Genomic DNA, 116,530 nt, shown 5'->3' with positions numbered 1-116,530 from the left:
TTCATTGAAATCTTCACCCGCTTACTTCACAAGGCCTGCCTTTGCCGATAGAAAAGCCACCATTGCTGATGTATGATTACACGTGTACACCGGTAGACGTGCACACGTGTGCAAATGTGCAATGAAATATGCTCTACGCCACCTGGCTTCCGCACACCCCCTCTCAGGGTTTCAGTCTGTCATCAGTTTTTCATGGAGGGCACCTGACAGCTTTTTCCTATATCTCTGAGAACCCAGGATGCGCTTTCCCGTTATCCTTGTAATGCCCCCTATTTTTCCTTAAAACATCACGCCAGAGGCTGGGGGTGTGGCTCAGCTGATTGAGCATGCACGAAGCCCTGGCTTCCATCACCAGTACAGCATGAACAGGCACGGTGGTACGCACCTGTATTCCTAGCGCTCAAGAAGATTAGGAGTTCAAGGTCATGTTCAGCTACGTTAGTGAGGTCAAGGCCAGCCTGGGCTACATGATATCCTGTTTCAAAGTGAAACAAAACAAAATGCTACTCTGCCCAACTGTCTGTGTGTGTACTGTCCCTGTTCCCAGCACTGTGTGAGTTCATGCTCTGGGAAGGTAGGTCCACATCTATTTTCCTGACATTCCATGGCTGGGACCTGGCTCAGAGCTGAGCAAAGTCACTCAGTAAGCACCCGGCTTGGGTTTATCTGTGTCCCACCCGTTGTCCTTGGCTCCCAGCTCAGTCTCTCAGCTCATCCACAGGCTCCAGCACTCTAGGATGTGATGCTTTCTTCCTCGTGCCTTGGATGGGCACCACTCTCTCACCCTGGGAGCTCATTAGCAGCCATCCACTGCTTCAGCCTTGGGGCCATTCCATCAAGCCCAGGGCCCACTTCATCTGGTTAAAGTTGAAGGGTGATGGGGGCTTCCCTCAGTGCCCTGCTCTTGAGAAAGCGAGTGGGGGTGGGGTGGGGTCCCGTTCCTTTAGGCGGATGGCAACACTGGCGGCTTGTGGCTGCGTCAGCAGGTGTGTTGAGCTGCTGGCTCACTTTTGGATGGGCCAGGAAGCGGCAGGGAGAGATTGAGGGCAGGCTCTCTGGGGTGGTGCCACACACATTCGACGTGGGCCTTCTCTCAGTTAAGCCTTCTTGGGAATACCCTCCTAGGTACATTCAGAGGTGTATCTTCCTAGGTGATTCTGAATCCAGTCAAGTTGACAGTGAAGATTCCTCCTCACAGGAGGAAATAAGACAACAGGTGGTCAGGTGACTGAGACCAGGGAAGGTCATTGCAATAAAACTGGCCGCAGAGACACCATGTGCGCAGAGTTCTGCAGCCCCATTGCCCAGCATGGTCTGTGGCCTGCCTCTCTCTTTTCCTTCCCGCGGTGCATTCTGGAATGCCATGCTATCACAGCGGCACCCTCTGTACCCACGGGAAAAGGATTTTCAGGCTCTGGTGGGTGGCCCACGTTTGCGGGCGCAAACCAAAGGCCAACCTCCCAGAATAGTGAAAGGATGTTCTCCCGCCTGAGTTCGCAGTGGCAGCCCTCACAGGGGTCTGTCAGTGCCCAGGCCAACCAGGAGGTGCGTCCTGCCTCCCAACCCCCAGACCACTCCATCTGATTGAATCTTCTTCTCCAAATTAGGTTTCTGTGCCCTGGCTCCACCTCATTTGGCTTGTTGGTGTGAGGCAGTCTCATGTAGCCCGGGGTAGCCCTTGACCTTGATATGTAGCTAAGGATGAACGTCGGGTTCTCCTGACTCTTCTGAGAGCTGGAATTGCTGGTGTGCTGCTTTAAATGCCAGGAAGAATTCACTCAGCGGCTACATTAATTCACAATGTCCCAGGTGATGCTAGATATCCCAATGGGGCGAGATCCATCCCGTAGAGAATCGCGCCTTTGAGAGGAGAGTCCCTTAGGGCAGCGTGGGTGGTCTCTGGGACTCCCTCTGTCCTCTTACAGTGAGGACAGCTTCCTCCAGCACCCTTTGCCTCTTGCCTCGGTGCAGCAGCAGGCAGGGAGCAGGGCCCCAGCTGAGCCTGCTTGGGACTAGAGGAACTCCGAGTGCAGAGCGCGTGATGTGTGTACCTCAGGATCCTGAGCCACCCTGGGCTGAACTCTCACCTTTGTCATCTACTCTCCAGAGACCAGGCACTTCCCCCTGTCACATTGGTGATGATGTGCAGATGGGAGAAGGTGAGTCCCCTTCCTGGATCCCCATTAAGATTTAACCCTCAATAAACATGATTCATGACAGCTAACATCAAAGTGTCTAGCCAAATGCAGCAACTCATGACCGCTCAGTGCTCTGGGCGAAAGGAATGGCTGGTGCTTTCCTTCCACAAAATGTCCGAACGCTAGTGTGTGGAGCTCAGAGGTCAGCTTTATTGTCATTCCTTGGGGTGACATCCATCTTATGCTGAAACAGGGTCTCTCACTGAACCTGGGGCTCACTGACCCATCTAGGCTGGCTAGGCAGTGAGTCCCGGGGATCTGCCTGTCTCCATCTTCCTAGTGCTGGGATTACAAGTACTTGACGTCGTGTCTGGCTTTTTGTGCATGGGCTCTGGGGGAATCAACCTTAGGTCCTCATGCTTGCACAGCAAGAACTGTACGGACTGAGCTAGCTAGCTCTCTGCCCCCTTGTTATGGTTATTCTCCTCCTCCTCCCCCTCTTCTTCCTCCTCTTCTTCCTCCTCCTCCTCCTCCCCCTCTTCCTCCTCTTCCTCCTCTACTTCTTCTTCCTCCCTTTGAGACAGGGTCCCTCTGTACACAGTGCCTGGCTGTCCTAGAACTTACTTTGTAGACAAGGCTGGCCTTGAACTCACAGAGATCCACTTGCCTCTGTATCCTCCATGGTGAGATTGAAATGCCACCATTCCTGGCCAATAATATTCTTGAAGCGGTCACTTTAAATCTTGACTGTCAGCCACAGACTCCATGACACTCCGGAACTTGTAGTTGTACAAAGTTGTCTCTGAGGTGCCCTCTACCCTAACTACTACTGCATGGAGCCATGTATGGGGCCCAGCCCAAGTGCCTACCCAAAAAGGACTCTTGATAGTCCGTGGCCCACAGTCAACTGCCTGAAGCACCTGTCCCTGCCCCGTGCCTCCCCAGCTGTGATCAGGTAACTCTCCTAGAGCCTTCATGCCCTGGTCAGTAAAAGAAGGACTGCTCACGTGCAAACATTCCAGGAACTTTGGGAAAACCGTAGGAGATCAATGGGAGGCAAGTACCCACTGCTGTTATCACTGATTTAATGTTATGAGAAACATAGCCAGAAAAACCACGTGTGTACAGGGAGGATCAGGTTCACCCTACTCTCCACACCTGGGAACGCCCCTACCGTGCGACCACGTGTCAAGATGCCTCCTGGGAGGTTGCTTGGGAAGGCATTATAGATGGAGATGAAAGTTAGTTCTCTTTTGATTTGCAAGTAGGTGAGAGGGGAAGAGAGAGAGAGAGAGAGAGAGAGAGAGAGAGAGAGAGAGAGAGAGAGAGAGAGAGAAACTTGCCCCTGTGCAGGTGCTCCGGAGGCCCCTGGGCACCAAGGCAAGCTCACAGATGAGCTCTGGAAGCTTCTGGAGAAAGCCATTGGTAACTACTAATTGGATAACCCGTGATAAGCAGAATCTAGGGACCCATCTAATGTCTGACTTGAGGCTGTGTGTGTGCCCCGAGTCTGAGTTAGCCTCAGAGTTGCAGAGGCCAGGGGAGTTAGCACAGAGACAAGTCCTACCCTTTCCCACACTAGAGAAGCATGCACATGGGGCTTGGCCCAGTAACTTGTCCCTGATCTGTCCCCCACCAATGATAACTGAAGAAGGAAACTCAACTTTGCGCTTTTCAGATGAGACGGCATCAAATGGAAGGCCAGCCGTGAGCGCGAAGGGGCAGTGTTGTGGGCAGAGGCTGCCCTAGGGGGCCCCGCCCTCATTCTTTTCATCCATGTCATCTTCACCTGTATCTTCACCCATTATGATGCCGGATTCTTCCTCCTCTCCAGCAATATCTTCCAGCTCATCTTCGCCTTCCACCTCTATACTTGCTTTTTTCTTTTGAGACAGAAACAGAAATGTTGATGAGGGGAGGCCCTCCCTATTTCCCAGAGGTATTCTTCCCCACCCCCCCGACCCTACCCCCTCGCCAAAGCCAATGGCGGGGAGCTGCTTCGAGCCTATAGTGTTCATTCCAAGCTGCCTGACCTGTTGGGTTTCCAGAGTCATGGGATGGGGAAGGCAACAAGAATTTGGGGGATCTAATAGCCAGGCTTCTGCCATTTTTGAAGTGGGTGGCCTTGAGCCTGCTCTGTCTGGGGCACTTGAATGACAGCTTGAGGGGTGGGGCTTAGAGAGAAGGGCGAAAGGATGGGGGGGAGACCCCTTCATCATTGGGTCGGCCTTTCCACCTTCCTTCCTTCCTTCCTTCCTTCCTTCCTTCCTTCCTTCCTTCCTTCTTTCCTTGCTCTGTCCTCATCTCCCCTCCTTTTCTTTCCTTCTTATGAGACTGACTCTTGGAACATAGCAAGAGGCTGGCCTCAAATTCTAGACTTTCCTGCCTGGGCACTACATGGTGCTCAGGTTACTATAGCATGGATTACTCTTTCTGGCTTTGGAGTGATGCTCTCTGACCCTCCCCCCCTTCTCCTCCCCCCAGAATTTCAGGCTAACTGCAAAGACTAAGAGAGGAGGAGGTGTGAGGTGGGCAGGAGAAGGGCTGAGTCTGTGAACTTGAACAGTCTCTGCAGTTCTGCTTCATGTGGACCGGTAAGACTTTGAAAGGGAAGGACTTCCGGGCGGAGGACGCCAAGCGTGCCTATCAACTGCAAGGCGCTTTAATCCTTGCCTTCTGAAAGATAGGTGAGCTGGGAGTGAAGGACAGACAGACAGGAAGGGACTGGGGATCCAGGCTGGACGTCAGAACTCTAGGTCCAGCCTGTGCTATGAATGGGGGTTACCCTTCCTCCTTCGCAAAAAAAAATAGCTCTGTCAAGTGCTCCCCAAATACAAATTACATCACAAGATCACTCCCTGTCCTCAAGCAACAGAAGGGACACAGAGTAAGGATCTCTAGGCAGAAGGGGGTGGGGAGGGACTGGAGAGATGGCGGTTAAATCGGCTCACTCTTCTTGTGTAGAAAGTGTATTCAGTTCCTACCACCCGTGTTAGAGGCCTCATAAACACCACTAACTCCACCTCTAGGGGATCTGACAGCTCCTCATGTATACGTCACCCCTTCTGCCTGGATCTAGGTATGTTGCCGTGACAAGTGTGCATGAGCCCGCCTGGTTTATGGTTTGATATTGAACATGAAACCCAGGCTTTATGAATGGTAGGTAAGCAGCCCACCGACTGAATTATATTATCCCAGACCCCTCTAAATAGTTCTAATGTTTTATTCAGTGTGTGTGTGTGTGTGTGTGTGTGTGTGTGTGTGTGTGTGTGTCACAGCATTGAGTGGTGGTCAGAACATGACTTGTGGGAGTTGATTCTCTCCTTCCTGCACCACATGGGTCCCTGTATTAAGCCATTTTGCTGGCACTGTTATTTGTTTGATTTAAATATGTATGTGCATTTTGCCTGCACGCATGTCAGAATACCACACGCATGTCTGGTGCTCACAGAGGCCTGAAGATAGTGTTGGATCCCCTGGACCTTGAGTGGAGTTATAGAAGTTGTCTGGGGTCCTCTAGAAGAGCAATCAGTGTTCTTAACCACTGAACTATCTCTCCAGCCCCTCCCCTAAATGCTTTTTAAAAAAAAATTTTTTTTTTTTGTTTAACTCTGCATGTATGGCAACAGGCCAGAAGAGGGCACCAGGTCTCACTACAGATGGTTGTGAGCCACCATGTGGTTGCTAGGAATTGAACTTGGAACCACTGGAAGAAGAGCCAGTGCTCTTAACCTCTGAGCCGTCTCTCCAGCATCTCTAAATGCTTTTAAAACAAGGGCCCCTACACGTTCATTTTGGCCTTGGACCTCTGACACAATCAGTCTTGCTCTATAGCCTGGCTTCATCGGTTTCCTGACATCTGGCCTTTGTGGGCCTAGCTAGGCACTTAAGAACAATGTTGCAGATGGAGAAGATACTCTTTCTCTCTGTCCACACACAGAAGGTAACCAGGCACCTTCTTCTTTTTTTTTTTTTTTTTCCTTTTTTTTTTTTTTCGGAGCTGGGGACCGAACCCAGGGCCTTGCGCTTCCTAGGCAAGCGCTCTACCACTGAGCTAAATCCCCAACCCACCAGGCACCTTCTTTACAGTGCGTGCTTCACTTTCCAGATGGCAGCTGAGGGACTGAGAAGGAGAGCGAGAGGCCAGGTAACACAGGTAGAAAATGCTTGTGTGTGAGCTGGGGCCAGGGGCAGAGGCCACATTCCTGATACCTGGTTGGGCTCCATCCTTTCCTCCCATGGGCCTCAAGGCTCTCACTCACACTGTAACCTCAGAGCCCTGACTCCAGGGACTCCATGCATATTCAAGATGAGCCTAGCATGGTGGGGAGGAGCATACCAGGAGGGGCGGAGCTTCGGCCCTGATGCCTCATGGGAGACAAATTACCTCAGGAGATAGGCGTGAGTCTTTCCTCTTACCAGTGGACAGTCAAGTTCCATCCCAGAAAACTACTGGCTCAGGGTTACCCAGGAGGTCAGTAGTTGGGCAGAACTCAGACCTCATGGCTCCCTCCCAGTCCCCAATCTGACCATGCCCCTGCCGAGGTCCTTACAGGTTTCGGTTTCTTCTTCAAGGCCTCTGCCTCCTTCCTCTTCAGCTCTGCGAAGATGACTTCGAAGAACTCCTCCTCGGCTTTGTTGACTAGCTCATCGAGGTCCAGGGCTGTCTCCTCCTCCTTCTGGTCGTCGTCTCTGCCCTCTGCCTTGCCTTTCTCCTTCAGCCGCATCTCGCGGTGTCTGGCCTCTAGGATCTTTTCCCGCCGGGTCTCACGTTCAAATATCTGGGGCGGACAGGGACAAGGTGGGAAGGGAAGTGAGGTGTAGCTAGAAACCCCAGCATAGTCTGGGCTTCTATGGAAATTTGTCCCTGGCGAGGTCTGCTGGGGGTCATATCAAGAGAGGAAGGCTTAACCAGAAATGGTGGTGCACACTTATGATCCCAGTGCTTAGGAGGCTGAGTAGGAGAACTGTTGTGAGTTTGAGGCCAGCCTGGGCTACTTAGCAATACCTGTCTAGGAAAATCTACGCCGGAGATGAGAGATTTATTGGGTATTGAACAATTGTCTATGAAATGAAACGGAAGTCAACACACACGTGTTTACATTCATCAAGTAAATTTTTTTCTTTTCTTTTTTTTTCTTTTTTTCGGAGCTGGGGACCAAACCCAGGGCCTTGCGCTTGCTAGGCAAGCGCTCTACCACTGAGCTAAATCCCCAACCCCTTATCAAGTAAATTTATCTCTGAAAGTTCATCTCCAATGATGTAAATTTTAAAATTTGGGGCTGGAGAGATGGCTCAGCAGTTAAGAGCGCTGACTGCTCTTCCAGAGGTCCTGAGTTCAATTCCCAGCAACCACATGGTGGCTCACAACCATCCAGGATCTGATGTCCTCTTCTGGTGTGTCTGACAGCTACAGTGTACTTATACATAATAAATAAATAAATCTTTAAAAAAAAAACCATTTGATTTCATGTATTTGTATGCAACTGAGCCTAATTGAAATAAACTGTTATGCATGGGGGCAGGGGTGGGGGGAGGACAAAAACTAAGCCAGATATGGTGGCATAGGCCTTTAGGTCCAGTACTCAAGGGGCAGAGACTTGTGGCTCCCCGAGTTCAAGGCCAGTCTGTTCTATATCGGACAAACCAAGACTGAAAAGTAAGATCCTGCCTCAGAACGAACAAATGCACACTTGCACACAGGGTTAGGGATCTCGGTCAGTTGTTGGGGTGCCTGCCTAGCAGAGGTCCCCAAGTATAAACTGGGTGTGGTGACACATTGGCGACAATCCCAGGACACTGGAGGCGAAGTCTGCGAATCTGAAATCCAAGTCAACACTGACTTTGCATTAATCATGGCCAGCCTGGAGCAGGACCACTGAGTTACTCGGTTCCCAGGAGCCCCAGACACAGGCTACAGTGAGGAATGCCCTTAGGATTTAAGACAAGGTGATAGGGGGCCGGAGAGATGGCTCAGCGATTAGGAGCACTGATTGCTCTTCCAGAGGCCCGGAGTTCAATTCCCAGCAACCACATGGTGGCTCACAACCATCTGTAATGGGATCTGATGCCCTCTTCTGGTGTGTGTGAAGATAGTGACAGTGTGCTCATGTTTGTAAATAAATAAATCATTAAATAAAAAGACAATGTGGTGATCCTGGACTTCAGCTTGGTCGTGAGGCCCCAGCCTCAGACACAGCTGAGAGGTTATCCCACCCTGAGGACTAGCAACTTTGATGCCAGTGCCTCCCCCCCACCCCCCGCCATACTGCTGGGGAGTGTACTCCAGGTTGGGGAGAGGGGTAGTGGCTTTCTCTGTAGACATCTGCTAAGTCTTCAACTGAGAGGCTGCCAAGAAGTCCCACTAATTTTTTTTTTTTCCGGAGCTGGGGACCAAACCCAGGGCCTTGCGCTTCCTAGGCAAGCGCTCTACCACTGAGCTAAATCCCCAACCCCAACTAATTTTTATTCCATTAAACCAGCGTGATTTACAGTCTGGGCGTGCCGAGTGACCATGCCAGCACTACTGGATGCAAGCAAGTGAGCAAGGGAAGATCTGACATCTTGGGGACACCAGGCTGCCCTCCCTGGTAATGGCAGCCCATTTTCCCTAACTCGGTCTCTGTGTGACAGGCCGGGTCAGGTCGTGTACATAGTAGGCGTTGCCCAGACACTCACGGAAGAAGCTATGTTCCTCTCATTCCTCTGCAGAGTAGAGAGACTGCTGGAGACCTCCAGCAGAGTGGTTGTTCCGAGCTCAGAGCCGCAGGCGATGAGACACCCGGTGTCCTGAACTCGGAGGCAGAAGAGTGGGTCGTCACATACCTGTTGGAGTCAGCAGAACCAGGTAGATTGGGGAAGAAGATTGAAGTCACAAAAATCTTGGCCCTGTTGGAACACCCCGGTGACACACCCTTCCACAGTGGATGAAGTTCACTCGCTGTGTTAGTCTAGCCGAGTCACCTTAGGGGTCTCTGACTCCCTGCACACCCGTGTCCCCAGTCAGCGGTTCTCAGCTACAGTTTGCTCATAGCGGCTGATGAGGTAGCCGCAGAGAACCGGAATATAGGGATCTGAGAGATTTACAGTTGGAGGGGGGAGAGAATGTTTACTTCTCTTAAATTCTGTCCCGTTTCATGGCTGTTGTTTGGGTCTGGGTCTCATGTAGCCTAGGTTCAAGCCCAGGTCTTGAACTTACTGCTTACGCAGGGGTGACCTTGAACTTCTGATCCTGCTGTTGCAGTGCCACGCCTGCTGTATACCATTGTGGTGATAGGACCCAGGGCCTCATGCGTGCTAGGCAAGTGTCCTACCAACTGATAAACCTGTTTCTTGTGGTGCCGGGTATGGAGCTCAGACTTGAAAGCTAAGCCAGGATTCTAACCACTGCCTGGCACCTCCAGCTCTTTCCTTCTGTTGACATTCCCTAAGGTGATTGATTCTTGCACACCGTCACAGCTGCCAGTCCCCGGATCCCTCGCTTTTGCAGAAACCCATGCTCCCAAGAACACAGCTGGCCAGAAACCCAGACTATTCAGGTGCATATATTATCTCTCTCTCTCTCTCTCTCTCTCTCTCTCTCTCTCTCTCTCTCTCTCTCTCTCACACACACACACACACACACACACACACACACACACACACACACACACACCTGGGTCCATCCAGGAAGGACCCTAGATCACAAGGGCCAGGGTGTACAGGGCGGTCGGGGGCGGGGGGGGCACCATGTGACCTTCAGGCTGAGGGCAGGGTCACACTGCTTGAACACCAAGTCCCAGATGTCCAGGGTCCCATCCATCTTGGTGGTGAAGAAAACCGCTGGTCTCACGGGACTCCAGGCTCCATCAGAGAGGTAAGCCATGTGGTACCTATAGGAGCCAGTGTGGTGAATCAGGGATCCTGTGGTGGAGGGGTGGAGCTTGAGGGCCCACAGCTCCTCTCACTGAGGCTTTCCTAGGGGTTTGGGGTCTCAGTCTTTCTGGGTAGGAAGCTTTCTGGGGTCTGATTTCTAGCCTCACTTGCCTATGGTTTCCAGGCTGAGCTTAACAGGGATCTGGGGGTGCGGCTCTTCCCATGGGCTGGTATTTCCCACAGTGTCAGATCTGATGGAACTGGGATACACTGTGGGTCCCAGGAAGGTCTTGCCCAGAAATTCATTTTTTTTTCTGGGATGGAGGTTTGCTATATTTTTTTTCTGGCCTTCATTTGGATTTCCAAAGATTTGTTTGGTGGACAACTTTGTTTAATAATTTTTAAAACACGTGTGTGTGTGTGTGTGTGTGTGTGTGTGTGTGTGTGTGTGCATGCTTGCCACAACATACATGTGTAGGTCAGAGGACAACTTGGAGGAGTCAGTTCTCTCCTTCTCCCAAGAGAGTTCTGGGGATCAAACACAGATTGTCAGATTGTCTCACCTGGCAGCAAGTGCCTTCACCTCTGAGGCACCTTACAGCCCAAACAAAAAGTCATAGCTCACCGGACAGGGCATGCCTGCTTCTAATCGCCGCACATGGGAGGCAGCGGCAATCGGATTGCTGAGAGTTTGAGGCCAGCCTGGTCTACAGATTGAGTTTGAGGAGAGCCAGGGCTACAAAGAGAAACCTTGTCTGGGGGAGGGGAAGATTCATCCATCAAGGTTGGTCAAAAGTATGTGAAATATCTTTAAACCTCTCTCCCCTCTCCCTCTCTCCCTCTCTCCCCTCTCCCCTCTCCCCTCTCCTCCCCTCTCCCCTCTCCTCCCCTCTCCCCTTTCCTCCCCTCTCCCTCTCCCCATCTCCCCATCTCCCCCTCTCACTTCCCCTCCCCCTCTCTCCCAAACCTATTCCTTTTCTTTCATAGAAGTCCAGCTGAAGCTGGACTAACATTTCAGGACTCCTTTGCTACTAAGTTTGTGAACAGCTGGGCCATAATAGAAAGAAAAAAAACCTGGGGATTTTATGTTTATACTTTTTTTTTCTTTTTTCTTTTTTTCAGAGCTGGGGACCGAACCCAGGGCCTTGCGCTTGCTAGGCAAACGCTCTACCACTGAGCTAAATCCCCAACCCCCCATGCTTATACTTTTTAAAGAGAGGGCCCCACTGTGTAGCTCTGGCTGCCCTAGAATGTGTGTGTGTGTGTGTGTGTGTGTGTGTGTGTGTGTGTGTGTGTGTGTGTCCTGAGACAAGGTCTTTCCTTGTTCTTCCTTTCTGAGATAAGGTTTCTCTGTATGGCCCTGGTCATCGTGGAACTCCATCTGTAGAGCTGGCTGGCCTTGAACTCTGAGATCTGCCTGCCTCTGCCCCTTAAAAATCTGCTAGGATTAAAAGCATGTACCACTTCTGCCCAGCGGCAAGGCAAGGTCTTTCCATGTAGCTCAGGATGCTTCAAACTTGCAATCCTCCTGCCTCAGCCTCCAGAATGCTGGGATTACAGGTATGAGCTACCACGCCTTGTTAGGCTCCTGCTACACCAAATCTCTGGGGTGGGCCCCTGTGTACCCTCTGGTCTTCTGCCACCTTCCCCTTACCGGGTCCACATGATAGATGACTCCCGACTCTCCTCAGACCAGATGCGGGCAGCCCAGTCGCCAACAGTCAGAAAGTTCTTTGGGTAGAAGGGGTTTCTCTGGAGGGCATAGATAGGGCCGTGGTGGCCAGAAAAGGTGCAAACGATCTTCTCCGCTGGCGTCTTGGCCTTGCGGTTGCAGGAGATGACAATGCCTTGTTCAGTGCCCACCATGAACTTGGTTGGCTGTGGAGAGGAAGGCAGAAGAAGACGGTCCGTGAGCTATCACCACTAGGCTGGACCCACGTGACCAGCAGGCTGCCTGGGAACCTCTGCTTCAGCTGTGTTCAGGCTGAGTCCTGTCCCACTCCACGGTCTCATTGGGAAACTTCTTGAGGCCAGCACACTTAATAAGGGTCTCCTTGGCTCTCCTGGGCCTGGAGGGTCATCAGGAGACCCTGCTACAGACATTTCTGTATGTATATTACAATGCAGTGTGTGTGTGTGTGTGCAGTTTATGTGTACAGGATGTGTATATGTGTGTGTGAAGTTTATGCGTATAGTATGTGTTTGTGTCCATGTGTGTGTATGCTGTGTATGTGTATGTGTGTGTGTGCTGTGTGTAGCTTACATGTACAATGTATGTTTGTGTCTATGTGTATATGTAGTGTGTGTGTACATGTGTATACATGCAGTTTATGTGTACAGTTTGTATTTGTGTGGGTATAACTATGTGTATGTAGTATGTGTATGCAATTTGTGTGTATAGTGTGTGTTTGTATGTGTCCATGTGTGTGTATATATGCAGTTTATGTGTACAGTATGTGTTTGTGTCCATGTGTGTGTACAATGTGTGTGTACATGCCTGTGCATGCAATTTATGTGTACAGTGTATGTCTGTGTCAATATGTATCTATACAATGTATGTGTGTGTATACATGCCTGTGCATGCAGTTTATGTGTATGGTTATTTTGTGTGCATGTGTGTCTATGCAGTTTATATGTACAGTGTATGTTTGTATCCATGTATGTGTGTGTGCTTTGTGTGTCCATGTGTACAGTGTGTTATGTGTATGCAGTGTATGTGTATGTAGTGTGTGTGTGCAGTTTGTATGTACAGTGTGTGTGTGTGTGTGTGTGTGTGTGTGTGTGTGTGCAGAAGCCAGAAAAAACTTTGGGTGTCTCCTGCTATCACTCTACCTCACTCCTTTGAAGCAGGGTCTCTCACTGAACTTGGATTCCTGTTTTTCTGATAGGCAGGCAACAGCAAACCCTAATCCTCCTCCTGTCTCCATTTCCCTCACAACCCTGGAGTTAAAGGATAGCAGGCACTTTTAACACAGAGCTAGCCCCGGTAAGCGTCCTGGTAAGGATTTTGGATATTTGTTTATACATGAAATAAAAGCGGCCCAGAGTGGACACAGTACGTTCCTGAGTATGGAGAGACTGCATGTGAGTGAAAGCCGCCCAGGCTGTCACTGTGAATTTAGGACAGGTGGGCCAGCCAGCACTCAGGAAGCCATCTGGTGGTCAGTGATGTAAGTTGTCTCCCCCAGGTCTGGGGACTACAATTGTGCCTCCTACCGCCTAGCCTGGAAATTACCTGGCTCAACAGCATTTGCTACCAAAACTGACAACCTGAGCTTGGTACCCTGAGCCCATGAGGAAGGAGAGAGCCAGCTCCTGCAAGCTTGAGTTCTGAGACCTCCACACATACATACACAAACACACATACACACACACACACACACCATACACGTGTGTACACACATGCATACTTACACACGTACATATGTACGCATGCACTCACACATGTGCACTCACACACACAAAGATAAATTAAAAAAAGAGTAAAAGCAAAATAAGGGCTAGGACTACAGCTCAGATGTAGAATGATAGAGTGCTTGTCTAACAGACATGAAAATCGGGGTTCAAACCCTACATAAACAGGCATGGTGGTGCATTACCGAAATTCTGTCTTCAGGAGGGGAGGAAGGATCAGAAGTTCAAGGTTACCTTTAAATACTTAACAAGTTTGAGGACAAAAGAAATGAAGAAAAAAAAGAGGGGAAGGGAGGAAGGAAGGAAGACAATTGCTCTATGACCCTTCTCCTCAGAAGTCCCTAGAGGAGGCCATAAAGGAAGAGAGAACGATGAGAACTGCTGAGATCTCCACAAAGAAACAGGGACTTGTCTTTCTCATGGGTACAATGTTTCAATTTTGTTTTATATTTGTTGTAGCAGGAGAACTAGTTTAAGAGGAGGAAAGCATATGCTTCATTTTGAACATTTGAAAACTGAAGTTACAATGAGGGCTAGGCAAAGGGCCTTGGTGGGTTTTTTTTTGTTTATTTGTTTGTTTTTTGTTTTTTGTTTGTTTGCTTTTTGACAGGGGTCTTACTCTGTAGCCTTGGCTGTCCTGGAACTTGCTCTGTAGATCAGGCTAGCCTTGAACGCACAGGCCTGCCTCTGCCTGAAGTGCTGGGGTTAAGGCATAAACCACCAAGACCAAGCTTTCCTGAAAATTATAAGAATGACCAAATTCCTTTGAGGAAGAACCACGTCAAAGTATGAGTCAGCAGAACCCACACAGCTATGAGGAAGTAAAATTATATCCATCAGTAACATGGGAGGCAGGCTCCTCCCCACCCAGGCTCTTTCTGTTCTGTCTGGAAGGTAAATAAAATGTCAAGTCTTAATAAAGAGCTTTGAAAGATGGGGAATTCCAGAACCGGATGGTGGGGATGGTTATGCTACAGTGTGAGTGGGCGAGGCACTGCAGAACTGGCCCTTCGCAGTGGTCAAGACAGACTTGGTGGCACACACCTGTGACCCGGCAGGAAAAAGAGTGGTGGGGGCAGGAGGATCAGAAGTTCAAGGTTATGGGTCTGTGAGATGACTCAGTGGGTAAAGACCCTAACTGTCAAGCTTGACGACCTGAGTTCAATCCCTGAGACTCGCACAGTGGAAGGAGAGAACTGACTCCCACAGGTTGTCCTTTGACAAGCATGGCCCCGATCACATATAGCAAGAATTAAATATTTAAAATGCAATATCTTTTTTTTTAAAGTTCAAGGTTGTTTTTGGTAAAATAGTAAATTCAAGGGACTCATCCAAAATAAAATGTTAAGACAGAAGCTGGGTGGTGGTGGCGCACACCTTTAGTCCCAGCACTTGGGAGGCAGAGGCAGGAGGATCTCTGGGAGTTTGAGGCCAGCCTGGTCTATAGAGTGAGCTCTGGGATAGCCAGGGTCACACAGAGAAATCCTGTCTCTCTCTCTCAGACAGACAGACAGACAGACAGACAATCAGTTAAGCAGGGCTACAGAGATGACTCAGCAGTTAAGAACATTTGCTGCTCTGGCCAAGGAGCCAGGTTTGACCCCTGACACTCACGTGGTGGCTCACACACATCTGTAACTCTAGTTCCTGGGTTCTCTCTCCTGACCTCTTCAGGCACCAGAATTGCATGTGGCACACACAGATGCAGGCAGATACTCTCTCACACACAGATAAACAAATCCTTAAAATCAATGAATAGTAATGGTTAATGGAATAGGTGATAATTTTATGAGCTTTCAAACGTGCATAGATTAGAGGTATGTCTTGGTGTTGAAAGGTTGGCCCCAGGTTCAGTACTCAGTAACAAGAGAGAAACAGAGAGAGAGAGAGAGAGAGAGAGAGAGAGAGAGAGAGAGAGAGAGAGAGAGAGAGAGAGAGAGAAAGAAGATAAGAACTGAGCTACTAAAGATGGGTACAATTAGGGAGCGGGGCTGAGAAGCAAGTCATTAAGCCGGTCATGGTGTACCTATAAGTGGTCAGGACGAGTCACCCAGCCTGCTTGCCTCAGACCTCACATGGGGTAGAGGCAGAATCAGAGCTTGGGGCTCAAGTCCCAGCTTTACTGTGGGCCAGGGCACCTAGTTTACTGTCACCAAGACCCCTCTTGTTTGTGGGGAAGCAGGGATAAAATCCCAGCCTCACAGGAACACGGTGGCTGCCGATGTCTGGCAAAGGCTGTATACTCGAGGACTATCATGGAGAAGAGGGGACATTACATTTAGCACCTGGCCTAGAAATTGCAGCATCGGAGCACTATATCTTCTTGAACCCTCCCAGTTAGGCCCTGAGTTCAGGGACTCCTCCTACGCTGGGATGGCAGGGTGAGTGGCTTGCCTTCCAGCTTTTCATTCTGTTGTTTGAGCTCTGGCCTTCGGCTGAGGATGCTGCCTGGGGCAGGTGTGAGGGCAGAGCCTCCTCAGGTCCTACCAATGATGTGACAGTTAAGCAAGTGACAGACATCTCCAAGAATGTAGGAGTGAGGCCAACAAGCTTGAGCCTCAGCTACTTAGAGGAGGAACCAGCCTAAACCACGACCCATTTGGAAAGGGGCTTCCTTGCCTTGATTTGGGTACAGTGTCCATTTTCTGCCTCTGACCCACTCCCAAGGCTGCTCTGCTAAACTCCAAGATTTTTTTTTATTTTTATTTTTTATTTTTATAGGATTTTGGTTTTGTATGTTTGAGACATGGTCTTGCTATGCACTCCTGGCTGGCCTGGAATTCTCTGTGATCTTAGCTGGTTTTGAATTTTCAATGATTCTTCTTCTGGCTTCAATTTGGGGTTTTAAATTTTTTCAACGATGTTGTTGTGGTGTGTGTGTGTGCGCATGTGTGAATACCATAGCATGCTACATATAAGGAGAGGTCAGAGGACAATTTCCGGGAGTCAGTTTCCTTCCATAGCAGAATCCAAGAATTAAGCTTAGGTCGATTTTGTGTAGTAAATGCAAATGCTCTCTCTGGCTTCTTGTTTTCTCTTTTGTTGTTTATTTTGACTTAAAAACAAACAATCAAAACCCTGACCTCAGGCTTGTTGTGTGTGACTTTGAACTCCAGATCTTCCTGCCTCCAGCTCAAAGGTGCTGTGATCACAGGCATGCACTGGCATTCCTTATCATTCGTCTGTTGAGACTTGTCCTAATCGTTTCTGTACTCTGGTTTTCCACCAGGCTCCTCTGTTCTTCCTTCCTTCCTCAACACCCCTTTCTCCCCCAGAGGAAGGAATTCGACTAGCCTAGGGCCTCAAATGAAGCCAAAGCAGTGAGGATATTGGTTCTGGACAGAGATCTTCCCCTAAAACTGGGCGTCTCTGGTTTTAAAGCTCGCCCCCTGCTCAGAAGGGCCGGCCTCAAGCGGGTGTCAAAGGCATCCTTTCCTGGAGGTGTTCTGCTGTCCCCTGTTGGGAGGTCTCGGTAAAGCCTTCACAAGGAGTAAAGGCTTCCTGGGGAAGGAAGGGACCGCCTCCCTGCTTCTGCACCAGCCCAGGCCTTTGGGTAGCCCCAGCAAGCGAAGTTGAGGAATGGAGGACAAAAAACACCCACCAAGGTAGACTCGAACTCCAAGGAGATGGCGCCCAGGGCGTTCTCCAGCTGCTCCTTTCTGGTGATGTCCATAATGACAACTTCGGTGGGTTCGCTGATCTTGCGGATGTCCCACCACATGACCTGGCAGGGAAGGGCGATCAAGACCTTGAAGACCCTGACTATTGCTCCCAACCCCACCCCAAAACCAGCCAGGGGTTCAAAGGGTATGGGACCGATGAGAACAAACATATTTTGAGGCTTACAAAGGCAAAGTGTATACAATTCAGGGGCAGGCACACTCCCCCTACGTAGCAATAACCAGCGAGACGGAAACTACACCCCAGGACCCAGACATGCTAACTAACGTGTGTTTGAAACCCGAGCACTCGGGAGGTGGGGGCAGAAAGTTTAGGAGTTTGAGATCAACCTGGACTACATGAGATCCTATCTTTAAAAATAAATAAATAGGGGTTGGGGATTTAGCTCAGTGGTAGACCGCTTGTCTAACAAGCACAAGGCCCTGGGTTCGGTCCCCAGCTCCGAAAAAAAGAAAAAAAATAATAAACAGATAGATAAATAAATAAACGCATATTCGTTGAGCTAGTGTTCCCACCATCAGATGCACGTCTTGCTCTTCTTCCTTTTCTGATGCAAACGAAATCTAAGCCCTTCTGAAGTAAAGCATGACAGACCTACACCAAGCAGTCAACAGGCAGAGTCACCAGGCTGCTGGGTAACCCAGCGGGTGCAAGACAAGTGGGTTGGGGGAGGGAGGGAGAGAGGGAGGGATGGAGGGAGGGAGAGAGAGGGAGAGAGAGAGAGAGAGAGAGAGAGAGAGAGAGAGGCCATTTGCTCAAACATGCAGAGCGCATCTCTCAGGGCAGACACAGAAAACCGGTGCCCCGGAGGGGGGCTAGGAGGTTGTGGACAGAGAAGGCCTTTCAGAGACTGCCTTTGAATCTTTGGAGTGACTTACTACTCAGGGTTAAAATGGGGGAAGAGTCTAGGGCAGTAGGATGTGTCAGAAGGTAAAGGCGCTCGCTACCAAGCCTGAAGACCTCAGTCTGATCCCCGGTACCCACATTGGTACCATGGCACACGCCACTGCCCCAGAATAAGTTGCCTTTTATTATCTTTTCTTTCTTTTTCCTTCCTTCCTTCTTCTACTTTTCTTTTTTAAAAGAGAGAGAGGGCTGAGGTGCAGCTCAGTGGTAGGATGAAGCCCTGGGCTCCAACACTGGGCAGTAAAGTAAGTACTGGAAAGCAGATGTAAGGCAAAGGTCTCTGGATGGGCCCTCCTCTCCTCTCCAGGGTCCGGCCGGGTGGTACCTGCCCATCCGTGGACGCTGAGAAGCACTCGGTGCCTGTCTTTGACTGCAACCAGATGGTGCCGTACACTGGGTCTCGGTGGCTGAACTCAATGGTGGACAGCTCTGCCACCAGGCTGCCCTTCCGGGTATCCCAGCAGGCTGACGGAGGAGAAAAGGAGGCTGTGAACTCAAGTTCCCAGAAACGCAAACCACCAAACCTGCAGTGCAGCTTTGCTGTGACTGGGGAGGGTTGAGACTCTTAGTTGGAGGCTAGCCTGGGCTACATAGCGAGTTCCAGGCCAGCCTGGGCTACATAGCGAGACCCACTCCCCCACCCCCCCCCCCCGTCTCAAAATATATAAAAATAAGACAAAATAAGAGGGAGGGTCATCAGATAATGTGTGAGACCTGAGATCTGTTCCTGAGTGTTCTAACCCATCTGACTGCTGTTTTTACTGATATTTGGCCATGGGAGGTGGGTGGACATTCATTTGTTTTGTTTTAGTCTTGAGACATGTAACCCAGGCTAAGCTCAAACTTCCTATATAACCAAGGACGGCCTTGAACTACTGACTCTCCGGCCTCCACCTCCAAAGTGCTGGGCTTATAGACTTGTGGTGTCATTTATGGCTCCACCGTGCTACCTGAAAGGCCCTTGGTTAGTGGTTTTCTGTTACATTGCTCTAAAGTTCATGAAACTGTTTTCAGGTTGGGACTTAGTGTCTGGGTTAAATCGCCCATGCTTCCAGATCACGGACATCCATATTTGACCCTAGAATTAACTATCTCTCATTACCCTTTGAAGTAAGAGCTGTGTCTCGGGGATGGTTGTTTGTGTGTCTGTGAAGGAGAAATTGTCTGGAGTTTTAGAATTGGGGCTACAATCAAACCACCCTATATAAAATCTATACCAGCCCCACACAATCTACACCAGAGACTCCTAGACTGCAGGCTCTGTTTATTCCACGGTGCCCAGCCATGTTCACCCTGGTGAAGCTAATGGAACCAGGCTTGGTACAAGGAGAGGTAGGAGTGTGGGCAGGAAGTGGAGAGGCTGCTCTGGTCAGGGAAGGTCTGAGGGAAGAGAGGCTTGGAGCTAAGGTTGAAGCAGAGATAGCCAGGCAAAGGGGTGAGGCAAGATCCAAGGCAGGGGGAACACAGGCACAGACCCCCAAGGTAAGGCCATGGGCAGGCAGATCTCCCTGCTGTATGAACAATGCTGTTGCAAACAACTCATGGAGGGGCAGCTGGAGAAGCGACTCAGAGGGTTAAGCTTCTTGTCATCCAGCCGGATGACCTGGGTTCGATTCCTGAAACCCTCCTGGTAGCTCACAACCGTCTGTAAATTCAGTTCCAACGGACCCCATGCCTTTTCCGACAGCCACACATACACAGTATGCTACACATATGCATGCAGGCGAAACACTCACGCACAAAATAAGGTAAGTAAACCTAAAAGTTGAATAGCAATAATAATAATAATAATAATAATAAAGAGGGCGGGGGAGACGGCTTGTCAGGTAAAGGTGCCTCTCACAGTCCAGCAATCTGAGTTTAACCCCCAAGATCCACGTGGTAATAAAGAGCCAACTCCTCCTTCAAGTTGTCCTCTGACCTCTACCTGCTCCGTGAGGTACATGCACCCTCCTCCCACACGGTACATTCTTAAAATGTGAATTAAAAATAAAAAGAGATGTCGGGAGAGATGGTGCAGGTTCAGGACCCTTGCTGCCCTTACAGAGGGCTAGAGTTCTGTACCCAGCACCCACCCTGGGTGGCTCGGGGCTCCCTGTAACTCCAGCCGCAGAGGACACCCACACACAGACAAACACATGTGTGACATTTTAAATGATAAAATAGAGAGGGGGCTGGAGGGGTTCAGTGGTTAAGAGTGTTTGCCGCGCCAGCAGAGTGCTGGAGTTTGGTTCCTAGTATCCAGAGTGGACAGCTCACAAGGCCTGTATCCAGCTACAAGGGATCTGATGCCATTTTCTGGTTTCCTTACACACGCACTCACACATACACACACACTCTCACACACACACACACACTCTCACACACTAACATGCTCACACACATTCTCACACACACACACTCACACACACACTCTCACATGGCACATGCTGTTACACATGCACACATAGCTAAAATAAATTTTTGAAAAGAAAAACGGGCTGGAGAGATGGCTCAGCGGTTAAGAGCACCCGACTGCTCTTCCAGAGGTCATGAGTTCAATTCCCAGCAACCACATGGTGGCTCACAGCCATCTGTAGAGAGATTTGATGCCCCCTTCTGGTGTATCTGAAGACAGCTACAGTGTACTTATATATATAATAAATAAAATAAATCTTAAAAAAAAAAAAAAAAAAAAGAGCACTGACTGCTCTTCCAGAGGTCCTGAGTTCAATTCCCAGCAACCACATGGTGGCTCACAACCATCTGTAAGGGGGCTCTGATGCCTTCTTCCGATGTGCTACAGTGTAATCATATACAATAAATAAATCTTTTTTAGAAAAAGAAAACTCACAAGCACATTCAAGTCTCTCCTGTGACCCCATTTTTGTGCTTTGCCAACAAAGGGGTGAAGCCTGCCTGTTTCCTCCCCTGAGGTATCTGGCTTTTAACCTCATCTTGAGGGCCATCAAGGGCCCACATGCTTCCTCGGAGCCATTCCAGGAAAGACGATTTACAAACCGACCAGCATACTTACTTGCTCCTAAGTTTTGACCTAAGTCTGAGACTTTAACCCCTGGCCAGGCCAGGTCCACAAATGTGTTTCTCTGAGTAATTTCTCTGCAGAGCAGCGCTCCAGGGTGGGTCCCGTGACCACAAATGTCCCGGGGTAGCAGGGCCTCAGAGCTGAGCTGTTCTGAGCCAGTTTGAAAAGCCACCAACAGGGATCATGAATAATGAATGAGGAGGGCTGCTGAATAAGTCATGGCGTAAGTTCCGCTGTGGTCTTTATGGCTCAGACAAGCGATAATATGGCAGGGAAATGTATGGGGCTCATAGCTGTGACACATCTTGGCTGTTCCCCTGGGGAGGTATCGGGTCTGAGAGAGAGAGAGAGAGAGAGAGAGAGAGAGAGAGAGAGAGAGAGAGAGAGAGAGAGAGAGTCTGGGACCTTTTCCTTAGGGAATCAAGAGTTTAAGGCCAGCCTGGGCTATAAAGTAAAATCACATCTTTAAAACAAAAATATATTAGAAGGCTGGAGAGATAGCATCGTGATTATTAGTGTATACTGCTCTTGCGGAAGACCTGAGTTTGGTTCCCCAGCACTTAAGATTGGGAGGCTCACAAACTGTTTGTGACTCTGATGCCCTCTTCTGGCCATCAAGGGCACTGCATCCAGGTGCACATATCCACACACGTAATCAAATGAACAAAAGTTAAGCTAAAAGTAAATCGGGTTGGGGATTTAGCTCAGTGGTAGAGCGCTTGCCTAGTAAGCGCAAGGCCCTGGGTTCGGTCCCCAGCTCCGGAGAAGAAAAAAAAAAGATAAAAGTAAATCAGATTTACGGACAGGAAAACAAAAGGGATAACATTGAAATGTAAATAAAAAACCAGGGCTGGAGAGATGGCTCAGTAGTAGGGAGTGTTAACTGCTCTTCCAGAGGTCCTGAGTTCAGATCCCAGCAACCACATGGTGGCTCACAACCAACTGTAATGAGATCTGATGCCCTCTTCTGGTGTGTCTGAGGACAGCTACAGAGTACTCACATACATGAAATAAATAAATCTTTTTAAAAAATCCAATAAAAAAAGTAAATCCGAAAAACAAGAGCAATTAAACCCAAAGCAAAGCTAAGCACAGTGGCTCAGAAGCTGAGGCAGGAGGATTAGTGCAAGTTTGAGATCAGCCTAGGCTACACGGTGAGTTCAAGTCCTGTATGTACTGCATATGGAGACCTTGGTTCACAAAATAAAATGCTAAAATAAAACCACCACTACCACCACCACCACCATCATCATCATCATCAAAACAGGCAGGAATGGTGGCACATGCCTTTAATCACAGCACCCAGGAGTCAGGAGCAGCCAGATCTTTGTGAGTTTAAGGCCAGCCTGGCTTACACAGCTCAGCAGCTCCGCAAGAGATACACAGTGAGACCAAACAAACAAAAAATAACACTGGATGTAGAAAGCAAACCCATCATGTGGGAGGTGGAAGCAGCAGAATCAGCAGCCTGGGCAACACACACACACACACACACACACACACACACACACACACACACACACCTGAGACAGAAGAAAATGGAATAAAAATTGAAGTAAGAAAAAAAATAAGTGAACGATTAAAAGAAGACACCGAGGAATGTAATAAAGCCAGAGGTTGATTTTTAGGATAGAAATTGACCTCCTCTTGCTTGACTAGGAGACGACAAGCAAGAGCTCTCTGGGGAAAAGCATCGGAGAATCACGAGTGCCGAGTGACGTGTCAGGGAGCCGGGTGACCTAATGGAAAAGTCACTAGAACCTCAGAATCAGCCAAAGCAGATTCAGAAGTAGAAGCCTGGCGTGGTGGCGGCACACGCCTTTAATCCCGGCACCTGGGAAGCGGAGGCAGGAGGGCTGTAAGTTCAAGTCCAGCTTGGGCTACGTGAGACTGTGTCAAAAAGAACATGAAGGGAGAGGAGAAAGAGAAGACGTGGGCGAGGGTGAGGGGGAATATGCCAAGAGAGCCTTACCAAGTGAGGGGACTGGATTCATTCATTAGTTTCCCCTGCCACCAAGCCTGACGACCCGAGTTCGATCCCCAGAACACGCGGTTAAACTTGAGAGCTGATCCCCGTGTTGTCCTCTGACCCGGGGAATTCATCATCACACACCAGTGATCCCCACCCTCACATCCTGCCCACTGTGTGTAACCCAGCAGCCCATTGTGTCCTCTTAGCCACTGTTGGGAAATTCGACCCTTACAAAAGGATTATCCCAGCCGGACCTGTTAACTTAATTGGTAGAGGGAGATCCAGGAGACCCTCCCCTGAGTTCTCTAGCTGCCCCTCCCTGGGATAGTCTGCTTCGGGAAGGAACACCCAAACCCTGAAGCCCTTCTTTGTAAGGAAGCCCAATAAATGTCCCAGATTTTACCTTAGGTTATTATTGGGACCTTGGAAATAGCATTTCACTGTGTCTCTGTCTCTCTCCCAATAAATGTAGTATAAACAAACAAACAAACAAACAAACATCCCCACCTACGTGGGACCTAGTTGGAGGAAGTGTGTTTCTGGTGTCAGCCTTACTTCCTGCCTGTACACTGCTTCCTGGTGGGCCTGACTTGAGAAGCCCCTTTTGCTAGCTTCCCCAGCTCCCCCAGGGGCTAACCCGCTCCAGCTGCCATGCTTTCTCCACCATGATGGCCTGTCCCCTCAGGAACAACGGGGAAGCAAACCCTTCCTTAAGACTCTCCTCTCGGACATAGTGTCACAACAACAATGGGCACACAGGAGGTGACACTTCCCAACAGTGTGCACAAACCCAGCATCACCCACAATCCTCTCATACACTTTTTTCAGACACCTCTTCCAAGGCGGGACTCCCCAACAGCCCCCATTCATCTACTGACGACCCTGGTGCCTGACTTTATTTGAACTATCGCTATTTAAAAAAAGAAAAAAGTCCAAGGTGATTCCCTCTCCAAAGGGCTGACTGTGTGCCCTTTTCAGGAATGTAGAAACTTGGAAGAAAGCCAGGCATGCCCAAGGTCTGGGAACAAGGAATACTTCTTTCCTTTGCCTTCCTTTGGCTGCCCACATACATGAAAAAGAAAGAAAGAAAATAAAAACCCTACATTTTATTTCATTACCGCGCGTGTATACGTGTGCGGCTGCACGCACGCCATGGCACACGTGTGAAGGTCAGAGGACGACTGTTTTCTCTGTCCACTATGTGAGTCCCACGGGTCAACTCAGGTCATCGGGCTTGGTGGCAGGCACCCTTTCCCACCGAACCGTCTCCCCGGCCTGCCTTGTTTGTAAAACCTTATTTCCTGCTATTGTTAGACTTACCTCAATGGTTATGACAGGAGGCCAGCCCAAACCCTCAGCATAATCCTGACTCCTAGGTGACTTCAGTGGTCAGCTTCCTAAACGGTCTGTCTGCCTGCTAAGTCCAGGCCCAGCCCTGACGGACCTGTGTGGGTTCGCAGTGCCCTGGCTGCCGGCAGGGGGCGCGGTTCTCCTTACCTATCTGCCCATTGTAGCAGCCCCCTAGGAGAACGTGGGAATCCTTAGGGTTGTACTCCAGGGTGATGAGAGGAGACGATGGCTTCAGGGCAATCTCAGGTCGGTTGGGGTTTTCTAGAATGAAGAGGGCCAATCAGTTCAAGCCCTTCAAGCAAAGGATGAGAAAAACAGCAGAGGCGTCCTTCCCCTCCCTCCCTCGGGTCTCTTTTGCCTGAATCTTGGCTAGCGGATTAATTGGGGGGGGGGGGGTGCTGAGGGAGATCGGGATTGGGTAAACGTGTTCGCATATTGAATTCCAGCTCTAGTCCGTTCCCCAGGTTTGGTGTGAAATGAAATTTTGATCCTAAGGTGTAGAGAGTGGTGGAGTCCTGCGTGGATGTGTACTTGTGTGCTGTTGACATAGGCGCAGCCTTGCCAAGGGCCCTGGAGTCTCAGAGCCCCGGAGGACCGGCAAAGCCTCACCGCCACCCCACCCCCCACATCCCCTGCTGAAGTTTTGGGGTGAGGCTCAGAGAGACATGGCAAAGCCTTCCTCAGTGGACTGAGAGGGAGTGTTGACAGCGTGCGCAGAGACAGCGTTCGTCCCACCAGACACTTGTGGTCTGAAGACCGTTCCCCTGCAGAGATCACAAGATTAGCTAAACCGGCGCCCATGATTCAGGCGTATATAATAACCTTGCCTGCTTGTTTATGTGTATGTGATAACCCTGTATTCTTGTTTAGCTGTATCCAGTGACCCGCCACGTCTCTGTTCAATTTAGTCAACAACATGCTGAGCTTCCAGGATACTGAGATTTCTCCAGCAGAGAGCCCAGACGGCCCAAGCTTGGTGTGACCTGAGTTCAGTCCTCAGAGACCAGATAAAGGTGGAAGAAGAGAAATGACCCCACAAAGTCGTCACCTGACCGCCACATGTGCACCATGACACGCATGCCCTCCCCACAAGCAGTAATATCTTTTTTTTTTAAAAATCTCTCTCTTGATTTCTCTACCCAGGTAGAAGTGCCAGGTCTGTGGACCATGGCTGAAAGTGGAGCCACCCTGTGTGGAGGTGGCCTTCTGTCAGAATTTGATGAGCTGTAGGAAGGAGTTGTGAGTGGTGTTTCTACATTGAGAATCGCTACCATTACTCCCTGTAGGAAAATGGTCTCTCACTATCTGCATGGGTGAAAGGCAAGTGTCAGGAAAGGTGGGATGGTTTCTCCCCTGCTTGTGTCCCATCTTGGTCAAGTAGGAATCCTGTTCTTCATGCCTCGGAAGTTGGGAGTTGGGCTGGGGGGTGTCGTACTCGCCTCACACTCACAAGGCTGTGGGGTCTATCCCCAACGTAGGAGGCAGATGCAGAGTGGACAGGAACTTCCTGGATCTGGCTTGGTTCTGTGGAGGTGTGCCTGCTTGTTCCCACACAGGGAGGAGACAAGAGCATTTCCTCTTGTCTCACTCTGCAGGGTGTCTTTGACCCCTTTTTCTACCCTTGGCTCCCCAAGTTTTGCTGGCCTCTGACCTGGCCCCCCGCAGTCCTCTCTGGCCAGTAGGAACCACCCGTTTCTCACCCAGGTCCCAGATGTAGGAGTCGTGGCTCATGCCCATGGGCGAGCGCTGGAACTGCAAGCAGGAATAGGCCACGGCCAGCTTCTTGTTACCATCAGGGTGCCAGGAGAGGTGTGTGGCTGTCCGCTTGATCTCCTGAGGGTCCCTGGAGGGGAAGGCAGGGAAAGCAGGGGATGGAGGGAAGGGCCCCCCAATTCTGTGTTTATCAGATTCCCTTTCAAAAAAAAATATCCAAGTAGGTCCACGCGATTGTGTTCACTTAGAAATCGATTTTACAGGGTTGAAGCTGGATAGCCGGTGTCTCCTGCCTGTGACCCACCATTCCAGAGGCCAGCTTAGGCTACACAGTACAAAGACCTGTCTCAAACAAACAAACAAACAAAACAAACTCCAAGCCCCACAGAAACCCTAAAGTTGACAAGGCTCCCTTAAATAGGAAATCAATCTCAACTCCACTGAATGTACAAGGCCTTAACCAGGAAGCAAATGAGTGAAATCTATAAGCTAACTTTTTTTTTTTTCCTGAGGCAAGATCTCCTGGACCCTAGGCTAGCCTTGAACTAAGGATAACCTTGGATTTCTGATCTGTCTGCTTCCAGTACTGAGATCATAGGTATGTACCATCACACCCAGTATACAAGGCACTGGGACGGAACCCAAGGCTATGTACACGTTAGGCACACACGAACAGTGCCAACTCATGCTGTGTCCCCCGCAAGACAGTACGTGTGTATTTCTGACTGATCTGACACTACTATGTGTCACCCTGAAGTGCTTTTTTAGTTTAACAACCACCCCCTCCCCCTTTTAAAGCAGGGTCTTATTGTGTAGTTCTGGTCCATCTGAAACTCACTCTGTACACCAGGCTGACCTCGGACTCACAGAAATCTGCCTGCCTCTGCTTCTCTAGAGCTGGGATCAAAAGGCCTGTGATACCATGCTGGCTTGGTTTAAACACTTTTCCCTGATGAAAGTCCATGGTTATCAGAACAGAAGAGGTGAGAATCCCAGCCCCTTCCTCACTTGGTACTTACCAATTGAGTTTAAGACTCCTGTCCAGCTGGGCATAGCAGCATGCCCCTATAACCCCGCCCCCATAACCCCGCCCTATCATCCCACCCCTATAATCCCACCCCGACACCCCTATAACCACACCCCTATAACCCCGCCCCTAAAGCCCCGCCCTATAACCCTGCCCCTATAGCATCACCCCTATAACCCCGCCCCGTATTACCCCCGGCCGATCCTAACAAAGGAGAGGGGGGTGGGAATGCAGTTCTCTTGCTAGAGTCTGCCTACACGCCCGAAGCCCCGAGTTTGAGCCCCAGTCCTACATAAAACAAGGGCTGTAATCCCAGTACTTGGGAGGTAGAGACAGAGGATCAGGAACTCAGGACTAGTGTTAGCTCCATAGTGAGCCTAGGTCAGCCTGAATACAGGACAGCCTGTATCAGAAAGAAAGAAAATTAGGGAAGAAAGGGAGGGAGGTGGGGAGGGAGGGAAGGGGGAAAAGGGAGGGAGGGAAAGAAAAGACTCAGATACACAAACCCAATAGTGAGTGAAGGAGGCCATACAGGGTATAGGCATTGTGCGGCTCGTAGGGGTTGGTGATGATAAAAAGACCAGTGAGTACCAGGAGTTGGAAGGCAGGAGAAAAAAAGGGAAGGCAATAAGGATGTTTTAAGGCAGTGAAAACCTGCTCTGCATTGTCGGTCCAAATCCACAGAGTATGAGGCCCAAGAGTGCCCCCTAGTGGAAGCCATGGCCTCTGCATACTGGGATTTGGTTTATTGGTTAGTACTCTCTCCTCTCTCCTCCCTCCTCCCTCCTCCCTCCTGCCCCCGTCTGTCTCTCTGTTTCTCTCTCTCTGTTTCTCTCTCTCTGTTTCTCTCTCTCTCTCTCTCTCTCTCTCTCTCTCTCTCTCTCTCTCTCTCTGTTTCTCTCTCTCTCTCTCTGTTTCTCTCTCTCTCTCTGTTTCTCTCTCTGTGTTTCTCTCTCTCTCTCTCTCTCTCTTTCTCTCCTTTTTTAAACAACAGGGTGTTAGGAGCCCAGACTCACCTTAGAGTCCCCGTGTATCTGAGCCTAAGGATGACCTTGAACTCCTGATCTGGCCAGCCTTGGCTTCTCAAGTGCTGGGATAACAGGTGTGTACCACCGTGTTTGATTTTTTTTTCTTTTTTAAGACAAAGTTTCTCTAAGTAACTCAGATTGGCTTCTCTACTCAATTTTGCTGAAGGCCTAAAAACTATGTGAAAAACTAAAGTCAATTTTTAAAAGTAATTTCTCATTTATTTATCTTTTTAATGTGTGAATACTCTGTCTGTATATACACCTGCATGCCAGAAGAGGGCATCAGACCCCTTTATAGATGGGTGCTGGGACTTGAACTCAGGACCTCTGGAAGAGCAGCCAGTGCTCTTAACCACTGAGCCATCCATCACTCCCTAAAGTCAGTTATATTTTTAAGAGTTAATTTTAAAGTTAGTTAGTTTGTTTGTTTATCTGTATGAGTGTTTTATCTGTATGCCTGCATGTATGTACGTATATATGTATGTATGGTCCTCACATGCATGCCTGGTGCCTGTGTAGGCCAGAAGAGGGTATCAGGTCCCTGCAGAGAGTCTGAGTCTGGTTCCCAGCATCCTCACTGGGCAAGTGACTTGTCACTCCAGGTCTAAAGGACCAGGCACCTCTCTCTGGAGCTACCTGAAGACATTGATGGTCTTGGCTGAAGGGGCCTCTTCAGTCACCTCCACGGCCTCCTCGTCATCAAAATATTCCTCGTAGATGTCGATGGCATTGTTCTGCTTGATGCAGTGCTCCATGATCTGAGGGGACACCAAGCCAAGAAATCTCAGCAGTGAAGAGAGCTGCCCCCGACCCCTACCCTGCCCCGGGTCATTTCTGATGTTCAGCAAAGTCTGCCCCAAGCCCAATACTCTTCCAATGAGAGGACCTAACTCGCTCCATTTTAGAATAGGCTGCCCTGTTAGCCTTAAGCTTCGATTTTCCAGAAGGACAGCCAAGGCTTCTTGGTAAAACAACACAGAAAAGGGGCAGCCCTCAACAACTGCCCCGACATCTGGCCAGGGGCTACAACAGACTCAGAAGAGTCCCTATGTGATAACCCTCCCACCCCCTCATGGTACAAACCAACCAAAAGTGTCCAAATATCTCATACCATAGGCTCGACCAATCCTGATAAAGGTGACCCAACCGCAACTGGAAAACCCTAACTGGCTTTGAAAGGGGCCTGCTTCCCTCGTGGCTGCTATTTTGCTTGAATGGTTGACCCCACGTGCTGGCCGTTTCTGCAGAATATACGAGCTTTCTCTTTGTATACTATCGAGTCTGGGGATTCTTGGACCCTTCCACCAGGAGCCCTCTTTAATCCCTTCAGCGGGAAATTCCTTCCTTACGGGGCAAATGAGAGTGAGTGTCCCCGTCTCTGACACTTTCTTTTAACCATATCTGGTGAAGTCAATGTGTCTGTCTTCTTGGACTTTGTGGAGTGAATTGCACTTTTTTGGGTGCAGGAGGTGTGTGAGATGCAGTTTGCGGCCTCTGCTGTGCCTGGCAGAGAGAACTGAAACTCAGTTCAGTGCACGAATGAGCACTACTGGCTGATTGGTAGGGCTCTTCTAGGGTACCCTTTACCTGAGAGGCTTTCTGCCTTGGGAGGGGAGGTGACATGCTCACCATTGCACATGTGTGGAGGTCAGAGGAAACCTTACAGGAGTGAGTTTTCTCCTACTATCATGAGGGTTCCAGGACTTCAAGTGATCAGCCTTGAGGACCAGGCCTTTACCAACACAGCCATCTTGCCAACCCTCTTCCAAGCACTTTAGACCCTTCCTAAAACCTATAGGTCCTTGTGGTCAGGAGTGAGGTTCCGCCTCCCTGGAGCCTAACACAGGGCTATACACAGCCCGCAGAGCGCAGTCCGAGCTGGGCGTAGTGGTGTGGGACAGCTGGCGCCGGAGGGAGGCTAACCGAGCCCAGCTGCATGACGGCGTTGATGTAATTCTCATCCTTCTCCACTTTCTTCCGGAAGCGGATGGTCTGCTCCAGCTCCTGGGGGTTCACATCCTTGGGCCAGCCCCCCTCGACGTGGTTAACCCCACAGTTCTCCATCTCAAACCGCTCTGTGTTGGCCTAAACAGAACCACGGGTGAGAAGACGTTTGTCTCTGGGCTAAGCATTCAGCCTTTCCTGCAAACCTGGGTCTTGGGGACCCATCTTTGTCTTAAATGGGCTCAGGAGTCCGCCCATCCATCCTGGGACAATCATATTATCAGAGTAATCCTCCACCCCTTGGGATTACAGAGACCGGGACTCAACAGCCATTCAGTTCATTCATGCCACAGTCATCGGGATCGTCCCTGCCCATGAGATTGTGAAAAGTGTGTTTTGGCCAAATCAAGTGATACTGGTCGGTCCTGGGTATGCCAGGGTTAGCATGTATGATGGGTTAGCCCATGTCACGTGACTTTCAGTGTGGCTGACAGACTCCTGGGGGTGATCCCTTACCCTTACTTCGTGGGGATTCAGTGTCCCCGGGGTCCCAACCCGTTCCAATGAGGATAGCCTGTGTAACGCTTCCTTTTCCTTAAGCCCCTCTGGATAGTTCTCTGGGAAGACCCAAGTGCCCAGGATGACTCCAGGAGCATCCCAAGGGCCCCAGAACCCTTAGGAGGAGAATTTTGGTTCAAGGTATGTCCAATCTTTTTGATATCGCAATGTGACCCAATGCTATCATCTACAAAGTTCATATTCTGTAAACACATGGTTAATACACACACACACACACACACACACACACACACAGAGAGAGACAGAGAGAGAGAGAGACAGAGAGAGAGAGAGAGACAGAGAGAGAGAGAGAGAGAGAGAGAGAGAGAGAGGAAATAGATGTAATCTTTTAAAAGCAGACTTGGGAGATGAAGGCGAGGTTATCAGAACCTCAAGGTCACTCTTCTCTTGGCAAGTCCAAGGCCAAGCTGGATTACATGACCACTGGACCACACACTTAAAGACAGCAAAACCACGCACACAAAAAGTCCTCAAAATGCCTTAAGTAGAGTCCCCAGTTTGTGTTGGGCTACATCCACAGCTACCCTTAGCCATGTCTGAAGTGGACTAGACCCAGGAACCCACCCAACCCTCCTGGGAGACAGCAGATTAGCACATGAGTAGTCCTCTGTCCTCCAACATCACAGAGACCTCACATCAATATCAATTCGGAACACATGCATTCTGTGGCATACACAGAGGTCGGACACACCTACTCTGGCCCAAGAACAGTTGGTGTTGTCTACTCCTCATCCTGGCACCAGGGTGAGTCTTGGGGATGACTCTGCCCACACCTGCCAGCACCTGTTCTGGTCCACTCTACCTAGTTCCCGGGTAAGCCGGTTTTCCCCACTGACCACCCAGCGTCTTCAGGGCAGGAACCCACCTCATGTTCCGACATACTGGCGGAGCACTGGATGCCTGTGTCCACTGGGTTCCGCTCCACATACAGTGCGGCCAGCTCAGGGTTGGGTGAGATGTCAATGTTCAGCTCAGCCTGGCGGTCAGAGAAGTTGCATTGCTTCCCAAACTCACTGCGCTTCTTCACGTACACGTAGACGATCTCCATGGCGGCGGCGGCGGCGGCGGCTGTGGCAGGATGGAGGAGAGCATGAAACTGGTGAGGGTCCCACCCAGATACTACTCATCTCCTCTGGTCCCACCAGAGGCACGGCCAGGTTAAGGGATCTCTCCAGAAGCTATACCTATGGGTTTTTGTTTTTGTTTCTTCAATTATCTACGAGCATTGGGGGGTGGGGGGTGGGGGGTGGGGGGTGACTGGAGAGATGGCTCAGCGGTTAGGCGCACTGGCTGCTCTTCCAGAGGACCTTGGGATTCCCATCCCCCACAGGGCAGCTCACAAGCATCTATGACTCCAGTTCCAGGACATCTGACCTCACCCTCTTCTGGCCTCCACGGGTACTGCACATACATAGAGCATAGACATACAGGATGCAGGCACCCCCCCTACACACACACACACACACACACACACACACACACACACACACACTTACAAATAAAATCTTTAAAAAATAATCCCGGTTGGGGATTTAGCTCAGTGGTAGAGCGCTTGCCTAGGAAGCGCAAGGCCCTGGGTTCGGTCCCCAGCTCCGAAAAAAAAAAAATAAAAAAAAAAAATAAAAAATAATCCCATTCAGCTGGGCACATGTCTGTGACCCCAGCACTCTGAAAGTGGAGACAGGAGAATCAGGAGTTTAAAATCATTCTAGGCTACACACCAAGTTAAAGGCCATTCTGGGCCACATGAGACCCTGTCTCAAAACACAAAACACAGAACATAAAACATAAAAGCAAAACAAACAAGCAAACAAACAAACAAACAACACACACTTAAAACCAAAAAAACCCTCATCTGAAACCAGCCCACACTTATCCTTCCAGCCCTTGGAAGACTGAAGCAGGAGGATTGCCATGAGTTTAACGCTATCCTATGCTTTGAAAACAGCTTGTGATATACAGTGAGACCTTGTCTAAAGTGGCCTGGAGAGGCAGCTCAGTGGCTAAGAGTGCTTGCTGCTCTTACAGAGGACCGGAGTTGGGTTCTCCAGTTGCTTGTAACTTTGTAACTCTAGCATCTGGCACCTCTTTCTGGCCTCTGTGAGCATGTGTGCCTATGCCATCCCCCCATCCGAGAGAGAGAGAGAGAGAGAGAGAGAGAGAGAGAGAGAGAGAGAGAGAGAGAGACCGCTAAATCTCCACAAACAACAAGAATCACTTAATGCATCCAAGTGCCGAGTGCGTGCTAAGTAGAAATTATACTGTTTGTTCTTGCTCTTACCCTCTGAGGCAGGCGAGGAAATCACCACTTTACTTGAAGAACATTCACTTGAAGTCATTTAAGTGACTTGCTGGACGTCACATAGCTGACAAGCAGACTAGCTGGGCTGCCTGGCTTCCAAACTCTTACCCACAAAATTACACACTTTCTACCAAATCAATACACTTACTGGAGGCAGGAAGCAATCTTGATGGTTAGGACTGCTGAACTAAATCCACCAGCACACTCAAGATTTAAGCCACGTGGGGCACAAATGACAGAGACCTGCATCTCTTAAAAGCCACCAAACCGCTCGCACAACCATTCAGAAGAAGGTTCATCCGTCCACGCCACTGGCTTCTTTAACACGTGGCACTGGAAACTCACTGGTTTATGCTACTTAGCCATGAGAATCAAGAATTGTGGCCAGCGAGATGGCTCGGCAGGTAAAGGTGCTTGTGGAACAGTCCTCACGACCTGAATTCAAACCCCAGGACCCACTGGTTTGGAAAGGGGAGGACTGTCTCCAACAAGTTGTCCTCTAGCCTCTGGGTATGCCCAGTGTCTTGCACATCCTCTCTCTCTCTCTCTCTCTCTCTCTCTCTCTCTCTCTCTCTCTCTCTCTCGGTGTGGCAAGACCCTGGGATCATCAAAGTCCTAAGAATACCTACTGCCTCCCACCTAACACAAAGGGGCCTTGATCCTTCTGACCCCACACATTAGGAGACTGAGGACAGGACTCTGGTCACCTGGGAGATTGTACTATGGACTTCAACCTGAGCTACAACAGACCCAATGTGGTGACGAAGAGGTGGCTGGGAGGTTAAAAACGTGCACCCATTGCTCTTGCAGAGAGGGGTTTGGTTTCCAGCACCCACGTGGCAGCTCTCGACCGGCTGCAACTGTGGTTCCAGCGGATCCGATGTCATCTTCTGGCCTCTGAGGGTACCAGACACATAGGCAGGCAAAGCATTCGTACACACCAGATAAACATTTTAAGGATATTAAAACTTTTTTTCTTTTGGTTCTTTTTTCTTTTTTCCGGAGCTGGGGACCAAACCCAGGGCCTTGCGCTTCCTAGGCAAGCGCTCTACCACTGAGCTAAATCCCCAACCCCAAAACTTTTTTTAATTGAAAGATTGATCCCATTTTAAAGACAGACAGACAGACACACATACAGAGAGGGAAGAGAGGGAAGACAGACAATAGAACCCAAGTATGTACTGGACCCCATGGTGTCTATAATCTCAGCACTGAAGAAGCAGAGGCAGGAGGATCACTGCAAGTTCTAAGCCAGCCTAATCCACAGAATGAGTGTCAGATCAGTCAGGGATACATGGTGAAACCTAAATTAAAAAAAAAGTTTTTTAAAACCAATCAACCAATCAATCAATAATCATCAATCAGCCAGTCAATCGGAACAAGCATTGAGTAATGAAGGCTCCTGATGCAAAGAGACGTATGATCGATGGGACCGGACTGAAAGCACAGGAGTAAACCTTCATGCTTATGGTCAGCTGATCTCTGACAAACCGTCAAGGGATGCCACAGGGAGGGACTGGTCTCTTCAGCAGGTGGTGCTGGGATGACTGGGCATCCCAAGAAAAGATTGTTAAGAGCCCTGTCCTATACCATATGTAACCCCCCCCAAAAAAAAACCCAAAAAACCAAAAAACAAAAAAAACCCAAACAACAAAAAACAAAAAAGAAAACAATAAAAGCATGCTTCCAAACATCCCCCAAAACAACCTGAACCATACTCTCAGAGAAGGTGGTTTGGAAAACCTCCCTTGTGGTTGGGAGACATGGCTCAGAGAGAAGAGGGGGTTGGCAAAGCAGCAGTCTGCCTAAGGGTGCCCCAGTGCCTTCCTTCTGTATGGACAGACTTGATGCCTTAAGGGAAAAGAATGCAAAGTCAACTAAATTCCCTGTCTTGCACCACAGACCCGGCAGCTAGATTCAGGCAATTAGGGGCTGTCTCTCCCCATCTCCAATTGCTGTGGTACAGCTGGCTCCCAACGACACAAGGACACTTAAGAGAATGAGAAAATTCCGGGAAGAAAACGCCAGCCTCTCCAGCCCCTATCAGATTCTAACAGCTCTGCTTTCTTACTTGGTGTTTCCCAAGGCCAAGCCCTCACGGAGAACGGAGGCATTGTCTTGTGTCTGGAGGCAGACAGAGGGGACATTTAAAGGCTAGCCTGGTGACAGGAAGACAGAACATTCAAAGACCCAGAACAGACTCTTTTCTCGCAAGCTAACAAGGTGCAAAAAGATAAATGGTAGGTCAGCCTAGAGTGTCACAGCAATCTTTCCCCTCTTTGGGAAGACAAGTGCCCCAGGGTGGGGCTTCCCCAAGGAGGGTCTGAGCCTTCTAGGGGATGGGTAGCAGTGGGAATCAGGCCTAGGAGTTTCAGGAGGACATTGTCCCTGTGGGAACCTAGAGTCCCAGAAGCATGCAGAATCATAACACACACGCACGCACGCACGCACGCACACACAGAGAGAGAGAGAGAGAGAGAGAGAGAGAGAGAGTGCTAAATGTGGACTATTAGAACCTTACTCATACCAGCCAGTGCTCTACCACTGAGCTACTCCCAGCCCCACTGAGTCTCAAATCCAGGGCCACAAAGAACGCCATACCCTGGTCGGAACACCAAGACATGCAATCATTTTCTCCATCCTGGCCCCAAAAGAAAAACAAGACTTGCCTCATGTGAGAATAATGAGTAAAGTCGTTCGTTCCTAGAGGGAACCCTTTGTGGTTGTACAGAAAGCTTGGCACTCAGCAGGGTGGAGAGGCCAGGAAATAGCAGGAAACAGGGGTGTCAGTGTGGGAAGGGGGCCAGGAGGAGGGCCAGCCTTTGTCCCTTGGGTCAGCCCATCTGTGTGCCTGGGGTTGAGGAGCCATGCTTGAGGGAGGAACACAGAGGGAGGGCTGCTGTGTTTTTCCCATGTCTCAGTGAACCTTCTGGACAAGGTTAGGAAAATGTCCTCCTGACCCTAAGGTAGATAAAAGGCTGACTTCTAGACCGGGGTGTGTGTGTGTGTGTGTGTGTGTGTGTGTGTGTGTGTGTGTGTGTGTGTACACGCGCGCTCACGCACAAGTGCAGGTGGGGTGGAAGCTAGAACTGTAAGATACCCTGGAGCTGGAGTCACCTGATGTGGTTACTGGAAACCAAGCTCCCGGTCCTCTGCAGAGTAGTACTAACTCTTAAAACTGCTGAGCTGTCCCTCCAGCTCCCTTCTCTTAGTCTTTGAGACAAGCTCTCACTCTGAGTCCAGCAGGCCTAGAGCGCACTGAGTAGTCTATGTTGGTCTCTTGGCAAACCTCCTGCATCAACTTCCCGAGTACAGGATTTACCAGCCTGTCCCTTTCCCTCTCCCTACTCTTAACTGAAAGCTCTTTTCTTTCTTTCTTTCTTTCTTTCTTTCTTTCTTTCTTTCTTTCTTTCTTTCTTTCTTTCTTTCTTTCTTTCTTTTTTTTTTTCCGGAGCTGGGGACCGAACCCAGGGCCTTACGCTCGCTCCCTAGGCAAGCGCTCTACCACTGAGCTAAATCCCCAACCCCTGAAAGCTCTTTTCTTAACAGCCCATTCTTCCCGGGATTGAACTTCTGCTCCATTCACCTGAAAGCCTGAAAGAGGTTCGGCCCACTCCGAGTCACAGCCCGGGTTAGGGTCTGGTAGGGTAGTGGTGCAGAAGACAAGGTGGTTAGGGGTTGAGGAGGTCCTGGAGCTTGAAGAATATTCCGGGCAGCGAGGATTAATGCAGCGGGGAGAGCGCCAGTCCTGAGTCCAGCATCTGACAGTTCTGGATTTCTTGCACTGTTGGTGATTATAACTCTCGAGGGCTCTTTCCTCCTTTCGCCAGCTCTTTTTTTCGGGCTTGGACGTCCTCCAGGACCCCCGCCCCTTATCCTAACTCAGCTTCTCCTACTACACTGCTCAGGGGAAGCGCCCAAGACCGATCCCGGCTCCAGAGCAGCTCAAACGGCCGGGAGCTGCGGAGTTTACCGGTTGCCTAGCAACCCTGGCTGGGCCGAGACGCCGGCCGCTCGGGTGGCGATCTGGAGCACGTGACACTGGTTCCTCTAGTCGGAAGCACCCCCTTCTCTCCTCCCTTCTCTGGAGAAGGTCTGCGGAAGAGGTGAAGGAAAGTTAACCAAATCTTTGCCAAAATGCTTGCCCAAGTCTACATCAGGCAAAGTTCCCTGAAAACGCAAGCTAAGTGACCAGAGCGTGGGAAGCCTCGCTCCTGGATCAGAGAAAGCCTACTCAGTTCAGTTCTGATCTTGTCTGATTTGTCACTGTTTGCCACAATGTCCGGGTCTCTTCTGCTACTTTATCCCCTGCACCACCACTCTTCTGAATTCATCTCCGGAATGGAAATTCCTTGAGGGTCAGGCTGAATGTATGCATGGTTTAGCTATGTGTTTGTCACGTTGTAAATATGGTTTCATTGCATGAATGAATGAACCGACGGACGCATGAATGACACAAAGAGAGATGTGTTTCTCATGAGCTTGAGGCAAGGAAGTGAGAAAACTGTAGGAGGGATTGATGGATGGCTGTGTAGAAGGCACTTGTTGCACAAGCCTGACAACCTGAGTTCAAATCACGGAACCCACATAAAAGTGGAAAAAAATAATGGACTTCAAAATAGTGGAAAACAAAGTTGTCCTCTGAGCTCCTACATGTGTCATGTAGCACACCCATAATAATAATAATAATAATAATAATAATAATAATAATAATGTAAAAAGAATTAAGGAAGAGGTGTAGTCCTATATCTAGGACTGGTGAGATGGCTCAGTGGGAAAAGGGGTCTGCATCACTTCTATGACCTGGAGTTGAGCCCCAGACACACATGGTGAAAGAACTGAATTTCCCAAGTTGTCCTTATTAGCATCCTGTCTAAGCTCCGCCCCACAGTTACTTGGCAACAGGTAACCAACACTATAAAAGGGGCTGCTTTCCCACCTCTTGCTCTCTTGTTCTTGTTCTTGCCTTACCTTCCCCCACTCCCTGTCCCCTCTCATCCCCTCCATGTGCTCATGGCCAGCCTCTAATTCTCTTCTCTTCTCTTCTCTTCTCTTCTCTTCTCTTCTCTTCTCTTCTCTTCTCTTCTCTTCTCTTCCCTTCCCTTCCCTTCCCTTCTTTCCTTCCCTTCCCTTCCCTTCCCCTTCCCTCTCCCCCTCTACCTTTCTCTGCCTCTACTACCCTTTTCACTACTCTCCCATGCCCCGAATAAACTCTATTCTATAGTATACTGTCGTGTGGCTGGTTCCTCAGGGAGAAGAGATGCCTCACATGGGTTTTCCCCACCCCTCATCACACCTTCATAGAACATATCCCCCCTCTCTTTATCTTTTTATAAACACATCAGTCCTCTGACCTCCATACTTGTGCTATGTATGACATACACACACAAACACAGACACACATACATACACACACATATAATATGATTTTTTAAAGAGAAAACTACAGAATCACATATGCTTTTCCAGAGGGAACTCTTAAGAGTGTTTGGAGCTGCCCCCCCCCCGCACCCCCTCCTCCAGGGTGGTTCTTTTTTTTTTTTTTCTTTTTTTCAGAGCTGGGGAAGGAACCCAGGGTCTTGTGCTTGCTAGGCAAGCGCTCTACCACTGAGCTAAATCCCCAACCCCAAGGGTGGTTCTTTATCATGCAGTTTTAGCAAGTCACTCTCTTCTCCCCACCCCCTGTGAGGTTTGAATGAGATTACCCCATAGCTCATATATTTGTATGCTTAGTTCCCAGCTGGACAAGCTTTCTGGGAAAGATTAGAAGGCCCAGCCTTGTTGGAGGATGCATGTCACTGGGAGTGGGCTTGGAGGCTTTAAAAGCTCACACTAGGTCCAGTGTTTCTCTCTTCTCCTGTGAATCAGGATGTAGCTCTCAGCTACTTTTCCAGCACTGTGCCTGCCCACGTGTCACCACATTTCCCTCCATGATGATGATGGACTAACCCTCTGAACTATAAGCAAGCTCACAATTGAAAGTTTTCTTGTATGAGAGTTGCCTTGGTTTCGGTGTCTCTTCACATTAATCGAATAGAGTCTTCTTTGTGTCTGATAGGCTGGAGTTCTACCACTGAACTACATCCCAGCCCTGTTTTCCATTTCTGAGACTTAACTTTCTCCATCCTCACAGTAGAATGGCAGTTCTTCAGGATAATGGGGGAGAATATGCAATCAGACACAGAAGCTAATCCAGCCCATTGTGAGGCCCCACCAGCACTGTGCTTGTCCCTACAGGTTCCAGAGAATGAGGGGAACCCCAGGGCAGGCGTGGGCACTGGAGATTTGGATAGAGTCAGGCAAAGAATGACTCACCATGATGTGGGATTTGGAGCTGGAACTGGGCCCTAGGAAATGGTTTTGAGATGCAGGGGAAGGAGTGGGGAGTGACTCCCAGAGTCGGGGTGGGGCCACGTGTCTGTCTGGGGTTGCAAGCTGCGGGACTCTCCAGTGACACATGGGTGGGGAAAGCGAGGAATGTGTGTGTGAGCATGTATTATGTGTGCAGGTGAAAAAAGAGAAGTGGGATTTGGAGAGGAAGCTGCCGTCATTTTTATTATGACAAGGATTTTATCCCTGGCTTCCTACCCCACCCCATCCCCCTTCACTCAGACCACCACTGGCTCCTTTACCCACTCACTGGCTTTTAGCTCTTCTGCTCCTGTTGTCAGGTTCAGCTCAGCCGCCCTGGGAGGCCAGCATGAAGTCATATAACTAGGAGCATTCAGAAGGTCCTAGTTTGGTCCCCCCCGCCCCCAGTTTCTCAGATTTCAGACAGGGAGGGTCTCACGTAGCTCAGGCTAACTTTGAACTTCTGACCTTTTGAACTAGTGATTTCTTTTATTAATGCTAACCAATAGTACAGGGTAAGGGTTTTTCTTATGGTGTTCGCATACATTCATAGAATGTGCTCGGATCATACCTATTCCCCGTCACCCGCCGCTTTCATGTTTTTACTTTGGCTGCTGTCGGTTTGGTTTTCGTTTTTCTGATTTTGAAATCGAGGGAAAACTGATACCCAAGTCTCTGAAGCGGGAGCAAGAGAATCTGACGTTCAAGGCCAGCCTTGGCTTATAAACTAAGTTAGAGGCCAGTGTGGCCTACATGACACCATCTCAAAACAAACAAACAGAACTAGACCAGGCTGGGTACCTTTAGATCCCATCACTCCTGAGGTAGAGGCAGACAGACCTCTGACTTCCAGGCCAACCTGGTCTATCTGGTGAATTCCAGGTTAGTTTCAATAGTGAAACCTTGTCTCAAAGGAAAACCCAAACCATCAAAACCAGCAAAAGCACCAAACACAAGTTTCTCTCTCTCTTTCTGCTCCCCCTCTCTATCTCTCTCCCCCCTCTTTCTTCTCTCTCTCTCTCTCTCTCTCTCTCTCACACACACACACACACACACACACACACACACACACACACACACACACACACACACTCACTCACACAAAACAGACTAAACAGGAAGTACAAGACCATGGGAGTCTTGCCCACAAACACTAACCGGTATCCAAGCAATAGGAGCTGTTACATGGTAATTTGTAAACTCCATCCCAAGACCATGACCACGACTGCTATGTTCGAACTCAGCCAAATTAAGGGGCCATCAAATACTTAGGCTTTGTGTGTTAGGAGGCACAAATCAAAGCTTTCATGGGGACTGGTAAGGACAGTTCTTATCTGAGTGTATTATTGGTCAGTCAACATGACAGGCCTCTCGAGTCACTGTATGAGTGACTAAGAGGTGGTGCTGAACTGGGAGTGTAGCTCAGTGGTAGAGTAGCCACCCAGCATGAGCAAGGCCCTGGTTCAGTCTGAAGCATTGGGGCCTGCGGGAGTCGAGTGAGGCAGAGGTGAATCAGGCCTCTCAGAGTCACCTTCCCTATTTTATTTTTTAATAGGAGAACTAGAATTATGTTTATCTTTTGTGTATGGGTGTACTGGTTGCATTTGCATTCAGTACCCAGGGAAGCCGGAAGGGAACATCTGGATCTTGGATCTCTAGGGACTAGAGTTACAGACCTTTGTGATCTCCCTTGTGGGTGCTGAGAATTAACCCCAGGGACCTCTGGAAGGTCAGCCAGTGCTCTCAACCACAGAGCCATCGCTCTAGTCTTCACCTTCCTGCTTCTTCTAGACCTTTTGTAACTTGGGTTTCATCTAGTTTGCAGAGACCGTAAAAGTCCCACAGCCCACGTCACCTCCGTCACCTCCGTGCTGAGCTGCAGTTTTCTCTGAAAAATCAACCCAATTATGGGAGTTCCCACACTGTTCTTACTCATCTCCCTAAGGTTGTGGGTTCCCTAAGGGCAGGCAGAGCCCAGGAAAAGCCACAAGAGCACAGCCCTCTTCTGAGCCCGTGAGGTCATCTGCGTGAGGTCATCTGCGTAAGCTTCGCCTTTGGAGCACTCCCAAGGGATACAGCCGCTCACCCAGGAGTTCCATGGCTTTCCGGAAGCTCAGCTTCACAGGGCCGTGAACAGCCACTCAGCTTGTGGAGAAGCACCAGAGCTGGTGTGGCTGAGCCAGCAGGGACTGGGGGTGGGGTGGGGAGTGAGGGCTGCCCCAGAGACATCGTGTTCAGGCATCCCTGCCACAAGCAGCAGCCTATAAAGGAAGGTACTGAGGGATACGGCACGCATGCACGAACCCATGAATGGCTGGGCACCTCCCACCTGACCTTTGCGCTACCCCATGCTCACCCACAGGCACTCAGCTCAGGGCCTGGGTCTCTGTGTGAAACACCCCCATGCTCTCCTCACACCAGCCGGGCCCTGACCCTTGATGCACCCGTTAGTGTATAAAACAAATGGTCTTATAGATTTCTTCTGAGGGTGAATAAAAAAATTAACATCCGTTCCGGGCAGGATGGGAGGCTCCTGGTGAACGCTTAATAAAGGCCACTTATTATTAGCAGTCTGATGAGAAATGAATGACCTTCAGAAGGAACTTTGGGAAAAGCCCAGAGAAGAAATGGGGTCTAGCCTGGGTTCCATGAGAGGAGCTCCAGGCAGAGGTGAGGAAGGGCTCGGTGGATCAGAGCTTTTACCATACAAGCATGGGGGGCTAAGTTCAAATGCCCAGAACGCACATAAAAAGCTGGTATGACCGGCTCATCCTGCAACCTTAGTGCTTCAGAGGGGGTGACTGGATTATTTCTGAGGGTTGCTGGCTGCAGCCTAGTGAGAAACCCCATCTCAGGGGAGTAAGGCAGAGGGATTGGTAGAGCTGAAGAGCCAATGTCCTTTGTCCTCTGGCCTATGTGCATAACACACACACATACACACAAACACATACACACACACACACACACACACACACACACACACACACACAATCACCACCACCAATAAACAAAAGCAAAATAGGTAAAGGTCACAAGTACCTGTGACCTGAGACATTCACTCAGAGCTTCCTTTTTTTAAAAAAAAGATTTATGTATTTGTGTATTTATTTAATGTACATAAGTATTGTCGCTGTCTTCAGACACAACAGAAGAGGGCATCGGATCCCATTACAGATGGTTGCTGTAAAACCCACCACGTGGTTGCTGGGATTTGAACTCAGATCCTCTGGAAGAGCAGTCAGTGCTCTTAACTGCTGAACCATCTCTCCAGCCCAATAGCTCCCTCCTTTAAAAAAGATTTTATAGCCAGGTATGATAAGACCTTTAGTCTTTAGTCTTAGCATTAAGAAGGCAGGGGTTACAGAGGCTAGCCTGGTCTACAGAGAGTTCCAAGACAGTCGGGGCTGTCTGTCTCAAACAAAACAAAATTAAAACAATTCTTTAAAAAACCCATATTTTATGCTGAGCCTGGTGGCTTTTAGTCCCAGCACTTGGAATATAGAGGCAGGCAGATCTCAATGAGTCCTAGGCTAGCCTGGTCTACCCACTGAGTTCCAGATCAACCAAGGCCACATAACGAGACCTGCATTTTCCTTTGTGTATGTTCATCGCATATGGTACCCAGAAGAGGTATTGAAGTGTCAGATGCTTGCGAGCCATCATGCAAGGGCTGGGAACCGAACTCAGGTCTTCAGCAAAAGCCATTAAGTGCTCTTGATTACTGAGCCATCTCTACAGCTCCAAGGTTTGCTTTTTAGTTTCTACATATGTCTCTCTGTGCGTATGTCATGCACATGAGGTTGTCCTCAAAGACCAGAAGGACAGTGGCATTCCTGGAGATGGAGCTACAGATGATTATGAAGTGCTCGGGTGCTGGGAACAAAACGCAGGCCCTCTGGGAGAGCAGGGAGTGCTTACCTGCTGAGCCATCTCTCCATCCGCCTCATAACACCTAGCTCATTTCTCACTGAACTCTAACACTGCTTTTGGAGGAGTCTCTTGTAATCCCTCCCTCTGAGACCTCCATGGAAGGGACGTACACCATTGCTAGCCCTCAGAGTAGCAAGTTAAATGACTCAATCAACTGCACATCTTAAGGGAAGTGGTTTATTTCTTGGCTCAGGTGAGAGCAAACATGTATCAAGCAGAGGCTTGCCCACCTGACTCTTGTGGAACCCGGAGGAGTTTTAGTTTATTGTACATGCATTAAAAAGTCTTTCAGCTGCTGCAGAGGAAACGTCAGAAGCGAGGCCTGAGGCCGGAGCTCCGAGTCTGCACGGGACACAGGCATACACAGGTAGCTCACAGTATGCACAGGTTAATATGAGACACAGTGACACTGGTGGCTTGGCTTGGCTGGCAGCTGCCAGTACGATGACAATGTGGCTCTTCTGAAATGGAGGCAGCCCTGTCCCGCGCCATCAGCCGGGCCTTGCTTGGCTGTACAAGGCTTCGGTGTGTAGTGTGCTCTGGGTTGGTCGGAGGTTGGAAGCACCAAAGACCCTTAACCTGGTCCCTCGGCAGGCGGGACAGGGGTCATTATTTTTCTCCTGGCCAGAAATGGCTGTTCCTCAGAATAGATAAAGTTCCTTAGCCTTAGTTATCATGCCTTTCCCTTTACAAGGCCCCAGACATCCTTATCTAGTCATGTGGCATAGAATACCTTACCAATATTTTATTTTATTAAAAAAAAAACAAAAACAAAGAACCAGGACTCGGCACCATGGCGCACGCCTTTAGTCCTGGCACTCTCAAAGCAGAGGCAGGTGGATCTCTGAGTTTGAGGTTAGCCTGGTCTACAGAGTGAATGCCAGGACAAGCCAGGGCTACACAGAGAAAACCTACCTCAAAAAAAAAAAAAAATCAAATCACATCTGCTCCTGGCCTGGTGTGGTGTCATAGCACATGCCGTAAGCCCAGTACTCTGGAGGCAGAGGCAGGTAGATCTCTGTGAGTTCTAAGCCAGGGCCAGTCAGGGTATATGAGACCATAGCAAAAAGAACCCCTCCCCCCAAAAAAAACCCCACAACCCACTCCTCAGCCTCTCCTCCAGATCTGTAAGACGGCTTGTGTGAGACCACAGTTTAGCATCAGGCATAAATAAAACCGGAGCCTGAGTCTATTGCAAGAACGGACCATGCCTGTGAGGGGGGCGTGAGTCTTTGGATCATGAACACATTTTAAAACACTGGGGACAAGAGCTGAGTTGCTTTCAAAGCGTCTGTTCATACCTGAGACTGTCCCCACCTGCAGCTGACACCTGGTTCGGAACAGAGGTGGCTGGTGGAGGTTAGAGAACATGGCGGGCTTTCTCCCATCCCACACGTCTGCCCAAGGCTGCCAGACTGCAGTGCCCAGCTTGAAGCCACCAATCCCCTCTGGAGAGTTCTCTTGATGCTGTCCTTCTGGGGTCTAGGCAGAGTCCCCTGTGGTCCCAGAATGTGGATCCAGGACCAGGTGTTCTCCTAAAACACCTCCGATTGCCACCTTCCTAAAAACTGAGGACAAAGTAACCGGAAGGTATAGCTCGGACTTAGCGCCACGCTAACAAGAGGCAGGAGCCCGGTGGTAGGACTTTGAAAGAAAGGGGCTCTCGGGCTGGTGGTCTCCTCCTCACCGCCATTTGTCATCTGCTGAGGGTGGGACTTAAGGTGGGCTGAACCGGGCAGCTGTCTCAGGGACGACAGCCGAATCCTGGGGAGTTAAGGCCGGAGAGGCTGGTCTAGTCACAGGCCTCGTATCCACCTGAGGCTTTGGTCAGGAATCCCAGCTGTGTCTCTGCAGACACAGGAGCCTGTTCCTGTCCAGGGACCTTCAGTTTCTATTCCAGAAACACAGCTGGGTTTCTGCATCCGCTGAAAACCAAGCTGGCAGGAGAGGCAGGTACCCTGGAAGCTCCTAGGATGGGAACTCGTAGTGTCTCAGGTGTTCATCCGCCACGGACATGTAGGTGGCTCTCATGCTGGGAGAGTACTGTGAGGAGAGAGGAGGGGCAGTCACAAGAGGGCACAGCTTGCTACCTGGTCACCCTGACATTATACAGCCCGCTTTCCCCTCTGTGTATGCTGGATACACACCCATGAATTCAACCAACTTTGTATCAAAGCTACTGTAAACAAAAAAATAATGCCTGTATTGAGTATTATGTTTTTTGTTTTTGTCCATTGTTTCTGTTTCTTAATTATTTAGACAGGGCCTTACTTTGTAGTCTATTATGTTCTCTTTTTTGTTTTCGTCCATTGTTTCTGTTTCTTAATTGTTTAGACAGGGTCTTGTTACATTACATCAGTTACTGCAAGTAACCCCTACCGAGATCCTGAACATATGGGAGGATATGTGTGGGTTACAGGAAAAACAGCCCAACCGTTGTTGGGCTGGAGCAGCCTCAGAGTTTGGTACCCTTGGGATTCCTGGAGTCAGTCCTCTGTGAACAATGGGGTAACAACTGTACTAGCAGAGTTCTGGAAACTTCTCAGAGGATGACAAGCTGGCCAGGCAGGGCAGCCAGACAGTGATTTAATCACAAGTCATCGTGCAGCTCAGGTTGGGGGAGGGAGGTACCAGTGTGGCTTGAGGACCTTCTTGTCCACTGATGCCTGGAGTCTCACATCCACTGGGACACCAGGTTTTTTAGCCTCTAGCATAGCATGCAAACGCAGCACAGGGATCCCCTTCTTCCACACCCAGGCTCCCAGGAGGCATAGCGCTAGACCATATCAGGTGCGCCAGGGAAGTTTGGAGCGGGTAGTTAGCAGCCAGCTTACTGAAGGGCAGAGGTCACACAGATACCAGAAAGCCAGGTCCGAACCCCATGTATATTGGATCCCATTACAGATGGTTGTGAGCCACCATGTGGTTGCTGGGGATTGAACTCTGGACCTGTGTAAGAGCAGTCAGTGCTCTTAACTGCTGAGCTATCTCTCCAGTCCCCTACCTTGTGTTTTTTGAGACAAGGTCTTTCATTGGCCTGAAGCTTGTCCAATAGGTGAGATTGGTTGGCTAGTGAACCCCAGGGGTTCACCCCTCTCTTCTTCTCAGGCACATTACCGAGTGGATGTTCAAACAGTCCCTATCTGTACTCTCTACACTCTACCCACCCCATGACTTTGACTGAGGTCTGTTTCTGTTTTGTTTGTTTTTCCTAGACAGGGTTTCCCTGTGTAGCCCTGGCTGTCCTTGAACTCACAAAGATCTGCCTGCTTCTGCTGCTGAATGCTGGGATTAAAGGGTTGCACTATCACTGCTGGGCTGGCCGACCTCTTCTAAACTCTCTTGGCCTCTGTTTCCCCACTTGAAAAATGGACCTAAAAAAATTCAGTAGAACTCCTTCTATTAGGGTCTTTATATATCTAGGGGGGTTAAAAAAAATCACAATCAGGTCAGACACACCAAGATATTTTTTTTCTGTTTTGAGGTAAGATAGACAAAATGGAAAACCGAGGTTTTTTTTTTTAAAGTGTCACCAATAGTTTTAAAGTGTTGCTCCGACAATCCCAGAGTGGAAGAAGCCGTGTGCAAGCTCAGCTGATCCAGTCACACTCCTAGGATGTGACACAACCTTCCTAAGACCTCGACTCTTTAACACAGTTCCTCATGCTGTGGTGACCCCCAACCATAAAATTATTACTTTTTTTGTTGCTACTTCATAATCAATGTCGCCATTGTTATGAATCATAATGTCAATATCTGACATGCGGGCTATCTAGGATGCTAACCAAAGGGATTGAGACCTATAGGTAGTCCTAGGAAAACATGGGAATTCTTCTATCTCCTCCTGTGCCCAAAGCACCAGGGATCCTTGACAACATTTTTTCTTCTAAAAAAAAATGTGTTTAGATTTATTTTATGTGTAGGAATGTTTTGCATGCAAGTATTTTGTTTCTGCTCCACATGTACTCCTGGCCTGCAAAGGTGGGAAGAAGGTGTCAGATCTCCTGCTTGTGAGCTACCATGTGGGCGCTGAGAATTAAACCTGAGTCCCCTGCAAGAGCAGCCGGTGCTCTTCGACACCCATCGACCTCTCCAGCCCCAAGATTCTGCATTTCTTAACAAGCTCGCTCCGGACTGCTCGGACTGCTGACTCCAGGATCACAGTCCCCTGACCCCAGGGACGTTTCTGAGGTCTAGGTCACACACGACAGACAGCATGCCACTTGGGGTAAGATGAGGGGGAAATGGGCACGAGGCACTTTAGGTAGACATGTGCATCTCCATAAGAGGAGGCCGTGTCTCTCAGACAGACCTACAATATCTAATACAGCTGTCACAGCTGCGGCAGGATTGGAGATGGAACGCTACGAACCATGTAAACATCCCACAATGCATGGGTCAGCTTCAACACCAGGACAATCCTGTCCATCAAAGGTCTAGCACTGCTGAGCAAGGCAGCCTGAATGGTGGCTCTTTAGTTTGGCTCCCAGGCCAGCAGTGGAAGCTTTGCCCAGGAATAATCTAGACAGGCCAATCCTCGGGGCTCAGTCCAGACCTCTCAGGCCCTTTAAAGGATTCCAGGGTACACACAAGCATCAAACCTTCCCCATGAAAGCGGTGATCCCAGGACTTGCCTGCTAAGTTTGTTAGACTTTAAACCTCCCAGTTTGCTTCCCTGGGGGAATCTGCTTCTGTGAGTCTGAGAAGTCGGTCCTACGGTTAATACAGGACCATGACAAAGGGTCACTGCTTTGGACCGGGAATTGAACCTGAGTCCTGCACTGGGCTAGACTGAAAATCAAAATGGAGTCACTCACGCTACAGCTCAGCATGAGTGAAAACATCCAGATTTCCTACGGAGTGGGTCAGTTTCCAGCAGGGCGATCACGTGGTCCTTCCTTTTCGATCTTTATGCAAAAGGATAAAAAGTATCTCTTTTCTTTTACAAGAAAGAGAACTCGGAAAAGAGGAAGCCTCATTTTGTTGCTTGTTCCTGCTTTCCTTGGTCTTTTGCTGTCTGTAAAACCCGTCTCTTTGGGGCTAAGGATACAACGTGGTGGTAGGCAGAGCTTGTATGAGGTCCTGAATTCTAGTTCTCAACACACACAGGCGCGCGCACACACACACACACACACACACACACACACACACACACAAACAAATGTCAAATAAAACTTTCCTATCTCTTGTCGTTTACAGCAAGACTGCTGTTTTATGTCCTAGAAGACTTTCTAATTGAGATAGAATCTCCTTGAACTCAGGGATTTTCACAATGGCCCTGAGTGATTTTTGTTAGTATCTAGGAACGGTCTGGAAACACAAGACAGATTCCCTGGCGGCAGAGCTAAGGGAAGATACTTTTCCGGCCAAGGAACAGGCTGACCCTTTGGCCACCTTTCTTCCTCTCTCACCCACTAACGCTGACTCTTTCCGATGGAGGCAGATGCCACCCCCTCATCCCACCTATTTCCATGGCCGACATCATCAACACCTATCTCTCCAGACGTCCCTAGCAGGGGCGGAGGGTGGGAATCTTCTCCCGGAGTTGGCCGAGATGGAGGCAGTTGGCAGTGACCTTTGCCAAAGCAATGAGGGTTTTTTTTTTTTTTTCTGTCTTCCAGCCTTGCAAACAGGGTCAGCTGTAGTTTACCTCAGCCAAGGACATGGGGAGTGGCCTGACTGTCTCAGGCGGAAGGTAATCTAGAAATCGCTTCTACTCACAACCACAGTGTAGTGATTAATTCCTTTCTCACAGCAGCAGATTTTCCCAAACCGTGTTTGGCTTGGATTAATAATGAAGTCAGTCTGCGTCCCTGGGGCCTGGCAGCTGGAGGGAGACAGAAGGATCTAGGAAGCTTCGATTAGCAGGGAAGGTAGGGTAGGATTTTAAAGGTGCAGCCTGCAACTCATGAGTCCATGAACCAGGCATAGAGGGGCAGGCCGGAGACACTGTTTCCCTGTGCTTGGGAAACACAGAAGGGAGCATAGGAAGTTCAAAGCGAGCCTCTGCAATACTGCAAGCTGTGAGGTAGAGGTCAGCCCAGACTACATGAAACTCTGTTCTAAAAAAAAAATAATTAGGGGGCTGGAGAGGTGACTAAGCAATTATGAACAAGGAATATGGCTCCCTTAGTGCTCTGTGTGTGTGCACACACACACACATACACACACATACACACACACATACACACACACATATACACAGACACACACACAAACACACACATACACACACATGCATACACACAGATACACACACATACACATGCATGCACATACACATACACACACACATACACATACACACACAGACACACACATATACACACACACACACAAACACACACAGACAAATCTTAAAAATAATAGTAATGAAAGAAATATTAAGTAAGGTTCTGGGGATGAAACATTGAGAGAATCGCAGAATGGAATACAGGGATTTGTTGGGTGCTGCTTACTGCCCATCTGTGCATTTTCTGGGTTCCCAGGGCCCAGGACCCCTTCACTGGTCCCTGGTACCCAGCGTTTCTACCTTGTCAGTGGTCCCCTTGAAACCCCACAGATGGGCCAGCAGAACACCTCCTGGACAAGAAGTCTACCCACTCTCCCCACAGACTTCCACTCTGGCCTCTTCTTATGAGTGCCAAACCTCCGTGGAGAAGTTTTTAAAAAGAGGAAGGAAGAGAACCGGCCTGCTGTGTGTGACACTTACTGTACACTGCACACGATCATCCTTTATAATGATGATCAGTGCGCAGGCGTGCGTCTTCACCGCCCCCATTCTACATGCGGGGAGAATTGAGGCCAGAGAGGCAGAGGCCATGCCCCAGGTCACAGAAGTCACAAGGTAGAAGCTGGGATTTGAACCCAGGCACCTGGGTACCAGAGTTGAGGCTGTTCCTGCCTTAGCCGTAATCCTGGGCTCCGTAGTTGCTACCCTGGGACCAGACAGCATGCCATTTTCTCCAGCTGCCACCCACCCAGCACACCCTGGGCTCCTACTCTGGTACTGGTTGGACGTGGTAGAGAAGGCACGAGGCACAGACCTCACTCACATAGGTGTGGTCCAGGGGCTTTGAGTTTTGCTGGGCTGGAGGAAGGCTGTGACTGGTAGCAGCTGTCTTGGAAAGGCCATTACAGCACCAAGCCAGCCTACTACACGTAGGCCTCAGGATTAAGGGGAAACACAAATTACAAAGAAAAGAGTTAGGGATCCAGCTCAGTAGCTGAGTAGTAACTCATGAGGTCCCAACCCCTAGCGACAAAACCCAAGGAAATCTCTTAAGTGTTCCCTGGTACAAAAAGGAATTGAGAAGACAGTAGCACAGGTTTGGCCTTGCCACCTGGAAGGAGCTCAAGGTCATCTCCAGCTACATGAGACCATGTCTCAAACCACAAACACACAGCAGGAAAGGGAAGACTGCTTTTAGTTTTCTAAACTCAAGTAGGAGCCGTCTGAGAAGGGGGAAGCTCAGCTGAGTAATGTCTCCATCATGTCTGTGGTCATTCTCTCAATTGGTATTGTCATGGGAGGGCTCAGCCCAGTGTGTGGCACCATCCCTGGGCAGGTGGTTCTGAGTTGTGTAAGAAAGCAGGCTGGGGGCTGGAGAGATGGCTCAGCGGTTAAGAGCACCCGACTACTCTTCCAGAGGTCCTGAGTTCAATTCCCAGCAACCACATGGTGGCTCGCAACCATCTGTAATGGGATCTGATGCCCTCTTCTGGTGTGTCTGAAGACAGTTACAGTGTACTCATATATAATAAATAATAAATCTTTTTAAAAAAGAAAAAGAAAGAAAGAAAGCAGGCTGAGCAAGCCGTGACGGGCAAGCCAATGATCAGTGGTTTTCCATGGCCTCTATTTCAGTTCCTGCCCTGAGCTCCCTCAGTGATGGACTAGGGTGACGACACCTAAGACCTTTCCCTCCATGTTATCTATCTGTCGTTTATCACGGCAGTGAAAAGCAAACTAGGATGGACAGGAAAGACAGACAGATGGGCAAGAGACAGACCCTCTTTTCCTCTTGTATTTATCCTCCTTAGGAAACTTGCTAGAAGGGATTCTTCTCTTGAGGGGCAAACCCATGGCTTCTGACATGTTAGAGAAATACTCCACCAGTGAGCTAGCTCAGCCCTAACCTGTTTAAAAGGTAGAAGGGGAGCCGGAGAGTTTAAAAACACTGGCTGCTCTTCAAGAGGACCTGGGTTCGATTCCCAGCACCCACATGGTGGTTTACAATCATCTGTGACTTCAGTTCCAGGGGGATCTGATGTCCTCCTCTGGCTTCTACAGGTACCAGGCACACATGTGGTGCACGGACATATCAGCAGGCAAAACAAAAGAAAACAAAACAAAAAAAACCCCAAACCAAAACAAACAAACAAACAAAACCCATGCACATTAAACCAACAAACAAATCAATGCCAAGGCAACCTCCTTCTGGTCTTACAGTGCAGGAATAATTTTTTACCCTTTCATTTTTTGGAAGTAGGATCTCATACATCTCAGGCTGGTCTTGAACTTGTTCTGTGTGACCTGGAACTTCTTAAGCCACCACACCCAGTTTTACTTGGTGCTGGGGGTCGGAACCCAAGACTTTGTGCTTGCTAGGCAGGGACTCTACCAACTGAATCCACATTCCTAGCCCAGGAGTGTTTCCTGAGGGCTGTATAAAGGTCATTATCATAGAAGAAAGTCGTGCGCCTGTGTGTGTGTGTGTGTGTGTGTGTGTGTGTGTGTGTGTTTGCGCGCGTGTGTGTCCCTCAATCTCCGTGACTGCTTGGGTGCTTGGCTCTAAGCCAGAGCCTGCTGGCTCTCATGTGATGTGAGAAATTTGTTTTGCCCTTTGAGTTAAAACAATGGCCAACCAAGCATGGGTACCCTAAGTACCAGGTGGATTTATGAAGTGCCAGCAAGACAAATGCTGTCCCTGGCCCTCTTGCTTGAAGACAGAGGCCATTCATCTAGAGGACAGTTGTGCAATGGGCCATGCCCAGGAGGCCAGCTAACAGGGTTAGATTGCTTCTCGTCTTTATGGTCTGGGTGATGGATGGCCCGTGAGGCGGTCTGCTTTAATACTTACTTGATTAACGAAGCTATTCCCTTCTTTCCCTTCTGTGGGGATCACCCATTACATTGACAGCTTTTTATCTCAGATGGTGTCGCTGATGGGAGCAATGACTTTGCCACAAAACGATACTTACCGTGGGCGGAGGGGAACCTCTCCCGATGAGTGGCACGTTCTCGTATCGTGGGTTCCCGCCAAAGAGTATGGCCTGGTTCCTGTGGGCCAAGAGGAGATCAGATATGTGTGTATCGTGGGATGGGTATGATGGAGGAATTGTGGGTAGGACAATAAAGGGAAAAGACGTGGGCATGGTGGCTCACACCTGTAGTCCCAGCATGTGGGAGGTTGAGGTCAGCTTGGGTTACAGCGTGAGACTGCCTCAAGGTGCAGGGGACTCAAAAGAAAAGAATACTCTAGGGCAGTGGTTCTCAACCTTCCTGATGCTTCAATCCTATAACAGTCCCTCATGTTGCAGTGACCCAGAGCCGTGAAGTTATTTTTGTCGCTGCCTCCTAACTATAATTTTGCTATTGCTATGTATGGTAATATAATTATCTGATATGTGACCCCTGTGGCGGTCGTGACCCACAGGGTGGGAAACACTGCTCTAGGGGGACCAGGGAGGAGGCAAAGAGATGTCAGGAGTAGCACGGCTTGGAGAAATGCAGCTTCTCGGGCCTGGGATTGACCTGAGGGCTGTGGCAAAGGTTCGGCTTGACACCTGTGGTGTGCGTTTGCCCAGCATACACGGCTATGGAGGGGTGACCTGATGCTTCAATCAGGGATTCTGAGCTACAGTCCGGAGATCAAATTTGGCCTCTGATACCCTCCCTTCCCCATGTGTTTCTGGGGACCAAACACTCTGTCAATAAGTCCAGCCTCACTACAGGGCTGGGAGAGCTATGCCGCCCAGCCTGGGTGTGAGAGCCTCAGGGGCCCTAACTGTGCGTACATGTACTCGGAGACAGGGGCATTGGAGATGGTCTGGGTGGGAGGCTGAAGGCTGCACTGGCTCCCAAGGCCGCTGCTGTAGCTGCAGAAACTGTGCAGTTGCCCCCTCGCGGGGTTATGGGCCGCGATGCGTCGGGCTTGGGGGTTGAAAGGGTCATCGTCGTCAATGTCATCATAGTCTCTGTCTCTAGAACAAGATGTAGATGTTGGACACCCATTAGGGGTGAGGCCATGGGGTCCTACTAGGCTCCCAATCTCTCTTCCCAGGGTACTCCCATTGGTATCTCTTTCAGCGTGTACAAAAGCATGGTCCTCAGAGGCACGACTTACTGCACCTGACCCCAATTCCACGCCCACCTCTTCCAGCGCACCAACATGGCTCCACACGTGGGGGTGGGTAGGTGGTCCACCCACTCCCTCTTGTCCATCCATGAGGTCCTGAAATCCCCCCTTATCTTTGTCCCTCTTCCCCAGGAGCCTGAAAATTCCATCTTGACAGTAGTATCTTTGATCCTCCCTGATAGTTTTTTAATGATTTTTTTTTTTTTTTGGTTCTTTTTTTCGGAGCTGGGGACCGAACCCAGGGCCTTGCGCTTCCTAGGCAAGCGCTCTACCACTGAGATAAATCCCCAACCCCTAATGATTTTTAAAGATTTATTTATTTTATGTATATGAGTGCACCATAGCTGTCTTCAGACACACCAGAAGAGGGCATCGGATCCCATTACAGATGGTCGTGAGCCACCATGTTGCTGGGATTTGAACTCAGGACCTCTGGAAGAGCAGTCAGTGCTCTTAACCTCTAAGCCATCTCTATAGCCCCTCTCCTTGATATTTCTTGGGGCTTCTCTCATGATGTCACCTTGCAAAGTCTTGCCTAGGAGGAAAAGCAAGGGCTACTGGGCAGTGTCAGGAGGGTGGTCGCCATCTTTGGCCCAGTTACTTTTGCAGGGATCTATTTTAACTCTGGGAAATCCAGCCAGCCTGCTAAGGGTGAATGGTGGACCCTCTGCTGCCCTCTTTTTACTCAGGAGGCCAGCTCATCGGTGCCCCCTGCAGAAAACGTCCTTATTGATGGGATGGGGTTGGGCCCCTGCCTTTCTGGTACCCTACCTGTTGATGAAGTGTTTCCAGGCACGAGGTCCTGCACAGGTCAGGGTGGAGAAAGCCAGGGCAGCCAAGAGGGAGAAGAGACCAAGGAAGAGCAGGCCCTCAATGCCATCATAGCAGATGCCAGTGAGGGCGTCCAAGTAGTCCTGGGGAAACGGACATGTCATTGCAGAGGGATGGGTGGCAGAGCCTGGGGCCTGAGCCCTTCTTTGGAAGTCCTTCTCCTCTCTGCCTGTACCTGAAATCTCCTGGTGGCTTCCTTCCCAGAAGCACCTTCCCCTTCCTTTTAGGGTCCCCTCTCTGGAGCTACCTGACAGATTCCTTGGGACAAGGATTTGCTGACCTCCTACTGTGTGCCAGACACTGGGGGCTGACCTCAAACTAGAGAGATGAGGTGGCGGCTAGCTGTAGAACTGGAAACAGGTTATAGCCACAACTCTTTCACTTTTATAAAACGTTTATTACTTTATGCGTAAGTATGTATAAGTGTGTGTGATTTATGTGTGAGTATGGGTATGCATGGACCAACACATGTGTTTATTCTAAATCTATATGGGTTGTGGAATATGTTGAGATACACTGGCTCACTGCTTGGGGGTGAGGTGCTCACATACCCTCAGTGTCCCTTACATTATTACTCTGTGTGTGTGTGTGTGTGTGTGTGTGTGTGTGTGTGTGTGTGTGTGTGTATGTGTGTGTGTGTGTGGTTTTCGGTTTGTTTGTTCAAGACAGGACCTCACTATGTAGCCCTAGCTAGCTTGGAACTCACATGAGATCCACTTGCCTTTGCCTCCTAAGGTCTGGGTATTAAAAGCATGTGCCACTATATCTGGCTCCTATCCCCCATCTCTGAAACACAACTTCACTATACCGTGCAGGGAGACTTAAATTCATGATCCTCCTATATCCGTCTCTAAGCACAAACATGCATCAACATGTCTGGTACATTACATCCTGGCCACAAGTCTGAGATGTGCAAGATGGGGAGATGGACGGGTTGACCAGATGGCCAGGAGTCTAGGCAGTGGATAACTATATAGTTATCATTCAAATCAGGGTCTTCCAATGTTCTAAAACTAACCTCCTAGGTTCCTACCCTAAGTTCCTTTCATAGGGTGCTCCTCATCAGCCATCAGGGAAACCAAGAAACGAGGCATTTCCCACTACGTGGCTTCAGCCTCATGTCTGGGCTTGAAGGGAAGCAGGGTAGTCCTTTCCCTAGGTCTTTGCTGGTTTCTCTCTGGGAATAATGTACCCTGCTGGTGTACCCCACACCCTCCACAGTTGTTCACCCAGTACCTTGTGCAGCCCTCGGCAATCCAACATGGCGGTCAACTGGTGCAGGCTGGTCTCAGAGTTGTTTAGCAGAAGCTGAATGCCAAGAAGGTCTTTCTGAAGTAGGAAGAGGGAGAAAGAAGGCAGAGTGAGCGGCTGGGGAGGGCACGCACACAAGATTAGAGACAGCCGTTTTTGTAAAGAGACCTTTTGACAGAAGGAAAGGGCTGAGCCACAGGGAAGTGAGGGATGTCTAGCAGGCAGAACGCTCACCCAAACCTGGCTGGGGTACAGGTGTGAGGGTGGCTGGGGCGTGGGGGTCAGCTAGGGTTCCCTCCCCCCGACACAGCTGCTGCGAGTGATAGCTCCCTTACCTCTGCTGTAGGGAAGAGGGGCACGGCAAACTGCAGCAGGCCTACAACTTGGATCTGCATGGTGGTCAATGAGCGCTGGAAGATGGTCAGTGACTGGGTGGAGAGAACACAGCCTTCCATGACAATCCATTTCCCAGGAGTCCTATAATTACCAGGAGGCTGGTCCCCCTGTACCCAGATTACCACCAGGCAAATATACAGGAGGGTCTGGGCAGGCTGTGCACACTGAGGGGGACAGGCATAATAAGTTGGATTCTATTGGTTTTAGGACACTGGAGGACCTTGACTCATAGAGAGAAGTTGCTCCTAGCATTCAGACCTCTAGCCATCTGGTCAACCCAACCACTATAACATGAATGTGTTCCTCCCACATAAGATGTTTTTCCCACATCCCTTTATCTTTTAAGAGCTCCACAGTCCTCATGCTTCTTGCCTCTCAGACTAACAGCATGGACCTTGCCAGGGAGCTTGTGAGAAAGGCAGAGCCTTGGGGTTTGCCCCAACCTCCTGCCCAACACTGGCAGAGTAACCAGCTCTCCAGGGAGGTGCACGCTCATGAGCATAGGAGAAAGAGGATGGAGTGACCAAGAGCAAAGCCTCCTTCAGAGAGTGGACAAAAGAGGACCACAGTGAATCGATGCCCAGCTGCCCACCATCTTGGTACATGGTGGGGCTCAGGGTCCAGAAAGAGGGAGATCCAGAGATGAGGGACTGTGGGATAGGTGAGGGTTGGCTTGGGTGGCCATACCTGCTGGAAGGGGCTGATTTGGCTCTGACTGCAATGCAGGTAGTAGCGGGTCACCTCTGCAAGGCAATAGCATTAGGATCAGGAAGATCACAGGAAACAGACTCTCTGCCTGCTCAGTAGTCTAAACCACTCCCTTTTTCCCTCAAGCTCCCAATGGGGGCACTTTTCCAGGAAGTGGCCCAGTGGTCTAGAGAAACCTAAATCTGCGGTAGGGAGATGCTAGGTGACTAAAGTTAGAGGTAAAGTATAGACAGCTGGATCCAATGGGCTTAGCCTGGGCTCGGGGAATGACTGGCTCTAGGGACAGCGGCCCCACCCACAGGGCATTACCTGAACTGATCTGGTTCTGTGTGTTGTTCAGGATGTAGACGTCAGGAACCATGCAGAAGTCACTGGTGCCCTGAGTCACAGAGACAGGAGTGGGTAGAGGATGGTCAGAGCCTCGAGCACTGAGGGGAGTGAGCCTGGCTCCTGCTGCCCTGGTCACTTTGATCTCTTAACTCATTCTGGGGCAGGAGAGACTGGGCGCCAGATTTCTGGGTTTGAATCCTACCTCTGCCCTTACCAATCGCCCTGGACAAGTTCCTTATCCTTTTCGGTACCTGAGTGGTCCTATCTGTGGTGAAGGCGCCATGACACTGTTCGCCTTACCTGTGACTATATGTAGGGTTTTCTGGACCGTGACCTCTTATTTCTGAATGGGTTTTCGGTGGCAGATACACCCCAGGAGGCTGGGGATCTTTGCTGGAGGGGGGTGGGGCAGCTGCAGGCATGTGTCTGCGGCCCGGATTCCTTTGCTCTGGCTCATTTGTTTTCTCCAACTGTATTCTTGCAACTATCAAGCTCTGAGCCCTTAGAGATCCAGTTGCCCTCTGCCTCCTGTGTGCTGGGACCAAAGGCATGTGCCGCCACGTGCGCACACGCATGCACAAGCATGCACACGCATGCACATGCGCACAGAGAGAGAGAGGGGGGGAGAGGGAGAGAGGGAGGGAGGAAGGGAGGGGGAGAGAGAGAGTGCGCTCTGACTTGTCTTCTGAAGAGTAAGGCTGGCCCAGAGTTCATCTTGGAGCCCTTGGGGCAGTTTCCATTGCTGAGAGCAGGGGCAGGGAGGGAGTCAGAGGGGTCAGACTGGCTCCTGGCCTGGGTAAGTGACTCCTGAGGTCAGTGTGACTACAAGAACGAGAAGTGGCCCAGGATGTTCTGAACCCAGATCTGACACCGGCGCCATGCAGAACCAGGGAGATAGGGCACCCCCACCTTTCAGAGCAGCCAGGGCAAGCTCCCCCTCCTAGGCCACATACTAAGGGGCTTCCCTGCTTCTCTGATGCATGGTCCCTGAGCACGGGACTCCTTCCGGTGGTCTAGTAACACGGGGAGTACTCTGTCCATTGGAAGCATCACCCTTCGGGCACCAAATCGATAGGCTTTGAGCTCTTACTGGATACAGGCACGGTTCTAGGATTGATATTTGTCAGGGGTATGTGTGTGGGACTGAGAGTAGAAAATGTGTGTGTGTGTGTGTGTGTGTGTGTGTGTGTGTGTGTGTGTGTGTGTGTGAGAGATGGAGAGCCTTTGACTCCTCTGGATTCGAAACTTCCCCAGAGCACCCCGACATTCATCTCCTCTCCCACACAAACGCAACCATCTTCCCTCCACCCCCACCCCCACCCCCACATATGCAATCACACTCAGGCACTCAAGACCACGGAGAAGGGTTTTATATACAAACCACCAACATACATAATAAATCAGCCAGCCTATTATTATCGATAGAGATGCAGCGCCAGCAGGCCTGGCGGTATCCCCTCAGCCGTTGGCTGGAGTGGCAGAGGTGAGGAGCTGGGCTAGAGTGGCCTCTGTAAATGGAGCAAGGCCGCTCGCTATGTTTGAGTCACCCCTCAGGAAGACTCGGCTCCGAAGAAGGGGAGCTAGGGACCCCTTTGTGAAGCTTTATCATTGCTGAAGCATCTCTTCTTGCTCGGCTAAGGCCAGGAGAGAAAGTGGGGTAAGATCCTGTGGGGTCCATGGCTTGCTGGGAGAAGGTGACACGTGTGTGTGGGTGTGCAGCCTGTGGGTACGTATGCACCCGTGCATGTGTTTGTCCGTTATTCATTTGATGGAGAATGGGCTGGAGGAAGGGTGAAGACGAGGAAGAGAACACCCGGTGGCGCAAGTGAGGTGGGTGGGAGAAGCGGCCCAGAGCCTGGCCTACATTGAACCTGTAGGAAGCTCCCGATTGTCTGAAGTGGTCATCCCTGTGACTCTTGAGTAGTGAGAACTGTGTCAGAAGCCAAGATGGCCACTACACACTGAACAGTCACCGTGTGCCCTTGAGGCACCAGGTACTCTTATTCTCCCCATTTGATGCAGGAGAAAACTGACGCATGGAGAACACCAGTAACTTCCCATTGGTTCTGCTTCGAGGAAGGGAGGAATGAAAGGACAGCACAGCCAAGGCTGGGGGCTCCAGCAGCTATGCTCTTGCCTCTGGCCCAGGAGGTAGGCTTGCTGCCCCTCGGGCCTGGATGTTCTGGGAGCGTTCTGTCATGTCTGCTACAGCCAAAGCACCCATGGCGACTCCTTACCAGCCTCCTCCCTTCTTCCTTCTTGGTATTGCCTTTCCTTGACCCCAGGAGCCCCCAGTTCCGAAAGTGTGTCTGTGGTTCATTATTGACTACACGGGGATGGCCAGGATGGCCAGCAAGAGAGGACATAGGCCACAGGTCAGGAAGCTCTGAGCTTGATTCCCCAGTTCCCACCTTCCACTCAGCATGTCCTGGAACGGTCTCAGAGGCCATACTCTGTCCTGTGGATGTCCTGCCTGGTGAGCAGGTTGGGGGGAAGGGTGACAGTGTGAATCTGGCCCCACTGCCCTCAAAATAGGCCTCTGAGGGCAGGGTGGCAGGGGAGGGACACAGAAGCTTTGCACAATGACCCCTTGACAGCTGGTGCCCTTCCCTCCCACCCTCTGGCTGCTCCTCTACCCCTCTTCCTATTAAAATGCTACAGCAGCCTCCACTCTGTCAAAGGCCCATTCAGTGCCCTCACGCCCGCCTCTCCCGCACAGGGGCCCGAGTAAAGGAATCAGGGAACTGGCGTAGCTCCCAGCCTCCCTGGCATTCCACAGTACCCGGCTGCAGATAAAACGGCCTGGCCTATCGGTTCCTTGAGCAGCAAGATGCTCACGGTGGGAGAAGCCCCTGCTGGGAGGAAGCCAGCTCCCAAGGGGTAGCTCACGGTGGCAAGCTGGATGCTCTTGCTTCTTCAAAAGGCAGAGGCTGCCAGAAGCGGGACCCGCCCCCGTAGCACAGAAAGCTTCCCTGCGCCCCGCACTTGTCTCTGGAGAAGAGGCTGCCAACCAGGCAGCTGTGCCCGTCACTCCGGGGAGCAGAGCCCCTCCCCACACTGTTTACAACCTCCAAAGGCCACCCGGGTGTTTTGGGCACAGCCTGGGCTTCAGCACTGTCTTTTCTGCACCAGTCCTTGTATATGGTCACAGCATGAAATGGGGAGATGAGAAACAGCATCTCCTTTCACTTTTAAGTGCTTTGGGATAGGAGCTCATGTAGCCCTTAAACTTATAACCGCTCTGCTTCTAACGCCCCCAAATGCTGGGAGGATAATGTGTTGTTTCACAGCCACTTGATGCACTGCTGAGGTCTAAACCCAGGGCTTGGTCTGTGTCAGAAAGTAACTTATTAACTGAGCATCCCCAGAATGTCCTACCCCCTGTTATAGTACTAGAGCTCAAGCCCACAGCTTCTTACATACTGGGCAAGCATTCTGCCACTGAGCTATGTCCCCAGTCCCACCCCAACCCCACCGCCCTGTAGATTTATTTTATGTGTATGAGCAGCATGTGTGTGTTTGTATGTGTATGTATGTGCATGCATGTGTGCGCCACCTGTGCATCTGGTGTCCCTGGAAGTCAGAAGAGGACATCAGATCCCCGAAACTGGAGCTTTAGATGATCGCAAGCCGCCATGTGGGTGCCAGGACAGGAACCCAGGTTCTCGGCAACTGGTCTTCTTAACTGCCGAGCCAGCTCTCTAGACCCCTTCTAACACAGGCTGGTCTTAAACTCATTCTGTAGTTCAGACCGGCCTTTTAATTTGCAATCCTCCTGCCTCAGTCTCCAGAGTAACTGGGGCCATTGGTTTGTATCACCAGAACTGGCTCCTTAGCACTTCAGGATAAGTCTCCATCAAGAGTGGCAGAGCCAAGTGGCACCAGCAGCCATTTACTCTGTGGGTTTGAAAAAAATGTCCAAGCCACCCCCAGGGACACCAGGCCTGGTGTGGGTAGGGAAGAGCAGGTGCAGATCTCAGGGTTGCCTAAGCTCTCGAGTCCCAGTGGTTCCTTGGGATCGCCTAGTAAAATGAGTCCTCCCCACTGCACGTGCAGTTGTCTGAGCATGCGTTTGTACACAGCGACACACACTATAACCAGGGATTCACACTATGTCTTCCACTGAGTGACCGACCATCACCAGGGGACACCATGTCCTCCTGTGTCAAGGCACATAAAGCACACAGCAACCCCCCCCCCCCGGCTGAGTGGATGGGTTGAGTGAGTGAGGTAGGGGTCAGCTCTAAGATCAAATGGTTTTGGGTGGGTTTTGTTGTTTTGTTTTGTTTTTAAGTTCTTTTATAGGGGGCTGGAGAGATGGCTCTGCGGTTAAGAGCACTGACTACTCTTCCAGAGGTCCTGAGTTCAATTCCCAGCACCCACATGGTGACTCACAACCATCTGTCATGGGATCTGACGCCCTCTTCTGGTGTGTGTCTTGAGACAATGACAGTGTACTTACATAAAACAAATAAATAAATCTTAAAAAAAGAAACATTCTTACATAGGAGGTCCCTCACTTTCCATAACATTGAGGAATCACATTCAGAAGCACGTACACACACACATACACACACGTGAGTGTGAGAGCGACCGGATTGCAGGGGCAGAAGGTAAAGATACCACCTTCTGTGTACCTGCGTCAGGCATCAGGTAAAGGAACAAGTTTCTGAACCCACTCAGCTTCCTTCAGGTCAGCGCTCCATGCCCACGCGGAAGCTACCTGGCCACCCTCGAGTTCTCTGCGTGCCCAAACAAGCAGTATGTCTCCTCTCGGCTCTGTCCCTGAAGCCCTGTAACTTTGGACAAACCCCTTCCTGTCTCTGAGTCTGGAAAAAGTGATCCAAGCCTCTCTAGTCCTGAGACTCTGGTATGGTGGGTAAGGGACGGAGCCAAAGCACACCCATCTGGGGTCTTTGAACAGAACAGGTCAGACCGACTGTCCTGGTCAGACCAGCTACCCACAATGCCCTTCACTTACCACTGCTGCCGCGGCATCAGCTGCCAGGGAGGCCCAGCTGAGGACCAGGGCCAGTATTCCGCAGCACAGCATGCTAGGAGAGAGGCAGACACTCTGGGATCTCACAAGGTGACAGAGGGGGTCTTCTGGACAGCAGTCATCCTTCCTAAATTCAACACCCTCCTAGACAGAGCCCTATCCTCCCATGCACTGACTCCCACCCCCACCCCACCTCTGCTAAATGCTAGACAAGTACTGTGAATCCCAATGCTTTGGTAGAAGAGGCCAAGCTGTGACAGCACAAGGACACACAAGGAGTCCTGCCTGCAGGGGACCTGGGTGCTGAGGAGGGGCAGTCTGGCTACTACCACACTCAGGGTCTGGCTATGCGCTCATCTCCTTCTGTAGATGGGCCTTAGCCCCAACTCTTTGCTTCAGGACCATGCATAGCGCTACTCACGAGGCTAGAAGACACTTGGAGCGCCTGGCCAGTCCCAAGCAGGTGACAAGGCAGATGACCAGATCTAGGATGAAAAGCAGGAGGTAGGACAGCCACCTGGAGGGAGGCAAAGACAGCATGAGGGTGGGCGGAACAGAACTGCCCACCTGCAACAGTAGCCCAGACCAGTGGGAACACAGGCTGAGGGTCCTCAGGGGCCGGAGTAACCACACACCTTCATTTTTACCGGATGAGCTTGAACTCTCCTACCCTGTGCCTTAACCATCTGGTGGAATATACCTACGCCAGTACAGGGCACTAGAACTTTCCATCACAGTGGAAAACATCTACATCTATATGTCTGTCTGCCACTACTCACAGCCACCTACTAGGGACCCAAAGAAAAACAAGCCTCTTAAGAACCTGAGATGTGGATCATGCAAGAGAGAAAATGAAGCCATTCATGGTGGCGGAAACCTGGAATCCTAGCTCATGTGAGTTCTAGGCTAGCCTGGGCTACATAGCTAACACAGGCGGCCCACTCCCACAAAGGCTGCGAATGTTTTGGGTTACTTAACATTATTATTATTTTTCATAACGTTGGGGAACAAGTCCAGGGCCTCGTGCATGCTAACAAGAGGTCTGCCGCTGAGCTACATCCCAACCCTTCTGCCCAAATTTTAACAAGCTCCGACATAACGCGGTTGGCGGTGTCCACAGTGGGCCACATAGCTCTGTTTTTGCAGCTCCCTCCCACCAGCCAGGCAGCTCCCATCTCCCCTGCTTTGTTTCCAGAACCCTCAGAGAACAGATTTAGTAAGGCCTGACATTACAGTCACGGACCCGAGAGGCCCCCTCTGTGATGGATGCCTGTCTGTCTTCCTACCATCTAGCTGTGGGCCACACACAGTGTAGTATGCAGAGGTCTCTTCAATCAACATTTGTGCCAAGAACTGAGCTTGGTGTCTGGGTGCCTGTGCGAGAGGGCTCGTTCTGACTGTCCGGAAGTTCAGACGGACCTGGGGTCAGAATATCCTGGGGACCCATCTAACCTCTGGGCTCCCTACAGAGCTTCTGGAAAAAGCCTGTCCTATGACAGCTAGAGACTGGCACTGGCCTTTTTCACTTTTAAAAAAAAAAGACAGGGTCTTGTGTATTCCAAGATGGCATCAAACTCGATATGTAGCCAAGGGTGACTTTTTTTTTTTCTTTCTTTCTTTTTTTTTATTAACTTGAGTATTTCTTATATACATTTCGAGTGTTATTCCCTTTCCCGGTTTCCGGGCAAACATCCCCCTCCCCCTTCCCCTTCCTTATGGGTGTTCCCCTCCCAACCCTCCCCCCATTGCCGCCCTCCCCCCCACAGTCTAGTTCACTGGGGGTTCAGTCTCAGCAGGACCCAGGGCTTCCCCTTCCACTGGTGCTCTTACTAGGATATGCATTGCTACCTATGGGGTCAGAGTCCAGGGTCAGTCCATGTATAGTCTTTAGGTAGTGGCTTAGCCCCTGGAAGCTCTGGTTGCTTGACATTGTTGTACTTTTGGGGTCTCGAGCCCCTTCAAGCTCTTCCAGTTCTTTCTCTGATTCCTTCAACGGGGGACCTATTCTCAGTTCAGTGGTTTGCTGCTGGCATTCGCCTCTGTATTTGCTGTATTCTGGCTGTGTCTCTCAGGAGAGATCTACATCCGGCTCCTGTCGGTCTGCACTTCTTTGCTTCATCCATCTTGTCTAATTGGGTGGCTGTATATGTATGGGCCTCATGTGGGGCAGGCTCTGAGTGGGTGTTCCTTCAGTCTCTGTTTTAATCTTTGCCTCTCTCTTCCAAGGGTGACTTTTAACTTGGGGTTCTTCTGCCTTCGCCTTCCGAGTGCTGGGATCGGGGCGTGCACCACCCGATGTCTCATGTGGTGCTGAGGACGGAGCCTTGGGTTGTTAAGTAGGCCACGATGGAACTGGTAGCAAGTGACGAGAAGCTCTGAGGAAGACGCAGCAAGATGGAGGCGCTCAGAAGCCAAATAAGATTCTGTCTTTGTGAAGGGAGGTTTCATGCTTAAAAGCAGGGGGCTTAATCGAAACCCTCAGCCCCAACCAGAACAGCAGCTACTCCACGGCAGGGCTCTGGGGTCCCAGAAATGGGGCTGCAGCTCTGGAACATGGACAGAGCTGGTTGTCACTTGCTGGAGGCCACCAAGGAGCCAGAGTGGAAAGGAACTTTGGGATCCATCTAGTGTTGCGCCCTATGCTACAGATTAGAAGGTGGAGACTCGTGGTGGCTGGGATTTCTGAAGTTATATGGGAACCCTACATTTTCCTTCCTTCTAGGGACAAAGGTCCCCTCTACCCCCGGCACTGTCTAAAACATGGGTTCCACACTCCCAACCTAAAGGCTGGCTACTGCTCCTGTCTTCTTTCCCATCTGTAGGAAATCCAGATGCAGGGGGGCTCCTGACTCCCCCACAACACTGCTTTCATAATTCCTGCAGCAACGGCTGTGCGTGTGTAAACTCTTCCTAGAAACAGCTCCTGGGCGGATGTGTTCTCCCAGAGGAGCCCCTGGGAACTAACTGGGGGGCGGGGGAGGGAGTTCTCACCATGAACTTGGCTCTCGTCTGCTGAGCTAATGCTGCTGGTTCATCCCCTGCCTCCCCTACACACCCCACCCGCACCCCACCACATCCGGCATCTGTAGTCAGTGTCCACATCTCAGCCCCAGGCAGTAAGTCTTGGCCTGTTATGTCTTCTGAGCTGGATGTATCTCCACAGTAAAAGTGTTCTGATGGGAGTGGATGGCCGGCATCACAACTGCTGGAAAGCCTTTCTGGGAAGGTTCTCTAAGAAGCCCGAGAACTACAAACACTGGTAGAGATGGGGGAGTGGCCCTCAGCATTCAGGAGCTTCAGGGTCCTGCTCAGACGATTCTTGCTCCTTAACGTGACCCAAATTAAGAAGCGTCCCCTCATATCTAAGATCCTTACCCATTTTATCACGGTCTGTACTAAAATGCCCACTGGATCAGCCAGGTGCACTCGAGAAAAAGAGGGAGGTCAATAAGGACGCCCCTCTATGGACACTCCGCTGGCCCTGATGTGATTTCAAGGGTTCAGGAAGTGGACAGCTCCTATATCAAGGGCTCATCGGATTCTACTGTTGAGGGTCCCAGGTGATGGCAGACTATCTCCTCAGAGCTGGCAGTTCCTTTTGGTCCCCTGGGAGGATGGCATTTTGGCCATGAGGATCTGAGAGAAGTAACACCAAGGGCCCTGTCCATCTTGAATACCTATGACATCAAGGAAATTCGATCTGTGGGATGAGGGAGGGGAGCACCACCTGGATCCCAGAGCTCAGGACTGGGTGAACACTTCCCTTTGGGAAAGAGAGTCTGAGGGAAGAGGCCTTGAGCATTTCCTCTTGGCTCGGCCCAGCAGTGGCCCCCTGGGTAGGAGTTTATGAGGTAATAGAAAACCAATCCAGAAAACCAAGAATATATTGTGCAAGGCTCTGAAGAGGGGCCAAGTCATTTGGATAAGGAAGGGATCCCAAGAACTGAAGCCTGTCATGCAAGACCCGCATTATCTGTTGCATCCTGTGTCTAAGATGCTGGACGCCTGACCCTTCGAGCACAATGACGTCCGTGTCACGCATGATGCACTCACACTACACGCGTGCATGCTACCATCTGGATTAAAGGTCAACCCAGCACTGAGAGAGCTGCTTCCTTCTTGGCTCTCATGAGCGTTTCTTCTGAGACCCGGTATTCAGAAGGAGGGCAGCCGGTCTGGGGTCTATGACTTGAGTTTAGTGACTTTACCAGGGATGGGGTTACATGGGGACATAAACATAAACAGATGCCACAGGCTGCATGAGTCAGAGATGAATTTGAACACCTAAATGAGGTCGTATGGGGACTGATCCTGTCAACTTGATGAGACCTAGAATCGCCTAGGAAACAAACCTCTGTGTGCGACTGAGAAAGGTTTAAGAAAATTTTGTGTGTGTGTGTGTGTGTGTGTGTGTGTGTGTGTGTGCGCGCGCGTGTGTGTACATGCATGCCACACAATGTGTAGATCAGAGGAAGGCTTGCAAGAGCCAATTTTCTCCTTCTACCACATGGGGTCTTGGAATTGAACTCAGGTTGTCAACCTTGGCGCCAGAAGTCCTATCAGGTTAATTTTTTCAACAGTCCAAGACTTTCTAGGTTGTGTTAATTGAGGCGGCACTCTGGCTGATTTCATGCTCACCTGACACAAGCTAGAGTCATCAGAGAGGAGGGAACCTCAGTTGAGAAAACACCTCCATACGACTGGGCTGTGGGCAAGCCTGTAGGGCAGTGATTCTCAACCTGTGGGTCCCGATCCCTTTGTGTGGGGGCGGGGCTCTCAGGTCAGATATCCTGCCTGTCAGATATTTACATTAAGATTCATAACAGTAGCAACATTTCAGTAATGAAGTAGTGACGAAATCATTTGAGGATTGGGGGGGTCACCATAACGTGGCAGATGTTTACATTAAGAATCATAACAGTAGCAACATTTCAGTTATGAAGTAGCAACGAAATCATTTTAGGGTTGGGGGGGGCAGTCACCATAACATGAAGAGATGGATTAAAAGGTTGCAGTGCTAGGAAGGTTGAGGATCCCTGTCTTAGTCAGTAATCAATATGGGAGGTCCCAGCTCACTGGAGAGGGTGCCACCCTTGGGCTGGAGGTCCCAGGTTCTGTAAGAGAGCAGGCTGAGCAAGCCACGGGGAGCAAGCCAGTAAGCAGCATCCCTCCATGGCCTCTGCATCAGCTCCTGGAGCTTCCTGCCCTTCCTGAGTTCCTGTCCTGACTTCCTTCGACGATGAACAGTGATGTGAGAGCACACGCCAAATGAATCCTTCCCTCCCCGAGTCGTTCTTTGTTCATGGTGTTTCATCACAGCAAAAAACGCTAACTGGGACACGAAGTCAGGCAGGGAGAGCCACTGAACAGAAGGGAGGAAGCTGTCATCGTTCGCTTCCCGACTACAGGTGCGACAGGACCAGGGACCTCACGCTCCTGCTACCAAGGCCTGGACTGCACTCTTTTTTTTTTTTTCTTTTCTTTTTTTTTTTTTTCGGAGCTGGGGACCGAACCCAGGGCCTTGCGCTTGCTAGGCAAGTGCTCTACCACTGAGCTAAATCCCCAACCCCGGACCGCACTCTTAAGATGTAAGCCAAAATAAACTCCCATTCCTTCCTAAGTGTCTGTGTCAAGATATTTAGTCACAGCAGCGAAAGAAGCACACAGTACATGAGGTAGAGCTGAGGTGGAGCCCCTCAGGACACCACTGTCCTGTGAGGTTACACAGTGAGGCTGGGGATGGGCGTTGGCTGGGTCTGCATCTGTAGCCCCACTCCCCCTCCCAGTGCCTCACCTGTAGTGTTCCACATAGGCGGTCTGGTGGGACAGCGCAGTCAGCTCCTCGGTGACCTCCCTCCACACGGGCAACCCCGAGAGCTGGTTGACGATATTGCCTGCCATCTGTTGCATAAACTTCAGGGTCTGCATGTAGTCACCCCGAGCGGCAAAGATCTCGCTGAGCCGGGCCAGGTGCTGTTCCAAGTCTACCTTCATCTTCTGGGTGTTTCCAGACACCTAGGGGAGAGGTAAGGAAGGGGCTAGGAGTCTGGCCCTGACACAGGCCTGGGAAGTGTCGGGAGGAAGAAGAAGCCATCGGCCAGCCGGGCTTGAAGGGATGTTCCATACTGACACAGACCCAGGAGCTCATGAGACCGCTGCCCCAGAGGGGTGGCCAAGTGGTCTTCTGCAATCGTGTGGGTCTGGAATGTTCCCCAAAGAGCCATGTTAAAGGCATGGGGCATAAACTTGGTGTTCCTGGGAAATGGTAGAATGTTTAAGAGGTGGCTAGGGCTGTGCCAGGACTTCAGATCACGGAGGAACACCCTTCTTCAAGGAAGGCACCTCTCTCTCTCTCTTTCTCTCTCTCTCTCTCTCTCTCTCTCTCTCTCTCTCTCTCTCTCTCGCTTTCTTGGAGACAGGGTTTTTTCTCTGTAGCCCTGGCTATCCTGGAACTTGCTCTGTAGATCAAGCCAGCACTGAACTCAAAGAGATCCCCCTGCCTCTGCCCCGTGAATGCTGGGATTAATGACATGCACCGCTACTGCCCACCAGGCTGACACTGGAATTCTTTCTTTGCTTCTGTATACAGAGCAGTGAGCAGCTCTGCCTGACCCATGGGCTCACCATGGCTTCTCAAATCAAAGATTCCAAATCTATGAGACCAACCAGCAGGAGCTGAAACCTCCCAGGCTGAGCCAAAACAACACTTTTTCTTCCCCTTTCCCTCTCACCTTCATTTTAAAAACCGTCTTATTTCTGAGACAGGAAGTTGAGAATGACCTTTAGCTCTTGATCCTCCTGACCCATTTCCCAAGTGCTGAGGTTTCAGGAGTACAAACCTTTTTTCTTTATAAGTTTGAAGACCTCAGGGATTTGTTATAGTGCAAGAAAGCTGACCCCTAGACACACACAGCCCAGTCACATCTGTCCCTGTTCTGGCTTTCATCCGGCTTTGGCTCTCCAAGCCTTACTGCAGCCTGAGATTCTCTAATCTGGAAACCCAAATCTTTGTAACAACCTAGCGGGAAACTGTACAATTAACTCCAAATATAAACCCCACACCCCAAATTCTGAAATTCCAAACACCTCAGGCCTCCTGAATTTCAGAAAGGAAGGCTCAACCTGGACTCCAAATAGGGGACCAAAGGAATCCATTTTTCTTCCTTGAACCTTTCTTGTTAATGCTTGAATCCTCTGGGATCATGACATCAAAGACCTAGAGCCCCAGGCTGCTGCTGCCTTGTGCTTTAATCCAATAGGGTTCCCAGGCGCCCTACAAGAGAGGAGGTTTGTCTCCGAGCTAGAATCAGCTTGTGGTGTCCCAACCACAAGTCGATGCAGAACAATGGGGCCTTGAAAACAGAGAACAGATGTCATTTTCTCCCAGCCTTGCCCTGGGACAGGAGGAGGAAATCAGTGTTTTAGCTTGGGCTCACGTCCCCCAACCCCCAGGATGTCTGTCCTGTTAGGTGGGTATAGAGGCACCTGTCCTTTGCTTGGACTGAAAGAACACCTGTTTATGCAGACAGAAATGAAAGGGTGTGGCTGAGGTGTCCTAGACAGCTCCTACACAAGGGGCAAGCTGCCGATGAGCACAGCCTGCAGGTTGGCGGTTGAGGGAAGAAGGCCTTTCTGTTTTATTTTGTTTTCAGACAGGGTCTCACTAACTGCCCTGGCTAGCCTGGAACTGGCTATGTAGTCCTGGTAGACCTTGAACCTGAGATCATCCTGCCCCAGCCTCTGGAATAGCTGGGCCAACTGTGGACTATGCTACCAGGGTCTGGTTTTGCTGCTTTGACATTGTCATACACAAACACTGGAGGAAGGGCAGGGTGCCTTGTTAATTCGTACCCAGGAGCCTTGGCTTGAGGAGGAGAGAGAAGCCACGGGTTAGGTGAGTCATGAAAACGTGGCCCTCAGGGCTGGCCAATTGGAGGCAAGAGCAGCCCAGAGAGGGTAGATATCTGCCCCACTCTTGTGCTGATCCAGGTTTACTGTAAAATATAAAAGTTATGTCTTTTATCCAGGAACTAAACGGTCAAAGGCAGGGTAGAAACCCTGGATTGGGATTTAAAGTTTCTACAACACTGGCTCCCACAGCCTGCAAGAGAAAATCTCAGAAGAGGGGCAGAGGGGGAGGCACAGCTGTGAAGCCCGTAGGAGAGCACCCTGAGCTCGGGGAATCATGGGAACTTCACATCAGTCTTGCGGCTTTTCATGCCTTCCCTACACTGTGACTTCCTGGTTCTAGAACAGACAATGGCTCTCTGTTTCTCTGTGTGTCAGCACCTCTTCTGTTTTTCTGGTGGGTTCTTAGGAGGTGGCGACAGATCCAGAGACACCAAGATAGAGACAGATTGTCACTGGGCCTGCTGGCTCATGCCTGTAGAATCCTAACAATCGGGAGGCTGAGGCAGGAGGATTACTTTGAAGTCAAGGACAGACTGGGCTACAGAAGAGTCCAGGTCTCAAACAAAAAAAGCCCTCCCTTGCCCAGAGGTGGTGGTGCACACCTTAGGGAGGCAGAGGCAGGTGGATCTCTGCAGAATGAGTTCTAGGACAGACAGGACTACACAGAAAACCGTCTCAGAAAACTAAAAACAAAACAAAACAAAAGGACAAGCCAAGAATGGGCATGTAGCTCATTTGGTAGCGTGCTGGCCTCGCATGCAGGAGGCCCTGACTTAGAGCCAAGGCATCCAGCAGATTGGGTGTTGTATTGAACACTATAATCCCAGCACTCAGGGGGCCAAGGCAGAAGGACCAATAGTTCAAGGTCATCCTTGGCTACACGGGGAGTCTGCGGCCAGCCTGAGCTACCAGTGACTCAAAAAACAAACATAAAGAAAACAAACAAACAAAATCCCAAGGGGGAAAAGAAATCAGAGAAGTTAAGATTTTTAAGGAATAGCCAGGTGTGGCAGCTCACAGCCTGGGCTATACAGAGAATTCCAGGGCAGCCAGAGCTCTATAGAGCTGTATTAAAAAAACAAAACACCAAAAATTAGAGAATAGGCATGGCGTCCAAGGCCTGTATTCTGAAGGCTCAGGAGGATAAGTTAAGAGGATCAGGAGTTCTCGGATAGTATGGGCCGCATAGCAGAACCTCGTACAAGAGAAAAAAAGAATAGAAACAAAACCACGAGACAATAAACTCTGTCAACTCCATTTTTTCCTTCTGGTATTGTTTCACAGGAAGAGATGATTGACACATGATTGGTAGACAGACAGACAGGTGATAGAACACATCACAGCAGTGGCCTCCCTGTAGCTCTGTGCTTGTTCACATGTGTCCCAGTCCTTGACCTTCAAGAAGACATGTGTGATGGCCCCCGGAGATGGACTGTGGCTTTCTCTTGGGAACTGAAGACTAGGGGAACAGCTCAGCTCTTCCACCAGGTGAGTATACCTGGCAGATAGAAGGTCATTAAGGATATGGGGCGTGTAGCTTCCAAATTCCGGACCCCAGGCCAGCAGCATCTCGAAAGAGCTCATTACAAATGCAAATTTTCAGCTTGCCTCAGAAGGTGGACTGGAGCCCAGCAGGGCGGGGCCCCAGCGCCCTGGGCTAACAAGCTCCCTAAGAGATTCTGAAGCAAGCTGCATCAGGTTGGGAACCTCTGGGAGGGATCACCAGGTCAGTGTGCAGTGGGTCAAGAGGAGCACCAACTATCTCAGATTCAGGAAGGGAGTGGCCTGGGCTCTGTGTTCTTGCTGCCTCAGTTTCTCCACCCAGCAGTTTCCCCTAGGCTTACTCTAGTCTCAGGATGGTTTCTAGCCGAGAGAGGAGCATATAGAGGGTCTTTGGCCTTTGTGTTTAGGAGGCAGCCCTGGAAGGGTCTCCGGACCATTTAGCTGCTAGATCTGGGCTCCGGCAGGGCTCAGCTTTAAGATCTGGGCCGCTGAGTGAGTCTCCATCCTGACTCTGCCACCCACGGCCTCCCACAACCGGAGCACCTCCATTTCACGGTTGATTGCAGTAATTATTATAATGACACCATTATCTTAATCCCCCAGGGAGAGAACACTCTATGTTTGCACTGCACTTTCCCGCTGGTGGTAATTCACCTGATGCCATTCAGCCATTTACCTGCAATTTGGACCCCACCCCTTGGATGAGGGGGAAGGTCCTATACGGATCTATCATCACCCTGCAGTCCTCCGGCCTGAGCTGTTGGGTACCCACCTTGAGGCCTTCAGCACCCTCTTAGGTAAAAAGGGCAGGCGCTTCTGTAGCTGGCAGTCCCACCAAGAAGCCCCGGGGACAATTATCGTACATTGCAGCAACAGCCAGATGGTTAAGGGGCTGTCTCCAGGGACAGGGTGAGGGTGAGGTCACACAGCCAAGCGTCCAAACGTGGCTCAGGAGGACTGGGAGCCTAGAACTTGTTCCTAGATACCAGCAAGTTCCTCCCCAGAGATAAAGACTAAGTTTTCCCACCAGTGAAGGTCACGACTTGGTGGCTTTCCAGCATGCTGGCTTCTCACACTTCCAAGGCCTACGGTGGCTGGAGTCAGTACAATGCCAAACAGGCAGAAGGTGTCCTTGGGGGCTTGGTCCCCATCAGGACCGAGGTGATCTTATTCCCAGGGGCTACCTCCCACAAACACATCTTCCGGAGCGGGCCCCACTCTGAGTTTTCCTGTCCTTGTCCCCCCAGCAGCTGATGGAAGGATTAGATCCCCGGAGGGGCTTAGAGGAGCATGTAGGGAGGACCGGGGTGAGATTGAGTCCTCCCTAGGAGGACGGCAGGTCACCAGTTCCTCCAGTTAGGGCTGGGTTTGGTGGTGGAGGCTGCCTTTTGCTGACCTGTGCTATTCTGGAGGGACCTGGTCTAGAGAGGGTCAGATGACCATCAACAAGTTTCCCTGAAGTATGCATTTGGCTTTCCCACCAGAGTCCCCGGGGCACACCAGGAGCTATCATGGGACCACCTTGAAAGTCAGCAGGAAAGACTGGAACTCTGCCAATGAAGCCAGGGGTGAAGAGATGAGCCCAGAGATAGTGCCATTGATCCCATAGTCCCATGACACACAGCTGGGTTTATGAGGCTTTCCTTCAACCCTTGTATGGGGTGGGGGGGGGGTTGGGAGAGACCTGGGAGGAGGTTTGAACTCAGGGCCTCTGGAAGAGCAGTCAGTGCTCTTAACCACCTAGCCAAATCCCCAGCCTAGGAGGCTCAATTCTTGAGCTCGAGAATGGGTCTTAAGAAGCCAACACAGGGGGGTTGGGGATTTAGCTCAGTGGTAGAGCACTTGCCTAGCAAGCGCAAGGCCCTGGGTTCGGTCCCCAGCTCCGAAAAAAAGAAAAAGAAAAAAAAAAAAAAGAACTCTGTACAAAGCACTTAGAGCTAACGTTTAAACACACACACACACACACACACACACACACACACACACACACACACACACCATGTTCAGGACTGAGGATGTAGCTCAAATGGTAGAGCGACTGCCTGGCATGTATAGAGCCTGGAGTTCAAACCCCAGCACTGCATATACAAGGCATAGGAGTGCACACATGCACATAAACAGGAGGTCATCCTCTGAGACATACAGAGTTCATTCAGGGTCAGATCCTGTCTCAAATGAGCACACAACCCATGCCCACTATGCTACGGCAGCGTTTCCACACCGGGTAAGTAGAGGCAAGAACATCATGGAAAGTTCCAGGTGAGTCTGGTCTACACAGTGGGTGCCAGGGTAGTCAGGGCTACCCAGCGAGACCTCTTGCTTCAAATACAGTAACAACAACAGAACATCTCCAGAATTCATGTTCGAGGTCTCCTTCGGGGATAGCTAAGTGCTCAGATGTTCTGCAGACCAACCGGAGTCCGATGGAGTTGAGCTGCCCTGAACCCTCCCTTGGCCTGGGACATAGAAACTTTTTGCCTTTGGCAGGGCAACCGCTCTGAAAGGCAGCCCTGCCCACGGCGTCCATCACACAACTCGACAGGGTGCAGCTGGGCTCCTGAGATCTGACTGGCACCCTTGTTCCGGCCTTGCTGATCTCATGGGCTGTGCCTGTGCCCAGCCACCTGCCCACAATCCTTACCAGCTCATCCATTCCAGAGAAGGTGTGGTTCGCGTTGTCCAGGGAGTAGATCAGCTGGTGCACCCCATCGTTGGTTTCGCTGTTTCCATAAAAACCAACGCCCACCGCAGCGCTGCAAGCAGAACCCCAAACGAGGGTTAGGGGTGACACCCAGAAGTCACTTAACAGCATGGGAGACGTGTAGTGTGTGCTCACAAGGAGACCAGAAGACGATGCTGGACGCCTTCGTCCATCGCTCTCTGTGTTATTCCCTCGAGACCAGGTCTCTGGGTGAACGTGGGGTTCACTGAAATGGTTCTACTGGCAAATGAACCCCCGCTATCTGCCTGCCTCTGGTCTCCATCTCTGGCACTGAGATTACAGATGTGTGGGCTTTTTCTGTGGGTGCTGGGAATCCAAACTCACGAAGGTCATCATCTCCGTACAGCAATCACTTTATTCTGGATTTCCCTCCTCCGTGAGTGCTGTCAGTCTTTCTATGTACTGAGGACTGAGCCTAGGACTACAGGCGCACTAGACAAACAATCTACTACTAAAGTACAGTCCCTTGCACTAACCTTTTTTTAAACAAAGGTTTCTATAGCCAGGGGGTGGTGGCACACGCCTTTAGTCCCAGCACTTGGGAGGCAGAGGCAGGCAGGTCTCTGCGAGTTCGAGGCTAGTCTGGTCTGCAAAGAGAGTTCCAAGGCAGGCAGCCAGGTTATGCAGAGAAACCCTGTCTCAGAGAGAGAGAGAGAGAAAGAGAGAGAGAGGAGGGAGAGAGGAGGGAGAGAGGAGGGAGAGAGAGAGAGGAGGGGGAGAGAGAGGGGGGGAGGCTGCTCTTTCAGAGGTCCCTGGCTATTTTCAGCACTCAGACAAGAGTCTACAACCATCATAAACTAGTTTCAGGGGAACCTGACTTCCTTTTCTCCAAGGGCACCTAGTGCCTGGATACGCATATAGGCAAATCACCCGTACACATAAAATAAAGACAATGCACCTTTAAAAAATAATTTTTAGAGTGGTTTTAGAGCAGGTGCAGAATTCCTCTATTCGTGTACAGTTCCCATTATGACCTCCTTTACGCAGCAGAGTCCTGGCTACGACTGGTAACCCAGTAGGAACATGGGTGCCTTCCGAGACCCAGTGTGCACAAGGGTCACTCTAGGTTAAAATTCTAGGTCTGGACACAGAATGTCAGATGTTTACCATCACAGCAGACTCTGCCCTAAAACTCCCCTGCACTCTGCCTACTCCTCCCCCTTCTCCCCCTTCTCCCCCTTCTCCCACCCCAGGCCTTACCGTCTCCAAGGCCTTTTCTGGAATGTCCTACAACTGGAGTCACAGCGTCCAGCCTCTTCCCATCAGGATCAGGTCATTTGCCCTAGTGACAGCCATTCAAGGTCCCCAATGTCTCCCATGGCTTAACGGGACATTTCCTTTTTCAGCTCTGCATAATATCCCATGCTTATTTATTTAGTCACTCAGCTACGGAAGGGTATCTCTCACTTGGTCCCAGGTTTGGGGAACTTTGAATAAAGGCCACCATGACGGTCGCAGTGTGGGCTTTTGACTTTAGCCTAGAGCTTTATTCTGGGCCCTGGCATGAGAGGGATATTGTCTAAGGGTGAAGGTTAAGGACCACCCAGAGTGACCCAACAGAAGCCCGCTTGTCCCAGCTGGCTGCGCACTTCTGAAAGACACACAACTGGGATTATGGTTCAGTGGCTTTGGTGGAGCTCTGACGTCTGATTTGACACACTCAGGGCCAGCCTCCAGGGCCCTCCTGACATGGTCAAGAACCCCAGACTCCACACCCCGCTTTCTCTAAATATTCCCCATCTAGCCCTCTACTTGGAAGTTTTAGCTTCTGGCAAGTTCTTTTTTTTTTCTCTCTCTCTCTCTCTCTTTTCTATTTTTCGGAGCTGGGGACCAAACTCAGGGCCTTGAGCTTGCTGGGCAAGCGCTCTAACACTGAGATAAATCCCCAACCCTCTTACAGAGCTGAAAAGACACCTACCTGCCTCATTTCTGCCTCATTTAACCCAGAACCCTCTGGGTCCTGATTCATGCTTCCGGGTGGCTGGAACAAGTCTCTGATTCTGCCGCAAACTGCATCTGATATCTTGTCCCCTTTGTCACCTCCTGCCTTCTGCTCTCTGAGACAGACACACCAGACAGGGTCTCATAGATCCCCAGCTGGGCCCGACACTCCCTATATAGCTGAGAATGACCTTGAACTCCTGGCCCTGGCCTGTCTCCATCTCTCCCAGCGATTGCAGGCCTAGGGCACCATGACTGGTTTCTAACGTTACTCTTTAGTCAGGACTGAGCAGTGTAAGGAGCTGCTGCGGCTGCTGCTGGTGGTTGTGGTGGTGGTGGTGGTGGTGGTGGTGGTGTGTGTGTGTGTGTGTGTGTGTGTGTGTGTGTGTGTGTTGCTCTCAGACATCCCCACCCCCCTCGACTGGTCTGCTCTCGTGCCCTCACTGACATCATGGTCAGTAAACCGCCCCTCCCAGGATTTTCTCCTCGGGAATTGTGAAGCTCCGTCTCTCTTTTTTTCCTATTGATTTTAACCAAAAGCCAAACTTAAAATCCATCTGTATGAAATCTCATACTTGGCTTGACCCCAACATTCCAGCCTGGGTAAATGATTTGTAACCTTAACTCTGTCATCCCTCATATGCTATGTGGTCCACCCCTCCAGGGCTCACAAGGCCAATCGAGCAGGCTCCTGAGTTCTCATCCAAAAAACTAACTCAAGGAAAAGGCGTGAGGAGGCTCATGCATGCGTATGCTCGTGCACTCACACACTGCTGCTTTACCTTCCCTCCTTCCTTCCCTCCTTCCCTCCTTCCTTCCTTCCTTCCTTCCTTCCTTCCTTCCTTCCTTCCTTCTTGAGACAGTTGTAGCTTGGTTGTCCTGGTCCTCAATTACCACCATGCCGAGCTCCAGTGAGCATTGCTAGCGTTCCAGCAATGTCAGAACCAACGTTCTGAGTCCATGTCACTGCACCACCACTCCGTTTATCTTTCTCCACAGTGTCACTGGAGGTGTCACATGCACAGGAAAAACATGGGAAAAGCACCCTTCAACAAAAGAAAAGCAGCCAGGCAGGCCCTGGCCTCGTAGAAGTGTTGGGGGACACTATGCGGACCCCTATCACCACACTAGAGACAGATTCCCCATGTTTGGCTAAAAAAGGGACAGTGTTCATCTTGGGCGACAGGTTGTTCATCCAGGTGTTGTCTCAGAGTGAATGTGACTGGACACTGATGAACTGCACGGACATGAAGGATGTCTTTGGTTTCCCTGTACGTAGGACACTCACCAGCAGAGGAGTCCAGCCATCACTGCAGTCCAGGTCACGCAGCATGAGTCAGGCTGCTTGGTCTGCACCGTGTGGTCCCGCCGGCAGCAGCATGTGCATACCAGGTAAATGGCGAGGAAGATGAGGTTCAGGCCCAGGCCAATGGCAGCCAACATGCCCAGGAAGAGCAGTGACTGTAAGAGAGACGGGCTGTGTCAGCTTCTGGACCAGCAGTGGGCGGGGAGAACTAGGAACTATACAGCATCCTCTGCCCAGCTCTCTAGACAACCTGCCCTACATTTGGATGCCAGGGTGGAGATGGCAGAGAAACAGACCAGCTCGGCATGGGGGGTGGGGTAGGTTGGTGATGGTGGTGGTGGGGGGAGTGGCAGCTGTTGGGATGATTTGCATTATCAAGCTCAGCAGGATCTAGAATCTGCTAGAAATCTCCAGATGCGTGTGAGAGAGTCTAGATTAGTAACAGAAGTGAGGAGACCCACAATCTCGACTGAATACAAAAAGAGAAAGGCAGTTGAGTGTCAGCCCTCTCTGTTTCCCGTCTGCAGGTACTGTGTGACCAAGGCGTCACATGCCGCCACCATGTTGGGTAATGTACCCTCGGTCTGCAAGGCGAAACAGACCCTTCCCTCTTTCAAGCATCTTTTGCCAGTAATCTTATTGAAGCAATGACAGGAAATAACTAATATGGCTATGCATGGCTGAGCCCAGGTTTCTGGATGAAGATGAGGTCCAGGCTAGGCCTGATGACAAGCCCTGAGCCACTCAGGAGATCGAGGAAGACCTGATGGCTGCAAACAGGGCTGTGGGCCTGTGGTCACAGGGCTGGAAAGAGACAGAGTCTGGACAGTGAAACTAAACTTAGGGACCAAGTGAAAATAAGCTAAGGCTGCTAAGGATCATGGGTATTACCATACCTAGGTCCAACCATGCCAGACCCATCTTGCTATGCCGAAATGGAATGTACCTTTTCTGGGTGTTGGGGCTACTCAGAATCCTTAGAAGCCAGTTCTGTGCTCAAGGGTGGGTAGAGAGTAAACAGGTAGATAATCCTTGATGTCCTTCTTGCTACATCCTGCCAGGGACGGTTGACCCACAATGCCAGTGATAGCAGGCAGGGCAGACTGGTATGTGTGTGTGTGTGTGTGTGTGTGTGTGTGTGTGTGTGTGTGTGTGTACCTCTTTGGGCCCTCCTAGTAGGTCAGAGTTTTCAAAGGGAGCTGTTGTCTGTCAGGAGGCCCAGGTGTCCCCCTCTGCTGTATCTTACAATCCCTTGATTTGGCCAGATGGACAGCAGATGGCTCCGGGATCAGTGGCTGCCAGCCAGGGCTGGAACTGGCTCTAAGTCAGGCTCCTGAGCTGACAGCCTCCTGGCTTCCCATGAGGCCTCAGTGATGCCCTCACCCAAAGTCCAGTGTCCCAGGGGGCGGGGGGATGGAGGGGTCACTCTCCCTAGATCTTTGGTCAGGGAACCTGTGTGGGTGGTAGTGATCATCGGGGCAGGAGGCCACAGGACACCAAGGTCTATGGGAGAACAAGCCGTGTGCAGGGCAAGCGCAGGGAAGTGACGTGCAGCGCCGAGGCTGGTGGCTGCTGGCTGGCTGGACTGTATGGAGATGATCCTTGTGGGTGGCTGCTCAGCTGCCTATCCCCGTGAGGATGTGGGCAGCTTATGGGGCCCCTGACTTGGGCTGTCCTGATGCTTACCCTGACTAGACAGGCTTCTCAGTCTTAGGGACAAATCTGGAAGTGACGGGTCAGCTGAGAGGACATGTGAGATGTCTCATGTCCCTCAGCACATGGCTTCCACTTCCACCTGGGCAACACATAAACACGGAGGGACCTCCCCCTCCCCCTTTCCCTCCCCCTCCCCCTCCCCCTCCTCTTCTTCCTCCTCAGGGAGGTGGAAGGTGAGGCAGCAGCTCTGAGCCCAGCATCCTCCACAGTCCTCAAGGTGAGGTAGGGGGCCTGGACTACTTGTTAGCATGACTGTCCCTTAGAATGACCTCAAGAGGCTCCTGTCCAAAAAGATGGTGGGGAGTCACTGCCTACCTCCCTGGAAGGGATCTTCCACTGCAAAGGAGGCTGGGGGAAGAGAGATTTAGAGGCTCACTACACAAAGTCACCATACTACAAGCTGGCCTCTGACAGAAGCAGAATACCTCCCTGGAGCTAGAGAACAAGTCAGACCCTAAAAACCCACCCTGGCCACACCCACCACAGTCAGCACTAGGAGGAGCTGAGGATGTAGATAGAGAAGGTGAAGTGTTTGCACCATAAGCGGGAAGCCCGGGTTTCCACCACTACATAAAACTGGGCATGGTGGTGCACACCTAAGTGGCCCCCACTTAGAGGGGACACCTAGGCCTCCTGACACGATGGTTCCCTTTAAAAACCCTGAGCTGGTAGGTGGGTCTGAAGGGCTGGAGGATCAGAAGTTCAATGTCTTCTTAGTCTGAGTTATGTGAGACCCTGTCTCAAAAATCAACAAGGTGGTGTTCTGAATGAAAATGGCCCCAACAGGCATACAGGCAGTGGCATTATTAGGAGGTGTGGCCTTGTTGGAGTGGGTGTGGCCTTGTGTCACCGGAATGTGGGGGTGTGGGCTTTGAGATTGCAGAAGCTCAAGACAGGCCCAGTGTCTCTCTTTGTCTCTGTCTCTGTCTCTGTCTCTGTCTCTCTCTCTCTCTCTCTCTGTCTGCCTGCACACTGCCATGCTTCCCACCACGATGATAATGGACTAAACCTCTGAACTGTAAGCCAGCCCCGATGAAATGTTTTTCTTTCTAAGAGTTGTCTTGGTCATGGTGTCCCTTCACAGCATTGAAATCCTGACTAGTACAAATGATAACAGAATCCCAAAGAGCCAAACAAAGCTAGAGCTGGCCCCACACCAACTTATCAAGTGTTTTCAAGTGCAGAAGCAACAGATTAATGCCAACAGAGGTTAACAATCTTTCTGCCAGTAGTTTAATTTCTTTAAACTGACCCACTCAGCGGGGCCCAACACTCAGAGCCTTGTGAGTGCAAATGCCACTGTTGGGTCTCCTCATTGCCCTTGGGCTCAATATACAGCCCAGGTTTTCCTTGCACTCTTGGTATTCCCCTCCCGTAAGTGCTGGGATGGTAAGTGTATCCCACCACACCCAGCTTTAGAAATGACACGCTGTGGCTGGGCAAGGTGGCGCACATCCGTGTTCCTGATCCTAGCACTCAAGAAGGTACAGCCAGCCAGGACTTCAGACCGAGATCCTGTTTCCAAAAACTAAAATAAGTCCCGTTCTTCTCATAGGTCCTGAATTCCTACCACTAAGGAGCAGGTATCGTATCCGCCCTTGACTGTTTGTAAGGCACCGTGCTTCCAGACACACTGTCACCCAGCAGTTCTGCTTCATGGAAAGGAGGGTGTGCGCCCCCCAACAAGGTCCACCTACACTACAAGATTCACGGTCACTCAGTCCAGCAGCAGTCACCAGACACTGGAAACAGCGCAGGTGTTCATCAAAAACACACGCCGTGTGCGGTAGTCACGCAACTCGATGCTACACAGGCTCCAGAAGTCAACGGCAGCTGTGTATAATGTGGGTAAATCTAACGGGGAATGATGGGGCCACGGAGTTGGATGTATATGCAGTGTCGTCGGAGATGACCACCCGTGCCAGTGGAGATGAGGCTGATGCAGCAGTGCCTTGGGCAGTCAAAGGTACGCCCTGGCCGGGATCTTGTGTTAGGACTGGGTATGCACTACCATGCTCAGCTTCAGGATGAGGTGTTAGAGGAATGCCGAGGGCTGTGAGGATGGCTCAGAAGTAAAGATATTCGCCATCAAGCATGGGGACTTGAGATTGGGTCCCACCTCCTCCTATATAAAAGGCTGTGTAGGCTCTCTCTGCTCCCCACTTCTCTCCCTGTCTCTGTCTCTGTCTGTCTCTATCTCTCTCTCTCTGCCACACACACACACACACACACACACACACACACACACACACACACCCACCACTAACACCAGAACTATGCAGGGGAGACAAGAAGGAGCTTGCTGGCCCCAGCCTACCTCCAAGCACAGTGAGAGACCCTGTCTGAAGGGAATGGGGCTGAGGGTGATAGAGCCAGACACCTGATGTCTTCTGTCTTCCATGTATGAATAAGCATGTGCACCTGCACACACACACACACACACACACACACACACACACACACACACACACACACATCCTTTTTAAAAATAAACGCAACTGACTCAGCCGAAGAGTTAGTTATGGCCATGTTCCAGTAAGTTATTAGGAATAAATATATATTTTATCTTACGTGTGGGGTCACACACAGGCCACGGCTCTTGTGCCGGGGTCAGAGGACAGCTTCAGGGAGTCAATTCTCTCCTTATGCAATGTGGGTACCGGGTATTGGACTCAGGCTTGGTGGCAAGCGCCTTTTACCCTCTGAGCCATTTCACCAGCCCCTAGATGTATTTTTAATAATGACCTATAACCGTGCAACTCCCTTCACCCCCAGGAGGGTCTCCTCTGTGTTCACCCCAAGCAGAAGGAAACATCGACCCTACCATCGACCCTACCAGGTGTCTCGACTCAGGAGGGAGATGAGACACAATGTTGCCTTTTCAGTCTCTACAATTCGGCTCCACCAGCTCTCCGTAGCTGGATTCCAGATATTCCTAGAATTTGTGAGCCTAGGTTTTCTGTGGAGCTCCCAGAACTCCTGCACCCTAGGTCTCTGGGACAGCCCTGGGTCTGAGCCCTTTCCAGGCTAGACAGTTAGCCTCAATTAGGTCACTGGTAACACAGGCCAGTGCCCCGTGGCGTGGTGTAGGAAACCCAAACACAGGTGGGGGCGGGGCTTGTTAGCTACTCACCCCAAGACTCCTAAGCAACTAAAGGATTAGAGCTGAAGCTGGGTTGTCAGTGGGCCAAAGGACAAGGGAACAGAAAGGGGAAGGAAGGTAGGAAGAGAGGGAGTGGGGAGGAGACAAGAACAAGCCATCATGTGCTGTCTCCTCTCCCAACTAGTACACAAGGACGGGATGGGTGGAGGAACCAGAGATGGGGTGGATAACTCCGCTCATACACTCTCAAGCAAATTGCCAGAGCTTAGAAAGGCCAGTCTCCACATCACCCCAGCCTCCTCCTGCCCCACCCCCACCCCACCCCTGCCTGTCCCAGCGCCATGCCCAAACTTAGCCTCTCTGTCATCAAAGCTCCTTCGATTATTTCTGGTTTATCATTTGTAGTCAGCGCCACCGTGATCCTCAGGCTAGAGGGACAGTAGACAGACCCCCAAGGGAGTCAGACGGCAATTTCAGTGGTGCACCAGCCTCTGGTTGAGGCAGGGGCCCTAATTTCATGTTCTACAGGGGAGAACACCACCTTGAAGCCTGGGAAGGGTTAACTCCTTGGGGGAACTGGCGTGACAGCCCGATGACCATGACTCCAAGTTCAGATGAAATGAACGGGCTTCCTCATCCTGACCTTGGCTCCTCTCCCACGGGGCTGAGCTCTAAAGCCTGCTTTTTCCTCCAATCTGCCTCCAGCCGAGCATCCTGTTCTTCTCCCAGAATTCCATACTCTGTCCCCAATGCACTCAGTTTGGGTCAAAAAGACAAGAGTCTATAGCCCATGCTGGCCTCAAACTCCTTACGAAGCCAAGAGTGACTTTTTGTTTGTGGTTATTTCATTTTATTAATTTTTTTTTTTAATGGCAAGGTCTCTCTACAGCCCTGGCCGGCCTGGAGCTCACTATGTAGGCCAGGCTGGTCTAGAACTCACAAAGATCCACTGGCCTCTGCCTCCCAAGTGCTGGGATTCCAGGCGTGTGCCACCACACTCAGTTTCATAGGGTACTGGGGATGGCACTTGGGGCTTTGTGCATGTTAGGCAAGCACTCACAAGTAAGTTACACCCGCAGCCTCTCACTAGGGACTCTCAGGAGACTGAGACTCAAGAAAATTGAAGCCGAACCACGACAATGAACTCCTCCTGTACCTCCTCTCACATGGCCGGCAGAAGGCCCTAGATGGTGTGCAGTCCTCAGATTCAACAGGAAGTCCTATGGACATGACGTCATCAGAGTCAGCCTGAGTGGCTGGTGGACGGTGAAGGTAACAATAATTCCCCAGACAAGGAGGGAACTGAAGTGGCTTCTCTGAGAGACACAGCTCAATTTCGTAACTTCCTAGGCGTTCTCAGCACTGACCACTGGGCCTCCTTCCCAAGCACAGATTACAGCACCGGCCACCTGCTTCCCGCCTGTGAGCAACTGAGCCCTTTCGCTAGTTCTCTGAAGCAGGGGTCGTCTCTGACTTCCAGGCTTGCTCTCCTGTCAAAGGAAATGAGCCCTGGGATGGGGATCTAGGGGGTGTGTGTCCCCACTACAGACACTGAGCCCAGCAGAATTCCCGGTCTACTGCCCTGCCTGTCTACTGCCCTGCCTGCCGCTGCTGGGCCCATAGCCACTTTCTGCAAATGGCTGGGGATGTAGAAGCTTCCTGAAGACTCAGGCTCAAGTTCAATAGGGAGAGGATGAGGACGACCAACTATCAGGAAGCTAGGAACTTCCACTGTGACCAAGGACCCCAAGGAGAAGGCAGGAATGGTGACACACAACAGCGGCGTACTATAGGGTACGAAGGCAAATGGATTGTTATGTGGAAGCTAGCCTCAACCACATAGGGAGACCTTGCCTCAAAATTAAATAAGTGAATAAATAAAGCAAAAAGGAGGGGTCGGAGCTGGAGAGGTGGCTCAGCGGTTAGGAGTACTGACTGCTCTTCCAGAGGTCCTGAGTTCAATTCCCAGCAACCACATGGTGGCTCACAACCATCTGTAATGGGATCTGATGCCCTCTTCTGGTGTGTCTGAAGACAGCTACAGTGTACACACATACATAAAATAAACAAATCTTTAAAAAAAAGGAGGGATCAATGGGGGTGTAGTTCAGTTGGTAAAGTGCTTGTCCCATATGTGAGAAGCCCCAGGTTCCACCCCCAGCATCCCATGAATAGAGCATGAACACACACACACACACACACACACACACACACACACACACTTATAATCCTAGCATGTTAGAAGTAGAGGCAGGGTTCAATATCATTATCATCAAGAAGTTCAATATCATCTTTGCTATGTGGTGAGTTCTAGGCTAGCCTGGGCTACATAAAACCCTGTCTCAAACAAACAACAAAAACGAAAAATAAAACCTCAAATTCAAGGGCTTGCAAGATGGCTCTGCAATAAGAGCTGCACTTGCAGAGGACCGGGGTTTAGCTTCTAACTCCTACAGGGTGGCTCACAATCTCATCTGTAACTCCAGTTCCAGGGTATCCAACCTCCTCTTCTGGCCTCTACTGGTCAGAAGGAGAACAAAATCTCAGGAAGCAAGTTGAGTCCTTCTTACTCAGGAGAGCTCTGGATCACAGCAGATCTTACCAGGCAGCCAGCTCCTCTGTGCCCTGCTGCTGTGCTTTCTAGGTCCCAAGCACAGGGCAGTCATTCCTGGGGCTGACTGCCTATTTACAAGGCTGAGAACAGGTACATACCTACCTCTGTGCGCGCGCACGCACACACACACACACACACACACACACACGTACACACATGTGTGCAAATGCACACATACATACACACATGCACACACGAACACACATGCACATGTGCACACACATGAGCGCACATGCATACACATGCACGCACACACAGGAGTACATACATGTGTGCAAATGCACACATCCACACACACAGGTGTACACACATGTGTGCAAGTGCACATACATACAAACATGCACACATGCACATACATGCACACATGTGTACAAACGTACATGCAAATGCACATATATGCATACACATACATACATGCGCACACAAACACACATGCACAGGCACGAGCACACATGCACACACACATACATATATGCACACACATACATACATATATGCACACACACATACACACATGCGCTGACCTTAATGTTCACATTGTTTGTGACTTTTTTTTTAAAGATTTATTTATTTTATGTACAGCATTCTGCCTGCATATGTGAATGCAGGCCAGAAGAGGCCACCAGATCTCATTACAGATGGTTGTGAGCCACCATGTGGTTGCTGGGAATTGAACTCATGACCTCTGGAAGAGAAGACAGTGCTCTTAACCGCTGAGCCATCTCTCCAGCCCTGTTTGTGACTTTTGCATGCGTTTTTCACAGTCTTCCCCCTGCTCAGGGTCTTCAGCTCTCTTCCTCTCTATTTAACAGGGCACTGTCCTTAGACACCCATCATCTCAGGGCCACTTGTCTAATGACTGCATCACTGGGTAATGTGATGAGCTTCCTGTGAATACTCAGTAGAGTAACTCATGGGGTACACAGGGACGAGAGAAAAATTCCCATCTGCCCGTGGTCACACAGCCACAGAACTAGAACCCAGCTCCACCAGTAGAAATGGCAATGTCTCTGCCTCAAACAATCCTCATTTCAGAGATGCCTCAGCTACTGCTACCCTTGTTGTCATACCACTCAGGGCCGTAGCACGACACTCTGTCTCAAATTAAGTTTGCAGAGGGCCAAGACTACTTACAACAGAAAGCACCCAAGGCGACATTGTGAACTGACCAGCTGCGGAACTCCAGTGCTCAGGAGGAAAGAGACCCGTGGTCAGACAACACGGGAACTTATCAAAATAGGAGTAGCCTTAATTAAATAACACCCAATGCCAGACTTCCGTTAAGGCCCACCACACTCTCCAGGGGGCTTAGCTGAACCAGGATGGGAACAGGGAAGGGCAGGTACAGTGGCCATGGGAAAGAGCAGAACAAAGGGTTTGGGGGTCAAGACCCTGGAAGCAAGGACTGTGAATGGGACTCACTGCCATCTATCCATAGACTGGGATGGGTGGACCAGGCTCAGGCTGTAGGCGAGGAAGAGCCCATGTCATCCCTTTCCCAGCCAGGGGTCTCCGTGATGCAGCTGAGGGGCTAGATTTCTTCCAGGGGAGAGGAGAAAATACGGTTGGGACCCAGAGCACAGGATCTGAGCTCTCTCCACACCCCCAATGCAGCTGTTCGGAAACCGTATCCGTCCTCCCCTTTTAAGCACTGGCTGAAGGAAGACTTCCTGGTGCTATGCCGGTAGCCACCAGGCCTTGGGAACAAACCTTCCTTCCAGGGCCAGACAAGACGGGGGGGGGGGGGGGGGGGGGCGACGGCGGCTGTAGATCTAGAGAAGTTAGTACTGTAGTGCTTAGGGGTGACAGTGCCGTCAGTATAGTACAAAGGGGGTCCCACCCTCCCAGAAGAACAGAAACTCACTGCCCAAGCCTGCAAGCAGCAGAGCCATTGAAAGTTATAATTAGATCCCGGGTCCTGGCTCTTGGGCAGTGCATAGCACACGGATCAGGAGCCCCTGGCCTCAGAATGAGGACAATCTGGGAGGACAAGAAGCCACTCCTGGGCAGTCTAGAGAAGCCCTGCTCCGCCAGATGCCCCACTATGGAGATTAGGACATGGTGCCAGCCACTGCAGGTCAAAGTCCAACACGAGCACAGAGCTCTGAACTAATAATGGGCCTCCTCCCAAGCTGCCGCAGCCCCTGAATCTTTGACCCAGCAGAGGGAACTGACTCAGCCCGGCCACAGAGGCCGTCGTGGGTTTAACCGCGGCTGAGATGGGCCGGGAGACGGTAGCTGGGTCTGGAAAAGAGGGTCAGAAGCCTGGACCTGCTCACCAAACCCTCAAGGGAAAGTCTTCATTCATCAGGGACAATTCAGAAGTATAAGGATGAGGAAGGTAACTGGCCTGGGGACCAAGACCCCAGGGTTTCTGGGCCTAGAAGGCAGTAGAGAAGGGACGCCAGAACAGACAGGGCAGTTGCAAGATGTGGTGCGAGATCGAGTTGATCTGAAGCTGCCTTCCACCCTTGGCTCAAACAGCTGTGGGTTTTTGGCGTCCAAGAGGTTAGTCACCCACGCCGCTTCTTTCAGGCTCGCAGCCTTTGAGAAGCAGCCAGGGCAGAGGTATATTGGCAGCGGCGGCTACCCTGCCGGCTGGGGCTGGGGAAAGGAGCGCAAAGGATTCCGGAGACTCAAGTCAGTTTCTGCCTAAACTTCTCTCAGGCCATCACGGGGCCGGGAGAGAAAGTGTCTGGCGTTGGAGTTTCAGGAGGGGAACTTTGGAGCACCCCTGCGCACCCACACACATCGGCCGCCAGTCACCCCGATTCAGATGCCCCACCCCCACTGTAAGTCTTCGGAAGGCTCAGCCCCCGCCTCCCGCGCACAGCCTCCGCGTCCTTCCTCTTCTTCCCCAGCGTACTCTACTCCAACCTTTCCAGCTTTACGAACCCCGAGGTTTCCATCTAGGACGAGCGTCCGGGCCAAGGGACTCGGGAGAACCGAGAGGGCCCAACTGGGAACCAAGAGAGTCTGAGAAGCACGGAGAGCGCGGGCTGCCGAGGCAAGAGAGAATGGAGCGGGACTTGGGCGAGCGAGAGGCAGCTCTGGCTCCCGCTCTCAGGGTCCCTCTTAGTGGCTGGGATTACGGGCTTACCTCCTGGTAAGTTTCGTCGCTAGGGCTGAAAGTGCTGTCCACGCGCTGCAGGCGCAGGCCGAGGTGCGGGACGCTGTGAAGCCACACGACCCACCAGGGCGCAATGTACTCCACGCGCGCCGCCGGCATGGCTAACACAAGCTGCGGCAGGTCCGCTGCCACAGCCAGCGCCGATACCACTACCCAGCTCAAGACACGATCCGGCTCGGCCCCGCCTAGACCCCGCCTCATGTCCAGCCCTAAGTGAGGACACGCCCCACCTAGCACGAGGCTCTGCCCTGGTCCCGCCCCGCCTCCGGCCCTGCCCCACCTCTCCTCTCTTGAGCCTCTTCCTGGACACACCCACCCGCTCCAGAAATTAAGACTCAAAAGCATGCACTGATTCTTGCTATCGCATCAGAATAGTGGCACAGGTTTGATGCTGCACGACTTAGGATGGTATGGTACGGCAAAAGGATCAGGAGTTCAAAGGTCATCCTCAGGTCAGTAGCGAGTTGGAGGCCAACCTGGGCTATGTGAGACCTGATCCTAAAAAAAAAAAAAAAAAAAGAAAAGAAAAAAAAAGGAAAAAAAAAAGACAAAGTGCCAATGGATACATAATTAGTAATCTTGACCTAGGAGGCCCGGCTAGTCCTTAATTCATTCTTCTATTTCTTTTTTTAATTAATTAATTAATTAATTAATTAACTAATTTTCTTCAGACTGCTGGGTCTCACTGTGTAGCCCTGGCTGTCCTGGAACTCATTCTGTAGACCAGGCTGACCTTGAACCCACAGTGATCTCCTGCCTCTGCCTCCCTGCTCCACAACACCCGGCGTATTTGTTGATTACAGTGTTAGGATTAGAACCTAAGGCCTCAAGCATGCTTGACAAGGGCTGTGCCACTGAGCCCTTTAAAGATAGAGCCTAAGACAGGAGGTGGTGGTGCATGCCTTTCATCCCAGTATTTGGAAGGCAGAGGCAGGCAAATCTCTGTGAAAAGGAGGCCAGCCTGGTCTACAGAGTGAACTCCAGAACAGCCAGAGCTAAACTGAGAAACCTCGCCTTGAAAACTCCAAGTGGGGAGGAGGTGATGGAGACTAAGTTGTCCAGACTGACCTTGAACGGAGGATCATCCTGCCTTAGCCTTCCGAGGGTTGGAATTATGGGCTTATGACACCACGGACGACAAGATTCACTCTCAACCACTTGTTCTAGAATCTACCGTGTAAATCATGGGCACTCAGAGCTTTTGAGCTCCTAGAGGGGATGGGTGGACAGAGAGAACACAGGATGGGAAGGCCACCTACTGTGTCAGAGCAGACAGAAGCTCCGAGGCCTTGCTGACTTACACACTGTAAGTGTGGATGGCAGCACACACGTGACGTCACCATGTGCTAGGCTGGAGGGTGTTTTGGGGGAAAAGTAAAACAGGGTGCAGCAACGCCAGGAGCCGTCACTTCTGCAGGCTCCTGCAGGCCTCCAGCCCTCTGCGTACTCCAGAACGCAGGCCATCGCTCCTCTGCCTTTTGCTTAGAATCAACTGTAATGCTCCCAGCCCAAGTGCTAAGGAGGTCGGTGGTGGGCAGGTAAGTGTCGGTAGACTCATGTTAGGTGGCAAAGGGGAGGGCAAGTGAGGGTCAGGTTTGGTTGAGAACAGCGCTGGGGAGCCAGCTGGAGGGTGCTTGGTGCTACAGGGAGAGGAAAGAAAGGAGACCCCAGAAAGATGAGGGAGAATTTCTAACTAGGTGCTGGGGGTGCCCCCAGAACAGGCAGGCACTCTTGCTCTGTGGAAGAACCTTGCTAGAAGCGAGTTCCTCTCTGCTCTGCGTGGCCACCGGGACTTCCCACCGTCAATTCCATTCTGTAGTTACCAGAGCCTGGCTGCTACCACATCCGAACTGGACAGCTGAGGCTCAAATCCCGCCCCTTGTTCTCACACAGATGTCTTGCTAGTTCAGCCTTGTCTAGGAATCTCCCTACCTGAGGACACTTAGTGATGAGTAAAGCCCAAATCTCCTGACCTTACAGTTGTTTAGTAGGGAGGGAAGGTTTTAAACCTCTGTGATAACACGTCCAGTGCTTCAGTTCTGTATTGGTTCAAGAAGGGAGAGTAGTCTGGGGGCGCCTCCACAAGGAACACAGTTATGCTGATGTCTCCAGAGGATTCTGAGTGGTAGATGGGAATCTTATAGGATCAGGGGAGAAAGGGAATCGTCAGGAAAACCCAGCAGCTGCAGGGCAAGGGCAGGAGAAAACTGTGACTGCCTCTAGTGGCCAGGGTTGGGGAGGGGCTTTTAAGTGGATTTAAATGTTCTGTGGATTTGAACAGCCCTTACACAACTAAGATTTATAGGCCTATACCCAGAAGGATGAGTTTTTTCCAGTAAGACAGGGTCTTGCTACATAGTCCTGGTTTCCTAGAACTATGTAGCCCAGGCTGTCCTGGAGCTTGTGGCGATCCTGCTAGTCGCCCAGGTGCTGAGATCACGAGTGTACTAACCCTGCAGGTAAATTACAGAGAAAGACAGCTGGTGTAGCGATGTGTCTCTGGGAGTGTGCAAGTGTAGCACTAAGGAAGCAGAGGCAGAGGGTCACAAGCTTAAGGCAGCCCAGGCAATACGGCAAGGGCAGCAAAAGAAAACCTATCTGTAGAGAGAATGTCAATAAAAAAGCTGATGGCCAATGACCTGAGGCAGGGAAAAAGGAGGTGGGACACTGGCAGGAAGTGAGGATTCTGGGAGACAGTAAGACATAAAAGGGAGGAGTTGGACACAAATGAGCAAGATGTACTCAGAGACACTGAGGAGACAAGGAAGAAATGGGTCGGGATTGAAGGAGAGGTTAACAAGGCAAGTGGTAGATACGGCATAGTTTCAACGGTTAAATAAGAGCTAGTCAGGGAATGAGCCGAAGTTTATGGCCTAGGCATTTAATAAAAACAAGTTTAGTCTTGGTCATCAACCGGGGAGCAGGACTGGGAAGGAAAAACATCCTTACACCTATCTTAGCAGATTTCTGAGCTCAAGGGCAGCCTGGTCTACCCTGTCTCAAACAAATAACATAATAGGTCACCCTGAGGGAGAGCTCAGTGCCACGGCATTCTAACGCAAAGGGGGGAGGCCAACCAGGAGTCCACTACTGCAGAACTTAGTGCTCCCCACGGCTGACTGACGCTAGCTGGGCCCTCAGCAGTGGTGAATCCCCATCACCTGAAGGCACAAAGACATTATTCAGTCTCTGGAGCAGCCTGGACCGCAGAAGCGCACCCTAAGTGACTCAGGCTTGCCAGGGTAGGAGGTGCTGCATGAAAAAGTGCCTTCAGCAGACCACAAGGCCAAACTCTGTCAGTCTCCTAGGAGCCAGGGTGAGCCTCTGAGAAATGTATTTGTGACAAAAAAACCCCCAAAACTGTGAACTGTCTTCCTTGGGAATCCTAAGCAACCAAGCTTCCATCCCACCCTTTCCGGGGGTAAACAAAACCCATTGTCTCCCCAAAAAGCTTGCAGCATATGCAAAAATGATCTCTTCCAGCAAGCCCCGGTTAGAACCCGCTTGTTTAAGCATTTAACACAGCCTGTTGTACTACTTTCTATAAGCATTAGACTCCCCAGTCGCTGCACGCCTGTGGTCCCAGTACTCAGGAGGTGGAGGCAGGAGGATGGGATTGAAAGTCAGCCCTGGGATACACGAATTTCTATCTCAATAAACAACCCCTCCTTAATCATGGGGCTTATTTACTGTAGTAGAGCGCCACCTGGTGGCAGCCCCAGTGGCTTTGTTGACTTTGCCTGTCCTATTTCTTAAAAATTACCTCCAAAACCCTGTTGTCTGCTTGCATGCATGTGCACCATGCACGATGCAGTGCCCAGAGGCATTAGACCCCCGCCCCTCCCCACTCCCAGCGGTCCACAGTAAGTGAACCCCCACAGAAACCATCCTTTCTGCAGTCACCCCAGAAGCCCATGTTTCTTGACTTCCCTTTCCCAAGTCTTACAGTAGGAACTTCTTCCTCTCACATCCAAGGATGCATGGCTCACCCTGCAGCTTAGAAGCACCCCCCCCATTTGTATCAGAATGCAGCCCACCCCAAGGCCCACTTCCAAGCCTTGGGAGTATATGTCAGCGTCCCTCCATGAAGAGAAGGCTCTTCTAAATGCCTTCCCAGACTTAGGCGACAAGGAAGGTGATTCACCCACTGAGATCCCAGTTCAAGGTCTGGGACGCAGAAGGCAGCACCATCTCAAAGCAATACCACGCCCCGCAAAGACTGAGGACACAGAAAGACTTTTCAGGGTTTTTAATAGTCACATGCAGAGGTCCTGTTCATTTCAGCTCCTTCACTGCCAAACCTGGGGAAAGAAAGATGGATGGTTGACACAATTCCCTTTGGAGCTACCCCCTGCATTTCCCCGCCCCTCCCTCTGCAAAGTCAGGATTATCAGAGCAGGCTCTTTTGAGAATTAAATGGACTATACTCTGTCTGGGACCAAGGAAGCCATTTCTGGGATCAGACAGAACCGAGAATCACAGCCACAGGAAACACCGTAAAGTGGCTCTCCCAATCCTGCTCACCCCACTACTGCCTCAGGGTTACTCACCTGGGGGCAGGGACTGCTTCAGCTTCTCCGCCTTCTCCTTGTCTGTGATAACCAGGGTGTAGAGGTACCTGCTACAGCGGACCTTGAACTTTACATTATCCTTGTTTTTCTTGATCTTGACAGCTGCCAAGGAAACCACAATCCAGGATGAGAACCAGTGCAGAACCACAAAGAGGTCACACACCTTATACTCTTAAGTGGCTGAAACTTTCAGCCACCCCCCACCCCACTTCCCTCTGCTTTCAAATGCTGAATTTTCAAATGCAGGAAAGCCACTTTCCCGGTTGTACTCAATTAATTTACACATGCACACAAAATCTGCACTTAGTACACTAAACACTGCACCACAGAACATTCTAGAACGACCTGTGATAACCTTTTTAAAGGGACAGCTTATACAGGAAGGAAATGAGTTATCTGCTGGGATTAATAACTTTCCAGCCTTCCACTTTTGGCAACCAATTCTCTACCCACAAGGACACCGGAAGCACAGAGCTCCTGTCAGACACTCCACTCAGTGTTCGGGGAAGCTCCTCCTACATTTTTGTGGAACCTGGTTATTAGTAATATTTTTAAATTTTGGGTAAACTCATGCCTGTGTATGGGCACAGACACGTGAGTGTGGGTTGCCTGGAGTCCAGAAGAGGCTGCCAGTGCTATAGGCACATTTGAGAGCCGAAGGATGCCGGGAACCAAACTCCACACTAGCTGTAAGGGCTCTTAACTCCACTCATGGTTAGAAAGCAGTCAAGTGCCTAATGCTTCAGACTCAAGCACCTAACCAGAGACACGCATTCTGCCTTAACCTCACAGAACAGCACAAGATCGCCGCACACCTGTTCTCTCAACTCTCTGCCAGTGGTTACTCCTGGGACAGGGCACTTCACAGGAAGCACCAGGGCTCAGTCTGGCTCCTATCTTACCAAATGCAGACATGGCCACTGCATCCACCCCATGCTGCCCAGCAGCCACTGCACCCCTGAACATTGAGTCAAACGTTATCTCCAGCCTCTGGAGGTCATTGATGTCTGAGACAGGGTCTCATGTATCCAAGCAGATCCCGAACTCACTGTGGTGGAGGGCCTCGAATTCTCCGGATCCTTCTGCCTCCAACCAAAAGCCCTGGGGTTAAAGTGGTGCCTTACCATGTCCAGTTACGCCAGTGCTGGGAAATGACCCCCGGAGCCTTAAGTGCTAGGTAGGGGCCCTCACATCCCAGTCCCAAGCATTACTCTAAGCGCAGCCACGCATAACGAGATACAGCAATTCCGCCTCCGAGGAAATAGCCAATATGATGAAATAAATGCCGAGTCGGGCTGACAGAACATGTGTAAGCAGCCTACCAACACAGTAGAGACACCGTCCAGGGCATCCCAACACGTTTGCAATACCAGCACTTGGGAGTCAGAGGCAATTCAAGGCCAACGAGAAGCCAGTGTGATAGCTGAGTGGCTAAAGGCACTTGCTGCCAAACCCAAGGACCAGAGTCTGGTTCCTGAGACCTGCCCCATAGGAAAACCAACTCCCTCAAGATGCCCTCTGGCCCCACATGTACACACACAGTATAAACAAAAACACAAGGAGGAAAACAAGTCAGAAATGGTGGCCAGGAATACCAACTGAACATTTGGGAGGCTGAGAGAGGAGACTCCCTGCTCTAGATCGGAGGTCAGCCTAGGCTACAAAGTGAGTGCCAAAGTCACTCAGGGTCCATATAGCCTGTTTCTAAAAACAAAGGCACCTCTCCCAACAAATATGCTTGATTCCTTTTTTTAGCTACTTGAGGAATTTGATGGATCGGCTCGGTTGACCTCACCAATCCGGAGGTACCACCTCTAGCTTCACATTCTCCAAGTCAAACAGGAAGAAAGACCTGTGGCCCCTGACAGAGCTGGGAAGGCAGTGCCAGAACACAGACCCTGCTGAGCCCATCAGCAGGAGACATCCTCCTGGCTGGTGGCGGCCGGCCCACACAGCACCAGATCAGAGGCAACAGCTTGCCTGACGTGACAGGGCACACCTAAGGTCCTTGCGGTCCATCCAAAGGCTCTTCCTGTCCACCTAACAAGACAGCCCAGCAGGGCCTACTTCCGCTCATTATCTGGTGCTCATAAAGACGGATCTGAGAGGAAAAGGAAGGAACACGGGGCTATCTCACATAGCAGAAAAACAGACTTTTTTGCTCCCATGTGAAGATAACGTCACCCAAGGTCTCTCACTACACACATCCTTCCAAACATCCTTTAAATAGGAGAGGACAATTCCCTCCTTGTGTATGAAGGAACAACACAAAAACAGCAGGGGCCGACAAACGTCTTTGAACCTGCTTCTTTTAATCGTCTATTTTTGACACAGTGTAGCCAAGGAGAACCTCGTCATTTCCCCATCCCTTTGTCTCTGCCTAGCGAATTCGGGGATTACGTACTCTGTGCACCAGGCCTGGCTCTCAATTCCAGCTCATGCAGAGTGGGAACGAACCCAGCGCGTCTAGAAGCGTCTTGCTATGTAGGCCAAGGCTGGTGCTGGATGCTCCATCCTCCTGCCTTAGCCTACGACTAAGCAAGCATGGGCCAGCATGCTGGGTCTGTTTTCGTCTCGTTACCCTTTATTTGGAAGCTGGAGATTACAGGTAAACGACACTTCCTCTTTTTTTAATTATTTGAAGACAGGGTCTCACTATGCAGTCCAAGAGGGCTTCTAACTCAGAGATCTCCGGCCTCTACCACGTGAGGGCCGGCAAGGTACTTAATGATCAGGGTGTGCACAACTGGCAGCTGCAGACCTTAGTGTTTGTGACACGCTGGATGCCATGCTTTCAAGCGATCCCGTTCGGAAAGAAACTGCTTTTCAGAGGCGCCCAATCCCTCCCTCGGCCCGTCCCACGGGCTCGTCCCGAGCCTACTGGAAGCGCACACTCACATTTGGCATCCTTCCGCCGGGCTGTGAGTAGAAAGTCCTTGATTTCCTCAATTTTCCGAGGCTGCAACACAGGGGAAACAGAGAATGAGCTCGGGGGACATAAAGCGACCTTGAGGCGATCAAGCCCGTCCCGGTCCCTGGTCCCGGACTCACCATGGCGACGGGCGCTCGGCTCTGGCGTCAGCACCTGTGGGGAACAAGCCTCCGAGTTAAACGGCCGCGATCCTGCTTCCCCGATCGACCCCGCCGCACCCCTTCCTCCTCCCTCACACGCTCCCTACAGACCCGTGCTCCCCAAACCCAACCCGGCTACGGATTGCCTCGGATTTAACTCCCTTCCCCACCTGCCCAAAAAAACTCACAGGAGCGAGCACCGAACAGAACGGAAAAAGAACGAAGCTTCCGCTTCCGGGCAGTTAAACCCGCCCAACGGAGGAAATTGAGTACGGTGTCGGGAAAGGGCCAAAACCATTTATGCGTTCATAATTTCAATTTCATCAGCCCTGCCCTCTTCTGGTTCAGACTAGTAGTGCAACTTCTTAAAGTATTAGTAAGGCTGCTAGCATCACCCCTCGCCTCCCTTCTTATCCTCTCGCCGCCCCTGTTATCCCCTCTTTCTGTCACCTATTAATTTATTTTTACATTTTATTTTTATTTCGTGTGTATTTAGTTTGCGTGTATATCTGTGCCTCGCATGTATGCAATGCCCATGGAGACCAGAAGAGGGCATCGGATCTCTGGGAACTGTAATAACAAACAGTTGTGAGCTGCCTCGTAGGTGCCAGGGATCCGAACCCAAGTGTTCTGGAGGAGCAGCCTATATCTTCAGATCCAGAAATGATTCGCTTTTTTTTTTTTTTTTTTGAGACAGGGGTCACCTATCTTCATGTTTGTAACAGGCCCAGCAGAAATGAAGATATTCCAAAGAGACAGTTGTGTGCCTCACTTGATCAGGCAGGGCAGAATTTCTGCAACTGCCTAGGTAATCAGAAATGGCTCCTGTGTTGGCTTTCTTTTTCTTTTTTTTTTCGGAGCTGGGGACCGAACCCAGGGCCTTGCGCTTGCTAGCCAAGCGCTCTACCACTGAGCTAAATCCCCAACCCCACTGTGTTGGCTTCTTAAGACCCATTCTCGAGCTCAAGAATTGAGCCTCCTAGGCTGGAGAGATGGCTAGGTGGTTAAGAGCACTGACTGCTCTTCCAGAGGTCCTGAGTTCAAATCCCAGCAACCACATGGTGGCTCACAACTATCTGTAATGGGATCTGATGCCCTCTTCTGGTGTCTGAAGACAGCTACTGTGTACTTATATATAGTAAATAAATACATTAAAAAAAAAAAAAAGAACGTAGCCCCCCCCCCCCCCATCCAGCACACATCGCTTCTTTAGACATGTAAGGAAATGCTTTGAGAAGGCAGCGTTGGTTCTGTTTGCCCACTGGGTTCCTCTCAGCTGCCTTCACACCCGGCCCTAACTTCCTTAGCACCTTGTTAGTCTTTATAATGCCTTGGAGCCTAGTCTCCAGGAAACTTTAGTTAGTGATTTTATTTTTATCCACTGTTATTTTATTTCAACAGCTCTACAAATGTCTCCATTTTATTATGTTTCTCCCCCCCCCAATTTAATAACTCACAACAGAATGTAATTGCCTTGTACTTATTACTGTGGTGCGGCCCCCCAGAGGAGGATGAGCGCTTGGCCGGGAGGTGTTGAAATTCACCTCTCCCTCTCCTCCCTCCTCCCTTTGGATGAAGGTTTCTTCTTTGGAGCTCCTGCCTCCCGGTGAAACAGGGCAGAAAAACTAATTGTGCAGGAGTCCTTTTCAAGAACAGAGCTGTGTTTCCGCAACTGAAAACCTGTCTGCTGGTTTCTGTTGGGTTTCAGACCCCGGAGCAAGCAGCAGAGGCGCGCATTTTATAGTCCAAAGCAGACCTGGCCTCCAGCTTTTCCTAGCATCCCTTGGTCCCTACCTGGCAGACATCTATACCAACCCATGTGATGAGCTGTCCACATCCCCACCCCGCCCTCGGGCTCTTTGCTGTATAATCCAGACATTTTGGTCTCTATCTTCTCTCTGCTTCTGCTTATTCCCCCTCTTCTCCGGTCTCATTCCTTGGGACCAGTGAACTCATTAGCCCGAGAGCAGTTCTCCCAATAAACCTGTTTTAATCTGGCTTGAATTGGCTCATTTTTACCGGTGGAGATAGAATTTATCAGTAATCGCTGGAGAAGCTTAGCGTGAGATGTCGGGAGGGGGTGCGGGGGGGGGGGCGCCAGATACGATCTGAGAATCGGCTGTTCCGTCCTGACCCGGGACATTCCCATAGTTCCCTGCTCGACTTTGCTGCTGGCCTTCTCTCCAGGGCAGATGCCTTTCCGGTCTTTTTTGCCTCCCTCCTCCTCAAGTAACTGCTCCTTTGGCCAAACCGAGAGCCTCTTAACTTGCTGGTGCTTGTGGTCTGCGGGAACTTCTTTATTACGACGTCCCTTCATAGCCCATTCCATGTTCTACTTGGGGGCAGACCTTCAGGTCCGATGCTCCTCCCTGGTCCCCTCTGATAAAGCACCTTTGATGCGGTGGGAGGGGGTGCCTTAGCGGGCACGGAATGAAAGGAAGTTTTGTCTGGGACCTGGAAACGGGGACTGGAGAAGGAATGGAGGCAGAAAGGGGACAGAGAAGGACACAGAGAGACGAGATCTGTATAGGCTGTGTGGCAATGGGGGCGGGGGGTTAACTCTGTGTTTTTAAAGACAGAGTCTCCCCCGCGTTGAACTCGCTATCCCGGAACTCACTGTGTAGACCAGGTTGACCTTGAACTCAAAGAGATCTGATGACTCCACCTTCCAAGTGCTAGGACTAAAGTAGTGGATCACCACAACCAGACTTTTTTTATGGGGGGGGGATATCTTGTAGCCCAGGCTGGCCTCCCTGTGTAGCAGAGGGTGACCTCCTTGAGCTTCCGGACCTCCTTGAGCTTCCGAACCTCCTGCTCCTGAGTGTTGGCATTACAGACGTGAGTCACTGTGCCTGTTGCTGATGAGACTGGACCCAGGACTTCTGCACGCTGGGCAAACACTCTACCGACTGGCTACATCCTTCGTCCCTGGCAAGGCTAAACTCTCCGTGTGGTTGTACTGACTTTGTTTGAGGGCAAGGACAAGGACAACTTTCTGGAGGCAGCTCGTGGATTTGACACTCGTGTATACAGTAGGTGCTTAATGCTGGCTTCTCAAACTGGATGTGACATTGGAAAGCGCTCAGTAGAAGGGACAGGGAGAGGAAAGCACACACGGGGAGTTAAAAGCAGAGAGATTCAGGTCAGGTACTCTAAGCACTCCCTAGCACATAGTAGGTGCACACAGTACATGTGTAAGTGATAACTGGCGCCTCTGCTCCTTACTGCTGCACCAGTCAGGTGGTGATGTGGGTAAGAAGATGAACATAATTCCCACTGGCAGCCGCCCCGGGGAGACAGATGTTGGCTCTCTTGATTTGTGTGATTTAGGAGAGCGCAGATGCATAGTAAAAACCCGAAGGCACATTTGTTCAAGGACCAAGGTCTTCTCCAGCTCCCCCAAGGGGGAACAGATAACAACGAGTAAACAAAGGACAGTGCAGGGCAAAGCGTGGTGTGCAGAGGGAGGGTGTCTCAGGCTCCTGGCAGAACCTCAGCGTTAGGATCTGAGACGCAGACCAAGACAAGAAGTGGCTGACACTGGTCCCTCGTGTGACATCTATACTGCAGCTTCCCCGTGACTCTCAAACATGCACGTGATGGGAGCCACTAAAGGGGGTTCCTGCAGGAGAAGAGGGCTCTCCTCTGGCCAGAATGGGGTCCACATTACCTGTCAGGACTCCTGTGTCTGTGAAGCCTGGAGGGGAGACTAGAGAGTCTTACACCTTTCTTGCTTTCATCTATCTGCTGGCCTTGGGACTGGCCCTGGCAGGGTCTGCTAAAGGGCAAACAGGGACTGAGAGGCACCCCTCTCCTTTCTCTTCCCCTCCAGTGGGAACCCTGAAGGCCCATCCACTTGGATTTCTCTCTTCAGTGGCCCCAGAATGGGGCAAAGACCTGGCACCTCACTCCCAGACAGGCAGAGAGGAAGTGTCAGATACAGTGTGCTTTAAAGGAGCTGAGAAGCCGGCCTGGCATCTGACTCAGACAAATGGTTGATGGATGGGCTCCCAGTGGGAAGGACAGAGAACATGGGTAGCCTAGGGTGCAGAGAACCTGAGGTTCTTTTGGAATGTCGGAAAATTCTGTGGGGGGTCAAAACAGGTTCCCTCTCATGCTAGAGTAATCTCTTGAGTTCTGGGTTTCTGTGTCTAAGGCTGGGGATTGGGGGAGTGAAGTGGAGGGCAGATAGGATGAGAGGCAGGTCACCCACCAGCAGTCCTGGTTTCCTCCCTGGCTGTTTGGGATGTGCATGCAGTGTCCACTTCTGACCACACGGGGGAGCTAAGACTGGAGACTGAACGGCAAAGAACCTGCCTTCTGGCTTAAACCCCAATTCTCAGGCTTATAAATTGTGGCTGCGATTGGTGTAGTATTTCATACCTAGAGGAGTGCTTTCTTAGCTCCAGTCACACTTAGTCTCCAGGAAACCCCCAAGGGGCCCATGCCTTCCACTGTCAGCATAGCTGGCCTTTAAATCTGTCCTGTGGGAGCTGTCCATAAACCTCCCAGAGGCTCAGCACAGGGAGAGCCTGGGGTTCTCCATGAATTTGGCTACCTGCAAGAGTGGGTGGGGATGGAGAGGAGGATGAGGGAGGAGAGAGGAGAGTTGTGCTGTTTTTGGAATCTAAGATGGAAAGTCTAAGTGGTGTGCTGGGTACCCCCCTCTTTCCAGCCCCCACAGAATCCTGATAGTCATGAGAAGCAGACATACGCAACCAGATGTTCAGCCTCAAATCATGATCAGACAGTAGTGATGCCGCTTGAGTTTCTCCTCCTCCTCCTTTTCCTCCTCCTCCTCCTCTTTTTCCTCCTCTTCTTCCTCCTCCCCTTCCTCTTCCTCCTCCTCCATTTCCTCCTCCTCTTCCTCCTCTCCCTCTTCCTCCTCCACCTCCTCTTCCTCTTCATCCTCCTCCGTTTCCTCCTCCTCTTCCTCCTCCTCTTCCTCTTCCTCCTCCTCTGTTTCCTCCTCCTCTTCCTCTTCTTCCTCCTCCTCCCCATCATCATCATCATCATCACGACCACCACCACCACCACCACTACCACCACTATCATCATATATTGGCTCACGAGGCCCAGGTTGTCCTTAAACTTGCTAAGTAGCAGAGGGTAACCTTGAAATTCTGGTCCTCCCACTTACACCCCCTGAGAGCTGGGATTACAGACAAACCACCATACTGGGTTTATGCCCAGGGCTTCATGCATCCGAGGCAAGCGCTCTACCAACTGAGCCACATCCTTAGCCAGGAGCTCAGCATGACCGATTCCCTTTTCCAGACCAGATCCTTGTCTCTGTGGCTGGGGGCTGAGGCTGTTCAGAATGCTGTGGAATTTGGGTAGCCTCCCGGTTTGCGTGCACTTGACGCCCCATCTCCACAATCCTGAAGGATAAAAAAATGCCCATGCACATGGCCACGTGCACTGCTGGGTCTGGTTGTGAGTCCCCAGGACTAGCAGGACAAAGCTGAAGAAATATTTTTGTTATTGGTTTCATGGGTCCTCCATCCTGGACCACTGCCTTTTGCTCCAGGGGCTGGATTCTGGAGTTATACACGTGCTAGGCAGACACTGCTAGTGACCTACCCTAGTGACACCCCAGTCCCATGGCCTGGTTATTTATTTCCAAGCCCAGACCACCAACATGGCTTCGTTTTGTGTTTGAATCAGGGTCTGGTTATGTAGCCCTAACTCAACCTGGTACTTCCTATGTTGTTCAAGCTAATTCTCAAACTCATACCAATCCTCCTGCCTTAGCATCATGGGCGCTGGGATAACCACCATGCCTGACTCAGGTCAGGTCTTGCACCCTGATTCCCTTTCTTATATTTACATAGAGCATAGAAGTTCAAAGTCTTTATGCAGACACTCAGAGGGTTGCTACACCTCTTTTGGCCTCCTAGGGCTGCAAAGCAGCTGCTCTCAGCTGGGAGCATGGCTAGAACAACCTCCATCAGGAAGCCTTGGTTCTGTGTGGGACAGGTAGACGGGAGGAGGAACAACCACACCAAGTCCACTGTTAAGATACCCGGGAGAGCAAACATTGCCCCAAGCCAGTTCACCTCCCTGGCGCACCCATTGTTGGCCAGGTCCTGTGTCACCTCCCTGCTGTGGTGATGTGTATTTAGCCCACAGTTGTGTGTCTCTGCCTCTGTTTCCACCGCAGGGAACCCAAAGACTAACAGTGAAGGCGGAGATGAGGGAGGCCGCCACATGGTCGAAATGCTTCATGGACCAATTGGGGTGTGCCGCGGGATAGATCACCCAGGCTGGGGATGGGTCAGGTCTGCGAGGGATCCACCAAGCTTCTTCCTGTGTAACCTTCCAGGGGTACATAGAAACTCCAGAGGTATAAGAGCAAAAGAACGATCAGTTTGAGTGGCTTTAATCCAGGTGCCCTCCTAGGAAGAGGACACTGTTCTTGGAGACAGGTTGTCCGGGCTCACGCTAGTGTTTGGCTAAACAGTCTTCAGAAATCGGCGGTTGTGGGTTTATTTTTAAGGAGGACTTCAAATACTTGTTCTGAGTCAGGCCACGCTGGCCACTTGTGGCTGAACCTCACTTAGTAGCCTCGCTTCTGGGCACCGAGGAGACCGGAGGGACACCGGCGGGCTCTGCCCAGCAGGTGGCGCTGCGGATGTCCACGAGGAGTGAGTCCTAGGTAGGGGCTGGAGGAGGAGGGCTACCGAGTGAGCACCCTCCCTTGCTCAGCCTTGGTGAGGCAGCAGGGACCCTGGAAAACCCCAGGGGTATCCTCTAGCGGGGTACAGAGTCGGCACTGACAGATGATGGTTCTTCAATTCCCCTGCCTCACCGTACAGGCCTTTCTTCAAGCTGCATTCCTAGCATCCAATCTGCTCCTGTAAAAAAGAACAGATTGGACCGGTCTCCCAGCAGCAGGGAAAGTAATATCGAGGCCGAGGAGAATCCATCTTGAGTGCAAGGGACAGGCCACCCTCTTATATATCAACCCGTGCCAGGGTGAGGGGACGTTGGAGAGGAAAGAGAAAGGGCACTGTCCCTTCAGAGAGCAGGGCAGGGGCCAGCCTATCGGTGTGTATATATCTTGCATTATGCAGCGTGGGAGAGAAAATCAATAGAGCTGTCAGCCGTTAATGCATTCAGCCCTGCCACCGTCCCCACCCCGGGATGCTCCAGACGGATGCTTCAAATTAAACAAGAGGGAAGGGAGAGGTGCGCGGGAGGCCAGGAGACATACACCCTGACAGGCCGGAGGAAAGCAGAGGCACAACTGAGGGGCTGAGGAAATTAAAGTCCATCAATCACAGGCATAGAGAGCATCACCCAGCATGAACGACAGGAGGATGCTCAGCACCAGGCACCAGCAGAAGTGTCCGATCAGTGGCTGGCTACAGGTCCCTCTGCCTGGTGGAGTCCCTCGGGAGGCGGGTGACTGGCCTTCGGCTTGTCGTTCTCTGATTGGATCCTTAGGAGGAGGGGTGAGAGGGTAATTCAGGCTTCCTGCCTTGATGGAGTGTGTGTGCGCCAGGATGGAGGGGTGGGCAGGACCTCTGCCTGTGTGTGGTGGTGGCCATATTGCTCACTGATGACAAAAATGGGTCTCAGAGCAACCCCACTCTGCTTGGTCACCCCCATCCGTTTCTCCTCTCTCCTTCATTTACCTTATTCCACGGGTCAGGCAGGCCGGCTAGCTGTCTGCTGCTCTTTAAGCCTAGAGGCCAGCCACCTGTGAGCAGACCTTGGCTCTCCCTTGGACTCTCCCTCAAGTCTCTCACTAATGACCACTGTGTGGAAGCAGAGTGGTCCTGGTTTCCTACTGTGCTGTCCTTCTGCCTGGGGCCAGGGGTGGGGGATGGCAGTTTAGTCCTGGCAAAGGGTTAGGAAAGTTGGTCTGGGGAGACCCTGAGTAGGTAAGTAGGAGAGTGAAGCATTGAGTCACCTTCCTGCCACATCTTCATCCTAAGGCTCCTTGGGAGGAGGGAAGAATGGGCCTCACACCTGAGTGAAGGGTGGAGGCTTCCTGGGTCCCTCAGATATGTTCCCGGCAGCCTGTGGGTCTCTGAAGTTTCATCAGGAAACAGGCCAAGTCAGGGGTTGTTTGAGGTTAGGTGCAGGAAGCCAGGAGCAGGGGGCGCAGGGCCCTGGGGGGACTGACAGAGATAGGTAAATAGTAAATTACCAGCAGGACATTGTCACCAGAACCTCAGACAGCCCAGGCTGCAAGGGGAGCTGACCCTCAGCCTGGCTAGTTCCCGGGGAGGCAGCTGGGATTGAATACTCTCTGCTCTTACTCCCCCTTAGTAGGGAGTTCCATTAATGGAACCTATCAGGATCATGGAGTGCTGGCTTAGGCTGGAAGAACGTGTTGCTGTCCCCATCATGGTCCCAGGGCAGAGAACACCCCTGGGATCAAGCTGGCTTTCTGAGGTTTTGTACTTATTTGAGTTTGTACCAGCCCTTGCCTTGTTCCTCTATCTCCATCCACCTTGTTCCCACCCCCTTCTCTCCCTCTCCCTCTCTCCCTCTCCCTCTCTCCCTCTCCCTCTCCCTCTCTCCCTCTCCCTCTCTCCCTCTCCCTCTCCCTCTCTCCCTCTCCCTCTCCCTCTCCCTCTCCCTCTCCCTCTCCCTCTCCCTCTCCCTCTCCCTCTTCCCCTGCCCCTCCAATCCAAGAGGGCCTTTGGCTTCAGAAAGACTTCAAAGGTGGAAAAGAGCTCCGGTTGGCTTGCTGGCTCCGGTTGGTACAGCCCAACCTGCTGCCACCCGCCTCCCATCCAGCTCCCCTCTGCACCCGGAGAAAGACTGGCCTAGTGTTGCTTCCTTGCACGACAATGCCCAAGACAGGTTCTACCAATTACCACCGGTGACCGAGTTTCCAAAAGCAATTATCAAAGCACCGCTATACCTCCAAGGTGTGGAGCTGAGAGAGAGAGAGAGAGAGAGAGAGAGAGAGAGAGAGAGAGAGAGAGAGAGAGAGCTGGGATACCCAGCTGGAAACGGAGGCTCCGGGGTGTGTGTGGAGCATAAAGAGAGGCGGTGCAGGCCTGTGAGGAGACCTGACTCTGAGCAGACATGCAACAACAGGGAAAGCCCGGACTAGGGGAGGGAGGCACAGTAGGAACACAGCCCTGCAAGCCAAGGCACTGTGGTTTCGGTGGCCTCTCTCTTCCTGTTTCTCCTCTGGTGCGCCTGGGAATGGAAAGGCAATTCCTGTGAAGTTAGATTTGTCTTGAGGGGATGTGGGGTGGAGCATCTGTACTTGCTTGAAGGCCAGGGTGAAGCTCACTGCCAGTGGTCTCCATGATACGTAGGCATTGCTGCTACTTCCTATATACCCCTTCCTAGGCACAGTGATTACAAAACCTTTGGAGGAGGAAGGAAAGAGGCAGAGGTAAGCCTGACCTGTTCCCCAGAGTCCAAGCCTCCAAGTTGGGGCTATGTCTTTGCCCCACCTTCCACTCTACCTGCCTCCAGAAGGACTCAAACCTACCTGGCTCTTAGTCCTCCCTAGAACCTGTGATTTTGGGGAAGACTCGGCCTTCAGGCTGAGAGGAGAGTGGATAAAAGGAAGCATGCTAGATGCTGGCCAGGTGAGCCAGCTTCCTGCCCACTTGCTTCCTCCCTCCGTTCCTGCCCTGAGCCTCCTTCCAAGAAGCCTCTGTCTGACAAAGCCACTCTGCTGTTAACGGATCAAGACTTCTGTAGCAGTCTGGTTGTGTATGAGCGTGGGTGAAGTCTTCAGCCAGGCTCCCGCAGAGGAATGGCTCCGGTCAGTTGTCCGCTTGGCCTCAGCTTTGGAGAACTGGCCTAGGTAGGGTTCGAAGAGGGGTTGAGTATGCCTCTTCCTGGAGTCGCAGCAGACCTGGCAGCAGGGACAGCAGCTCAGCAGGGAGGTGTCTACATGTGACAACTGCAATGGGTGTGTATAAGAAAGTCAGAGAGGCTGCCAGCTGACATCTTAGTCCCACAAAATGAGAAGGGTTCTCTGCCCCGATTCATGTGGTACTTGAGGGGGCCTCTTCCTCCCTCCCTCCCCACATAGTCTCACCTTTCCCTCTAGCTGCTGTGAAGTGATTTTTTTTTAAAAAAGGAAGAAGACTTGACGATCCCAAAGGTAGAAGAAGAATGTGAATGGAAGTTTCCAGAAACAAACAAACAAGCAAACAAACAAACCCATGTGTGGCAAACATCTTCCAAAGCTGGCTGACGGTGGAGACAGACCCATCTTGGGCTTTGATTTTTTTTTTTTTACAGAACCGTTTATTGCCCACCAATATGTGAGATCTGATTGTGACTACTTGTTAAGCCATTTCAGGATGTATGAACAGACCCCTCGCTGCCACCAAGCCAAAGGCCAAGAATGTCATGAGATAGTGTTTCAGGCCTAAGCGGAGGCTCAAACTTACTTTATTTTACTTATGTGTGTGAGTGTATGGCTCTGTATGTGCGCATATGTATGAGTGTGTACCTATGTAAGTGTATGCCTGTGCCCGTGCTTGTCGTGTTTGTGTGTGTATGCCTGTGTTTGTGTGAGCGTCTGCTTGTGTTTGTGTGTGAATGCATATGGAAGAAGAGGCCATCAGATCCCTTGTGGCTGGAGTAAACAGGCGTTGTGGTCTGTCCCATGTAGATGCTAGGATCTGAACTCAAGTCTTCATGATTGAGCTGCAAGCTCTCTAAACTGTGAGCCATATCCCTAGGTGTCTTGATTTATGACTCTATGGTGCATGGTATTTGGGGCAACTGAAGTCTGTGCTCCCAGGCCATGGTGACACATATCTGGTTCCAAAACAAACTTACTCTAATTTCCCTTGAGGGGAGAGCTGCATGTGTTTGATTGACAGAAAGCCGAGGGGTCCTCCTGGTTAGGCATAGAACCCTGAATTGTTGGCTTGTGGGAGTAGGACTGGAGTCTTGGCTTGGATTAACAGGTAGCTGGAGGCCCTCCTGACAGAAAGAGGAACCTCGAGGAAGCACAAAGCATGCATATGAAAGTGTGGTCCCGAGAGACAGAAGTCTGGAAGTGCTCAGCACCCTAAGGGACCTGTCAGCCTCAGTGGGTTTTGGCAGTGGCTTGAGGCCTGCTGTGGTGACTTCTGATTCCTCTTTCTTTCCTTCCCCATCCTTTTGAGACAAGGTTGCATGGATCGCAGGCTGGCCTGAAACTTCCCACGTAACCAAAGGTGATCTTGATCTTCTGATCCTCCTGCCTCTACCTCCTAAGTGCTGTGATTATAGGTGTGTACCACTAAGCCAGGTTTATACAGTGCTGGGGATAGAACCCAGGGCTTCATGCTTGCTAAAGCAACCACTCTACCAACTGAGTTACACCCCCAGCCCTGAGTCTGTTTTCTTTTATTGGATTTTTTTATTTACATTTGAAATGTTATCCCCTTTTCCCCACCCAACCACCCACCTGAGTCTGTTTTCTGATTGAAGCCTTTACCCACTATACTAGAAAATTCTTTTAGTATAGAGATGCTCTCAGGAGATGGTTGGACCGCTTGCAGAACGCCACAATGTGAGGCTGGGGCTATGTGGGAGAGACGGGAGAAGAGGAGGGAAAGGAGCTGAGAAGGCTCTGACACACCACATCCAGGGTTGAGCTTTAAGGTAACAAAATTCCAGGCTCTGAGTGGGTGACTTTGGGGCTCCACGTGGGTCAGCAGCCCTGTTGCTGTTTGCTGCTCTGCTCATCCCTTAAGCTGGTTCTCTGAAGAACCGGGAGGCTGTTTCAGCCTGGCAGTAGCCGTGGAGTCCAGTGCTCAGAATGCAGGATGCATTATTTTTTAATAAAGGAGGCAGAAAACTAAAGGAGGCAGAGACCGTTCCAGCTCACCCCCAGCCAGCTGCACCTCCGGGCCATCCCTCATCTTAATGAGCCCATCCAAATCTCGTTTGCTAATGAGGAATTTAATGGCCACAGACTGACAAGCGAGACTGAGAGGGGAAACAGGAAGGTCGTTACGAAAATGAAATGTGTAGCTAAGTGCCACGCCACCGCCATTCTGCGGGCCCGCCCCTGAGTGTCAGCCCACAGTGGTTCACGTGCTACAGGGCGTCAGCACCACGGACAGGGCAAAGCCCCTCGCATTCCTATTTCCCAAAACCCCACGCTTCCGATTTCCTACAGTCCCAGTTTCCCTTGCTTATTTGCTCCTAAAGTTTGTTTTTCCTTAATCAGGCTGGCCTCGATGTAGCTAAGGATGACCTTGAAATCCTGATACTCCTGACTCCACCTTCTAGGTGCTGGGACTCCCGGTATATATGATGCTGAGAATCATACCCAGGGCTTTGAATATGCTACACAGACATTTCACCAACTAAGCTACCTCCTTAGCCCCAAATACTGGGTTTGACGAAGCAATCAAAGGCTATAGAACGACGGTCCAGCTACTGAAGGAGAAATCAAGCAATCGATATGAAAGAAATACCCGATGGTGTTTAGCGTGATCAACCTGACAGAATCTAGGCTCCGGTAGAAGGCAAGCCTCCAGGCATACCGGTGAGAGACTCTCTAGATTAATGCTAGCCTCCGAGGATGTATGTGAGGAATTATCTAGATTATGGCTGATGTGAGGGGGCGTCTCTATTGTGAGTGAGGCCCTTCCCTGGGCAGGGATCCTGGACTGGGTAAAATACAGAGTCCGCACCAGATGACACGGCAACGTGGACGAGGCGAATATCACAAGGTCACCTCTATATGAAGAACTAAAGGCAACCAATGCCTGCGACGAGAGAGAGAGAGAGAGAGAGAGAGAGAGAGAGAGAGAGAGAGAGAGAGAGAGAGTCGGTTTTCTTCAGGGAAAAGCTCCCCGATGGGTTATCTGATCCAAAGCACTCGGCCCTAAACACACATATATAGGGACACAAATTGGACTTTGTAAGTTGTGTGTGTGTGTGTGTGTGTGTGTGTGTGTGTGTTAATAATATAATAACATCTAATATTGTCATCTGGTGAGGACAGCGGGCTGTTCTTCTCAGCTACTGGGGAACTCATTTGCACCCTTCCTTGTGCCCACTGTCTTGGGAATAAGGAAGGGACCTAAGGAAGGCTTCTGGGTCACAGAAGCCAGGACCCTGGTTGGGGCTTGGGACACAATGAAGGTGACAGGGAAGTCAGGAGAGAGCATGGGACAGGAACCAAGATATCCATTCTGTCCTCAGTGGCTTCTCCCACACCAGCAGGTTCCTGATCAATGAAGGCTGGCAGTGGGATTGCTTACTGGGGTGTGGTGGTTTGAATATGCTTGTCCCAGGGAGTGGTACTTATTAGGAAGTGTAGCCTTCTTGGAAGAAGCGTGTCATTCTGAGGGGGACTTTGAGACCCTTTTCCTAGCCACATGGGAGAGAGTCTTCTCCTGGTTCCCTTTGGGATAAGATGTAGACTTCTCAGCTCCTCCTGGGTCATGTCTGACTGGACCCTGCCATGCTCCCACCTTGATGATAATGGACTGAACCTCTGAACCTGTAAGCCAGCCCCAATTAAATGTTATCCTTTATAAGAATTGCTTTGGTCATGGTATCTCTTCACAGCAACAGAAACTCTGATTCAGACACGGGGCCTGTCCAGCAGGTTGGGGTTAGGGGTCTTGGGTTTGAGGGTGGTTTAGGGTGGGTCATCTTCTTGTGGCTCAGCTCTGGGAATCTGCGAAGTTGAGCTTGGGACGGGCTCTGGGAGAGGGTGTGGTTTGCAGCATCTGCCCCTTGGCATGGCGTCCTCCTCTGAGTGTGGAAGGGACATTGCTGTGTTTGAATGTTCCTTCCAAAGCTCTCTTTGGGATCATTGCTGAGTAACGAGGCTTGGTGAGACAAACCTATAATCCCAGTACTTGGGAGGCCCAGGCAGGAGGAGCAGGAGTCCAAGGACAACCTGGGCTCCATAACACCCTGTCTCAAAACCAACAAACAGGGCTGGAGAGATGGCTCAGTGGTTAAGAGCACCCGACTGCTCTTCCAGAGGTCCTGAGTTCAATTCCCAGCAGCCACATGGTGGCTCACAACCATCTGTAATGGGATCTGATGCCCTCTTCTGGTGTGTCTGAAGACAGCTACAGTGTATTCATATACACTAAATAAATACTATTTAAAAAAAAAAACAACAAACATAGGGCAGGCAAGATGGCCCAGGGATTAAAAGCACTGGAGGCTCCTACAGAGGACCAAGGTGTGTCTCCCAGCATGGACACAGCAGTTCACAATCCTCTGTAGTTACAGTTCCAGGGGAAAAATTCTGACGCCCTCTTCTGGCCTCTGTGGGTACTGCTCCTATGTGGTGCACATACATAGATTCAGGCAGTTATACACACAAGATAAAAATAAATCTCTCTCACACACACAGATGCACACGCATGCACACATACACACACTCCAGAGTGGTGACATTAAGAATTAGTACATCTTGGTGATTTGGCCACAAGGGTTTGGCACTTTTTTTTTTTTTTTTGGTTCTTTTTTTCGGAGCTGGGGACCGAAGGGTTTGGCACTCTTAATGGATTAATAAATACCTGTGTTGTAATCAGGATGGATCCAGTCCCAACCCCTCTCTGTCTCCACTTGCCCACTTGCTCTTCCGCTGGGTCGGGATATGGCAGGAAGACTCTCTAGAGGCTGGTGCCAGGCTCTTGGGCTTCCCGGCCTCCAGAGCTAAGAATTAAATAACCTTCTTTTGTTTATAATTTACCAGGTTGGCGACATCCTGTTATTGCAACAGAAAGCCTGTATCCCTGAATCTAGTAAATAAAATATAGCCTAGGGAAAGGGACATTTAAAGTCCTAGAACAGTGAGGCAGAAGGGGTGCTCTCTCAGTGGGCCAGGTCCAGTCAGGCCAGGCCTTTCAAAGAGCTTGGAAACCAGAATCGGGTGACCAAGCTGCCTTCAGCTCGACAGGGCTAAGAGGATGAGTCTGTCCACCTGAAGGTCCTTCTCTGAGCCTGAGGCGAGAACCAGCCTGGCTACACATGAGCTCAGCCTTGGGTTGGGGAACCCTAGGACACTGCTCAACTCTCGACAGCCCTCAGACCAGGGAGAAACCCTGAGCGCATGACAATCAGTTACATAGCAATAAATATTTCCTACAGAGGGTCAGATGTGGGTGTGTGTGTCTGAGTGTGCATGAGGAGTGTGTGTGTGTGTGTGCATGAGGAGTGTGTGTGTGTGTGTGTGTGTGTGTGTGTGTGTGTGCTTCCTCACTGTGGCCCAGCTCCACTACCCACCCCTCTCATGCTGGGATCTTGTGATGATGAGTCTAAGAGAAAGAAAATTAAAATCCAAGATGGAGTGATTCCAGACTGTAATCTCAGCAAACAGTGGTGCTTAGATTTCCCATTATTGATCCCCTCGGTGAATATGCTCCAGTCTCGTAATTACAGGGGGACTTTTTCAATTTGGGCTGAATCGCTTCCCCTCCCCCACTTCATTTCTTTAAAGTCAGGCTAGCATAGATCCTGTACATGTGCAGCGTCTAAGTAAACAGTGCTAATCATTTTAATTGAAAACCGATCTCAGTGTCGGGGAGGTACTCCCTCATATCTCTCTGGAGCAGGGGACAGCTCTCTAAGGTTTTGCGCCTGCGGCATCTCGGGTTCACTTGGTGCTGGACCACTGACGACTGACCTGTGCTAGGCTGGGACAGAGTACTCAGAGCTGCCGACCCCATCTGGGTCAGTGAGTTCCTGAGAGCCACGATGAGTCCCTCAGTTTGCCCTTCTAATGAGTCGGGGTGGTTCTCACGGTTGAACCAGTTGGGGTGGTTCTCACGGTTGAACCAGTTGGGGTGGTGGATAATTTTGTGCCTGCCTCTCCAGGCCACTGGTAGACATTCTGATTTATGCCTCTGGGGAGGAGTTTCCTATGAGTGTCTGGTGGGTCGAGGCCAGGAGTGGTGCTCAGGATGCTGCAAGACACAGGGCAGGGCTGCGGAGATAGCTCAGAGGGTAAAGAATGGTACCTGCTACTAAGCTGACAGCCGAGCTGTAAGACAAGCACTGTCTCCTGAGAGAGTTGTCCTCTGTTCTCCACATGTGTGCCATAGCATGTGTGTGTGCACGCATATGTGCACGTGTGTGCTTGTGTGCACATGCATGCGCAGGTGTGCACACATGTGTGTATCATGTGCATGTGCATGCGTGTGCTTGTGTGCACACATGTGTGTATCATGTGCATGTGCATGCGTGTGCTTGTGTGCACATGCACGCACATGCGTGTGCACGTGCATGTGCATGTGTGTACATGTGTGTATGTATGTGCATGTGCGTGTCCGTGTGTGTCCGTGCGTGTATGTATGTGTACGTGCATGTGTATGTGTGTCTCTCTGTGTGTGTGATACACATGCATGTGCATACACACTAACTAACTAATGTTTAAAAACATAAAAAGGTACAGGATGGCCTTCAAATGGAGCGTGATGTGACTCTAAATGTCAAGGAAGATGGGCTTGGTGACATGCGCCTATAATTCCAGCCTGGGAGAGGCGAAGGCACGGAGTTTGAGGTCAGCCTAGTCTACATAGTGAGTTGTAAACCAGACAGGGTTGCATAGAGAGACCTTCTCAAAAGCAATCAACAGGGCTGGTCAGACAGCTCAGTGAGCAAAGGTGTTTGCTGCCAAACCTGACAACCTGAGTTTGATCCACATGGTAGAAGACTGACTGTATAATGTGGAAACACACACACACACGTGCACGCGTGCACACATGCTCTCACACACACACACACACACACACACGCACACGCACAAAGTTTTTAAAAAATAAAATAAAATAAAAACCCAACCAATTATAAACAAAACCAGAAACAGCCAATAAAAAGAGTAATAATAGTAATAATAATAATAATAATAATAATAATAATAATAATAATAATAATAATGTGGTGGGCTCAGAAACCCCAAAGTGAACTTAAGTCCTTTACTCATTACTGTTGTTGATTTTAAAGCGGTTATCATTAGGTAGCCCAGGCTGGCCTTGAACTCTGTAATCTTCTTGCCTTCAGGATCCTCACAATGTGGGTCTCTGCCATGCTCGCTGACCCGTAGCTCTCTCTTCTTCTTCCTCAGATTCCTACAAGAACTGCCCTCAGCCTTCTTCAGGTTGCTGTGGCATTGGCTTCCCATGCTGTCTTCCCTGTCCTACCTCCTCCCTACCTGCCAGCCCAGAGCACGGAGCAAGAGAGATTGCTTCATGGAAGTAATGACTGCTGTGGGCGCAGGGGAGACATTTACCTCTTGCCAAAGAGCGTTTCCTCAGCACGCCCATTAAACTCCAGCATTTAACCAGGAACTACAAATCTCAGCCCTGGGGAGACCCCGGCACTTTGTAACCCTGGAACGAAGGGAGCCATGGGCTCCTGCTGTTTTACCTTTCATTAATACTCTCTCTCTCCAGGTTTTAGCAGGGAAAGGCAACTTCACAGATGGCTGTTTCTGGCCCAACAAAGGTCCAGGGCTGTTTGGATTTAGGAAGTCTGCTTGTTTGCAGCTTGTGTCCAGTCCCCTCCCCCATCTATACAGCACCTGCTGTGGGAATTTTAGTGACAATGATCCTTATAGGTTTATACATTTGAATAAGCAGGATTTGTAGAACTGTTTGGGAAGGATTAGGAGGTGGGAAGGATTAGTTGGCCTTTCGGGAGGAGGTGTGTCACTGGGGGTGGGCTCTGCCATTTCAGAAGCCCATGCCATATCCACCTAGCTCTCTCTCCCTACCATATCCACCTAGGTCTCTCTGCCTACCTGTGGGTGGAGCTGTGTTCTCTCAGCTGTTCCTGCTGCCATGCCTCCTCCCCACCATCATGGATTCTGACTGAAACCATAAGCCCAATTAAACACTTTCTTTTATACGTTGCCTTAGTGATGGTGTTTGGCCACAGTGATAGAAAAATAAGACACCTGCCCACTATCCATCCATCTACTATTTATCCATCCCATCCCCCACCCAGCCATTCATCTATCACATGCCTACCTACCCACCCATCCTTTACCCCTTCCCTCCATCTACCCACCTATCTACACATCCATTCTTCTATTTATCTATCTAATCTAGTCTTCCCATTTGCCTGTCCACCCCTTGCCTCCCATCCATTCATGCACCATCTATCTATTACCTGCCTACCCACTCACCTATCCTCCTATGAACCTATCCACCAATATATCTTCCCAATCATATTCATTCATCTAGCACACACCCACTAGCCCATCATCTACTGTCTCGTTAGGGTTTTACTGCTGTGAACAGACACCATGACCAAGGCAACTCTTATAAGGACAACATATATTTGGGGCTGGCTTACAGGTTCAGAGGTTCAGTCCATCATCATCAAGGTGGGAACATGGCAGCATTCAGGAAGGCATGGTGCAGGAGGAGCTGAGAGTTCTACATCTTCATCTAGGAGAAGACCACTAGAAGAAGACTGACTTTCAGGCAGCTTAGGATGAGGGTCTTATAGCCCACACCCACAGTGACACATCTACTCCAACAAGGCCACACCCACTCCAACTAGGCCACACCCACTCCAACTAGGCCACACCCACTCCAACTAGGCCACACCCACTCCAACTAGGCCACACCCACTCCAACTAGGCCACACCTTCTAAGAGTGCCACTTCCTGGGCTGAGCATATACAAACCATCACACTTACCTACTTACCCATCCAGCCCTTCATCACCCATCCATTTGCTTATCTATCTAGTCATCCCTCCTACCTATCCAATGAATATATTCACCCATCTCTGTAACTTTCATTTTTTCCAAATCCTATTTTTAATGATGGTTCTTAAACTCGTTAACCTCCCTTGTCGCCCACCGCCCACCAGAGGTAGAGGAAAAGATACAGTGGGAGGGGGAAGTGGACCTGTTTAGAAAGGTTCTTTGGAGCAACTCCCATCTGTTGTCTGGAAACTGGCAGTTCAGTTCACAGGTCCACAGCAGCAGCTTGATCCACTCGCAAACACTTCACGGATACACCAGTAGTCCAGTTTGGTAGAGTCGGGTTACCAACAGTGGTGATATGACCTAGCAGAGACAGCTAGGCATCAGCCTTGGCTTGAGTCAGCAGGAGGGACCAGCAGGAACAGCAGGAGAAATTCCCAGCTATGTCTCTCTCAGAGAAGCAAAGATCAGTGAAGACTTGAGACTCACAAGCATTGCACAGCTAGCTGTACCAGCAAGCCAAGCTCTGTCTTCGTCACGACGTGTTGTCCTATTTATACCCTCCAAACATCACGTGTCTTTCATGGGTCTTGCCTCAGCACATGCATCCTGAGTCCTCAGAGATGTGGAGTTCAACTATACAATGTAAGGTGGACCGATACATGTGTGCTGTTAGCAAAGAATCCTTCATCATGTGTCCTTTCACATGCTTGCTTTAGCAGAACATTCTCTCTCCTGTGTCTGTTTCAGTGAGACGAGTCTGTCTTAGCCTTTCACCTGTGTCCACTTCAGGAAAACACTCCTTCACGTGTTTGCCCCAGCAAAACACCATCCAACACAACCGACTCTCCAAAGAACCCCTAAGTCTCCACTTCACATCTCTCCACACTGACCACATGACTGGAAGACTCCTGGGCCCCAGGTCCAGACACAGAATATCAGAGGGCTTCCTGGAGGAGGGGGCTAGGGTGGAGACTGGAAATAAGAGGATTAGTAGGTCAATAGGTCAAGGAGAGATCCCAAAGACACTGTGGGGGGCAGCATGGACCCTCTGTGGCTGGGCATGGTGAGGCTGTAAATCCTGGGACTGAGATGGGCGTGTGCACCACGCTCTCTTAGAATGTGGCTGTGCTCTACTCCAGAGGCGACAGAGACAGGGACACACACAGGCTGCTCAAAGTGTGGCCCAGAGCTGGTGCCAGCCTGAGTACTGCTGACTCAGCAGAGGGGATGCGTTCAGCAACTCACATAACTTCACAAAGCAATCTCGTGTCTGTTAATTTAATAAGGATGCAAAGCAGGCCGTGCTCCCTGCGATCTTAAGACAGCGGCTCACGACGGACCCCGGCTCAGTTCTGAACTAGCAGCAGTTTCCCTGTCTCAGCCTCCTACGTGCTGGGGTTGCAGGTGTAAGCCATCAGGTCTGGCTTAGAGCTCATCTTTCTTTAGCAATGTATTCTCATGAAAGTTTTCACAGCGTCGTTTTGGGAAGTTCATTTCTGAAGAAAATTAAATGTAGAGTTCCCTCCCGTGACCTGCCACCACACAGCTGGGCTACGGAAGACCTTGTCTTCGTTAAAAGGTGGGGAGACTAGAGATGGCTCCACACTTAACAACACTGGCTACACTTCCAGAGGATCAGGGTTCGATTCCCAGCACGTACCTGATAGCTCACAGCCATCTGTAACTCCAGTTCCAGGGGGATCTGATGCCCTCTTCTGACTCTAGGGGTGTTATACGCATGCATACACATTTAAAAAAAATTAAAGATATTTAAATAGGTGGGAATAAGGTCAGACAAAATGGCTCGTGTCTTGTAATCCTAGCATACAGGAGACTGAGACAAGCAAGCTTGCTGGCCAGTTGTCTTTTGTCTTTTTTTTTTTTTTTAAATTAAAGTGTCTTATAGCCCAGGTTAGACCAAAACTCACTACGTAGCCAAGGATGACTACGTTGAACCTCCTGCCTTAGTGGGAGTCCGCTGTGCTGCGATTACTGGCACCTGATTTTATAAAGTTCTGGGAATGGAATCTCACTCTTGTGCACACAAGGAAAGTTACAGAGCCAGTCCCTGAACCACATGTTAACGACGACCAAAGAATCCAGCTGAGGATGTAGCTCAGGGGAAAAGGACTCCCCTAGCACGAAGTCCTGGGTTCGATCCTTGGCACTGAAAAAAAAAAAGAAATTAAATTATTGATTTGTCATGAATCAGAAGGGAAGACTC

At 50.6% G+C, this 116,530-nt stretch overlaps 3 protein-coding genes and 1 pseudogene across 4 annotated transcripts; 1 reads left to right on the top strand and 3 right to left on the bottom strand.

The window, feature by feature from the left end:
- Positions 1 to 3,206: 3,206 nt before the first annotated feature.
- Positions 3,207 to 36,859, bottom strand: Dnai2 (dynein, axonemal, intermediate chain 2). The gene is given in 13 exon segments (NM_001007726.1): positions 3,207 to 4,021; positions 6,692 to 6,919; positions 8,817 to 8,963; positions 9,874 to 10,009; positions 11,647 to 11,870; positions 17,008 to 17,130; positions 18,319 to 18,458; positions 24,488 to 24,601; positions 26,041 to 26,183; positions 28,745 to 28,866; positions 30,032 to 30,193; positions 31,497 to 31,699; positions 36,520 to 36,859. Coding segments are annotated over 12 exon segments (1,860 nt in total). The 5' UTR covers positions 31,680 to 31,699; positions 36,520 to 36,859; the 3' UTR covers positions 3,207 to 3,883.
- Positions 23,921 to 24,060, top strand: LOC120095402 (small nucleolar RNA SNORA67; annotated as a pseudogene).
- A 6,518-nt stretch (positions 36,860 to 43,377) lies between the features above and the next one.
- Ttyh2 (tweety family member 2) lies at positions 43,378 to 88,181 on the bottom strand. Its single transcript, NM_001398604.1, is given in 14 exon segments — positions 43,378 to 45,257; positions 52,419 to 52,497; positions 53,235 to 53,420; positions 54,347 to 54,489; positions 55,643 to 55,735; positions 55,993 to 56,085; positions 56,741 to 56,796; positions 57,071 to 57,140; positions 62,073 to 62,145; positions 62,512 to 62,607; positions 67,885 to 68,105; positions 74,146 to 74,257; positions 77,456 to 77,628; positions 88,007 to 88,181. Coding segments are annotated over 14 exon segments (1,599 nt in total). The 5' UTR covers positions 88,136 to 88,181; the 3' UTR covers positions 43,378 to 45,182.
- A 4,089-nt stretch (positions 88,182 to 92,270) lies between these two features.
- Positions 92,271 to 95,897, bottom strand: Rpl38 (ribosomal protein L38). 2 transcript variants are annotated; one of them, XM_087574458.1, is made up of 5 exons: positions 95,791 to 95,897; positions 95,659 to 95,692; positions 95,506 to 95,566; positions 92,587 to 92,709; positions 92,271 to 92,337 (listed from the first exon to the last, which is right to left on the bottom strand). In XM_087574458.1, exons 2-5 carry the CDS (start codon positions 95,659 to 95,661, stop codon positions 92,312 to 92,314), a joined length of 213 nt encoding a protein of 70 aa, XP_087430584.1. In that variant the 5' UTR covers positions 95,662 to 95,692; positions 95,791 to 95,897; the 3' UTR covers positions 92,271 to 92,311.
- Between the last annotated feature and the right edge of the window lie 20,633 nt (positions 95,898 to 116,530).

This window comes from Rattus norvegicus, chromosome 10, assembly GCF_021556685.1.
Source record: "Rattus norvegicus strain SHRSP/BbbUtx chromosome 10, alternate assembly SHRSP_T2T, whole genome shotgun sequence".
NCBI classification, from domain to species: Eukaryota; Metazoa; Chordata; class Mammalia; order Rodentia; family Muridae; genus Rattus; species Rattus norvegicus.
This window is presented reverse-complemented; position numbering and strand designations above follow the sequence as displayed.

Coding starts and splice junctions, on each gene's coding strand:
- Rpl38 (XM_087574458.1), bottom strand. Junction 92,710..95,505: donor CCGGCGGAAGGATGCCAAAT/GTGAGTGTGCGC, acceptor TTTCCTTGGCAG/CTGTCAAGATCAAGAAAAAC. Junction 92,338..92,586: donor GAAGCAGTCCCTGCCCCCAG/GTGAGTAACCCT, acceptor TTCTTTCCCCAG/GTTTGGCAGTGAAGGAGCTG.